Source organism: Lasioglossum baleicum, chromosome 10 (assembly GCF_051020765.1).
Source record: "Lasioglossum baleicum chromosome 10, iyLasBale1, whole genome shotgun sequence".
In the NCBI taxonomy this organism is placed as follows: domain Eukaryota; kingdom Metazoa; phylum Arthropoda; class Insecta; order Hymenoptera; family Halictidae; genus Lasioglossum; species Lasioglossum baleicum.
The window spans coordinates 13,459,851-13,567,425 of NC_134938.1; the positions used below are offsets into that span (position 1 = coordinate 13,459,851).

Below are 107,575 nucleotides of genomic sequence, written 5' to 3' on the forward strand. Positions count from 1 at the left end.
AAGCATAGAAATTTTCTTTTGCATTGCAATCTTATGTGAAACAATTAGATGACGTTATTGAGGGTAACTTGTTAGTTCACAGTGAAAATTGCTGCTGCTATTGAAGGTTCCAGTACAAAGTGTTTATCCATGTACTATAGATTTCTCAAAATTATGCAAAAATCACCGGTCGGTAATGTGTTTAAATACGTGGAGTTAAATAGAGTAATTTGAGTAGATTAAAATATAAGCAATTAAATAGAGTGGTTTGAGTAGATTAGAGCCCAAAATATGTGCAATCAAATAGAGTATTTTGAGTATATTAGAGCAAGTAATTTTTTTTCATGAAAATTGAATATAGCAATTGAATACATACATAGTACGTGGCTACGTGCAGAGTGTCGGTGACACTTGTCCGGCCTGTCTGTCTATTACTCACCATTTCTACTTACTAGCAGCGTCAGAAATGATTAATACCAGTGATCGAGTCCAACTGTCAGATATCGATACGGTATCAACGACGTTTTTATCAAGGATCTCCTCACATAAAGGAGAATCGATTTATACTTTCTACATGTTTATCTCTGCACGAGAAATCATCCGATGCTCGATGGAGTCATCGTTGAACCGCGCCTTCTGTAAATACACGAAATCATATATGTATTGGGTTGGCCAGAAAGTAATTTCGATATTTGAAAGTGAAGTAAAACCGAATTTTTTTATTCAAGCGATGAACTTTAATCGATAAAATATTTCCTTATTTATTCTGTTTGGCAAAAGATCATCGCATAAAATGGAAAATTAATTATTCATTAATATACCGAAATTACTTTCTTGCCAACCCAATACATATGTATAGAGTCAGCAAAAAAAAAAATTGTAAAATGGATAACAGTAATTATAAAAAATTGTAAACGATTGTGAGATGGGTAGAAAATTATAAACGGAATAAAAAAATTGTAAAAAATTGAAAACTGAGTAAAAATTTTGAACAAAATTGTAGAATGAGTGAAAAAATTGTGAACAATTGTAAAATGGGTAGAAAATTATGAAATGAAAAAAAAATTGTAAACAATTGTAGAATGGGTAGAAAATTTTTGAACAAAATTGTAGTATGAGTGAAAAAATTGTGAACAATTGTAAAATGTGTAGAAAATTATAATAGGAATAAAAAAAATTGTTCACAATTGTAAACTGAGTAAAAATTTTGAGCAAAATTGTAGAATGGGTGAAAAAATTGTGAACAATTGTAAAATGTGTAGAAAATTATGAAACGAATAAAAAAAATTGTAAACAATTGCAGAATTGTAATTTGTAAAAGGAAGCATTGTCTTTTTTATAATTTCAGCTAACACTTACTGTTGGTAATGGAGGACCCTGTATAATCGCAACCGAGTCACACAACAGAGAAAGCGAAACAAACAATTGCAGTGCGCGTCTAAGTTTCCGATGCTTAAGCTGGCACAAACAATAAACCACAATTACATAACGATGAATCAATTAACACAGATTACTGTGCTACTATCGCCACACGGTGTTCACAAAGTGGTCATCTATATGTATTCACTTATGACACATACATATGACTTGTAAAGCAGCGTAGATTCTGCACACATTTCGAGCGATCCGACGTAGGGTCGAGTCTTTTATATTTACATATAAAAGATTATTCACGGCATAGTCATCGGACTGTATTTCTGACTATTCGACTGCAAGATAATCTACCCGGCATGCACCACTGTGAAAAAGGTTCAATTAAAACACTCGATCTCTCGCTCGCAAAACATGTAACTTATAACAACCGACGCGGTGGTATTAGATAATCGAGTTACATAAACAATTGTTCGTACCGGTGTACGTTAAACAAACTCGTCTCAGCTTATATAAATATTTATATAAACAATTTACATCATAAATTCATTAAAACACTTTTATAGGGTAAGCTTTACTTTACCGGACACAAAATTAGTACTTTTTTCATACGAATTATAATATGATGTATTTGGTATGTAGTCCAGTAGATTTGTAGCTATGATCGCTTAAAGTTGAGCAATATGCAGTGTTTTTGACAGGTGAGGGCGCCGCCATATTGGTTTGTAGTGATGACCGCGAGCCGCATAGCTTGCCACCCCTCGACCTAATTCTAACCAACTCAATAAGCGGCGTGCGACCGTCACTACAAACCAATATGGCGGCGCCCTTACCTGTCAAAAACACTGCAGATAGCTCAACTTTAAGCAAGCATAACTCCTGAACCATTGATCCTATAGGATGGAAACTTCGATCTGCATCCGCGCCGGGTACAAATCTACTGGATTACATACCAAATACATCATAATTCGTAGGAGAAAGGCACAAATTTTGAATCCGGTACAGTAAAAGCAGCCAAAAATTTTTATGAGCTATATTCTATAAGATTATACAAAATACAAATTTTCTAGGCAAATACGAATTTCTGTTTCTCTTTAAAAATTTGATAATGCTGAAATTAATATATGCAAACGTCCTTAAATTGTTTTATTCTGTTGTAAATTGCACCCATACATTTTTTAATTATTACAAAGTTATTCGATACAGTGTCCGATAGATGTTACACGGTAGAATTGATTTGCCACTAGCGAGACGATTTAGTATGTTCAATGTAGCGTTAATTGGAATTGTCGAGACGTTCATGTTCCTACATAAATATCCGAGCGCAAGCTTATAATTAGACAAGTCGGCTGTTTCGTAAACAGGCGCCGCATCCTTGATAATTAATTGCTTGGCAGACGAAAGTTACACTCGATTTTGGCCTGAAATCGCGAGATCGGTCGATCTTTTCTCGAAATCACATTTCGATTTTCAGCTAAACGATAAAAGTTGCACGGTTTTGGAAATTTTTAACGAAGTGTCGTCTAGTTTATAATAACCAGTAGAATTTTAAACTACGTAGTCGATTGAGTAGTACCAGTTTGGAACAAGTGAAACGATTAAGAACTCGTAGAAAAAAATAATGCGAAAATCGCGTTTTGACACCCTGAAATAAAAATAAAATTTGATAGAAATTTGAATAAAATCAAATATCAAAAGCATAGTTAAATAGAGCGTAAAACAAGCTTCAAAATGACATATAACTCATAAAATTAAGGTAGATATTTATTGGTATAAAATTGCAATTAAAACAAAGGGCCAAAAATCCTGCATTTCTTTTTTTACAACCTAATTTTATACATATGTATATTATATATATTGTTGTATATTATATATTATTTAAAGATTATAAATTATATATCACATGTATTATACATTTTATTTTATTTTTGCAATCACGAAAGTTTTTGACAGAATAATACGAATGTTTATCAATGATCGAACCAACGCGAAACCTTCCCGAGACTGAACGTCGATCCACACGTAACCATCCTTACGTCACGTTCAATTTCATAGGAAATATTGCTTAGAAGTAAACGATCACACGCGTGAGTGTCGTCACGTAGTCCTCGACTCCTTCAGTCACGTTTGCAATCATTTTTCACGTCTTCTAGTGAACCGGCCGGGTTAGAACGAAATTGAGAGTACAACTCTAATCGAGGTCAAGCGTATTTACATAACTAACTGTGCACGATTGTCGAGTTGCCTATTGTAATCGTTTCAACATTTCGTACTTCACGTTTTCTACCTCTTTGTCTTCGATATTATTAAACTCAAGATACTTTATGCGAAATGAAGATTTTTGATTTGTTTATGAGGCACCGGGTTCGAATCAAAAAATCATTTCTTCCTGCAATAATTTCGGTATTTCAGGGTGACATAGAGCCCAATTTTTTCGTCAAGTAATGAACTTTAATGCATAAGATATTTTTCATTTCGTTCGATGATCTTTTGCCAAGAAGAATAAATAAGAAAATATTTTATCGATTAAAGTTTATCGTTTGGATAAAAAAAAATTCGATTTACTTCACCTTAAAATACCGAAATTACTTTCCTTCTAACCCAATAATTATAAGCGAATACATTGTGGACATGAAAGTTTTGTGCAAACGTTGCAATTTAAATAGTGGAAACATTAAATAGATTGAAAAATACTAGATATATTGAAAAACGTTTAACAATATTGAGGAATATTGAGGAATATTGAAAAATACTAGAAATGTTGAAAAATATTGCAAAGTACAACAAACATCGAAACATATGGAAAAATATGGAAAAATACTACAAATATTGGAAAACGTTTAATAATATCGTGGAATATTGAGAAATACTGAAAATATTGAAAAACGATCAACAATATTGTGGAATATTGAAAAATACTAGAAATATTGAAAAACGATCAACAATATTGTGGAATATTGAAAAATACTAGAAATACTGAAAAATATTGCAGCATCAAAAATTATTATAATATTTAAAAATATTGGAAAATACCGGAAACATTTAATTTTATTTATTTTCCAGATCACATTAGCAAATTAGAATAATCCCTGAAAAGTCGGATGGACCGGTTATGGTCGCGCGCCTATCTCGCGCGGTTTACAAAAATCTGAGAGCGTCCTAGGGCTTCGTCGAACCACCTAATTCGACACAGGCCATCGTCAGCCAATATCGCGGCCTCCTATCGGGCGCGACGCAATTATGTAAGGTGTAAATTCTATCTGAAACATTACATAAGCCGCGCATGCTGATTCCACGAGCCGGTCGAGCGATCGGTGCTCCTAGCAAAACGAATTGTTTACCACGCCGAGAATAAAACTTCGTGGCGTCGACTCTCCGGCTCAATTACGCCTGAAAAAGTCGAGCGTTCGCTATCGTTGTTGCAGCTTGAAAGCCCCCCCGACGACGTCTCAATGACTAGCTCCGTTTTAATTCGCGCTCATTCATTACATAAACCGCGGGCCTCTCCGGGTGTTTATCGAGCGGCCGTTTTTATTTTTAATCGCGAACCGTCCGCGCAAGCCGATCCGCAAACCGCTCCGATGATTACGAGACTTTCATTGAGCGGTACTGAACATTATTCCACAAATACTTTCGTGTCGCGTGGTCCAATTAATTAGAAAATACTCTGGCATGACAACAAGTGATTTTGTTGAACTTTCGTTGAAGAGGAATTTAGTAAAAATTATTAGCAACAAATTTTATGCATTCAGAATGTATAACCTATTCACAACAGAAATCAATTTTTATGTAACTCCCTTTCCCGTGCGATCGATGCAGGCAATTCTTATTTTGCACAAAGTTATGACAAAATTAATGAGTTACAAAATCGTGTAAACATAAGGGTCGTTTAAGGATATTCTCTTATTATTTTTTATGTGTCACCCCTTTGCGGACGAATGTCCTCTCTGAGGCATTGAAAAAGTAATTGTTGTGTGGATTATTGAGAATAATTTTTATCCAAATTAATTACACGATACAGGAGGCACCTAGACGTTCATATATTTTATTAATGATTTCAATGGGTTCGAAATAAGCATATTTAAATTTACCAAATTGACGAGATTAAAACTCGTGCCGGCTGCTGTTTACTTTACCGAACTCAAAATTTGTGCCTTTCTCCTACGAATTATGATATATTTGGCATGTAATCCAGTAGATTTATACCCGGCGCGGATGCAGATCGAAGTTTCGCTCCTGTAGGATCAATGGTTCAGGAGTTATGCTTGCTTAAAGTTGAGCAATCTGCAGTGTTTTTGACAGGTAAGGGCGCCGCCATATTGGTTTGTAGTGACGGTCGCACGTCGCTTACTGAGTTGGTTAGGATTAGGTCGAGGGGGGAGGCGGCAAGGTAAGCGGCTTGCGGTCGTCGTCACTACAAACCAATATGGCGGCGCCCTTACCTATCAAAAACACTGCAGATTGCTCAACTTTAAGCAAGCATAACTCTTGAACAATTGATCCTACAGGATCGAAACTTGGATCTGCAGGGGATTACATACCAAATACATCATAATTCGTAGAAGAAAGGTACCAATTTTGAGTCCGGTAAAGTAAAGTTTACCCCTCGTTCCCTCTCTACGACGCGTGACTGATCCTAGAGAGGGGGTAACTCTTCCCTCTCAGTTCGTGTGAATTTCCCTAATCTGGCGACACTGGATGGCCGTTCATAGTTGATCTAATAAGGCCCTGTTGGTGATGGATCGGTTAGCGGGACGGGGCCTCACGTAACACCTCCAAACATAGTTCTCTCGAACGCGAGGTGACTGCTAGCCGCCGCCGCATTTTTGCTAAAGTGTTGCAACCTCTTCTCCCGAAAGCCTTCGGCTTCGACCTGAACGGAGACAGCTCTCCCGACCCGGCATGCCCCGCTGAAACATCGCGGAGTCTAGTTCCTGGCTACATTATTCCATGAATCGCCACGATCGGATCTCGTGCGTGTGCAACACGTAAGCCGCAATTGCGAAATCTGATGGACCCGGCTTGTGTTTCACGCGATTATGTCATTTCGCCGGGAAACAACGAACACATCGACGATCCGTCGTCGGTGCTGTAACCGGGTCATTCGTGACCATAAAATTAGGAGTTTTCGAATCATTTCCCACTTGTTACTGTGTCCCAACCCCTTAAGCAGTGGCGGATCTAACGGTAAGCGGATTAAGCGGCCACGTGGGGTCCCAGGAATACCATAGGACCCCTTTTATATAAATTTATGAATTTTTAAATAAATTTATTTAATGTGTAACGGTATGAATTTTTTCATTACCTTTCTTTCTTGTTAATAAGTTTATGAGAGTTTTCTTACTACTTCTATTTCTAAATTGAGTTTGAGGGTCCCAAAAATTTTTACCGCTTGGAACCTCCACTTGTCTTGAGCCGCCACTGAGCTTAAGAGGAGTCATTTTAAAATCCGCGCTCTTTTTTATTTGTGAAGACTGGAGACGTCACTCTTCGACACGTGGTTAGTAAAATTGTAAAAAATTGTTAAAAATGTAAATAGGTAGAAAAAAATTGTAACAAGTTCTAAACTTGGTAGGAAAAATTGTAAAAAATATGAAACAGGTAGAACAAATTTTTTAAAATTCTAAACTTGGTAGAAAAAAATTGTAAAAAATTCTAAACTTGGTAGGAAAAATTGTAAATAATCTAAAACTGGTAGAAAAAAATTTTTTTTAATTGTAAACGGTAGAAAAAAATTGTAAAAAATTCCAAACTTGGTAGGAAAAATTCTAAGAAATTGTAAAATGGGTCAAAAAATGTTAATTGTAAAAAGCAGCGTTCTTTCATAATTTACAATGACGCCTCATAACGGAAGACCGTGTGTGAACTCCTCAATTATTTCAAAGAAGTTGTCCAAAGTGCTAGAAACATTGATCGTCCACAATTTGTTCAGAGAACACGTTTAGATATTGGAATTTTTGCAGGCCTATCCGGACTGGTGGTTCGTCCCGCATAATAAAATTCGTCGTGCTCCTCGAATTGTCAGCGAAAGAACTCTGTCGCGAGTATATGTGCGCGGGTGTCTGCCGTGCGTAAACCATTTACGTAACGTCAAGATACGCCGTATTTCGATGATTAACAATTTGTTTTGCGATCAGCAAAGGTGACTCTTTGTACGGCACAAATACCTTACGTAAGCCGGCAGATAAACGAGTATGTGCAAGGCGGAGATTAAGTCTTCCGTTTTTTGAATTTCTGCGATGATACTCCCTAGAAAGCTGGACGCTACCACTCTAACTGCACACCTAATCGCGTGCAACACTACAAGAAAAGCGGGCTGTATCCTCGTTGGCGCGTTGACCGTGCTCGAAGTTGCATTGAGTCGAAATAAAACTTAATTTAATACGACAAAAATTTAATTTGTAGTAATACACAATTTGAGATTTGAAAATAATTTGATTATATAATTTTATTATTTATAAAAAAATAATTTTATTAATTTGACATGATTTGATTTGAAGTAAAACAGAATTGAATTTGAGAATGATTTCTTTCTTTTAATTTATAGCTTGATTTGAATTAATACAGAATTTGAATTTTTTTTTATTTACTGCAATTTGAATCTCCAGGTAGAGATTATTTTGCCGTAACAATTTGATTTGAAAATAAGTTAATTTGAAGTAAAACCCAATTTCGTGTTAAAATAATTTGATTTGAAATAAAACAGAATTTAATTAGAGAATAGTTTCTTTTATTTTTAATTTATAGCTCGATTTGAAATTAAACACAATTTCTTTGTTTTGGAAATAATTTAATTTGCAGTAAAACAGAATTTAATTTAAAAATAATTTTTTTTATTAATTTATAGTTCGATTTTAAATAAAAAAATTAAATGATTTGATTTTGGAAAAACAACATGGGAAATTGCTGGAGCACCATCGCTTTTTAATCATGCAGATCTGGATCAATCTGCGATTTCAGGGTGGTGGCGTAACTGCGACGCGAAGGAATGAAGTCAATTAGGGTCAGTGAGCTGCCATGACGAATTTCTGCTACAGAAAATTGAGGATTCTTCGCTGTGGCATTTATGAGCGGGTAATGTACGAGTCCTGGATTCATTAGACGGAATTACGCTTGTAAGTTACGACCAGAGGTTAGAGCCTTATTCGCTCTGAATGATAATGGCGTTCATACTAAAATGCACCGCTTTAAATTTCATCACTCGAAAAATGAGAACCTTATCTTCCATAATAAACATTATTTAATGAATGTATTTGAAAATGGAAATATCTATAAGACTGTGATAAATCAATTTTCGTTTAAAGTGTAAATAATTTTCTACAATCGCAAAAATCTGCTTCCTTTATAATTAGCATGTGTAAAAGTCGTTTTATTTCATTGTTGGCAACCTAATGGGATAATAGTACGCCTATAATCGAGAATTTATACAAAGTTATATTTTGCGAGTAGGTATGTATGCATGTAGTATAGTACAGTACAATAATTACAAGTTGTTCCACCCACGCGAATTGTGAGCTGCATTCTTCGATGCAATCTCGTGTAATACACGGCCGATCGATGTTTTTCTTGTCGCCGTTGGAGGATACGTCGTCGCACGCCTACCTATTTGTCCGATGATTAATTTCTTTATTACTTTCTACATCCCGTTATTACAAGAGACACGCGCCGTCAGAAAATGCATTTTCGCAGTGCAACGCACGCGTAGGAAGCTTGTCCGGCTTGTTCTGCATTTTTCAATGCATATTTCCTAGCTTATGATTTTCATTCATTTAAAATTCCATCTGTTTTTCTTTTTTTATAACTTCACCTCGTCACCATTTTGTAAGTAATCAAAATTTTTTATTCATTTCGGTTAGGGCCGTAGCTGCTTCATACTGCTTAATAAACAACTTCGTTCTCTGTTTCGGATAGTTTCAGGACATACTTTACAAAAGAATTTATAATCCGTGCAATTTTTAATATATTTCGTTTAAAAAATTCACATACATGCATCAAATACCAATAAACACGTATGCAAAATCCCAATGCGAAAGATTCAATGGTTCTTCTAAAAAAAATTCCTAAAAATTGGTAAAAATGGCACTTAAAACTGGAATACCCCCTTAGAGCTCAATAAAAAATTACACAACTCTCGCAATTTTGATTATTTTTCCTTAAAAAAATGCCCGACGTACTTCGAATACGAGTAAACATCTGTGCAAAATCCCAGTTCAAAAAGTTCAGTGGTCTCACTGAAAAAATTCATGAAGATTTTAGCAAAAGTGGCCTTGGTCACCAGATCTCCAAGAAGCCTTAAAAAAAACATCACTAGAACATGACTAAAAATAAAAAATAAAATAATAGTTCTTAAAAATGGTTGCTCAAATTGATATCGTTCCATGTGCTGGGGTGCCTCGGTGCACCGGCTGATCGCGGTGTCATTCACCACGAAATGTTCATTTATAGACAATACGCGTCGGCGTGCGGCGTCAACATTGTGCGTACGCGTCAGGGCGTTTGTTCGTCGAGTGCATCGACTGCATCATCATCACCATCAGCAGTAGCAGCACGCGAGTCGAACGTAGACGGCGTGCGAGTGCGTTTCTACCGCGTCTGCGTGATGCGCCGAAGCGCGACGTCGATGTATACACAGCGCGAGTATACAGGGTGAACCACGAATCGTGACCAGTGTCGTCAGATGAGGTAGAAAGTGGCTTCATTTCCTCTCCTCCTTTTCCCCTTCCACTATCCCATTCCAGCACCATGCGCACACTCCAACGTCCCCCACTAAGACCGTAGACTGGACTGGTCATTAGAGAAGGGGTACTTAATTCCCCTCAATTTTCTCAGTGTGGCGACACTGATCGTGACTAGTACCGTGGCAAGAAGGTCCCTGGTAAGAATGCGGTGACGTAGGCAAGAATCCGTGGCCGATTGGTTAGTTTGAAAGGAGTGCGCCTTCTATTGGCCGAAGCAGTCACACACATACATATAACTACTACAGTAAAGTCGCGTTTACTGTCCAACAGCCTGTGTTCTGTACGGACAGTGATCGCATACCGACACAGTGTCGCCAGATGAGGGGAGTCACGGTGAGATGATGTACCCCCTCTCTGATGACCAGAGTAGAGTAATATGTGGCACGTTGCGCGTGCGCAACTCTGGTCATCAGAGAGGGACTACCTTGTATTCCCCTCGAATGCTGGTTTGGTCACTTTCTGGCGACCCTATACCGACATTATATTTTTATGACTACGTCTACCGCGCCGAGAGTTCAAAAGAAAGCCGAACGTAGAGAAGGATAGCATGACAGTGGAATGGGTAGGCACTCTACGGTGATCGCGTACCCGATCGCGGACAGTAAACGCGACTTTACTGTACTATGCAGAACGATAGACCCCTCTTGCCTCTGTGCCGTCCCGGGGCTCATCTTGTCCCCTCACCACGGTAGAGATTACTCTGTTATTGACAGACCGATCGAAAATGTTTTTATCAGGTATAGCATGGTTTCAAGAAAAGCAATTTTTTGCAATTTTTTTATGTTGTGATACTTACCGAATTCACCTTAAAACCCTCTAACAAATAGGCGCGAAAAGTTACAGGTGTATTCGCAAACAGTTGAAGGTGATCTTGAAAAATCATGAAAGAAAAGAGTTGACGAAAATTTGCTATAATCACGTGAAAGCCCTCTTGAAACCTGATAAAAACATTTTCGATCGGACTGCTACAAACAGAGTAATCCCTGCTGGTCACCATTCGTGGTTCAGCCTGTACAATGCGTGGAGGCTAGCCGGGAGCAGGGCAGGCTCTCACGCACGACATACACAGTGCGGACGTTCCACCGGGGAGCAAGCGCACGCAGAGGCGGGTAGCCGGGGCGAAAGAGAGCTGAGAGACACACGAGAGCGGCGCGTAGCCGTCGACGCCGCTGACGACGACGAGGACGACGAGGACGACGAGTCAAGCAAGCAAGCAAGCAAGCAACGTTACTGCTCATGCTCAGTAAGATTCCTAGAGCCCGGAGGAGCCGAGCCCTGTGGAATAATTGATCCAATCGAAACTCGACTCGCGCTCCCGCCACGTTTTGTGCACTGACGCGACACTCTTTATGTAAGCTGCCCGCGTTAAGGTCGCGCGCATCACTCTCTCCGTCTCTCGAAACAGAGGCCTCCATCCGTGGCTAAAGCCAACCAGTCTCTCTGTGTGTGTGTGCGTGAGCGTGTGAGTGTGTGTGTGTCGTCGTCCGTCCACCGTGTTGTGATTCAGCCCCGAGGAAAACACAGTGGCCTGATCGAGATAACGAACAACAAGTGTCCTGGTTGACGTCCCCCGACTCTCAGCCCCACCTTGGACTTGGCACGCGCCCGCAACCTGTTTACCGTAATTTTCGGAAGAACCTTACTTCGTGCGGGACGCTGCTACACCCGGTGCGGTGGCGTTTTTATTTCAAGGCCGGCCCGACTCGGCCCGACCCGGCCCGAGGTGCTACCCGCCGCTCGATAACACCGACCACCAACGAAGCTGGTGCTGCGGAGCCTGTTGATACTCCGGGGGATGACAATTGACGCGCGAGAACGGCTGTCTGCGAGCTATAGACTGTCCAGTTGCTATAAAACGGAATAGTGATCGCCGACGAGCAGTGGCGTGGTCTGTTGATACTCCGGGGGATGACAACTGACGCGCGAAAGCGACTTTCTGGGAGCTATAGGCTCCTCAATTACTATAGAAAGGAATAGTGACCGCCGATGAGTAGTGGCGGGGTTCTGTTGATACGCGAGAGCGGTTCTCTGAGAGTTACAGGCTGCCCAGTTACTATAGGAAGGAATAGTGACCGCCAATGATCAGTGCCGAGATCTGTTGATACTCCGGGGATGACAATTGACATGCGAGTGCTGTTCTCTGGGAGCTACAGGCTGCTGAGGTACTGTAAGGAAGAACAATGACCAGCAATGAGCACTGGTAGGGTCTGTTGACACTCGAACAATGACAATTGACGCGCGAGAGGAGTATACTTGGGACTGTAGGCTGCTAGGTTGACGTGGGAAGGAATACAGGATGGGGACGTAGTTTGGGGGAAGCTGTTGATACTGAGGGATGATAATTGATGCACGAGATCAGTGCACCTGGACGTGCCAAATTATCTTTAAGGCGGAGCAGTGTCCTCCAATATGACGCGGTGATGGCTGTTCATCGTGAATGGGTTTTGGATTTACAATCTCCAATAACAATCCTCCAATTCTTGAGGGAAGCATCAGTGCCATACAATCCCGTAGTGACTGCACGACTGACGTAATGCTAGAGTGGAGTTCAAGAGGGGTGCGTTCGAAACGGATGTTTTTACGAAGTTGTGGGTCATCGCGACCCAAGCTAGACCTAGAACCGTAGCCAAGTTACCGTAAGAAGCAACAGCCTCATTTACATACTCATTCCAGCGTGAACAATAATTCTCCAAATTGCGGAATCGCCAAAGACCTACCCCTAACATTATCAATCTACAAACGCTTGAGAAAAATGGTGCTTTCACAATTGCAATAATTATTTACAACCTACAGCATCGCGATACAGCGAATCCTGCAAAACCCCGAGGAATTGAAGCGACGCTACCCCCAGTACCGTCGACTTAGTATGCGTCAGAAGAAGTGTGTTGCGTGGGTGGTCAGAGATGGGGAATCGAGGCAGCAGCACAATGTCAGGATGACGCCTCGGTTAACGGTCCGTGGTGGGGGTGTGGTCGGACACCTACGCAGAGCGTAGAACCGTTGCCTCGCTATCACGGAATAGCTGTGGAGGTAGAATACTGGGAGCATAGTGTGGAAGGTGTATCAGCGGCCGTCGCGGCGCTGCCGTCGTCGGTGCGACGCCGTCGCCGTCGCCACCACCATCGGACGACCCGACCACCACCCCTCTCGCTGCCAGATTCTGACAGTGGGCCGAGCGAGCGGTGACAACAGAGAGAGCCAGCAGTCGTCAGTGCGCCGTCGTGCTGTGCGTGGTGTCCGCGTACCGGTTCACTATAGCGCCTCGACCGCGTGGCCGGCAGCTGTCAAACGTGATAACCAGTTCGTTTATGCTACACCTAGCTAGCTTCTGCTAGACCTAGGTAGCTTGTGCTGGCTCGTGATAGCTAACCAACCGAGTTCTCGCGAGTGTGCTGTTTGGAATTCGAAGGGATCTTCAAGATGCAGTGAAGTGTTTGAATGAAAAGGTGTAGTTAGAGGATAAGGGATTACTAATCCTGATGAATATGTGCGTCGACTTGACGGACCCGTCAAGGGTGCCCAGTTTTGTGAACCGTTGATAGGCCAGCTCCGACGATCCCCAGGTCGAGAAGAGATGACCGAGCTGGCGAAGGAAGCATTCGCTTCTCGAAATTACAGCCTGGCAGTCGAAATGTACGAGAGAAGTCTGAAGCAACAGAGCCCCAGCTTCGAGATGCTGGTGGGCTACGGGGATTCGTTAGCCAAGTGCGGGAGGATCAAAGAGTCCATCAGCGTGTACTCCCGGTGTTTGGCTGTGGGATCCGTTCCCGCGGATAAGCTGAAGCACCTGGCCAACGCGCTTCTCGAAGAGCTGGCTGGTGTTGCTACCACCAGCTCCAGGAGGAAGACTGAGACGTCCTTTGCCTGTCCCTTCTGCGAAGGGACGCTGTGTCAACCGGTGACCAGTAATTGTGGACATACTTATTGCAAGGCTTGTGTGGAAACCGAGAAAAACTGTCGCGTGTGCGGACAGAAGATCACCAACGTGGGTGAGACCAATGTGCTTGTGCAGAGGCTTGTGGAAAAGTGGTGGCCCCGGGAGGCTGAGGCCAGCAGGGCTAGGCACGAAGGGGACATTTTCATGAAAGAGGGACACCTGGGCCAGGCCTTGGAGAGGTACAACCTGGCGATTCATCTTGGTGAGTTGCTGTTTTCGGATATTTCCTGGGATCAAACCTGATTCAGGATTCGGCAAACGGGATCGGAGATGTGGTCGTTAGTTTTGGGATCTTTGGTGGACAGTGATGAAACCTAATTGAGGATTTAGCAAAGGAGTTAGGTCGTCACATTTTGGGATCTTCGTGAATCCTAGCTAGGGGTGACTCTCAGTTGTGGATTGAAGCTGTTAGGGTTCTAATCTTTGGGGTCTATGATGCAAAGGAGCTCATGTGGTCGTCAGTTTTGGGATCTTTGGTGGGCTGGGATGATACCTAATTGATAGACAGCTGATCCATTTCTACCTGAATTGCAACGAACTGGAGTGAAATGGAAATTTATGTTCTTGCTTATTATGTTTAGTGGGTTGAAAATAATGTAGACAGAGATGTGGTGGTCAGTTTCGGGATCTTTGGTGGGCAGTGATGGAACCTAATTGAGGATTTAGCAAAGGGGTTAGGTCGTCACATTTTGGGATCTTCTAATCTTTGGGATCTATGATGTGTTAGCTATTTTCATAATAAAATCATTCATTCATTCATTCTGGATCGTTATGTTTACTGTTTATTTTTACTCGACAAGTTTGTTGACATTAACCCGTCAACAGTGACTGATACGTGTTGTTCTGTAAAATTGATAAGATTGTCTGTATTTAAACTCCGTACAATTTTTGCTATACGAGCTCGACTGAGGAAATCATTTTAAGCATTTTCTATCTTTATCACTTGAAAAATTATCGAATGAAATATTCTAGACTATTCGTGTAATTGATTGTAGCTGAGATAAACAGCCAAAACAAACAAAATTAATCTGCGACAATACTGTGGTTACTATAAATAAATAAATCAACATTCTAATCTAACAACTATGACTGTGACTGGGTTTCTATTTATACCTCCACTGCAGTCAACGAAAATGTTTGTTTTACTACGAACTATAGAAACATAATATTTACAATGTTAATATTTCTTTAAATATTCAAAATTCAACTCAACGTGGAAATGAAATATTTTCCCAGCTGGAAAGATCGTTTCAACAAAATATTGTAATTATCGCGAAACTAAAAAAAATTGGAATTGTTTTTCGAACAAACGGTAGATAAAAATAAAAGCACGACTGGTTGAACAGAAAACTCTACTCCGAGCTACTAAAATTCTCGCCAGGGATTACAAAGTAGTTACATAAAGATCATTACGAAACAGCGAATCCGGATAACGTTACGAACCGCAGAAGATCGAATTAATTTGCATGTATCGATTCCGAAGGTAGAAAAATCGATCTGGGAATGGGAACAATTTAATCTTATCGGTAACGGGAAATAAAAATAAAAAAGAAAGTCAAAACAATACTCCGTGAATGAACTGTACGAGAGGCGCTCGCTTCGGTACGTCTAAAAAAAGAGATGCAGGTATTCCATTCAAATGCACAGCGAGGAATATTCTAGTCGTAATGTCATTTACTTCGTGCAATGATTCGCGGTTTTATAAAGTACGTGCCGATTAACATGCAGCTTGGTCGACAATACTTTGTACACATATTTTGCCTCATTTATCTTTTCTCATAAAAGTTAAATTCAGAGATGATTATTAATGCTCGTTTGTTTATGCCGAAGAGTATTTAAAGAAGCATGGAAAGAATATTTAAATAAACGTTGCAACAAGTGAAAATTCGGCGAACGTTTCAAGAATTAATTATAAATGTGCTTGGTTGTGCTACATATTTAAAGAAATGTCCAAATATTTCTGCTAAAAATTGTCTGTCTAAAAATTGTATTTCTTAATAATCGGAATCAATTGAAAATATAAATAATCATTATTCTGTGGATTTTGATGGAAAATAAAAATTGTTTGCATTAATTGCGAGACACAGAAAACGAATAAAAATATTTTTGTCTGTTCGGTAATTTCATAAAGTTGTAAATAAAGTATCAATACTTCAAATTTTCTCAAAATCTTAAATTCTTTCTAATGATAATGGTATAATATATATATAATAGAAAATCTATAGAAATTATTTTTATAAACTCAATAATTAAATTAGTGTATTGTAGAAATATTATAGAAATTATAAAATTGTCTGACAGCTTGAGTTTGCATAACAATGAGCACAGGAAATTTTTGAAAAATACATGATTTTGTTCCCGAGGTTGTATTTGTAAATGCGTGACGAGGTCCAGGCAATCCGATAATCACGGCAGAGCGTCACGGATTAAAAAAATAGAAACGGGTCCAGCAGACGTTTCGTCGTCTGGGAATCCGGACAAAGGAGACTGCAACGAACGAGGTCGACAACCAGACCCCAGCTCAAGCCGGAGTGATTAAAACCCATCTCTGATAGAGGAAAAAGAGAATTCGTTGTTCCGATACAAACAACTTTGCGCGACCTCTCTGGCATCAAAATATTCATGAAAACACATTCGGTTGAATATGTTTCATATCTTCAATCCACTAATTAATAAAACAGAGAATTATCAAGTCGTATGTTGCGATTAAAAAATTGTTTGAAATGGGCAATTTTAATTAATTTTCAACCAGAAAAATTTGCAGTCCCATTCCATTTATTCTAAGTATACAAATAGAATACTCTATGCAACAGGATCTCACAAAAAGACAATTTAAATTGATTTGAAACTACAAAAATCGTCGACCCACTTCCATCTATAATATTTTATGAAAACAGTGCACCATTCAACAGGGCCATACGCAGTATACAAACATCAGAAGAAGTTGGACAATACTACAGCAAGTATTAGCCCACAAAAATACAATTCCAATTTATTTGAACCCACACAAATTTTCAGCCCACTTCCACCTACTGTATTGTATAAAAACAGTGAATGATGCAACGAGGAGTAATATGGACTATACAAGCGTAGAGTATTGGCTCACAAGAATACAATTTTAATAAATTTCAACCATAGTTGGGCAGAATTTGTATTTAAATAAATATTTAAATACAAATACAAGTTTTGCCCAACTTTGATTTCAACCCACACAAATTTTCGACTCACTTCCATCTATTTTCTAAAAACAGTGAACCATTAAATGGGGCCATACGCACTATACAAGCATCAGAAGAAGTTGGACAATACCATAGCGAGTATTAGTTCACAAAAATACAATTTTAATCAATTTCAACCCACAAAAATTGTCAGCCCACTTCCATCTATTTCATATCATCATTTATAGCATCATGCAAGAAGGGGTAATGTGCACTATACAAGCATCAGAAGAAGTTAGACAACACTATAGCAAGTATTAGCCCACAAAAGTACAATTTTAATTGATTCCGACCCACAAAACGGTCGACCCAGTTCCACCAGCATTACAAAAACAGTGCGCCACGCAACGAGGTCGCATGCACTGTGCTCGGAAGACCCTGGGCAGCACTATAGCGAAAATCATGGAGTCCCAAGGAGACCCGGTCACCGGAGAAGAAGAAGATAAGCAGCTATAGGTAGCCCGTAGCTGGGACAGGTTATTCCCTCGATTCTTTGGAAAGAATAACTGAATCGATCGCATTCCTTCTCCCTCCCGGTGCATGCAAAGTGCAAGGAAAGGGGAGAGAGAGGGGAGGGGGAGGAGGCAGTGGCTGTGCGTTCGAACACGAAGAAGAAGAAGAAGAAGACAACGTCGACGTAGTCGTCGGTAAGTTCACGGCCAGTCTGAGGCGGTTCTTATATAATTCCTCGCGAGACAGAGAGAAAGAGAAGAGAGAGGAGAGTGTGGAGAGAGAGACCAGATTGTTCCCTGCCGACAGTCCATTGGACGAGCCGCACGGCACACGTAGAACACAAAGACTTTCACAGTGTGCGGACACTTGGCCACACAGAGCCGCACGCACCCGTCACGGGAAATCTAGCACAAATTGAAGCAAACGTGCGTACGGTCTCTCCTTTGCCGTGCACGTGAGACCTGTTGTTTTCGACCCGGGCTCTCTGCTAGAGCGTGCTACAGTTTGTGCTGTGGCGATCTACTCGGACTGAATTTTCACAGTTTTGTCATCATTTGCCGAGTCGTTTTAACCCTCCCACGGCTGTGACCGAGTCTACTTTTCTTTTTTATTTAATGCAATTTGAATCTCCAGGTAGAGATTATTTTGCCGCTGAGTCTATCTTGACCGGGAACATCCAAATTGTCATTTGAGTACTCGATTTCTGGAAATTGAACTAACTGAATAGCTGTTTCTTTTTATTGCAAATTTTTAAACATTATTAGTTAGAGCTGTGAACGGTCCTAAGCATTTCAAATGTAGTCATTAGACTGCGGATCTTTATGCATTTATGAAGAAATTGGTTGGGTGAAATATACAGCAAAAGATTTTAGAAATTTAAGAATGCTCTGTAAATCAATTTTTATATTATTCCTGCTTTCTCCACAATCAATGCGAAACATTTCTATTTTGATCCGTGGTCTAGTAGTCATTTTAGTCTGGAAACCTTAAATCTTCCAATGGAATTAACGGAATTTCATAGTTGCAGTTGTCCTGCAGTGTAATTTAGTGGAAATTAATTTTTTTATGGAGATCAACATGTGCTCGTTACCAAAATTCATGTCAGCCATTTCTACCATTCATGTATTCTGCTGCACGATTTTCTTCGCGAGATTAGAAAAGTTTTATTACCTAGAATTACCTAGCTTGACATATTCAATTGATTCCAAAATCCATTGTCTCCAATCTCCAACCGAAAGAATGAGGAACAAAGGAGATCGTACAACAAAGGAAACGTGTATATCTTTTTAGATAAGATTAAAAAAGAGTACATTTTTCAAGGGGAAGGGGAAGGGTAGAGTGGGGACAAGTCCTAATCTGACCGATCGTCACGTGACTCTGGGTACATATTCCACCGATCAGAGTAGGGCAATAATCAGCTAATATTTGAAAATGACTAATAGTCTTTTTGAATGTTAGTCATAGCAAAATAGTCATTAGTCACAACTTTTTGATTAGTTAGTGATAACTAATTAATAATATTAATGTATGTTAATCGCACAATAGTGACTGATTATTAGTGAATTAGTAGTTCATGATCAGTCATCAATCTTTAGTAATCAGTCACTATTGTGCGATTAACATACATTAATTACATACACTAATTACGTTGGTGGTGCAATTTCTGCACAACATAGTTTGTTTACATTATGAACACTCCATTTGGGGTGTATCGATTTTTAAACGGGAGATACTTGCATGGTACATATATTTTTCGATTTTCATTTACGTGGTACAAAATTGAGAAAGTTTGATAGATTTATGGAGGGAGATTTATGCGAATTAATTTCTGCAGACAATATTAAAGAAAGCAAGCCTGTCTCTTGTAGGAAATTGTTGTTTTGCACGAAGTCTGATTAATTATAGATAAATAAACGTGTTTTGTTTCCGTTTGGCGTCGATCGGCCAGTAAATCGTTCGAACAATTTCGCGGACAATCTCCACGGGCAATAACGTCAGAAATATGCCGTCGCTAATTTAGCGCAGTACTCGCCGGCATAAATCCCCTTGGGCCTCTCTCTGTGTGTTTCCTATTTCTGTTCCCGGCTGAAATCATGTTTCGCAGTGGCCGACCGCTGACAGACGCTCGTCTTTTCTCACGGTGGCATCGCTGTCTCGCTCGCTACGCATCGCCTCTCTATCAGATAGGCACTGTTGGTAAACGATTACCAAGAACAATGACGCGTAGCCACCGCCGCCGCTGCCACGATAACACGTAAGCCGTGTGCTTCGTGACTAATCGTCCTTGCCGGGATCGTCCTCGTTATCTTCGTCATCGGAGATTACGTTTTACGATGAAGGTTCCCCGGCTGATTCGGCTCTGCCTCATTGGTTATCCGTTTGTTCTTTGTCTGCTTGCCTTCGCCGACCAAATGCCTCCAAAGCGGTGCTATGATTCTATAATTTTTTTTCAGATGTTTAGGAACACCAGAATTTTAGAATTGCCCCCAGATCAAGACTTGTCCCCCACTCTACCTATTCACGCACCCTTCCGCCGCGGCACGATCACGCGACGCCAGAGTCGCTAGATCAAGACTTGTGCCTTCACTTCGTTTTACGGAAGAGGTCAAAAAATGCGTTTTTATGCACACCCCTGAAGGGGGTAGTGTGGGGCTAAGGGGAACAGGTGGTCGGTAGACTTGTGCCTTCACTCTTCCCCTTCTACCGCTTGTCACGTGACGCTAGAGCGCTGTTCCCCAGTCCCCGCCAGTGTCGCCTGATCGAGAAAATCGAGTGGAATACAATTTACCCCTCTCTGATGACCAGGGTAATAAGTCTACGGTCTTAGTGGGGGGTGTTGAAGTATGCTCATGGCACTGGAATGGGATAGTGGAAGGGGAAAAGGAGGAGAGGTGAAACCAACCAGTTTTGGTCACGTGACGCGTTTTTGTCCCTGTCCCGCGTGTGGCCATGTCAGAGACGGGGTAACCATATATGTATGTACCCCTCTATTCCCCTGATCCGAAAAATCTGTCTGACCATAAAGGACACATGCCTCATCACAGTATCACTGTACGCAGTCGGAATATGAAAATTACGTAAGCCCCGGCAACGCAGGAACTAAATTTGAAGAAGCAGAGCGAATCGTATAGCTCCGGGAACGAGCCATCTGCGAACACGTTGCCATGATCTTCTCTTTTTGCTCGGCTTTGCACCTGCGTCGTCCACCTGGTCTTCCAGCCAGTTAATTTGTTCGCTATGGCACAGCGGCAAGAAATACTTTCATTCGTTGCGTTTATTCCAGCTTGGACTCCGTGTAGTAGGTTCAATGTTATTCTTCAATTTTCATTATTTTCCACTCTTAATTGTTTACTTCCTTATGTAACGCGGTTTCGTGCTTTTTAATGCGTGGTTATATAAGGGAATGGGTAATAAGCTGGAGTGTACAGAGATAGGAGTGACATAATTGCACGCTGTTCAATAAATAAGTGCACTGGTGCAACTAACGACTGCAAATTAACTATTTAACTTTGAGAATCTTGTCGTGCGGGTGTTACATAGCTTTGAGTGGTTGAATGATCAGAGAAATTTGACAATTTTTTTTTATGTAACGTTATGGTTTTTAAAAAATCCATTATATACGTTCTGTCGTGTGATGTTTAAACAGTATGTACCAAAAATTTGGGCTAAATATTAGAAACCAGGCGGATATGACAGCCATGTTCCAAAAACAATTTCTCCCAAACACGGTTAGAAATTCGATAATTTTTTTCAAATATGAAATTATGATTTTTGAAAAATCCAAGATATACATTCTATCGAGTTATGTTTAAACAATATATGATAAAAATTTGAGCTCAATATTTCAAACCAAGCGGACATGGCAGCCATGTTTCCAAAACAATTTCTCCCAAACACGGTTAGAAATCCAATAATTTTGTTCACATATGAAATTATGGTTTTTGAAAAATCCAAGATATACATTCTATCGAGTAATGTTTAAGCAATATGTGCTAAATATTTGAGCTAAATATCTCAAACCAGTCGGACATGGCAGCCACTTCTGTGCAACACTGTTTACAATATATGACCTTCCATCAGGTAGGAGGTCATTTACCATAAATGGCGTTTCACAGAAATGAGTACCACGATAGAATCTATAGTGTTTTAACTCTACTACTTTTTAGTCGTATTGAACTTGTCAGAGGCATTTTGGAAAATTTTTTGGAAATCTTATGACCTCAGACACTCGAAGACAATTAATTGTAATGAACTCTTGGAACGTTCGGGCACCTGTTGCCGGTTCGACGCGTCCGTAAGGGTATCCTAACGAGTATTATTTATTGCTTTGCTTGTTCGAAGTATCCCGAACTTCCCACGCGTCGAAATTACGTGATTTTGCGCGTTGGAAGTGTCCGATGGTTTTCCCAGCGCTCGACTTCTGTCATCGAACGTGCTGCGCCGCGTGCACGTGCTATATAAAGTGCAGCTTGCACTCGAATGGTAATTATAGACCACTTTGCAGAAACGGGATACCCGCGATTTGAAAATACTCGAAAGACAATGGTCACACTCGCGGTCTTGGGAACTGCGTCCTCCCGGTGTGAGGCATTCTTCAAGTTCCCAGACAATTGGGTTCCATTGTTTTCTTTCTTTCGGCTCTGGCTGGCCGGCTATTCATCGATCTTATTTTGTCAGAGGATGATGGACGACCATAGCCTTCGACTCTGAAACGTGGCCAAACCGTATCAAAATTTTCGTTCTTGTTTTGTTCCTCTAATACTTTTCTTCTGTTTATAACAATACCGTTTTATCAAAATTTATGAAACCTCTACTAGCCTATTGGCTACATTTTTTCGATTAAAACGAGCCCAAACACGATACACTTTGGATCATGCGTGTGTGTGTAATTCACGATTTTGTGGAACCTCGATTATCCGAACTGATGTTCGGTTATGCAACTGAGTGGATTCTCCGTTATCCATATGCAACACGATTTGTTGTAGAAATCAGTTAAGATTTAATCTAGCACTGTAGCTAATTAACCTATTAACACCCTCCTAATTAGTTCAGATAATGGAGGTTGCACTGTATCGTGGATTAAACGGACAAATCTAATCCAAATTGCATCGTGTCTGGGATTATTTTAATCGGAAAAATATACGAAATACGATGGCACGATTGTTTATGGGAAAAATTGACATAATTTTGATCGTTGATCAAGATATTGGAAGTGTTTATTTTTGAATGGGTTGTTCATTAAATTAGTCTCTATGAACTGACACGATATACTATAATCGGTGTGCACGAATGGTTATGATTATTCACTTGTTAAAGTACATGGATGTGATTAGATAGTCCATAAAGATTAGACAATGTCTTATACGAGTCGATTAGCGATTACAAAGATATTAAGTGATAAAATGTATTAACAATGTATGTATCACTATAGACTTAATGGTTTAAGAATTTAATGAGTGGTTCTATACTTGTATGTATACTATCGGACCAGTTTGACATATATGATTTACGCCGGTGTCAACAGTCGTCGTTGGGCTTCGTTCCAAATAAATTAGGTAATTGAAAATTTATAAAAAAATAAAAAATTTATAAGGTAAAAAAGTATGGAAGTAGTGTGTCTGGAACTACAGTTTCAAAGACGCACGAACAAGTTTACAGATAATTTTTTTAATAATTTGTCATAATTTCTAAATGTAAAAATTTTTGAACAGCTTCGAAAAATTCGATAATGTCTAAAAATTTGATAATTACTAAAAATTTAATAATTTCAAAATATATAATCATTTTTTAACGATGCCTAAAAACTTAATACATAATCTCTACTGCCAGCCTCATCAATGTTGGCTTCTTCCATCAAGTAATTTAGTATAAACAAAAAATGGAATCGTGAGTTTTTCATGATGGAGGTGGCTTATTGCAATTGAGGTTATGGTAGGTCCAGAAGGTATCCGAATTCGAGGTTATGTAACGACCATGTCGAACTCCTCCCGTCCCGTTTATCTGTTTGAGCTCTTTCTCATTCCCCTTTGTTTTCTTTCCACCTTATCGTGCACGATAAGCCCCAAAGGATTATTGCGCCGCTCCCGCTGACTTTGTTCTACGGAAAATAAACACAGGCGTGCGTTAACTAACATTGTTCGTGAAATGCACCCTGGGAAAAATTTACTATGAAAGTATTTTAATTTATAATTGAGCCCCTCTGAAATTTAATCTCGTTAAAATATTCTCTAAAAATTTATTATTATCATTTTAACAAATACTGTTATTTCTTAATATTCTATTCCTCCAATTTTTAAATTTGTCCAAAAAATTAAATTCAAAAACAATAAAAAATTCCTCTTCTTTAATCAATAATAATATCGAAACACTAAATGTAAAATTTTGTTATTATAGGTGCCCCTTTCTGGTAGCAATTAATTGTGCACTATAAATTAGGATGGTTGGCACAGGAGAACGCAACAAATCGTAAACAATTGAAAAGAATGTTCGTCGTAATGACGTCGTAAAGACTGTTTTAAGACGATAAATATTATGATCACGTCTTAACTATCAGTTTTTTGCGCCTGGCTACGAATTCTAAATGAGCTAATTGGCTTATATTATTAGAGTACGTCCTTGAAACTAAAAAAGAAAAAGAACCAAGTTATTTTATGCGTAAAGCGTTAACGTGCATCTGACGTGGGCAAGTTGAATATGTATATGTATCACTCTTGAAAGTATAAGATCTTGCATCTGTCGAGAACGTGAGGATCGAGATGAAGATCAAGGTCATTCATTAAGGGGTCATTTCGACTTTTATATTCGGAATGTTGCATTTCATTTTTAACTATTATTTACAAAATTTTACCCCACGAAAAGACTACGTTCTTCAGGTAAAAATTTGATAAATCTTCGAATCATTAAAATATTTCAACCAGTCTTGATTTACAATATATTATTTTAATTTTATTGCTGCGAGTTAAAAAAATTATGGTGCTAGTTGTTTCTAATGAATATTATAATTCTAAAACATATTTAATTAAATTTTTAATTTTGAAAAATTAATATTAAATACAGGCATCTATAAATCAATAAATTAATCTATAATAAATAAATCAATAAATAAATGTATAAATCAATAAATAAATGTGTAAATCAATAAATAAATGTGTAAATCAATAAATAAATGTATAAATCAATAAATAAATTAGTGAATTATCGAGTTCCGTTGCGTCGGATTATGAACGAAGAAAACGGTTGCAACATGAAATGCAGTGTAACTCGAAAACAAGGCAACGCAGAGAGTATATGATCCTTTTGCTTATTTTAGGATGCTGTATTCACCGTCACTGTACTTCCTGTATGCGACGTAACGCCCTGTATAGTATTATATACTCCCAGCCAAAAAGATAGCATACTCGTGCTATCTATAATTTCTCGGTAACACGTAACAAATAAGACGACATGATTCCGAGCAGAAAATAATACGCGAATCACTTGAACGAGGTCACGCAACCTCAAGGTTTTATATAAACCAAATAAAAACTATTATTACTTTACTGTTTCTAATAATTTTCTACAAAACACTCCACCAACGTATTCACGACATTATTCCGGTTAAAACGAGTCCCAACATAATACAATTCGGACCGTATTTATTTGTTTAATCCACGATATGTATAGTCGGATAGATATCGTCGGTTCGGATAATCGAGGTTCCGCTAAATCGTGGATTAAACAGTCATGGAAGATCCGAACTGTATCGTGTTTGGTATCATTTTAACCGGAAAGATGTCGCGAATGTGCGTCTAACAGTGTCGCAAAGAAATGATTACATAAAAGAGAGCTACGTAAATAAATAGCATTTTCTCGAAAAGCTACACCTCGTAATTTCCGAGCTACATTTTTCTAAATAGAGGAATTTAGACCAGCGAAAGTTACGAAGACTACCGAGAACGTGTTACTCACTGACGGTGTCTTCCAGAAACCATCGACTCACTTGTTCACGAGTAGCATGATCGGCAAGTCCCGCCGAAAATTTTCCGCGGCTTTTGCATTCGACCGCTTTCTCGGGTTCGTCGGACGTATATGGATCGCTGCCAAACTCGGCACACGCTCACTGCTATACTCCTTCTTACCTTTATCTCGGACGGAAAGCCGACCGGCAGCGGCGGGAGGACGTGACCGTGAATTCTAAAGAGCACCAGGGACCAAGGACGCATCCGTGGTGTTCAAGTGATTCGCAAAGAGAGCAACGGGAACGACACACGCCGTGTCAGGGCCACGATCAGCCCCGGAGGCCACCGATTGCGGACTGGGTCCCGTGGTTTTCGCAAACATCTCCTCCACTGACAATAAACAATGGCTCTTAACTGGCCACCTATAAGATCCGTCGAAAATCGCCATCGTATTATGTATTTCACCGCTTGCAACAATGGGTCAGAGTCGGACTAAACGTAGACGTTATAAAATGGACACGTTCTTCACAAATTTTTTCCTTAAGGCAATTGTAATTCAACCCCTGCTTCTTGGTGTGGATCATTTTTATTCGTTATTGTATCCTCAGTCTACTAACAATGGCCACAATGAAAGAATAAATGCGAATTTTTAAAAAATGTTTGAAAATAATCTAATGACTTCTGAGCCATTGAAAATTGCTGATCCATTATTCAAAATATTGTTTACATTATTAACACTGGGTTTCGGAGCTGTAGAAATCACTGTTTCACATTATTTTATAAACATAACAAGAATGTGTCTACTCAAGTTTTTGTCCATTTCTCCAATAATACAGTAAAGTATTAGCCTCTGTTCTGCACGGACAGTGTCGACCGCGCCGAGAGTTCAAAAGAAAGCCGAACGTAGAGAAGGACAGCATGACAATGGAGTGGGTAGGCACTGGACAGTGATCGCGGACAGTAAACGCGACTTTACTGTATATACCTAAAGAAATAAATTTGGTAAATAATTCCTCAGGGAAGCATCTTTGCAATCTTAATAATCGCAAATTAAGAATGCTAAAACGGGTCCCGTTTTTTAAAAAATGCCATCGGTGCCGGATCGAGGTCGTGACCCAGTTGCAACGATGGAATCTCAGCATTGCACCTCGGATCCCTCGATCTATGTCCAAAATTTATGAAGTTGTTCCTCATCGAATTTATTACAAATCGAATGTTGAACGTCGAAGAACATCGAAGAGCATCGAACGTCGAATATGTCACGTGATTTTCCGCCGACGGCAATTATCATTGAGCGCACGTGATATCGTCGAAATTGAGCAGGAGTCGGCGATCAACCGGCTCGCCACGGGTTAGGTTAATGCATAACGATACACGAAGGCGTGATCCGCACGCTGAAATATCGCATGCGACGCGTTACGGGTTTACATAACGCTATTTCCAGCGACGTGACTTTATTGAGGAAACAAAATGAACGCGGTTGCATCGGCCAGCGAAACACCGGGTTGACATCGATTTTATTTAGGGGTTGTTTTCCCGATCGGGTTACAACCGTTCCATGGCAAGAGAGTTGTTTCTTCATCATCGCGGTAAATGTCGCAACGGATTGCACCTGTACATACAACAAACGTTGTTCGAGGTGAAGAATAAAAATTATTTATGGCTGCTCTTTACTTTACCGGACTCGAAATTTGTGCCTTTCTCCTATAAATTATGATGTATTTGGTATGTAATCCAGTAGATTTGTACCATCGAAGTTTCGATCCTGTAGGATCAATGCTTCAGGAGTTATGGTTTCTTAAAGTTGAGCAATATGCAGTGTTTCTGACAGGTAGGGGCGCCGCCATATTGTTTTGTAGTGACGACCGCGAGCCCCGACCTAATCACCAACCATCTCATTAATTATTCTGCTCAGCAAGCGGCGCGCGACCGTCACTAAAAACCAATATGGCGACGCCCTTATCTGTCAAAAACACTGAAGATTGCTCAACTTTAAGCAAGCATAACTCCTGAATCATTGATCCTACAGGATCGAAACTTTGATCTGCAGCCGCACCGTGGGTTCCTTTCAAATAATCTTACCGACGATAGCACTGTACAGGGTGTACCAAAAATATTTTAAGTGAAAGAGATGATTCCCAAGGTCATTTGAAGCAATTTCTTCCTTGACGTGTTTTTCGTTGATAACTCCTCAACGAAGCCTCGGAGAACATTTTCGCAAAGGAAAAAGCTACTTCGAATAATCTCGGGAATCGACCTGTTCAAGAAAATATAAGATTTCTCGGTCACTCTGTAGATATAGTCGCGTAAAGTTTCCAAAGAATGACGAAGTAGAAAGTTTCATTGACGGGCACAATCAGCACCGGTTAAAATTCCGCCGTATCTCCGATCTCCTCGGAATAGATCAGCACTGTCGGAATCGTTCTCTCCCACGAGCTGTTCCCACGTGAACGCGGCCGCCGCGGCGACCATAAGTCCCCGCGGCTTCGATAAGCTTCTGTCGCTCGGAACACCGTGGTATCATAAATCCGCGAGCGCGTTTCGATTATATAATTACACCGAACGAAATTAATCCGTCGTGGCACACACGATTCGTGTCAAGGCGAGAGTATAGCCGCCGCGATGCTTTCCCGCTGCTCCCGAGGTGCCGTGTCCGCGAAAGCGTCAAGAAAATTGACGCAACACGCTCCGTTAGGGCAATTAGCCGCGAAAGCACCGGCCCCGAGGATCCTCGAACGCTTCCAGCCATCTGCCGAGCTATTCCTTCCAACGAAATCGTCCACGAAACCGAAACTAGTCGATTAAGCGGCTGTTCCAGTTTTCGGGGACATTTATAAAATTTTCTTCTGGAGAACTATTGAATCTTTTGCACTGGGATTTTTCACACACGTTTATTCGTGTTCGAAGTGTATATGCGATTTTTTTCAACGAAATACAATGAAAATTGCGTGAATTATAAATGTTTCTATGGAGCTTCAATTTTTAGGAATATTTTTCAGGCGAAAACTATTGCACTCCTTACATTAAAATTCTGCACACGTGTTTATTGGTACTTGAAGTACATCAGGTATTTTTTTTTCAAGTAATAAGAATCAAAATTTCTTGACGTGTATACTTTTTTATTAAGCTTCAAGGGGATATTTTTTGAGAATCAGAAATGTTTAAATATTTTTGATAGTGTAGGAATATATGGTATTAAGGGCTGTGTATCGTGGAATTCACAATAGAAGAATCGATATTGCGCCCTGAATTGCATCTGGTGGTCGAAGGTCTCTGTATGACAAGGGATTCATTGTCATGCGTTGTATAGATTGCATAGGGGTGGTTTGTTCACGGATATCCGAGGGTGAATCATTTGTTAGCCGATGACCGCTTGAATTCTGCTTCGATTGTAACGTGCAACGAGGAATGTGCACGCATTCCGGTGCAATACGGGTTAACATTTCCTGTAAATACGGGAATTCGAGAATTAATTTGTATGCACAAATGGAATTTTATGCACAATTCAAACGTGGTATCTCGATTACAACAACTAGGAGTCCAGTACAAGTCATGTTCTAGTGTAATGATTAAAATATTAATATTGACTTATGAATAGTGAAATTAAATATGAAATATTCAAATTAAAGTTAAAGTTAAATTGAAATACTAATTATATCAATAATATTTACAAAATAATAATGAACATTATTATTCAATATTGAAATATCAATATTATTAAAATTAAATTGATTTACGAATATTAAAATTAAATATGAAATATTAAAGTACATATGAAATATTAAAATTAAAATTGACATTATTAATCAATACATATTCAATATTATTAAAATTAAATATGAAATATTAAAATTAAAATTGACATTATTAATCAATAAATATTCAAGCATAGGACGAGATCGAGGAGACGCAATTGCTCAATAAGAAAATTGGAATCGTCGACTCGGAGACTACCGCGCGAAATTCTTCGAGCCGAAGTGGACAAGTCGAACCGGATTCGAACATGTCCGGCACGGTAGCCCGTGTCGCCCACTCGTCACCACAAAATCACATTACGTAAGTGGCCCGTGGAAGTTCTTGCTCGCTCGTCGGGTCGCAAAATATGCTGGTTGATACGTGATTCATCGTTTAATCCGGTAAACTACTTGCGGTGACTAACGATTATTATTTTCGAACGAACACTACAAACCACTCCCCTAATTTTTGTCGTGGATGAGTCTTCCACGGATTTAAAGATCGAAGCTTCCTCTTTACAATGGTATAAACAAAATTGATATACGATTTTTTATAGCCGTTTTATTTGGGTTTAAATGAGAAGTGTACGGGCACAACTTTACAGTGATCTTACAATTTACATCACCAAACTAGGTCTTCGTTTTTTTAGCATAAAACGATGAAAAAAAATCGTACATCACTTTTCAAGGACTCGTTAGAAAGAGGAGGTTTCAGTCTTCAAATCTGTGGAAGATTCATTCCCGACAAAAATTTTCTATACTCACTGCAGACGTTTGAATTCGCAACATTTTTGGCGAAAAATGCGTCCGCAGTTTTTCATCTGCTTCACCTTGTAAAATTATTTAAGAGAAAAATTAATAACAGTGTGCGAGAGTAGAGGTTACGAGCTTTAAAATGAGACCAAGTTTATAGAAATGCGATTATTTTTTACGAAATTACAGCGGTTTGAATGTCGTCCATTTTTTCATTCCGCTAAAGTGGGAGGTGCCGTTCCCCCACTATTTCACACGGTGGGCGTGGCATGGCTTAAGTAGTGGGGGAAGAAGTTGTACCGGCATGCATCGCAACTTTATGTACATTCTACGAGCAAAAACCACTACATCGGTTTGTTATTGAACTCTGATTATTGAATGTTTAATCACTGAATTGAATTATCTTTAAAATGAGATCAAGTATATTGAAATGCGATAATTTTTTACGTAATTACAGTGCATTGAATATCGTGAATTTCTGGCAAATATCCGGCGAAAGAACTAGGGAGGGGGGGTAGATTATTTTAGATTTCCCAGAGGGCAATTAACCGCCTAAGTTCGATTAGCACCTGCTATTTCGAAAGACCAACGGGCTGACGGTTCGATCGATCCCCCAGGCGAGTAGCTATCCAAATAGAGCAACTGGTGCTGATCGCGATTTTCATTTGCGGATCGTGAACTGGGTCATCGTGGTCGCCGATCCGATCTTTCTTTCTTTCTCGTCTGCGTGCGACTGCGTTCGTTGCGTGCGCGTCGCGTCGACGTTCCTCGAAAGGATCGCTAGAATTTTTCCTTTTACGTAGAGTGGACACCAGTCCGAAGCAGCCTTAAAACGGTCTTGATGCACGTGACGAGCCCATCCAACCCAGTTCACGCGGTTTTTGGCGATGCGGTGATGCAACGTGTCGCAATCGAGGAATTGCGGCGCGATTCAAGAATTCGAATCGGACAGGTGGACTTTTCTGTACGGCCGACAACTTAGAGTGGCTCCAAAGAAAAGTATTCCAGTATTTTTGTATACTAATATTTGCGAAATACCATGACCTTGAACAGGGTGATTCCTAAGGTCATTTGAAATAACTTTTTCCTTTACGGAAATGTTCTCCGCAGCGCCCTTCAGGAGTTATTCACGAAAAACAGCGGCCAATCAGAGCTCGCTACGCCCAACGGGACCTCCCCGAGGCGGAGCCAGTTCACAATAACCCCGCCCTGTTTAACGAGGCAGCGGAAAAGATTTTCGTAAAGGAAAATGTTGTTTGAAATGACCTGGGGAATCACTCTGTTCAAATATAACATCTGTCCAAGATGTTTATGGAATTTGTGTGTTGTAAAAATGGCAAGAATTTGGCTTTCCGAATTTTTTATTCGAGGATGAGAATGATTTGATAATTCTGTGGATTTTTATGATTCCATATTTTCTATAGATTCTTATTTGAATAAATAGAATCTTATTTTCAATTTTTCTTTTGGTTAATGGAACGCGATATAGGTATCTGGGCTTCGAGTCAGTGTTGCACAGACCGATTATGTGCAATGAAAGTTGATGATTTTTTGCAGACCACGCGATTAGAGGAAGCGAGACTTTCTAATCTGCAGGGAATATTCAACATGCCGGTGGAATATCGTGTACAAATCGCGATTAGATGTGACGTTTCGTTGACACGGTTAGGCTGGAACTGGAGCACGAGTATATTTTTTTGGTTACGTAACCGGAACACATTGGGTTCTTGTGTCATGCTGTGGGCGTGCAGGGGGTGTTCGAAAATTAAATAAAAATTGTGTCAACGCGGGCCACAAGTATGGGTGGAAGAAAGTGTTATGTAAACGTAGGTCAAACAATGCTTTATTGAGTCGTCTGACTTGACTGTACCGTTCGTGCTGGTACAGTATCTGCGAATACACTGTAGAAAGCAGATAAAAATGAATTAATGATTAATGAATTGACAGTAATTTTTAATGAGATGAATTCTTTTCAATTAGTATTTTTAATTAAAATAGTAATTTCATAGGAATATTGCACATCTTGAAATTGTCAAAAATTTTAACAAACCATTTAATTTTCCATTTAGTTATCAACGTGCCAGAATATTGTCTTTGAATAATTTATTTTAAGATGAAATGAATGTGGTCACTTCGACAAATTGAAAAATATAAATAGGGTAATATTTTCCAAAGCATCTTGTAAATCTTGAACTTGTCAGAAATTCGATCAATCCATTTAAACACTTGACATTCTGCAGAAAATTTACCGTATATCCCAGAATGCAGACGTTATCGCTGTGATTAATTACATCGAGATACGGCTCTCTCACTTCAAAAGTAGAGATCATGCGATGAAATGCTCCGATAATCCTTCGATAACTGCTATCTTTATTTTCTATCCTTACTTGAATGTATTGAGTCTACTATTAATATATTGCGTACAACACTCAACGTTCTTTGTTGCCAACTGGTGCAAAATACTTTTCGCATGGAAATTAGAAGAATGCTAAAAATGTTGTATTTTCTTGAACAGGGTGGTTCCTAAGGTCATTTCAAACAACTGTTTCCTTTTCGGAAATGTTCTCCACAGCTACATTCAGGAGTTATTCACGAAAAACACCGGCCAATCACAGCGGGCTACGCTCAGTAGGACCGCCCCGAGGCGGAGCCAGTCAACAGTAGCCCGGCCCTGTTTGGTTCGTGTTTTTCGTTAATAACTCTTTAACGAGGCAGTGGAGAACATTTTCGTAAAGGAAAAAGTTGCTTGAAATGACCTGGAGAATCAGCCTGTTCATGGAAGTACATATTCGGGACGTATATTAGCAATAATGAAAAAAGTTCGTGGTGCGTTTGATAAAATATATTTCAAGACAGGGCATACGTAACGAGTTGAAGGCGGTGTCGGATTGAAATGGTCTGTTAGTCTGGAAAGAACTATCATCCGGATTTCCGTTCGCAGCCTACGTAACAGATTAGAAGTGCTCGCCCGTTATCATTTCGATGTCGTCCGGTCAACAAACGTGGGATGAAAGGGTTTCGCTCGATGTTACACACGATATATATTCATTCGCGCGACCTGAAGAACAGGAAAGCTGCCGTTGGCTTTACGTAATCGGTAATAAATACGACAGCAATCGATATCTCGGGCTGACACCCAACGCTGAACCGAATTGAGAGCTGTTAACAATCTTCGATGATTAATCAAATGAGTCGGTGCACGCTGGGAAATAGATTTCGTTAGTGGGGGGCCTCAATTTGAAAGTGTTATTTTGAATTATAAAAAAAGCTGTTTTGTTTTAGAATTAACAATTTTTTACAATGAATATTTTTTACTCTAATCTTCACAAATAGAAAATCATAAATGACACCTTAATGGAAGACTTTCTATACAGGGTGTCCCATTTGAATCAGCTCAGTCGACTATCTCCGGTAGTTAGTAAGAAATGTTTCAGACAAAAGTTTTTCAAAATGGCTATCGCTATTACCTACATAAAAGTACTAGATCACCTACGGCTGAAAATCATTAGTTTATCTTTAGTTTAATAGGTTGTGAAAATTAGTAAGAAATGTTTCATTTAACCAGAACGTTCGAAAAAGAACTGTATCGTGTTGTAATAATTGTTTAAAATACAGGAGAAACGTCGATGTGAAACGAACGATTTTCAAGCATAATCAGTGATCAATTATGAAACCCGGTGGGAAACGCCCATGCCGAAACACTCATTACGTAAATCCTCCGTTAGATGCTCGTGGAGTTCTCGACGTTTTACCAGGAAAATTTCGGTAAACTCAGCAAACTAAAAATGCAACCTCACACAGAAATACATTTAAGAAGTGCACAAACAAATTTAAAAACTGCTGAAACGTTTACGTTTTAACTTATTGAAAATGTTCGATGTGGAATTGATTAGCAGGAAACACTTAATTTTGATAAACATGTCAAAGCAGTATTAAACAATTAATAATGTTCTTCATTTTCGGAAGTTCACAATGCAAGGAAAATGATAATTAAATTAATGTAGAGCACTGTGGTCACGCATGATTGTACGATAGTTAATAAAAGCTTTGAAACAAAGAGTCAGCGACAGTATTGGGTACGGTCTGCGCAGACGCTTGGAATAATTAAATTATGTAAGGTGTTTTTGTTACGTCACAATGATTGTACAATTGCTTTTCTAATCTTTAAAACGACGTTGAAAGTAAAAATACACTCGGAGCTATGGTTGGACGATGATAATTGCCGAAGAGAACCTTATAATATTCACGTTATGTAATTACATGCTTCGTTGGCATAGCGTATCTTTTATTTGGTTACGATAATCGCGACACTTTGTCTGCACAATATTCAGAAAAATGTTCACTATGGAATATTCACTTAGTATCGTCCACAGTAATCCAGGAAAACGTGAAATATATCTATCTTTCATGATAGAGCACTTGTCGTTAATGTGTCCATCATGTTGTCATGGGTGTCTTGTATTTTCTAGGATGGCAAAATCAGAGAAGTGTCATTTTAAATTATTAAAAATACGCTGTTTTTTACCATTTTTCAAATTTCTCAATTTTTAAAAAAAATTTACAATTTCTTACGATTTTTTGAAATTTTACAATTTCTCACAATTTATTAAAATTTTACAATTGCTTACAATTTTCTCAAATTTTACAATTGCTTACAATTGTTAAAAATTTTACAATTGCTTACAATTGTTAAAAATTTTACAATTGCTTACAATTGTTAAAAATTTTACAATTGCTTACAATTGTTAAAAATTTTACAATTGCTTACAATTTTGTTTAAAATTTTAAAATTGCTTATAATTTTTTAAAATTTTACAATTATTTACAATTTATTAAAATTTTACAATTGCTTACAATGTTTTAAAATTTTACAATTACTTACAATTTATTAAAATTTTATAATTGTTTAAAATTTTGCAATTCCTTACAATTGTATAAAATTTTACAATTGCTTACAATTTTTGAAAATTGTACAATTGCTCACAATTTTTTAAAATTTATAATTGTTTAAAATTTTACAATTGCTTACGATTTTACAGTTTTTTACCATTTTTCTAGCCACGTGTCGAGGCGGCAACTCTAATCCCGACAAATGGAAAAAAGCGGAAAAATTTAAAATGACACCTCTGAATGGAAGACTCGTTATAAGATTACAAGAAGCAATGAGCAATTGATAGCAATCATCATGAGATTCTTGAAGTATCTATATTTAAAGAACAACTTAATTAAAGATCGTTAATTTATACCATGGCCACGGATGTCTCCATAAAGAAGTAGAAGCTTGTTCGAAATGCAAATGAGTAAATGTGGTGACAATAATCAAGAGACACCTGAGATATCTATATTTAAAGAAAGACTTGTAGTTAATTTATACTATGGTTACGTTTCAATGTTCCTGTAGTTAATTATAATAATTACAGTCACTATCATTTTCTACTTGTTTACAAGTTGGTGGATTCATTGTTGGTGGAACCTTCAAATTAATAATCCTTAAAAATTGAAGAAAGGTTCTAAAACATTCCAAAAATTTTTTTTCGGCTTTTGAAACACTATAGCATCATTTCCAATGGATATAGCATAAAGGGAATTCTCGTTTTGAATTAATTTCGACTCACTTAACATCTCTAATGTTAATTCAAGATCATTATTACATCTCAAAAAAAAAATAATAGTCTCTAACTTTTGGAATGTTATACAGCCATTTACAGTGGATATGGCATAAAAGGAGAATTGACTTGAATGAGAATTGAATTAACGTCTCTGATGTTTATTGATGATTATTGCTCCTTGAAGTAATCTTAAAATATTACCACCGAATTTTGAAAGACTATAGAATTATTTCCCACCGGTTAGAGCGTGAAGGCAAAGGGGGTTTTTGGTTGGAGGGTGAAAGAAGATTGGGCGGGAAACGCCCAGAACCATCTGGGATAGAATCGTGACCGGTCGATACGCGCGGGCCAGTTACGTAAAAGGGAATAATAAGAGCCGTACATGCCGAGGAGGCATATTTGCCGAGATAAGATAGAGGCCGGACGCGGTCACGTGCTCATCGTGGCTGTCAAACTTCTCTGTTATGTAAACTTCGCGCTTTCCTGGCGATTTGCCATTTATCCGCGGCCGTGGGTCCACGGCATCGGAGACTCCGATTTATTTTTGGCGGCGCGCCGCACGCCGCGCTCGCGAACACCGCTACTCTTCTCTTATCGTCGCGTCCAGCCCGAAGGAAATCAGTTTCCTGTTTCGGCACATGCCCGCTTATGCACATTACCCTGGAATTTTATACCGAATTCCAGCGACACTCTTCATTCCGAAATAATTAATTCTTATTCACATTGTGTATTGCGAATAAGAAATAAATAACTTTCTTGTGCAATTTTACAGATAACTCACAGATACCACTTTACGCATAATTCACAACCATTAAATATTTATAATTATACAGTATTTTTGTGCAAAATAATACTCAGAAAATTAAATAATCATTTCCATATAATAATTCTTAGTTACTGAAATAATAACCATATCCAAATTATAATTTTAAACACCACATGCTTTTAACGATTACACAATATTCTTTTAATAATAATAATCAGGAAATTAAATAATCATTTCCAAATAATAATTTTCAGGAAACTATTTCCAAATAATAACTTTCAGGAAATTAAATAACTATTTGCAAATAATTTTAATACAGTACAGTATTTTTAATTCTGCAGTGGTGTCCTGGGGTCACTCATGACCCCACAAAAATTTCACAGGCAACGATCAATAAATATTCTTCTCTTAATAAAGAGTGTCATTTTGAATTGGTCATTTTAAAAATTGTGAAATGGATAAAAAGATTATAGAATGGGTAAAAATATTGTAAAATTACATAATATCTTTACAGAAACAATTTTCAGAACATGAAATAACCATTTCTAAATAATAACTTCCAGGAAATTAAATAATCATTAGCTGTTAGGGAATAAGAAAAGATGCAATAATTAACAGAGTAGGTCAGTGTAGGAATGAGTGAGACAAAGAAAGAGAGACAGAGAAGGTGTGGACCCCGAACGTGTGAACAAGATAGATCTGTAAAGTTAGGATACCTTGAACCAAGTCACATTTCTTAGCTCTAAGACTGTAATAAAGCAAAACTAATAGTAAAATAACCATTCACAAATTATTTGAATAGAATCGAAGCTTACGCGTTCATTTACAGGACAGGTGACCCTATTTATTAATGGAGTCGCGGCTTCACAGGATTTGTCTATCGAACCAATACGCCTGGGGATCGGAGCAATACACCGTTGGGGGAATGTATGTCGAACAATGTGGATATTTCTCGGCCAGGCTTTACGTAACGGAGCCGCTCATGAAAACACTACAAAGAAGGAAATGAATGCTTTTTATCAGTGACAACGGGTGGATGATCCGCAATGTGGTTCCGGTTTCGCCAGGAAAGACCGCAGATATGTAAACGCGACCGCGATATTCTTTTCCGCCCGACGCGACGTCACGATAAAGGGAAACTGTTATTCACGTCGGATATTGCGGCTCGCCGATACACGCCCCCGAATACTGAATGCTGCCAGAAAAAAACTCTTCCGCTTGTTTCGATGTCACCCGCACAACCGAGGCAGGAGCTTCGACGCATCTGTCAATACGACTCAAACGATTAGGCCGCAAATATTTGTGCAGGAAATCGAATTTTTAATCTAAACTGGAACTACTAATTTTTATCAACGCTCAGGACTGGGATCGAAAAAATTTTTCTCCCGAACGAATCTTTCGCGAATTTAAAGATTGAAGCATCCTCTTTACAACGAGATCTCAAAAATTGATGTGCGATTTTTTTCACTGTTTTATGGAACAAAAACGAGGAACAAGTTCGAAAGTTCTCTCTTATACACGATCTAAGAAACAGCTCGGACAGCTCTCGTTCAAAGCTCGATAAAACAGGTAGAAAAAATCGTATATCAATTTTCGAGACGTCGTTGGAAAGAGGAGACTCTAATCTCCAAATCTGTGAAAGACTCATTCCAGAAAAATTTTTTTTAATGATTTTAGAGACGTTTCAATATACCATAGTTTGAGCGATCCTACTCAATTCGAGCAGTTTCACCTGTCATTTAAAACTGAATGGAAGGGCTGAGTGAAATCGTACATCAATTTTTAGGGCGTTGTTGTAAAGGAAAGGCTTCAATCTTTAAACCCCTGAAAAATTCGTTCTCGAGAACAATTTTTTAACGTTTTCACATAGGTTTGAATATGTGGCATTTCCGAGGAGAGAGAAGTCTCCAGTTTCTGATCTGGCACATCGTGTAGAAAGGTCTGAGAGAAGGTGAACTAACGGCATGCGAAAGTAGATGCTTTAAGCTTTGAAATGAGACTGAGTTTGTTGCTCTGCGATTATTTCTTACGAAATTATAACGGCTTGAATATCGTTAATTTCTTGAGAATCAGGAAATGTCTCTTGTCACTCACGTTGAGTGTTAAAGGGTTAAGGAATCAGAAACGTCGCATCGGCGTCAAGTAAGATTGAGAATCGTTGCGTCACGGTGGAAGAGAGTAGCACACATAAATTCCATCGAAGGAGATCTTGGAACGTGGCCAGGGGGAAAAATTTACGCGCAGATATCTGCCCCGAACGTGCGGAAGACGCAACATTCTCGTTTTAAACAAAGGACCGGCGAGCGACACATAGCTGGTACGTTCTCATTTCACATGTGCCGTGGTTGTTCAAATTATCGAGGCGATTATTCGGGATCAACAGTAACGTCGAGTTTTATGCAAAATAAAAAAATCAAGAATAATAGACTGTGCATTTTTATGCAAAATAAAAATGTCAAGATTAATAGACTGTGGATTTGTATGCAAAATAAAAATTGTCTGCGTCAGTTGTAGGAAACAGAAGCCAGGGAATATGAATCAACCAGAAGAATGAAAATCAAGAATAATAGACTGTGTATTTTTATGCAAAATAAAAAAGTCAAGAATAATAGACTGCATTTTTATGCAAAATAAAAATGTCAAGAATAATAGACTGTGGATTTGTTAGCCAAATAAAAATTGTCTACGTCAGTCGTAAGAAATAGAAGCCAGGAAAAATGAATCAAAAAGAAGAATAAAAATCAAGAATAATAGACCGTGCATAATTCGCGTTGCAGCAAGGTATAGTGAGAGCCTGCAAGTCTCCGTCAGTGGCTTTAACGACTTGAAATTGACCGTCGAAAATGAATGCTTTTATTACGCGCGCCATCTGCAAAGGCGCATTACGAAACGTGTGCCGGCGATCGATAACTGCGATAAAAGTTCTACTGAATATTACGGCCACGGTGGATAGGGGACATGATTTTTCTATAGCGACCGGTTACAGGTGTTTACGTGGCGGAAAACTTGGCAACAAGTACCTACATGCGTGGGGCTAGGCTCGCGAATGGTTTAATCCAGTCAACCGTGGAATCCATCGACTTTTACCATTTTTACAGGCCTTAAAGAATTCTGTTCTAGAATGAATCTTTTACGAACTTAAAGATTGAAGCCTCCCCTTTACAACGAGATCTCAAAAATTGACGTGCGATTTTTTTTCACTATTTTATGGAACAAAAACGAGGAACAAGTTCGAAAGTTTTCTCGTATACACGATCTAAGAAACGGCTCGGATACCTTTCGTTCAAAGCTCGATAAAACAGGTAGAAAAAATCGTGCATCAATTTTCGAGACGTCGGTGGAAAGAGGAAACTCTAATCTCCAAATCTGTGGAAGACTCATTCCAGAAAAAAATTGTTTAATGATTTTAGAGTCGTTTCAATATACCATATTTTGTGCAATCCTACTCAATTCGAGCAGTTTCACCTGTCATTTAAAACTGAATGGAAGGGCTGAAAAAAATCGTACATCAAGTTTTGAGGCGTCGTTGTAAAACGAAGGCTTCGATCTTTAAATCCCTGAAAAATTCGTTCTCGAGAACAATTTTTTAACGTTTTCACAGAGGTTTGAATTTGCAGTATTTTTAGGAAAAATGGGGTCTCCAGTTTCTCACGGGTTACATCTTGAAAAAAAATCTCAAGGGGAAAGGACTAGCGGCGTGCGAAAGTAGAGGCTTCAAGCTTTAGAACGAGTCCAAGTTTGTTACCGTACGATTATTTTTCACGAAGTTATCGCATTTTAAATATGGGTTATTTCCAGAGATTTTAATATTCAAATTATTTCTTGGATCCACTGAATGTTCAATACAGATTTCAGTAAAGTGATTGTAAAATTAAAAGGAAGATGTTCTTCAAAAGACTGATTCTCCAACAAAAATTGAATTAGAGGGCCGATTAGAAAGAGTGATTATGTTAGGCTGCGTGTCCGGATGTGACAGTGAGTTGCCATACGTGTCCAGAAGGAAAGAACGAGGGGAGCCAGCGAGAGGTGCGATCGAAAACCCGAAGGATCACCGAACAGAGCGACAAATGCAACAATAGCAGTGGTCTAGCGCGTAGGTAGCCAATGTGCGTCGCGTAACGGCAGCACGGGCCGAATCTATTTGGTTGTAGAGATCGGCCGACTGATTACGTAACGATAGATTTATATAAATGGTTACGTTGACACTAAAGCCCCGGCCGTAGCTGCTTCGGCCATCGTTATATTATCTAACGAGGAGCGGCGTTCATAGGTAGAGATACATGTATGCGTATACAGTGTACCACGATGATACATCGTTGCGCCGATCGACGAAGAACAACTATAGCAATCCTCCTCTCGTCTCCCTTTCCTGCGAATCCCAAATCAATTTTTAGATCATGGAGCAGCTGCCCCGACCATCATTATCTAACACTTTTAACTACCGTCTCGTATTCGATTTCTCCAGAAAATGAATTTGGTAATAGGCAAAACTGGCTCGTGGCGTCTTCATTTTTGTTTCATTAAAATTGTTGTTATATGATTCAATTTTCCATGGAACTGTTTGCACAATATTTCTCCGGGCTCTAAAATTAATTTGGTAGAGAGGTTGGAGCAAGCTTGTGGTCTGTGAAATGGGAGACACGAATTGACACCATAAATGGTGCCTCTATTTTTGATTCATTAAAATTGTTATTATATTATTAAATTTTCCATGCCACAGAAGATACATATGTGCAGTGTTTCTAAACAGTTTTTTAAAATTTACAACTTTTTTTTACACACTTTACAGTTCCTTTTACCCATTCTACAATTTTCTACAAATTTTTCAACAATTGTACGTTCTCGCGTAATTCTTTACATTTTTACCAACCACGTGTCTAATCCTCCCAAATAAAAAATAGCATGAAATTCGAAAGGACACCCACTGTTAAGGGATGAATTTTTATGCGACGAAATTTTCAGGCAATAGATGATGAAATTTCATTGTGGATAAAAATAACAATTGTAATTAAAATCACAATAAAAATAATTATGATTATAATTGAAATTACAATAAAAATTGAAATTGGAATTGAAACTGAAATCACAATAAAAATTGAAATTGAAACTGGAATTTACATTGCAATTGGAATTTAAATTGAAACTGGAATTGGAATTGCAATTGAAATTGAAATTGGAATTGAAGCAGAAACACTAACTCGAACAAATAATATCAATGCTAATACTTACTGCTAGATTATGGATATACATATAAAAACCACACTGTTTATGGTCTCCAAGACGTCTCAAAGACGTGCTTTCAGGGCACAAGACTCTCAAACCTAAAATAGACGTAAAATGGATGTCTTTAAGACGTCGTGTGCTATCTGGGGTATGAGGTAGTATCATACCAATTTCATATCCATAAAATTTCAAAAATCATAGAGGATGGAAATATTCTAGTCTCGGAAGAAACGTTTAATTTTCCAGTGAAAATAGCTCCGAGTGCAAAGGGTAAATTTTTGGATGATAAATCGTGGTTGGTTCTGGCGAGGCGTCCTCGTCGCTGGAAAAAGAAGCGGGACACGGTGGCGAGAGAGGATCGATCGGCTGGAAAACGCATGATTTCGTCAGGTTGTCTGCATGCGCGACACTTTCGCCCGGCGGTACGCAGGCGCGCAGGGTCGACGTTTCTGTCAATTACATAATAAAAAGCGTTATGTAAGGACGAGCAGACAGTACACGCATAAACGTGGCCGGTGTGTGCTCGACGACGGCGGAACGAAATTAATCAGTTCGATCTTACAATTAGAGCGGCTGGTATACGGAGACGAAAGACGCCGAGCCGAGAGCACGCTGCTATGCTGGCGCGCTTATGCTAGCCCTGGAGACCTGCGAGCCTAACTCAAGACAACAAGACACGTGTTATCGTCATTCATACTCCCCATTTCTATTTTTTTCATTGTGATTTTGAAAAGACAATTTTAATTTATTCATTTATTCATTCGTGCCGTTGGATATGTCAAATTTAATAATTCATAACTCGAAAAGGATTTGAGATATCCGAAAAATCCTATGCTATATTTTAGACAGTACCTTCTAGATTGAGAATAAAAAAAATTGTTAATTTCGGACGGTCCAATTTTTACTAACAATATCGGTCATCCGTCGATGTACCAATGAGAAATAATAAAAAATAACTCTGCCATTTTTTAATATTCTGGTCTGAAAAAAAATCGAGAACGAAGTTAAGAGTTGTGTTAATATCACTGTAGAAGATAGAAATTTTTCAGTCACTAATTATCCTGGAAAAAATTTCTGAAGACAGCACATTTTTCAAACTTCATTTAAACTCGAAGTCCCCCTCAAATTAAGTTTAAAATTAGTTGATTATTAGAATTCCTCTAAGATAGAGTTTGTTATAAGAGTTCCTTTAAATTGATCGCGCTACTTTGAAGGGGTGAAATCAACCCTTAAAAAAATATCTCGGGAACAACAAATGATATAAAAAAAAGTTGCAACGAATGTTGCATAATATTACTGTGTCTACTAAACTGTATAACAAAAAAGATTTTTCCAAATGCATCTTTACAAAATTCTCGAAAATTATTCGAAAATCCAGAACCTCTATGTCTCGATGTTTTATTATAATTCTTAGTACGTATTTTATTATAGAAAAACATGAATATTCGATTGATTTGTTAATGGACATTTCGACAGTGGTAATTTGATAATTGTCAGTGTCGAACTCGAAATAGAGCCGCCTCATGGGACCGGATCGGCTATACCATGCTTCCGAAGATAATCTAATAGATTGCTATATGTTGCTCTATGAGCAACGTTAACTAGGTTATGCTATCATCATGTTCAGGTAACTCGAGTAGCTCTTTTGAGAACCTAATCTAATTTGTATTGCTTTGGTTAATATTCCTATTGGGAGCAGGAAGGGTACACTGGATCTTCTGGCTAGAGGGAATTATCTGCAGATTGATGGAGAACGTTTAATCGATAGATTTATGGATGATATTACGGTAAAATTATGGGTTCTGCTAGCTTTACTTCAAGTAAGAAATATCGCCGGATGCTTGGGGAGTCTACTTTGATTTAGGGTGTCTCTAGTTTGATGATTTTACTGGAGGCTAGAACTGGTTTATTATAGTGTTTACCTGTCCTGTTAATAAATTGCAGATGACTAAAAGCAATTTATGCGATGGCAATTATTTAACATCTAATATTAATCTATAAAAAGGACGAGAACGTATTTCTTAAACAGATTAGTTACAAATATTTCTCAGAACTACTGGAGCGTGATTACAGTTAGCGATCGATTCCCATTAAATCTCACAAAAAAAGAACGTACTTGGGACATAGTAGCATTTTAATGAAACTGTGCTTTAGCAGCTTCGGAAAAAAATTCATTAAAAAACCCACGATGCAAGGTTGCATTTTTTACCGACTCAATATTGTGCTACAATATTATATAAAGTCTCGTACAGTCGTACTTCTCGTACTCTTGCACTATCCGATGATTATTGCGCACTGTTTAAAAAAAAATCAAATTATTCATCCTAATTATTCCCCTCGTAATCGATTCAGGCAATTTTTATTTCCCATAAATAATCTGCTACGCTTACTCAGACTATGAAGAATCACACTAAGACCTTCCTAAAAATATTTATCAATTTTTTGTATTTATAAATTTAAGACTAAATGATGCAAATGTTCTAAAGAATCACTTTTGTATACATTTCTTTCGGGTACCTCTAGGTGCATAATTTCAGAATAATCCAAATGTTCTAAAAAAAGTTTAAGAAATTGATATCGTAACCGAGAGATGCAGACAATTTTTTTATTTCCCATAAAAATAATCTGGCCTACTCAGACGATAAGGAATCATACCAGGACCTATCTAAAAATATTGACAAATTTTTTCAAATAAATTTAAGACTAAATAATCCAAATGTTGTCAAGAATTCCTTTTGTATAGATTTTTTCAGGTAGCTATAGGTGCATAATTTCAGAATAATCCAAATGTTCTAAAAAAGTTTAAGAAATTAATATTTGGAGTTATCGAAATTTTTTTAAAATTTATTTTACGTCGCTTTTTTTAACTGCTGTGGTTATTTTATCGAAATGTCGATGGGGTCCAGGGAGACTCGGTTATAGACATTGAGAAAAGGGGGAAGCTGTGAGATGATTGCACAAGTTCGTGCCCGATTTGAGAATAAAATTCAGTGGTTAAAGTTTAAAGAATGCGGTTTTATTAATCAATCATATAGTCACCAATCTTCCCTACAATTAGCAAAGAATAATTTTTTCACACTCCGCCGTGCAGCACAGTTTGCCACATTCGTGAAAATCGGACGCGAACTTATATGATCATCAATTTTGCATAAATCCCGCAATTTGCGAAAAATTCGGAGGAGCGAGGTTATAGCATTTCCATCCCCCCACCACATTCCCGAGCATCGATTGCTTCGGAGAAGTGGGAACACTACACCTGAAGTGGTAGCGTTAAGGAGGCCGCCGGCAGAGTAGGTCAGAGACAGCCAGGAAACTCGATCGAACGAAAGCATCAGCGGGCCGGTACTTGACCGTGAAAAATGGCCATGTGTTCGTGCCGAGAGGCCAGCCAACGCTGATCGTTGCTTTCCTGGCTTGGAGAAAGCTGCCTATCTATCTCTTCGCCTTCTAATCCCCGGGAAAACGCATTTGCCGATCGCACAGATCCATCCAAACAGAGATCTCCTTCAGGAATCGGGAATCTAGGAGACAAAACACTTTGCGACGCTGCCAGATCGTGGTGTCGGTCATTTTAGATGCAAAAAGTCCTAAATCTGTGGTCAGACTTTATAATTTATAGTACCGAGCAACTTTCGTTTCAACTTTCTTTTAATATCACCTGTCGTTCTTGAGATATGAAGCAAAATATTAAAATTTTTCCAAAGCCTAATAACTATATGTATAACAATAATAACTACATAACTAACTCCCCTGTGTGCAAATCCCTTGCTACTCTGAAACATTCAACTTCAAAAATTGGCGTGCAGAAAAAATTTCTTTTTAAATTGAAAAAAATTTCTTAAAAATAATTTCTTTTTTTACATTAAAAAAATTTCTTAAAAGAAGAATATCTTTTTTGCACGGTTTGGTAGACATAATAATACCACGCAACTTACGTTGCAACTTTTCTTTAATATGATTCGTTGTTCTTGAGATATGAAAGATGACATTTAAATTTTTTCCAAGGGTTGATTTCACCCTTTTAAAGTTGGACGAAAAAATATAGAGCTCTGTTAGGTTATTCTACTTGTGTACGAAGTATCATAATTCTTTGAATTTCCGGGCTCAATAACGTTCGTTAATGTTGGCAATATTTTAAATGACAGGGGTGGGGAATTAATGGGAAATGTTCGGTAGAGAAACCAGCGCGAAATAGTTGGTGATTGTTTTTAATTTCCGAGATTGCCGAGAGACGTTACGTGGGAGTGAAGGGCCCTCCGGTTACGCAAGTGTTAGGTTGCTCGCGGTGGTGAGTTTAATGATGGAAAATGAGATTCAATTTGTAAAACGATTAGAAGACATCCAATCGTGGCCAGCTAACGTATCGCATATTGTACCTGCAAAGTGTCGTTACATAATGTTACCGTTTACAACGAGCACGACACGCTCCTGAAACGTGTCAGCTGTCGATAAACAATGATTTCCGTGCTCTGGTTCGAGCAATTCTATACGGTTCTTTATTGCTGACAAGACTTTCTTCATTATCTGCGTTCGATACGTTGAATTAATTGCACGCCGAAGCTGATGATTTTGCAAGCAACTATCAAAGCTGCCAACATTGACTACATTGATCTTTATTTATTTATTTATTTATTCAAGCGGTCACTCAGACTGAAACTGCTCTGATCAACTTTAATATATAATTTATAACTCAAGAAAGGCTCTGTGTAGAATCTAGATCAGGCCTGGCCAACTTTGATAACGCTTAACATTACAGCGGGCCGCTCTTCAGATAAACGTGCTTTTAAAAAATGTAATACAAACACAACATGAATACATGCAAATTTTCATTTATTTAATATCTTTTGTATACCTACAACGAGAAACAAAAGTTTCAATAGAAATATAAAATCGCCCGGCGAGTCGCGTGTTGGCCAGGCCTGATTTAGATAGTAATTTCTAGTTTGAGGATAAAAGAAACTGTTTCGAAGGACATAGGCCGAATAAATCCTCTGTTACACACGTATTCTGCAACACTTATACCCGAAGAAAGTACAAGAGATTGATTTCTTGAAATACGCCCTTAAACAGAGGATGGCGCAGTAGCCTAAGTTGCATAAGACGGTATCCGCCGTTTGCGAGTGGCGTCGCAATTATTTTGGCCCGTGGTCGGTTTCCCGCGAAAGCGTCCAGCAAAAGATAGGTAGACATTCTTCTGCAGGAAGCGCAACCAGTTAGCAAATTGGCCGCGGGACTCTATAGCGGTGGATGCACGCGCGTTGGTTGCACCGGCGCGGTGCATCGTATGCGAAACGGCGTCTCTCCTGATTTCCGAGGATGATGCAAACCGGCGCGCAGGGAAAGAAATACAGCGTGAATACTTTGGCAAGTGTTAACGCCGAGGAGCATGTCCCGGCGCACGTTCCATCGGCTGACACGTGGAGCATTATTGATCGTTGCCAGAATAGAAGGAGAGGGAGCATAAGTGGTGGTATGTGTGGTGTTGATAGATACGTCCCGCTCTCTTCTGATGGCATCAACCTGCCGATACCCTACCGAGACACCGTAGAAATCTGACTTAGAGGCTGAAGCTATTGTCCATCAAAAATGTTTCCATGTGAAAATTTCCGGTCCAAAATGTCACTATATGTTGTATATATTACGGTATAGTACACTGCATAATGTAAACGCACGCTATTCTTTGAAATCTCGTTGCTATCATGACAGATAAAAGAGGATAGCAAGTAAACAATACAGATTTATTGATATAATTTGTTTGCTCGTGAAGATTTTTGTATGGAACTTTAACTATCACATCCGTGACTCTTTCCCGCTTAAAATGATACCAAACACGACCCAGTTCGGATCGTATTTGCTCGTGTAATGCACGGTTGAATGGAACCTCGATTATCCGAACGAACGAAATCGTCGATATTCAAACAGTTATAACTTCGGAAGAAAAGATCGTAGAACGATGGGACTGGTCACATTTTAAAGCTTGAAATCTCTACTTTCATATGGCTATAGCAGTTCTTCCAAAATGTTTCGTGAATGTTAGTTAAAATCGAATACTAAAAAAGTGGAAATTCAAGTGGATTTGTAGGCCTCAAAAAATCTCTTTATGCCTGTCGAGTATGACTTCGTCCCTGTAGAGTTACCGGGAATGACTCTTCAGGGTGCAATGAGTAAAGAAGAAGAATATTTGGACTGCTAGGGTTGGCATACGAGTACGGTTAAAATTGGGATATTTCGGTGAAAGTCTGAGGCGTCGTGTGCGATGGCATTGTTCGAGATCAGTGGTGTTCGTATGCATCAGCGTAGTCGCTGCTAGCGCCTGTTCCGGTGGATAACCCTGTATCTCTCACAACAGCAGCACTGACACCAGCAACGACAGTGAAGTACACGGCCGGGTGACCGACCTTTACGTAACGCTTGGCTGTTTGCGCCGGAACGGCCGGCGTCCATTCGATCCGACGGCGATGTGTCGTCCGATGCAGCTGCAATGTGTCGAGCGAAGATGCAACGCGATGCATCGTGCCACGTTGCACCCTGTTCTCCAAAGTTCTCGAGGAAAGAAGAGTGCACTCCGTAAGCCCTTCTGGTCTAGAACCTTGAACGCCTTAATACTCCTTTTCTTTTGTTAGAAACACTTGTTCGAAATATGAAAGATTTCTTCAAATTCGTAACCGTAAGTTGCCCCAACAATTAGTTCCTAGACGAGGGCGATTCCTGAGGTCATTTCAAGCAACTTTGTCCTTTGCGAAAATATTCTCCGAGGAAAAGCCGCTCCAGCTGCGTTCTGATTGGTCCGCATTTTTCGTTAATAACTCCGGAACAAAGCTGCGGTGAAAAACTTTGCAAAGGAAAAGGTTACTGCAAATTTGAAAAGTTGCATCGTGTGCAAATGTTTCTGCTGATTTGGGGGAATACCATAATTTTGCACGGGCGTGGATCGCAATAGATTTGTAGATGATGTTGGTCTCGTGGTTTAGCATTGACAAATAGAGCTCGATGAATCGGTTCGACTTGGCATTGGCGGTGATCGCGCGTGCCGGAAATTCGTCCTCGACCAAGCAAGGGCTTCTATCCGTGAAGGCAATGACATTGCTCACAATGCCACGATGCAACGATGCAGTCCCGCCTGCATCGGCTGGTGCCGTCGCTTCTGGTTGCACTGTCCAAGCTGATCCCACTGAACCTTGCATCCTCGTAACCACCGTTCACACTAGATCCATCGATCATTGGATCTAACTATTTTATATTAGGTTAGAAGTGTGACAGGAATATATTTGTTCAAATTTTTAACAAGTTTCAGTGATAAAGCGATAAAGCTGTACATATACAGTATAATATAGAATATATATAAAACAGTAGAACGATTCTTTTCTCAATGTTATTCATTAACGAGATTCCAAGGTCGTTAGTATTTTTTTATACGACACCCTATATATTTACACCAACGTTCTTGTAGAACATGAAAAGACGAATCCAACGAGTATAATGACCATAGGGTTTCGATCATTCCGTCTCGAGATATTCGTGTCTGAAACGAACAAACCTAACTCAAAAACTTAGTCTTTACATACGAATATCTCGAGATTGAATGATCGTAATGGTATCGTTATGGTACTCGTTGGATTCGTCTTTTCATGCTCTACAAGAACGTCGATGAAAATATTTTTAGGGTGCCGTATAAAAACATATGTACCAATGTTCTTGAAAAAAGATTGAATATCATTTTGATTGGTGTTTTCGTAGAACAGTGCATAAAGCAGATGATTGGGTGATTCTATTCGATTGAAGTACCCTGTGTATATCCAAAGAAATAATTTTAGTGAATTGTGCAGATTGTGTATAATGCAGACGATTAAATGAAATTATCGATATAGAGGGATACAAGAATATGCGAGTGCATGCTCGCCGCACTCGTATGCACATTACTGTGAAGGGGAATGGATGCCATCGAAATTGCGACCGCGACAGCCTATTTTGAGAAAGTTACAAGACCTCCAGAATGATTACAGGCATTCTGTAAAGACCAGTTTCTAGTGGCAGTGCGTTTTACATCGTGCTGCACGATTACGTCGTGAGATTTTCATTTAGAGAATAATAACAATAAAAATGTATATACTTCAACAACAACTAATAGCATTTTTCTTATATTCTTACAAACAGGAGTTTGTTAGGTGACTTGGAAAATTGTAGACTAAATAAATGTATTCAGTTATTTTCGCAATCTTAAAAATATCATCTCTGGTAAATATATGATAGCTCTATGATATACAAAATGTAATCCACCCCAAAAAAATGTTTACAGTCTTAACAATCGCAAAGTAAAAGATTTAACGATAATTTAAATCATGAGAATTCGTCATTAATTAAACGAATTAAAATCTTTACATAAAACTAACCATAAGCAATTTTTTTTTACTCCCAATGCGTGGCGCCTATTGTTATGCTAACTAGCAGAAAACCATTCATTCGAACATCCCGTCATTCCCGAAGAGAACGACGGCCGTTTAATTCCACTCACTGGTGCTTTATATAAGCCAATTAATTTCTCCGGTTTAATTTGACCGTACTAATTGCGTGCTTTCGCTCAGGGAGATCGTCTTGTGTTTCTCGATTAGGCTCGTCTCACGAATCATTCGATTTGAAGGACATTCTGCGTCAAGCATCGCGAAACATCTAATCGATGAAAAAAAGAATTGTCGAACAAGTGATGATTTTCTTCTTAAATCAATTCAACGAGATAATGATGATGTACGTGTTGCACAATAATCGTGGTTCGCGCAAATCGCAAATAAATTGCGACAGTTTGTTGAACAACTTCCCATTAGCATCAATCTGTTTGCTAAGCGATGCTCCTTTCATAACTAATGAACCATCAGTTTCCATATTTTGTGAAAGACCTTCCTGAATGATTAATTCATCTGATTCGTTCTATCTGTAATCGATTATTTAATGTCCTGAAAATGTATTTCTTGAATGGGGAGATTACTGAGGTCATTTCAAGTAACTTTTTCCGTTGCGAAAATGTTCTCCGAGGCTTTGTTAAGGAGTTATTAACGAAAAATGCGGGGCAATCCATACACGCCCACAGTAGACGGACTCCGCCTCGGGGCGGTCCTACTGAGCGTAGCCCGCTCTGATTGGCCGGTGTTTTTCGTGAATAACTCCTGAAGGGAGCTGTGGAGAACATTTTCGAAAAGGAAAAAGTTGTTTGAAATGACCTTAAGAACCACCATATTCAAGAAAATACAACATTTTTTGGCATTGTTCTAATTTCTATGCGAAAAGTAGTTTGCACCAGTTGGCAACAGAGAATGTTGAGTGTTGTACGCAATATATTAACAGTAGGCTCAATAAATTCAAGTAAGGATAGAACCCTTCTTAAGGAAATACGTTTCTGAGACACCCTGTAGAAAATACAAGCGTGTTGGCACAGTCGTGTTTTTCGTTAATAACTCCTTAACAAAGCCGCGGACGCCATTTCTGCAAAGGAAAATATTGCTTCAAATGATCTCAGGAACCTCTCATTTCAGATGTTGAAGGAATTTTAAGACATCCTGTATAGATTACAGAGAGAACGAATCTACAGGTGCTTCATATATTCAGCAGTATGCTAATATATTTTTCAAGTTAAGATTGTTCCGGTAGCTATTTTGCTGAAAGGTTTAAAAATTCCTGGGGACGTAGAGAACGTTGGGAGTCGAAGCAGGTCCTGCAGGACCAGCTCGTAAACGTGAAACCTTTCCCTCAATTTAATCAGAGAGGAAAGGCTTTCCGCTAAAACACGGGGGACAGTTTTACTGCCAAGTAAACTCACCCTCACCCCCCCCAGCCCCACTGCGCTCACTATAAGATAGTATTCCGGCCGTGCTTTACGATTGTGTTTCTTCCTGTTTCAGCGCCAAACAGCCCACTCCATCTTAGCAACAGGGCTCACGTATTGCTTCTGCTGAACAGGCCTCAAGCATCGCTCACCGATGCCGATCATGCGGTTAGGCTACGACCGGACTGGGGCAAGGTGAGAAAAACATCCTCGGTGTTAAGTTAGAAACACGGAAATTTCATTTTGGCAAGATTCGTCACACGGACGTGACTGTTTTACGATTTTCTGCCGCGAGTATTCGATGCAAACGTCGACGGACCATAGTGATTTCGTGTCGTAGCAATGCTATTTTTCATTATTTTTGTTTGGCACTTTCATCGGTATATTCGACACATTTTTGCGAGGAAAATGATACCTCACATGATACAGTTCGGATTATGGTCGAGCGTGTAATCCTCGATTTAGTGGAACCTCTGTTATCCGAACTGGTCAAAGGTTTCGATAAAATAGTTATTCTAGTTACAGTGTTAAAGGTATACTGATTCATACGATTGGGTATCAGCGTATGGGATACTTGATAGAAGTTAATGATTATTATGTTTATTCACAGGGCCATTATAGAAGAGGGGCGGCTTTGTCGGCGCTGGGAAGGCACGAAGAAGCACTGTTCGCCTTTTGCATCAGCGTTGCTATCGACAAGAATCCCCAAGCTGTTCGTCACGAATTGGTTAAGGTAAATTAATGTTTATTTAACTATAAATGTTATAAACTCACTTTTCAAAAACATTTTCTGTGTAACGGACTAAATGATTTCTGGAATATCTAATAAGATCCAAGCAATGATGCATAGAAAATATAATAATACAATGAAAAATATATATAAAAAAAAGAAGGAATAATGCAATGAAAAATATATATAAAAAATATTTTAAATAATAATGCAGGCAAATGTGTACAGTTTGGACGGACTCCAGCAGTTTGATTTTTAAATGAATAAATCATTTCTGTGCCTATTTGGGTAAAGATTCCAGCAGGATCTGTCGAAATTTGATTTCTGTCTTCGAAGAACGTACACTAGCTGATGAGTGGCTATCATTGCTCCTGCATGGGTCACTCACCTGACGACTATCATGCCGCGTCATTAAGCTGTACTAGCAGCAGCAGCACCGGTACCGGAAATACCATCGCGCACAGACGTCCACTTCTTTTGTGTACGTTTTCTGTTCGGCTCGCGTTCGTGACTCTGCACTGTATGTATACACAATATCTTGATCTCTCTATCCTCCTCTCTGACTCCGCTCTGTTACGTTACGAAAGTTTGTGCAACGCTGTCGACCATCACGAAATTAGTATGAATGTTAACAAGCGCGCGTGCAACATTATTTGCCGCGTGTCAATATTTATTTCCTCCACGAGCCGCTCCTTTTTAAACTCGTTTTCCAGTGTAGGAATGATAAATGAAGATTTAAAGTGGATTGCTCTCTCTCTCTCTCTAACTATTGAAGTTGTTGAAGAAGTACATTGTTAGAATCATTGTTATGCACATTATTCAGTGACTGTCCATTCGGTTCTATTTTATTTAGAATTGTTATATTATGCACGATATATTGTCGTCGATATTATGTGGTACTGTAAACATTATTTATTAAGTACCTCTTCTGATTTATTATATTATGTTTAGAACTGTTGTATTTTGATGAAAATATTTAGACAGTGCAGAAGAAATTAATTATACAATACGATTCTGTTTTCAATGTTATTCATTAACGAGATTGCAAGGTCGTCAGTATTTTTTTATACGACTCCCTATATATTTACACCAATGGTCTTGTAGAACACAAAAAGACGAATCCAACGAGTAATGACCATAGTGTTTCAATCATTCTGTCTCAAGATATTCGTGTCTGCAACGAACAAACCTAACTCAAAAACTTAGTCTTTACATACGAATATCTTGAGACTGAATGATCGTAATGATATCGTTATGGTACTCGTTGGATTCGTCTTTTCATGCTCTACGAGAATGTCGATGAAAATATTTACGGTACCGCATAAAAAAATATTTTTGTAAACATTATTTATTAAGTATAAGGTATGATGTATTTGGTATGTAATCCAGTAGATTTGGCGGCTGCAGATCAAAGTTTCAATCCCCTGTAGGATCAATGGTTCAGGAGTTATGCTTGCTTAAAGTTGGGCAAATCTGCAGTGTTTTTGACAGGTAAGGGCGCGGCTATATTGGTTCGTAGTGACGACCGCGAGCCGCTTATCGAGCAAAACCGCCAGTCCTCGCCCCCCCCCCGACCTAATCACCAACCAACTAGATAAGCTCGCTTACCTGTCAAAAACACTGCAGATTGCTCAACTTTGAGCAAGCATAACTCCTGAACCATTGATCCTGCAGGATCGAAATTTCGATCTGCAGCCGCCCCGGGTACAAATCTACTGGATTACATACCAAATACATCATACTTTATAGGAGAAAGGCACAAATTTTGAGTCCGGTAAAGTAAAGAGCAGCCATGGTAAGAATTAATATCATCGCTGATTAAAAATGATTAGAAAAATAAATAAATGTTTATACGCAGCTCCAGTAGCTTGAATTTCATGCACAAAATTATAATTTTGTTTGTATCTTTCTATTTTGCATTAAGATTGATCTGATCACCTCGTAAAAAACCCTTCAGTATTGTATTATGCTCCGTTCACAGGAACATTTCACGAAATTCCAAAGGTTATTTCGCCCAATTCGATGCACAAATAATAGCCTCGCTGCTCGACAAGCCGCCACAGGAAGATGAATGGCGGTAAGACGGGAATGAATAGTTCGCGATTGATTTTCATGAATAACAGGAAGCATTACAGCGTTCAACGCGATTCAATACCGCATTATATAATATAAAGTCTCCATGTTTCTGGGGCCCCAGGATCGGACGAACAAATAACGGTAAAGGCGGGAAAAAATGTCGAGGGTATTTATTTCCCTGTCGGCCTCTGCTATGGCAAGTTTCAATCGATGCGATGCGATGATCGTGCGTGCGCTCGTGTGTGTGTTCTAATAAGACTCGCAGGTGAGTGACCCAAAGCCGGTCTACACTTAACAAGCAAGGCCACAGGTAATTACTCGCATATACTCGATACGCGAGAGCCTCTACGGGAGGCGAATCATCGCGATGAATCTCAAAAATCGGAATTCATTTTTTAAACGTCAGATACAGTCTGAAAAGTTTTTTATGAATCGACCAATACAACCTCGGTTTTTCTGCCAAGCTAAAATTTTGGGTGAAGTGCGTTCTGTCTAAATAATTTTGTACAACTTTTGTAAATTAAGTAGTAGAAAGTTGATGCATATAGACGACGGAAATTCCGTGGAAATATTTTTTGTGTCATATGTAACCAATCAGAGAATATTAATATAGGAGATAAAATTCCGCTTTGACTTCCTGAAAGGTTGAGTTTTGCATAAGAATCCGAAGCAGAAATTGAATTAATGTAAAAGTTGCAAAACAGAATATTTATATGTGAAAAGCAAGTTTTTGTGAACTACTATTTTTGTAATGGGTTTTATCGTTTTCCGTCTGGACATAAGTGAATTCATCAAAATAGAATATGTAAATATTGTTTTTCAAAATTACTTTAACATGTTTTTTTGAAAATCGTGTGACGTGTTCAGCAGCTTTTTTTCATTCTCCTAATTTCATATAGAATTTTAATAATCGATGTGAGAGAGGAATACACATTATAAAATAAAGAATAAATTAAGAAACAGTGTTGTTGAAAAAATTTTTAAAATCGATAAAGTGTTACAAATAAAAATGTCTCCAAAAAAATTGTCTGTAGTAGATTTGTTATTATCACATAACTAAATGAAATTGTTGTAGAATTGTTTCTATCAAATATATAAAATAAATGGAACGTTTAAATAAAAAAATATTTAATGTTTAAAGACAGTTATTGTTTATATGACAGCGTTGCGGACACTTATGCCAGACACTGGTTACGAAACACGAGTTTCGAAATTTCGGTGGTATTGTTTAGTAGAATTCCGAGAAACACTAAATTCCACGAAAACGAGTTAATAGTGATCGAATGAGTAAGACAATATTTAATGACGAAACGAGGCACGAAGACAATTTAATTCCGAACGGTCATTATGTAACAGAGAGTCTGCTGGAATCATTGACGCAAGTTGCACCGGTAGTTATGTAAGATCGAGGAATCATTCTTTTGGCGTAGCGTTTATGCTATGGGGAAAATAATGTTTGCCACTTTCTTCCCATTATAAAATACTCCTTCGTCTCCGATGGAACCGTGTTACGAATCAACAATGAACAACATTAATCTTCCATTACTCGAACGCTTTGAATCAACCAAGTTCTCATGAAACAATATATTTTTCTTTAGCTGACATTAAACAATATTTTGCAATATTATGTTGCTTACATTTATGTTGCTGTGTTTTAATTGAACCAATGGTTACGTAATATTTTTCGAATTGAAATTATAAATGGGAGTAATGTTGCTGTTGGGATTATAGTTGTTACACAGAAAATTTTAAGGAGTATGAATAAATTAATGAACGCTCAAATTATTTATGCGTTAAACAGTTGTACACATTGTCTGTATATTTCTAATTTTGTTTCTTGCAATGTACTATTAAAAGTCAGTGAAAAAAGTTGTTACAAAATTTTAAAGTTGGCATATGGTGTTTTTGAGAAATTCAATACTTGCTTTTCCTTATTCATAAATTACTAAAATTACTAAAAATGGTAAAAGTGTATTTTATTGTATTTTTTAGAAGATCAATCCTTTTTGCTTTTTCTTTGGTTCAATAATTACTAAAAATTTAAAAAAGTATACATATATGTATATGTATACAGGGTGTCCCAAAATTCGTGAAAATCCCGAAAGGGGGTGGTTCCTGAGACCATTCTAAGAGACATTTTCCTTTGCACCAATGTCAACTGCGGCTTTGTTTAGGAGGTATTAACGAAAAACACGGACCAATCAGAGCGCGCCCTGGCCCGGCGCGCCACGCCGCGCCGGCAAGCGAGTGTCGGTGGTACGCCGCGACATCGCAACGAACAAGAGTTTCTCGATAATGTGAATCCTCTCCGATTTCGATGAGCTTTGGATACGTTGTCCAGACCATGATTCTGAACAACATTTCTCTTTAGACTTTTTGGCGATCGGCTTTAGTTTACGAGATAATCGTAAAAAAAGAGAAGAAGCAGAAACTGATTGAATTAAAAACTCACGTATTCAGCCGTAAATCCATTTGCTGCTTCGAAATGTGTGTCACTGGGTCACTCGGTGACGAACTGCACAGATGTCTTCAGGTACACGGCAGTACCGAAAGCCAAGGGACGTACGGCCAGGTCGACGAACTGCACAGCCGGTGGTAGAAGGCCTAAGGGATGCGCGGTCAAGTCGACGATCCAGAATTTAATTTTCACTTTCGAATCGATAAATAATTCGTATGTTTATTTTACACAGATGCCTTGAAATTTTTCCACACTCACAATCACTGTTCACATTTGCCAACACATAGTTATGCACTAATAATAATTGCCATATCCCTTGTACTGCTGCACAAATCACAACAATCAGGTAATGCAATCACTAGACTGCGGATTTCATGCATTTGCAGCAAACATGAGTAGGTGCATTTTAATACAGTAGAGAGATTAAAATAATTTCAAAACACCAATGTATTATTTTCAAATTCTTAAAATGATCACAGTAAGAATCAAATATCTGTCTGGCTCCTGTCCCTTGTAATAGCGGCAGCCAACATTCATTTTGCATAAAGATTCGCAGTCTAGTGATTAGTTTAAATATCACAGTCAAAAAAACAGCTAATACATAGCAACCGTTAGCTTTGAATTTACAAGTCTTTGGAGATGTTCTCTCTACCGCGGCTCGAACGACACTGATTTTCCGCAAGATTTTTCTAAAGAATTTAGGAAGGGCATTTAGAGTGTCGAAATTCGAAATGCACGCTGTAGCACGAGAACGACGGGACGGTTGGACGAAAAACAGGATACGGAAAGGACCGCTTTAAGACTTATGGCAATCACATGTTTAGGTTTTCCTGTAGATTGGTACGCAGAGTCGATGGGTAACCGTTCGAAAACGTCGTCTGTCCTTCTTTTAGAAAGTTTCTTAAGGAAGGTATAGGACAATAGGGATGCTACGCTGACCTGACATTTTTACCCCTTGCTGGGTAAAAGGACGGATGACGTTTTCGAACAGTTACCCATCGACTCTGCGTACCAACCTGCAGGAAAAACTAAACATGTGTTTGCCACAAAGCTTACAGCGGTCCTTCTCGCATTCTGTTTTTCGTCTAACCGTCCCGTCGTTCTCGTGCTACAGCGTGCATTTCGAATTTCGACACTCTAAATGCCCTTCCTAAATTCTTTAGAAAAATCTTGAGGAAAATCAGTGTCGTTCGAGCCGCGGTAGAGAGAACATCTCCAAAGACTTGTCAATTCAAAACTAACGGTTGCTATTAGCTGTGTTTTTGATATTGATATTTAAACTAATCACTAGACTGCGGATCTTTATGCAAAATTAATGTTGGCTGCCGCTATTACAAGGGACAGGAGCCAGACAGATATTTGATTCGCACTGTGATCATTTTAAGAAGTTGAAAATAATACTATGGTGCTTTGAAATTGTTTTAATCTCTCTACTGTATTAAAATGCACCTACTCGTGTTTGCTACAAATGCATGAAATCCGCAGTCTAGTGATTGCATTACCTGATTGTTGTGATTTGTGCAGCAGTACAAGGGATATGGCAATTATTATTAGTGCATAACTATGTGTTGACAAATGTGACCAGTGATTGTGAGTGTGAAATAAACATACGAATTATTTATCGATTCGAAAGTGAAAGTTAAATTCTGGATCCTCGACTTGACCGCGCATCCCTTAGGCCTTCTACCACCGGCTGTGCAGCTCGTCGACCTGGCCGTACGTCCCTTGGCTTTCGGTACTGCCGTGTACCTGAAGACATCTGTGCAGTTCGTCACCGAGTGACCCAGTGACACACATTTCGAAGCAGCAAATGGATTTACGGCTGAATACGTGAGTTTTTAATTCAATCAGTTTCTGCTTCTTCTCTTTTTTTACGATTATCTCGTAAACTAAAGCCGATCGCCAAAAAGTCTAAAGAGAAATGTTGTTCAGAATCATGGTCTGGACAACGTATCCAAAGCTCATCGAAATCGGAGAGGAGATAGTTCAGATAGTACATCGATCGATTTACAATTACAAGTTACTTATTTCGTAAACTAAAGCCGATCGCCAAAAAGTCTAAGGAGAAATGTTGTTCAGAATCATGGTCTTGACAACATATCCAAAGCTCATCAAAATCGGAGAGGGTTCACATTATCGAGAAACTCTTGTTCGTTGCGATGTCGCGGCGTACCACCGACACTCGCTTGCCGGCGCGGCGTGGCGCGCCGGGCCAGGGCGCGCTCTGATTGGTCCGTGTTTTTCGTTAATAACTCCTAAACAAAGCCGCAGTTGACATTGGTGCAAAGGAAAATGTCTCTTAGAATGGTCTCAGGAACCACCCCCTTTCGGGATTTTCACGAATTTTGGGACACCCTGTAGTATGCTATAGTAAAATTAAAAGTATATTTATGAGAAATTCAATTCCAATCGCTTCTTTTTATAAATTATCAAAAATTTAAATATGTCACATTTCCCTTTCTTTAATTTGTAAAACATTCTGTGTCGAATAATAATATTTTTGGATCCCACAGAATTGTTTTTCAGAGAAATGACTCATTAGAATAGCTTCGAGTGTAAAGATTTACGACTGTGAATGGCACCGACACATTTCCATAGACATCATTGAGCAATCGAGCAGCACGCCGATTTATGGTGTTAACAATATTCGCGAATGGCCGTGCAAATCGCCAAGAACACGGGAGAGCGGAGCTTTCTCCGTTGCGGATGCATTAGAATTACAAAAGACGCGGTTCCGTGTTGTTTCCAGGTGCTGTACAAAGTGCTGTCTGTCGGCCATCGTCGTTACAATGCACCATCCCGTGCACCATACAATTTAACCGAGGGTGCGACTCGCACGAGGAGTAGACATCAGCTGATGAACCCGAAAAGAAATCGGCGAGCTGTTCTTCAAGGTTCGGACTGCGAGGACAACAGCAGTGGTGGGGAAGACGAGTTCACACAGGTATTTATCCTGCCATTTTATTTTTTCATAAAATTGTCCGTTTCATTAAAAAGTTCATCATCTTATTACAATATGAAATTCCCCATTTTATTAAAAAATTCAACATTTTATTGAATAATAGAATTCAACATTTTATTGAATAATAGAATTCGACATTTTATTGAATAATACAATTCGACATTTTATTGAATAATACAATTCGACATTTTATTGAATAATGAAATGCAACATTCTATTGAATACTGAAATGCAACATTTTATTGAATACTAAAATGCAACATTTTATTGAATACTGAAATGCAACATTTTATTGAATAATAAAATGCAACATTTTATTGAATAATGAAATGCAACATTATATTGAATAATGAAATGCAACATTTTATTGAATAATGAAATTCAACATTTTATTGAATCATCAAATTCAACATTTTGTTGCATAATAAAATGCAACATTTTATTGCATAATAAAATGCAACATTTTATTGCATAATAAAATGCAACATTTCATTAAAAAATTCATTAAAAAATGGAATTGAACATTTTATTCAAAAATTGCTACAGTTTTTATGTAGAATCATTTATGTACATAAATGTTTGACATTTACCGAAAGATCTAGGAAAATAAAGCAATTGTGCATCTTCTTAATGAATAAATAATTGTCTCTCCGCAATCGAGCGCAGTATTTTAATTACGTTAACGACATCTTTTATACATCGGATCAATTGATTTATTTGTACCGACGAGAGCAGTGCACTATAGATCGCGTTAACACGACACGACACTTCTTGCTACGGAATCGTGCGTGCTTAACAACCAATTTGCAATTATTATAGACAGTGGTAGATCAGGATCCGGAATAGTAATTAAGCGTTCTCCGTGTCTGAAACTTATATAAATCCGTTGTTCCAATCATCGCGGATGTTGTGTCTATTTTTTGTTGCTCCTCAAGCATTTCAATAATCATTCCCCACGTTTAATTATAAATCACCGCGGTAATCGCTCATCCAATTGTCTTGATTTCGCACGTCGCGGCTAATTACAGTGTAGCTCGGTTGTTTGATGATGGCGAACAAAACGAGTCGAATCAACGACTTCATCTTCCTTAAAATTACTGAATATTCTTTCGATTAAAAAACGTATCTGTTTTATTAATTAGAAGTGACCTTCTTCTTGAAAAGATTACAAGTGGCTTCTTGTTAGTCGCGTGCACAAGTAGTTCTTTTATTCATTGAAAGTGGCTTCTGTAATAAAAAGACTACAAGTGGCTTCTTGTTAGTGCATATTTATTAGTGCGACTGTATTCCCAGAATTGGACCGTGTCATTTTAATGAATAACTTTATGGTAAAATACCAATAAATTTTTTAGCAATAATTATAATAATCATGGGGTAAACTTTACTTTACCGGACTCAGAATTTGTGACGAAGTTTCGATGCTTTAGGGACAATGGTTCAGGAGTTATGCCTGCTTTAAGTTGAGCAATCTGCAGTGTTTTTGACATGTAAGGGCGCCGCCATACTGGTTTGAAGTGACGACCGCGAGCTGCTTACCGAGCAGAACCGCTGGTCCTTCCGCCACTAACCAACTCAGTAAGCGGCGCGCGACATCACTACAAACCAATATGGCGGCGCGCTTACTTGTCAAAAACACTGCAGATTGTTCAACTTTAAGCAAGCATAACTCCTGAACCATTGATCCTACAGGATCGAAACTTCGATCTGCAGCAGCCCCGGGTACAAATCTACTGGATTGCATACCAAATACGTCATAATTTATAGGAGAAAGGCACAAATTTTGAGTTTGGTAGAGTAAAGAGAGCAGCCTGATCATATATTAAATTGCAGAAATTTTAGCAAAAATTGCTGAAAGTCTAAATGAATTTGTCTTATTTTTGTAGAGTAATATTATAATTTTTAATATACAGTCGAGACAGCATTATAGAAGTACTCATGAAAATAGTGAGAATCTCATGAAGCCATCCAGCATTAAGGGAGCAAATTAGGTTTTACGTGTGCATCGGGAAATTAGCTTTGCACAAGATTTCTAGGTTGTGTAACGCGATCTATTAAACCTTACACAATGCCTCGTCGTGATGCCTCGGCGAATAAAGACGAATTGTATTTCAAAGAATAGGATCTCCACTCCGTCAATCCTAATAATTTCAGATTAAAGTTCGCGCCTAATCCAATTATGCTTGTTGATTCATTGCAGACTGTTAGCAGGAGGCTCTTGTCGACCGCAGCACCACACAACACTAAGCTGGAGGCTGGCCTGGATCGTGTGTACCAAGATATAGAAAAACTGAAAAGTGAGTCCACACATCTGTACTATAGCAAAAATTACTACATACATAGTTCAGACACGTCATTTTGTACAATTATATGTTTTACTAAAAAAAAAGCTTACACAATTATGCATTTATTATAAATTCAAGGGAGCAACTTCTTTTTGTTTCTGTTAACACATTTTGTACAAAAAAATATATAAACAAATTAATAAATAGAAACATTTTTTTGATGAAATTATTATTGAATGAAATAAACAACAATTTTTTGAAGTCGGTGATCGTGAAATCAATGTCATAATCTTGTCTTGAACAAAATTTTTTGAATGTAGTTATTATTGAATAAATAAACAACAAGTTCGTGAAGTTAATGTAATAATTTTTTCTTAAAATTGTTGACGATTTTGCATTGTCTAATTGTTTCTAATCATGTATTTGCTCAGGGCTTGAAACGAGACCCGCCGAAACTCTTCTCCCACCCCTCTCCTGCGGCACGGCAGGTGAATTAGATTGCATTCTCTGCTGTCGATTATTATGGAAACCCGTAACAACACCATGCGGACACACGTATTGTTGGATGTGTCTGGACAGATGCTTGGACTATTCCTCAGTCTGTCCTTTGTGCGTCACGTCTCTGGCCGATGTAAGTAACATTTGCATCAATTAACAATAATCGTATTAGATATTGACCCCTCTGACTCCATTGTTCCACTAATTGTGTAACATCACGGTTGCACAATACGCCAATTGAAAATCTTTTAAGACTCTACAATACATTATACAGACTTTATAATGAAATATATAGGTTGTCCCAAAAATCTTGTACTTAACAGGGATGATTCCTGAGTTGATTTCAAGTAACTTTATCCTTTGCAAAAATTTTCTACGGCTCTCCGTTAAGGAGTTATTAACGAAAAACGCGGACTCCGCCTCCGCGATAGGCTCCGCTGAGCGCGGCCTTCTCATTGGTCGAGGCGGGGCCCGTCCACACTAGTTGCGCTCTGATTGGTCCACGTTTTTTATTAATAACTCCTCAACGAAGCCACGGAGAGCCTTTTCGCAAAGGAAACAGTTGTTTTAAATAATCTGAGGAATCGTCCCTTCCAAGGAAGTACACTTTTGGGACATAAATAATAATAATAGCTACAATAACAACCTTTGACTTCGAACATTTTTGTTCTGCACAACGATCCACAGTCAAGTTATAATTAATGCCATAATCTCCCCCTCGTTCGATAACAAGTTTCGCAGAAATCGACTCCGCATAAAACAGTATTGATTCTCGCTCGTGTAAAATTTATTCCAGCTCACAGATTATTATTCTTTGTACGTTAACATTGTATACATTGTTTCCTCGGTTTCGAGAATTCTTTCTCGGCTCGTAAACGGGGCTCGTTAGTCACGAATCGTTAATCTCGAAAGACAGGGAACGCGATAGCCCCCATAGAACCCCGGGCAACACCTGTCGATAAATAAGCCGTAATACTTCCTCGTGGTTAGCGATTTCGTGGATTACAATGATTATTGTTCGCGGTCAACACGGCTGTCCTCAAGTTCCGTGTTCGTGGCATCATTACCGAGTATTCGTTAATGACGTTCAGGACATTTTTGCGGCGTCTTACATTTCCTACGGTCCTACGTAACAATAAATTGCGTTACGTCATTGCTCATTAGTTTTTATTGTTTAGAAACGATTTGTTGGTTTCGGTCACCTCAGCTTTCTACTTTTAAACAGTTGTAACTTTGAAAATAAAGATCGTAGAACAATCTACCTGGTGTCATTTTGCAGCTTGAAGCCTTTACTTTCATCACCCGGAATTTAATCCCTCTCAAAAATGTGTTCACGAGGTCTCCATAAATTTTAAGTCTCATAAAACAGGAGTGAAATGGTCTCATAAAGAAGTCACGAGGCCCCGTCGTCGGAATCTTTCCGAGAGCTTTGGAGGACGAAGCTTCTGCCCGACTAACCGGAGTGTCCTTTAACTTTCAGTACTTGGCCAGCAGCCAGAAGACAGTGACGGACTTCGTGGAGAGAGCTTTGAAGACGGTGGCGCCGGCTGAGTACGCGTCGAGGGCGACCAGCCACCGATTGGAGCTTGCACAGGGTCTGGGGCTTCTCGACAGCGAGCAGATCGCAGTTTTCGTTTGCACCACTGCGTTTCCTTGTGTCGCGTGCCCTCTGTTCGTCTACGAGCCCAGATACAGGCTCATGGTCCGGAGATGCGTCGAAAGCGGGGTCCGTCAGTTTGGAATCGCCGCTTGCCTCAACAGGGAAGCGACGGGAACGAAAAGGTGATTTTCGAAAAAGTTCTTCTTTGACTTTGTTTTTAATTATTTTTCTATGAAAGTTGTACGAACGTATTCGCGACATTTTGCTGGTTAAAACGAGTACAAACACGATACAATTCGGTTCAGATTTGCCCGACTGATCCACGATTTTGTGGAACCTCGATTATGCGAACTGTCCACAGAGTAGTCCGAATTGTACCGTGTTTGGGCTCATTTTAATCGGGACAACGTGACGAATATGTTTTGGTAGGAGCTGCGTAACAAAATCTTTGCAAACGAGCCAGTTGTAGTTTATAAATGAATTAATTGTTTAGTGATGAGAGATTTAGTGCTTACTGATGGTTTCTTTCAGATACGCGGAGTACGGCACCATGCTCGAGATTCGGGACAGGGTTCTGTTAAAAGATGGTTGTAGTATACTGAGCACAGTCGGTGGAAGGAGATTTAGAGTTATCTCTGGGGGTGAAAGGGACGGCTACGATACCGCTCAAGTGGAATTCTTGAGGGATACAATGGTACAGGAGGACCAACTGTTGAGCCTCTTAGAGCTACACGATAAGGTAGGACATTTACAGTAAGTCTCTGCTAAAATACAATTCTAATCGATACCGTATTCACCGACAATCGTCTGAATTCCTTCGCCGTTCGTGTTCCAAGAGAATTATCTAATATTTTTCTATAGAACACCCTATATATTTTCTTTGATATTCACGTAAAGCGTTGAAAGACGAATCCAACGAGTACCATGACGATACCATTCCGATCATTCAGTCTCAAGATAGTCGTGTGCGAAAGGTAAGGTTTTGGATTAGGTTTGTTCCTTCCAGATGCGGATATCTCCAGATTGAATGATTGGAACAGTATGGTCATTGTACTCGTTGGATTCGTCTTTTGACATTCTACGAAAGTATCCAAGAAAATGTATAGGGTACCATGTAAAAAAATATTATTATACTAGCTTAAAGGATTGAAAAGCTACCTAATCTAAGGATTGAAAGGCTCGGATAAACAACGATTACAAGACCTAATCTTTGTTCCAGGTGCGAGCAAAGGGAAGAAGATGGTGGGACACAGTGTCCTCGTCACAGCAATCAGAAATCCAGCGAGTATTCGGTCGAATGCCGGACACAGAAGAGGATTGGCCCCGGCTCCCAGACGGGCCATCATGGACTTGGTGGTTGTTAGCAATCTTACCGTTGGGACCTCAGCTTCAAGTAGGGATCCTAGGCACAACTAGCCTGGAGAAGCGATTGAGAGCGATCGAGAAGACCCTGGACCACATGGAGCAAAGACAATTGACAGTAGCTCCTGCGCCATCAGAAGAGACGACAACGTCTTCGAGTATATGCAGAGACGGTGGTGGAATCACTGAGACGACGGTGTCAGTTATTCAACAGTCCTAAACGATGAAGAACCGACGGCTCCTCAGGGACACATCGTTCACAGATCATCAACGCCGCGGCGAACAAAAGGGGATTCAACTTTCATTCGATGTACAAAGTACTTGTGACGTAGGGTTATCGAAGATTGCCACTTTTTACTCGATATTTAATATCCGGAAGGCGATGGGCGTCCAGCGGTTCGTTGTCCGCTGGCCCCTTCTCAGATGCGTCGACCTCCGATCTTTCTTCTTATACTTAAATCCCGTTGATTACGTTTTAATTCGAGTACCTCGCGTACTCGCTAAACTTACGCGTCCGAGCGCCTTATCGACGGAACGATAACGATCGTGGCGAACGAATAGGGTTGGAACCTCGTCACAAGAAGATTTTCTGAACGGTTAATACAGAGCTAACAATATTGACATCTGACAAAATCCAAGTAGCGTAGACAAGCATAGAAAAGTTTGTACAAACTGTCTCAAAGATGTTGTAATTAAAAGGGATGATTCCCCAGACCATTTCGAACAACGTTTTCCATTTCGAATAATTCGTTTTTCGTTAATAACTCCTGAACGAAGAGTCGCAGAACATTTCCGCAAAGGAAAAAGTTATTTCGAATGCCCTCAGGAATCACTCCGTTCAAGGACGTATATTTTTGAGATACACTTATGTTATTAGACTGAGGATATTTATGCAAATTTACATCGACAATTCTCTAGGTGCGTCTCATCAAGAAATTCCAAATGTTGACAGCAAATAGTAAAATTAATAATATATAATTCGGATGAACAATTGAAAATATTCACATATCTCGTACTATAGTTATCGTTCACCTTGGTAAGGCGTCACGATCCTCTATGCGCTGTTGCAATACGCAAATCTGTTCTTCCAGAATAGTCTATTATACATACATATATATATCTATATGTATACACACATTTATGTATACACACGTACATACATACGAGCATGTAATATGTTGCAATCAGAGGTACGCACGTCGTTTCACGCTTACGTTTTCGATCGTACCCCGACTTGAAATTTTGTACCTTCTAATGAATCGCGTGGATATTATACTCATATACAGCCTGTTCTGGCCACACAAGCACGCTGAAACGTAAACAGTTAACAATGTAAACGATTTGTTATTTTAATCATTCATTACTGTAAACAAATTGTTCAGCGTAGAATTTTTATAGAATTGCAGGAAATGTACAAATTTAGTCTTCAACTGTTTATTGTTTAACAATATCGTGGATCTTTGTGCATGATAAAAATGGTATTCATTCATCAATTGGATCTTTAATGTTTAATAAGTTAAAAATAATATTGTCAAATTCTTGTAATGTTTTTACTCTTTCAAATTACAACTACTCGTTTACCATCATAAATGCATAAAAACCACAGTCTTGATACCATAATTATTTTTTTTAAAATGATCGTTGGAATAACAGTTTGTATATATTTTGAACTGTTTGTAAGGCGTTGTTTAAACAGAACAGTCTGTAGATACAACGAGCGAGGATGTTGTATTTATAGTGAGTCTGCTGAGAGCGAGATGTTTGTAGAGGAATGATAACGTTTATGGCTGTTCGAAGAGGGAATTTTTCGATTAGGCACGTTCTTTCAGTCCTGATTAAAGAAATTAGTTTGATCTTTGACAGTCTTGATTGTTGTTAAACGTCTGTGAATGAAGATTCAATTAATTCAGGATTGACGTTCAAACTCGATCAATCTTCCAAGATTGAAGTTTTAATTCAACCAGTTTTTGAAGATCAATGTTTTAATTCAATCAATCTTTCAAGATTAGGTCTTCACCAAATTATATTCTTTGACATTTTTTAACTTAGTAAATTGTATTTAAAAAAATGATGGTGACAAAATTGAAATCGTTGGAAGAAGCTTTCAAAATAGTTGTAACATTCAATTGAAATTTTATTTTGCAATTTAAACATTTAAAGTTGTATAGAAATTTTATTTTGAAGAATATCACAGGAGAGAATAAATAAAATAGTATTTTGAACTTTTCTACGTTTTGAAAAACTTTACAGTCCAAGTGTGCATCAAAATTTGGTCACCATCGTTCCATTAACTTCAAATTTTTGTAAAAATGTCTCAATAATTTAATTAAAATGGGGGACTTGTTAATCGAAAAACATAAACTAGTAATTAGAGGAGGAAGGATTAGCATTTCGATGAGATCGCCTAATTTCCTCTCAGCGACTCACAGCCATACATATTTGTCGGAAACCTATTTCCAACAACGACCAGTTCGTGTGGCGAAACGCTTTTGCAATGACATGAAACTCAATTTTTTATACTGTTCGGCCTGTATTCAAAACGCTCTAGTAGAACGAACCATACTCCTTTACACTACTTTTAAAAAAAAGAAAAATCAATTAACCATTCTCCTAGAAACGATATACATACATAATATATATTTACTTGTTGATGTGCAACTCACGTTATACGAAATTCGTTGAACATTCTAAGATTCTAAGGGATAAGTTCTTTTAACTACATAGACAATCGCCAAATGAACTATATTTATAATCAAAATTATAATATTAATAACTTCCTACTCTTATCGGAAATTGGCAATATTTCGATATAAGACGTTGAGAAATAATCAATAAGGAATAATGGAATCATTGTTTAAATTTAGGGATGCGAGAGGTGGGAGTATCGAAATGTTTATTCGCATAAGCGTGACAAGTATACCGCTATTCGTTGTGTTTATCATCTGTCATCTGATTGAACAGAATCATTGTTTACGAAAATTTTAACAAAAAGAATTCGTCGATATATAAAGTGTCCCAAAAATGTTGTACTTTAGTAGGATGACTCCTGAGGTGATTTCAAGTAACTTTTCCCTTTGCGAAAATGTTCTACATGGCTTTGTTAAGAAGTTATTAACGAAAAACGAATTAATCACCCCGCCCACAGCGGACGGAGTCCGCCTGGGGGCGGGTCTCGCTGAGCGCGGCGTTGTTATTGGCTGGGGCGAAGTCCGTCAGCTATGAGCGGGATGAATAATTCGTTTTTCGTTAATAACTCCAGAACGGGGCCTCGGAGAACATTTTCGCAAAGGAGAAACTTATTTCAAATGACCTAAGGAATCCCTCCTTCCAAGGAAATACATTTGTAGGACACCCTGTACGAACAAAGGTGTATCGTTTAGTGATAATACAGTGTTATGAATACGAGCCTTTAAGTTTATTCCGTCGCTCATAAGACTTTCTCGACTATGGTAGCGTATAGTAATTTATTTTCATGCGGTTTTTTAAGTACATCGTGTCCGAGAGATCATAGCGGTTATTTCGAGATGTTAGGAACGTCATATCAATCATGCAATCAAACCGTGAAGAACGAAAGAATCGAAAAAATTAATATGTGTCTGTTGTCACGATTATTGATCATTACTCTTGTTATTAATTACTATTCTTATTACTATTACGGTTAAGAAGAGTACCAAACACTATAAACGAAGAAAAAAAATAATGGTACACTCTGTCTACACAAAACTATTAGCTTCTAGCGTCGTCGATTACTCGAATATTTATTGTAACGAGCAACGACGATCGTTTAAACAAATTGGCATGAACTGCTCTCGATTATACACGTAATTCCGATTTTCCACAAAAAAAGAAGAAAAAACAAACAAGTGTGTAAAACTGTACGAAAAGAGTGAACCCGGGGAAAAATTCTCACACATTTTTCATCGCGTTTTCTAATCGATAAACAAGGAGCGTTGTCGATCTCGTGGAAAAAAAATTGATCGAGCGACACCTCCGTTTTAGATTTATATTCTCCTCTCTAGACTTTTACGAAGTTGTGAATCATGCATTGTGATATTACTGTATAGCCTACCTATTCTATATTGTTATAATATACATTACAAAATAGTATGTAATGTCACACAACTTTCCATTTTTACTTCAACATTTCTATATTTATCTTCATCTCTTCATATGGAATTATTGTAATAAAAATGTCACGAAATTGAACGTCTCAGACTAACATATATTTTTCATTCTTCCCGTTAAACAATCTCTCCCGTCCCAGCTCCGGTTACGTAAACAAATTATTTTTTTATTTGCGATAATAGCTGTCACGAAATTCATGAAAAAATTGTGATCAGGGCAGAAAAAATTTGTTTAAAATAAGAAATTGCAAGTCGAGGCTGCAACGTTAATGTGAATTTTAATAGAAATTTGGTTTAGTAGATTGCAATATTTATTTCAATATTTTCAAACAAGTTATTAAAATAGAAATTTGACGTTTCACACACGTCGAAATTTAATATATTCATAGTTCGCGTCAATGTGAATATGAAGGAACTTCAGATGAAAGGGAGTCTGGCCTAATTTTGACGTGTCGAGTATGAACGATGAGATTCAGTATCTGGAGAAGTATTCGGTTGCACCATCACCCAGCAGAGATTATTACGGGCTTAAAGTAATCCGTAACAAGGTATTAACGATCAGGCATTGATCAACAAATTTGATTTGTCGACCTCGATACGTTTTGCAGGTGATACTGTACATTTGGAGGATCTCGCATGGTCCACATAAGACGCCACTCGTGCAAACCTCAAATTTTGTGGATTTCGAGCGAGATAAATATTTGCAAGAAGGGATTCAACGAGCTTTTGGTATTTCGAGATTCGTTGCCTTTAAATATCCTTTCAAAAATTCGGCGATATTATTCGCAGGACTAAAATTTTTATTAACCTCTTTAATATATTAATGTTTCAATATTGGTCACAAAAGAATAGAATTTTAAGAAATATTGCATTCACTCAATTCCTTATTTTTGTTAAAGGTAGCTACTATTTTTCTTTTATTAATATCTGACCATTAGATTACTGGATTAATTTTTCGAGGAAGTCAACTTTCTGAGCAATAATAAATTATATTAATTATTTTTATTTCTCTCTCCCTCTCGATTAAAATTTATTTCAGCTCCGTTTAATATCAATTAACTCAGGACTGACAAATTTATGAGTTTATTCCCCCACTACGTGCAGTTCGTGGGAACCGTGTCAAGTAGTGGGGGAACGTCACCGCCCAACTTAGCGGAACGAAGCGGGGAAAATGATTAAAATAATATTTAGTGACTAAAATCGTACCAATGTAAATAAATACAGTTTAATTTGAATTTTCACGCAATTGTTCCCCGTTTGTTAGGTAAATATTTATTGAAGCACGTGAGGAACATCGCTTCTAAACCAAGTCAGACTCTTCTGACGCTGCCAAAGAACGCTGTAGCAAGGTTGGTCAACTATCTGACAGTGAACGACGTTGTAAACTTAACAGCACTGTCACACGCCTCCAAAGAGGTAACACCAATTAAATAAATAAATTCGAGACGTACTCCCGATTTATTTTTAAACATTTAGATCTTTGACGAGAATTTCGTGTGGGAAATATTGTGCAAGAGGTACACGTCGTTAACGAACACCGACGATAAATTATCCACTAATTGGAAGCAACTATTCCGGCTGACACAGATACGGGGACTAATGAAGGAACAGAAGGTATTTGTTAATTAATTCCGGAACCATCGAAAATGAGATTTCACATACGTCAAATATTTAATTTACGTAATTTACTATTTAAATATTTAACGTGATCTAAAAACAATAAGTTTTTTGTTCGTTATTGTTTATACAATTTCTCTAAAAATTAAGTAGGTTTATTAATAATTATTGTAAACGCAAACGTGTACTTTTAAACACTCCTTCGAATACAAATCTGGACTTTTGAAGGCTCATATGAAATACTTAGATAATTAAATAATAATTAAATTTCTTATTGTAAAGAGGTTTGCATAATATCGTTAGAAATAAAATGGCTAGAAGTTTTGCAACATCGATTTTAAAAATATTAAAGTTATCTTCAAAAATTATTAAAAATTCTATATTAAAAATTATTAAAAATTCAATATTAAAAATTAACTTAAAAATATTCTACCGAAAAACAAATGTTGAAACAATTTTAACAAGTTCCGTCCTGTAAACTCCAGTAATAATCTACTCCTAGGTACAGCATTATATCAATCCAAAACTATTTCCTCATCCTAACTTGCCCCTCAACATTCTAAAAACCCATCAGCAGTTTAATTGAAAATCATGTCGTTTTTCAGGAAACTCGGTCTCGTCAGCCTCCGAAACAGCCGTCACTCGCAAAGCCGAGCACAAAACTCGAGAACTCATTAAAAGTCTCGACTCTAGCATCGAAACCAAAATCCCACTCGACCACGAATCCGACCTTGAGGAAACCTTTTCCGGATGCTCCTAGAAAATCGATTCAAAATCCGATCCAGAATCCCATTACAAAAAAACCTAATTTCCCAAGACCGACATATGAGACGCAGATCAATCCTCAGATGAAAGTTCCTCCACTAAAATCCCTGCAGACGAGTGATCGAAAGAGTCTGAAGACAGCGCAGAGCAGCACGAAAGTAACAAAATCAGTGCACAATCCCGAGATAAATAAATTCCCGAACAAATTGGGCTCGAAGTCTGACAAGAGACAAGCGAAGCCTAGGAGGACTGACGCGAAGGTTGGTAGCAGTGTAATTAGAGCGCTGGAGGATCGACCTAACTGTGACAAAGCGAAGAGGCCGACTCACGGTAGCTCTGCCGCGATCGAGAAGTGCGGATCGATGCAATCTTCTCTAGCGAAGTCGAAGAAGACAGGGAAGAAGATCAGGCAGAGTAAATCGACGAATTTGAGCACGACAGAGCTACCAATTGCCGATCCGTGTCCAATCAGGGACGATAACTTCGACTTTGCGGACCTAATCGAGGCCAGCCTGAAGAACATCCGCAGCCCGATGAGCATGTTCGATTACAACCCCGTTAACATCGACAGAAAATCTTGTAGTGGCGATGGTAAGGATGAGAAAAAGATGGTGGACCGTCCTAGGGTGTTGAAGAGTGCCAACAGGAAGACTTTGGATAGACTGTCTGAGAAGTCGGAGCCCTTGACTGCTAAGTCTGTCGGCTCGAATGCCTCTTGCACTGGGGTGAAAGTGAAGAATAGCTCAAAGTTGGAGAAGAGTGAAAAGAAGGTCGAGAAAGATGGGGACAAGGTGAATTATCTTGAGAGATACGGGATTTATCAGGAGGGTATGCAGAGGATCAATGCTGAGGAGCATCAGCTGAAGAATAGGAAGAAACTGTTGGACAAGATGGCGGTGTTGAGGTCTTTGGGGTCGAATTTTGTAGGGAGATTGGATGAGAATGGCGTCGGTAGCGCCTCCAATCCGTATGAATTTCGAAAACGGAATCCTAGTAAACTCTAAAGCATAGACTCGACAGGGTGGTGAATCGATGATCGTACTCGAAAGCTGCAGTTTCGTCAATAGTATAACGATTCGAACAAGATGTAACTGTGTAATTGTGAATTGGATTGATTAAATTTTCGACTGACTGGAGATTTTGGAATAACTAGTGATAATTTGGTGTTGTAATTGACAAATATTTGGAATAAACTATCGAAATTATTAGCAGGAACTGTGGCAATTTTATTTCGCACGTGTAGCAATATCTCCGGACCAGTACGGTTTCGTGCAAGAGACAAGAACCGAGGTTCTACCGCACTCGATTTCATCGCTAGATGCATTGAACTAGTAGCTTACACCCTAACTTCGCTGATGTGAAAAATGCTCAACAAGAGTACACTCAACTGTCCAAGAGACAAGAACAGAGGTCCTACCGCACTCGATCCCATCGCTAGCCATCGCAACGAGCTAGAAGCTGATACCCTAAATTTGCTAACGTGAAAAATGCTCCCGGTGGTATACAATTCCACAGACAACTACGCTTCCGCGCAAGGGAGAAGAGCCGAGGCTCTACCGCACTCGATCCCATCGCTGCGACGACAGCGAGCGTGTCGATTGCCACAAAGTACATCGATTGTCTCGTGGGCAGATAACCGCCGAGAATAGGTAAGTCCAAGGCGATCAACGACGTCACGTCTTATCACCCCTCTTTATCAGCGCGAAGCAAAACTCTCCAGTCCTCTCGTGAACGTTTCCGGGGCCCAGCACGTTCCGCGACGGTATTCGCCATTCTCGATCCGCACTTTGCCGAATCCTCTCGCACCAGTGATAGTCGCTGACAGATGATAATGCAATCACTCTTTCCGAAACTGTGGCCACGCTCGTTCCCGTTCGGATTTCCCCGATAATCGATTTTCGAGTGAGATCGCGCGTCTCTCGAACCGATTGACCTTATCACTGGCTCTAGATTAGCGTCAATCGGGGCGAGTACTGCTGCCAGTGTCAGTGAACAGTCCAGATATACCGGGTCGTCATTTCGCGGCGGAAGAATGACGATCACCATGGTCCAGGTGAAGCTTGCTTCGATGATCGCCATCGGGGTGGGCAGCTTCGTCGTTGGCGTTGCTCCCGTCTGCTTCGTCTCCCGGGTCAGAGAGCTGCAACAGAGACTGCTGCTTTCCTGCACCTTGTGCTTCGGTGGTGGTGTGTTGCTGGCGACCTGCATACTTCATATGCTACCGGAGTCGAGAGAGCTGATGCCCGACTATGCGGATCTGATATTCGCTTGTGGATTTCTCTTGTTGTACCTGATCGACGAGATTATACACTATGTCTGGGGCAGCGGGGTCGATCACGACCCCGAGGCGAGCAGTAGGGGCACCGACGGCCGATATGGCGGGAATAGGATGTATGTGTACACTGCAACATTTCGGATTTTTTTTTCTTTTGGATTTGCTACACCATATTTTGGGGATTTTTTGGTTGATGTTGGAAGATAATTAGAGTCTACAGCAAGCCTGGGCAACTTGCAACTCTCCCCACTAAGCCTTGTGGAGTGTAAGAGGTGTTTGTGGAGACTAGGAGGGGATATAGGAGGCCGTATCTCCGCTGTCACGTGAGGCACAGCACGGTAGGGGCAATGTGAAATTGTGGATAGTGGGGGATTCGGTCCACTGGTAATTTGGGAATCTGTACTGTGCGGAGCACGGAAGAATTGTAGCGGGAAGGGAACGGGGCAAGAAATCTGACCACTCAGATGTCCTTTCCGTTCCTCTTACCCCGTTTCCTTCCCGCTACTTTCGTGCTTTCGTACAGGTAGTGGCAGAATAGAAAGACAAAAACAGGCGTGGTGAAAGTGTGAAAGTGCACGTACTCTTCAATAATGTTGACAAGTTGAAAGTACATGTACTCATTCAATAATTCTGAAAAGTCGAAAATAGTACAACCATGTCCTTAAATTCAATGTTATAACAATTTTGTATTTTGCATTTTTGTCATAACTAGACTGCAGATCGTTATGCAAAATAAAATGTTCTGCATCGATTCTGAGAAGCAGGGATAGAATAAAAATTGATTTCATCGCTTAATGACTTTGTTACATTAAAAACAATATTACGATATTCTTGAAATTGAATAAATTAATAAATCCTTTAGAACAAAATAAATTCCCTAAATAAAAGCTGTATTTCAGTTATAGTCTCTAAAATAATATGGCGATACTCTGTGTTTGGTAAACGGGCTGTGAAATGTAAACATGTGAGATACACTATTTGCAACAATGCTATCTGCCCTAGAATTGCATATTTCACAATGATTGTTTACGAATGTGTGATCGATGACATAGACGACTATTTAAAGCTTGAAACAAATTGTTCTTTTTAAGTAGATAGGTTCAGATAATAATTGAGATTGATACTGTTTAATAATCCAATGTTATTATTACTTTAAATAACATTTTTTTTAAATATATAATTTTATGATTCATTTGTTCACTACTCAACTGTGTCAGTTCTTTTTCTATAATCTTGCAACTGATTAAAGAACTAATAAAAATTAGAACATATTTGTGATAAGTAGACTCTGGATGTTTATGCAAAATAGAAAGTTTGTGCATCAATTGCAAGAGATACAGGAGCTAAATATAAAATATTCTTCATAAATAATTTGAATGTGATGAAAATAATATATTAATACTCCCAAAATCTTCTAATATTTTCACCGTTTTAAATTGCACTCGCTCATTTTTGTTATAAATGCATAAAATCCGGAGTCTAGTGATGAGACTTACGATGAGCAGAGAACAACGAGAACTAAAGGAGTTGAACTAGTTCAAGACAAATTCCAGGCATTCCCGTATCAAAGTGTCGACCGTTCGATATACACGTCGGTGAAAATTCAACGTTTCACTCTAAACCACTTAATAAAACCGCTCAAGTCTTTGGTAAACCTCTGATAATGGAAGGCGAATAAGGAACTCGATAGAAGCTATTGTCTGTTTCCCCGCTAATCATGTTACTCTTTTATCCGACCTACATCCTCAAGAACTGAATGAAAGTTAATTCGTTACGTCAGGATGATCGATTTATTTTTCAATAAACACCATGAATGTACGCGAACTGACACCCCTTTCATTTTCTTTAGCCGCCTCCGGTTCAAATTTCTTTTCTCCGATCCATCAATTTGCAACTTTGCAAATTTAATAATAATACCACAATAATATTCTAAAAAATAATATACTAAAGTAAGATCTTAATACTCTTAATATAATAATTATTGTTACATTGGTTCAAGTAACAAAAATTTATTCATGATTTATCTTTTACCTTGAAGGGAGCCGTGGTATGTCCCTGGTCGTGGGAGTTGCCCAATGAGGGGAGGGGCACAAATCAAGGGGAAAAGTTACCCCCTCTCTGCCACGTTAGGTTAGAAATGCGCGACAGAGACGGAACGCGTCACGTGACCGGGCGAAAGCGCGGGGAAAGATGGAGAGGGAGGACAAGTCGGTAGGAATAGCGGCATAGAAGGGGAAGGTGGAGTGGGGGGACGAGTCCCAACCAGTAGACTCCGTCTAGAACCGCTCATTTTACCGAACAAATCGCTCAAAATCCAGATCCCTTGCCGGATCGTTAATTCTGATGCGAATTAGCATTGCGGAATTTTTCTCTGTTACAGAGATCATTGCAGGCCCCATTCCCACCAGGCGAATTACTCCACGTCGGGCCAACCGATCAGCAGTATTTATCCGGCGGAGTATAATCCGAATACGTCGTACCAGGCGAATCATTACGGGAATGGAATGAGCGGTGGTTGGAAAAACAGCACTTACGGGGCGGTGGAAGTTGCACCGGGTGCACCCCCGTCGTGTTTTCACGAAGAGGAGACATTGTTGTGCCACGGTAATCACTCGGAGCCCTGCCCGAATTCAAACACCAGCCTCGTTGGCCTTTTGCTGGCGCTCACCGTGCACTCGATGCTCGAGGGGCAGGCGATCGGTTTACAGAAAACAACCTCGGAGGTACGTGATTGGCGATATTTAATTAGGGGATGGTTACCCCGAATTTTGGTCCTCGAGTGGCACAATCAATATAATATAATTTCCAAACTGAAAACAAATGTTAGGGAATAGGAAAGGATGCGATAATTAGGTTAGTGATAATTAGCATACGAACAGGGTACGTCAGGGTAGGAATGAGTGAGACAAAGAAAGAGAGAGAGAGAAAGTATGGACCAAATGGGTGAATAAGATAGATCTATAAAGTTAGGTTAGGTTAGGTTAATAATAATAATAATAATAATATAATTTTTTAACGCTTCAAGTGGACGTGGAAACGAATTTTTATAACTTAAGAAGAACAAATAAATAAACAATTCACTTTAAATACTTGAAATTAATCAGTATGTGATGTCTAAACTTTTCATTTATACTTATCTATATTTACTATGGACATAATAATTGTTTCGTGATATTTGCATAAACATTTGCGAATTTTTGTAGACTTTGCGACATTCGTTAAAACCATTTTGGTCAAGTGGGCGGGGGTGTCCATTGTTCATGCAGCGTGTCCTTCATTTTGCATGGATGAAGAATAGAGCATGATAGATTCGAGGTATGGCAATGATTAAACGGTGGTATGCGATCCTAGTACGGTTTATTCCCTTTGAAGGCTCACATATCACTCGCTCACTGACTCTATCCTCTTTCGCGATATTCGTTGATCGGTTCGGGATGATATATACGCAGCGTGTTCGAAAACCATCCAAAACAAGTCCATATATCTCTAAATGTAAATAGGGAAGTTCTTTATCATTTTGAAATAACTATGTCACATTATTTTGTAAACGTAACAAGAATGTGTCTGTCCAAATTTTTGGCCATTTTCCTGTAGGATACAGGGTGTTCCAAAATTCAACATCTGGAAATGGGAGGTTCTTGAGATGATTTGAAGCAACATTTTCCTTTGCAAAAATGGCGTCCGCGGCTTTATTAAGGAGTTATTAACGAAAAACACGGACCAATCAGAGCGTGACCTAGACGCGTGTTGGCACAGTCGTGTTTTTCATTAATAACTCCTTAAAAAAGCCGCGGACGCCATTTTTGCAAAGGAAAATGTTGCTTCAAATCATCTCGGGAACCACCCATTTGTATTGTACACCCCAATAAATAAATTCGGTAAATAATTCCTCAGGGAAGCATCTTTACAATCTTAATAATCGCAAAAGAATATTAGAACTCGTCATTTCGACCGGTCCCGTAAATCTAGCGTTAAGAAATATCTGTGTCTCTTGATTTCAGGTGTTACTTTTGGTTGGAGCAGTGGCCTCGCACAAGTTCGTCGTCGGCTTTTGTTTAGGCTTGGAATTAGCCGGCGCGAATAGTTCTATCTTCAGGCTGGTGCTTGCGATATTCACCTTCTCTGCCGGGTCTGCGGTTGGCATTGGAATCGGAATGCTAATGCTTAGGGTATGTACACATTCAATTTTTAATTAAGCAATCCTACTTTTCCATGGTTGCCGAAAATGTTGGTGGTAGAAAATTTCTTATTCTTTTTCTCTTATCTATAATATATTCGAGAATTATTCGTTGTTACAGATGAAACACGAATGGCTGAAGGTCTGCTTGCCAATTCTGCAAGGTCTAGCCGGAGGATCGCTGCTGTTCGTGACAGTCAGTGAAATTCTACCTAGGGAAAGAGCAAGATGGCACAAGAGCAAAAGACGTTCTGCTGGGATCATGCAGTTCTTCTCTGTGGTGCTCGGTTTCATTATTATATTTGTGATAAACAACTATGTAGGCGGGTGATGACAGAAATCAGTGATATAATAAATTCTTTACAAAAGATACGAGCCTCTAATACTAACAAAGCCAGGCTAAAACCCAGTAAATATTCGATTTAAGCATAATGTACGATCCCAGAAAATTGCCTATCTCCTCCTCTGCGGGGCATTGAACCTCTACCCTATTTTTTTAAAGCATTTCAGCAGTTTCAGTGCCCGATTATCACAGCGTTAAATCGAATGAAATTAAAATCTACAGGTCCGAATAAATTGGAATGCCATCGCGCAAAAACTGAGGGGAAAATAAAGGGAACGTCTGAAATAAATTGCGACAGGGAGCTATTCTTGTTTCTGTATAAATATAAGAGCAAGTACGTGTAACGTTATTGGGAGAGTCGTGTCAGAATAATAGAAGGGTTGAATGGAGGAAAATATAATACATACTTTAAAGTTTGAAAATAGAATATTCTAACGAAATCAATACGTCGTTCTACTCGACGGCGATTCTCTCCCCGTGCAATCTTTATGTCTGGCAAATGGGACATTGGAAAATGTGGCAGAGAAATATTAAAATGGTTCTGTTCGATTTGAAAAATTCATAACATATGCAAATTTCTATTAGGTGGAAAAATTGAAAAATTAAACTGGTGGCTCCCGCAGCTAATTGTCGCTTTATTACAAATTCAAATTTTTCAACCATATTGGAGATTCATTACAGAATTGTACGAAACGGAAATATTGAATAAAAATGAACCAGAAATGTTTAAGTCGACTGTAAATGATAGAAATTCAAGAAAAATGTATTAGACATATTTTAAGTCAATTGTGAATGGTAGGAATGAAATAAAAATGTACTTTCTTTCCGAATAATTTGAATGAGCCAACAATCGTGAAAATATTCAGCGCATCACTCCCGAGAACTAATTTCTCGGAAATTTGTTAAGAACTCGGTAGGCAACTTTCAAGAACAAAATAGTGCACGAGTGGTTCCATACTTTGTAATGCAATATCTCACTGCAACAACTTCTAACGAGATGAAGACTTTCAGGTCCATGCACTGCCACGAAATTTAGGGAACCATGACTAGCTGCCTGCATGTTGGGTTAGGTTAGCTCGATCCATCTTGTGAAAAATGAGTTTTACGTTTCTGGATATCTGATGAGTTCCTTCCCTTTTTTACATGAATTATTAGAGCAGAAATTTCAAATGAAATTGTGCAGAAATAGCAGTCTGTAAAATTTGAAAATTCTGCAAAAATCCAAGTCTGTAAAATTTTTTAATTGTACAGAAATACGAATCTGTAAAATTTAAAAATTGTGCAGAAATAGAAATCTGTAAAACTTGAAAATTGCGCAGAAATTCAAATCTGTAAAAATTGTGCAGAAATTCAAATCTGTAAAATTCTTGAAATTTGTTTAATGGGCTTGAAGATAAAAAATTAAAAATTAAATAGTGGATCCCTTTTTCACCTTATGACACATTTATAAACAGTCAAAAATCATTCAAAGTTTAAACATAATACTTATTCTCGTTTTGTATAGATTTATATGGCCTGACAGATAACAGATGGATTTTTTGATCGGTTCAAGATGGCGGGCGCAATACAAAGAGATTATCAGTGCTTCTTTTTAGATTTCAAGCATTTCAGAGATAATTCGAAGATAATGACAAGAGCGATAATCTGGACGAACAAAGTATAACACAGTAAGTTGTATAAACTTTGTAGTCCAAGACTGTTTCACTAGCATTGCATTTAATTCGAGAGTGTACGAGACCTCTGTAAGCATTTACAGAAATAATGATTAATTTTCCGAGGGCCAATATTCAAAGAAACTTCGATGATAAATGATAAAGCGTAGCGATTGGTGAAGATCTATCATCGCTTTGGCAGTAGTTCTTACTGGTGACAGTTATGGAATTTTTCAATTTTCTTGTGTTACAATAATTATACACGTTGCAAAATAAAAATTCTATTCATTGCGAAGACACGATTACATTACTTTTGTCAATATTTTTATCGAGTTGGAAAAAATGCAATATTATGAAAGTTTTTAAATGTTCTTATTACCTTACATTTTTGACGTTTCTCCTATAAATGGCTCTGGGAGACATTTTAATAAAGAATAATTAAAATGAAAATTATATTAAACTGTTCAGACGAAAAAACATCATATTTTTCATTGAATTCGTGTGCACAAACGAGTATTAATGCCAATTAAAATTGCTTGCACGAAAGAATGTACCATCGAACCGAAAGTTTCGCAAATGTATTATAAGAAACGAACAGCAATTCTTTTCACGTAATTTATACTATACCAGGCAGGACAATGCAACTTCGTAGTTGCAATGTTCTAGTTGCATGCTCTCAATTGCCGAGAGCAATGCAATATTTACGGTTATTACACTTCGATCGTGTATTTTCATAACAGAAGTTTTTAATACGATCTCGCGATATTTATAGTTTGTCAGGGCGACTTGAATCGAACTTTTTATTACGTGTTCTGTTCGTTCTATTGATAAACGATATTTCAGAAGCGTAGGTACATGATTGAACTCGCCGTGTGGCCGTTATTGAAAGACGTGATGAATGAAAAACAATACAGAGAGAAATTTTTCTGAAGATTGCGAAGCAAATGATTTACTGGAATTGTTGTTCGAAATGAACTGTCATTTTTCTCAATAATTTTAGTGGTTCGAACAAAGACGCGCGTAGATTGTTTATTTAATCAAACAATCATGCGCATGCATTATTCACTCACTGGTGGATATTTGGATATCAACAATTATATTCTTTTGAAATGAAGAGATCACATGAATTATTTACGCATTAATTGGAAAATGTGAAATCACTTGTAAACGTGTAGAATGTATAATTTTATTAAATTATGTTGAAAAGAGAGAGAGAGAGGAAGATGCACGTATTTGATAATCAAATGAAAACTGCTTGAAAAATAATTTTACTGTATTAAACATTCTTAGACTAAACTGGAATGTTATTCAAGAGATAAAAATACCTACAAACATTCGGGAAACATGCAGTGAAATATCTTCAAACTTTTTACAAAACAAACAGAGATGTTGTTTGTTTTGTAAAAACTCATCCGATCCAAAGTTCCTCTATCGATCTGTTGTTCGCCAGAAATTGTGTCGAATTTTTCAGCTCGCTCTCCTCCCAATCAAAAAAATGCTATCAACATGCTCAGCTTCCAAAACGTCCACAATTAATTCGTCTCGAGCGGGTTCTAGAATTTTCATACAATCTCGCCATGTTTTTCCACTAACACAGCAGTTTAGAATAAAGCTGAATTATCCGCGAGCGTTTGAAGCTTGAAGTTTTTCCTCGACGGCGCGCAATTTGCTAAATGGAGAGCTGTCTTTTCACCGGTTCTCTTTCACGGTGAAAAACACTTCAACGATACGACGGTAATTGCAGCGCGATTATAAAGTCAGTTTGCACGTCCGTGTGTTCTCGTTCCCCACGAAAATTTTTCACGCGACAATTGTTCGGACGCAACTAAGCCTCGGAGAATTCAATCCATTAAAGGCTAACTCGAAATCCTGCGACTCGCAACACATTTCAGATCCTTTTGTTTCGGTATACCCCACTTATGAAATCGTGCTTGTGTAATGCACGCGAGCTGCGGTTTATCTCGTCGCGGTTAAAAACGCGCCGGTAAATTCGAATCTAATTGTTCCCCGCTGACAAACGCGCAGTTGGGAACGCTTTGTTCCGCCGTTTTAGAAACGTTTAAAATGTTAATACGCGGACTTTTATGCGAGATAAAACTTGTTACATGGAAATTGATTTGTTCGAATAATTCTATTAGGTCGTACAAAACGTGCCATTAATATTAAATTTATTTATTCATTAATTTAAAGGCTGCGAATAACCAGGGCCAGTCATATCAGGGTGCAGTGCGGCAGTTCATTAATCGCAACTCTAAAAGGCGAGAGATTTACTACCTTTTGCATATTGGAAAACTAGAAAATTAAACGGATTCGATTCTGCGAATTCTCACAGTAACACCCGAGAAGGGGACTATACTTCGCGGTCTTGAATATTATTCCAGAGTCGGACCAGAGACGGAATTTTATTTTATTTCGAATTTATTTTTATTTTTTTATTTTTATTTTGATTGCTACCATTGTCAGTCGATTTCAGGAAAACTGGTCCGTACCTTATAGTGTGCTTGTGATTCGAACGTTAGGGTGTCGGAGCCGTCCCGGGACGTCCTCCCTAGATGTTAGGATATTGCACCCTGGCGTCTGTGTGGAGATTGTGCTGCGAATGTGTTGGAGAGCCTGTGTCTTTTGCCATGTTTTAAATATAGGGCTAGGTAGGTAGGCAACTTACCTTCTTGGTGTGACTGTTCGTTCTAAGTAAGTAGGGGCCGGGCTGGCTATCGTTTTCTCCTTCGGGTAGGCCGCGATTTGCGCGGTAGTCAGTCACTGGAAGAGCTTGAAGCTTCGTCTCGAAGCTAAATCGAACGAGGCATGACGTTCGAATGTATGCTTCGTGTTCGATTCTTTCTGCTCGTCTAGCTTTTCGCGGACGCGGACGCGATCGCGAACGCGCGCGAATTAGGGTTTCGAAACGTTGCGCACCTGCTCGATTGCACCAGCGGAACGATCGACTTCTCCCGAAACTTGTGATTCGTTTCGGAAGTCGCCGATCGTTTCCACTGCTAGCACGTTTAGGGTTTCAGATGTTTGGTGGACCGCCGAAGAAAAAGAAGAGGCTTCATGCCGAAGTGGCCCCGACAAACTGTCGCTCAAGAGGGCAACTACAATGGCCTCGCATCTTCGGATGCGAAGTCATTTCATTCATTTCTACCTTGTCACTGTACTCGTCTGTAGAAGTAGTACTAGTAGATGTATTGTAGATAGTTGTACACACGGGCAGGCCTCGCCGGCCTAACGATCAGTGGAGATGGGCACGTCCGCGATTTCCAGTAGCGTTGCGAGAAAAAACACGTCCGTTGCATCAGTCATTTTTGAACAGAAATCAAATATAGATTGTTTCGAGTGTAGTGTTGCGAATGAAATGGTCGCGATTCGTATTACTTTTAATTGTTTTGGATTTCTGTTTGTCGAGTTAGCGTTGCGCAGCAAAATGATCGCGTTTGTGTTCGAGTCATTCGTCATTTCAGGCGCCTGTGTCTTGAATCGATCTGTGGAAACAGAAATATGCAGAAAATCGGTATATCTTCAATAGTATTATAATACGATGGTATTATAACTCAATTAGAGAATGTGTAATGTCAGCATTATATGTACTTTTTCAGGTAGAAAGCGTGGAATGAGATACTCGTCGGTAGTAGAACTGATAGCGATGTGGAATTTCAGATCGCTGTAAGTTGCACGTTATCCTCGTGCCTACCTGTGTCCACTTACTTGCCTATGTCGCTGAATAGCACGGAGGCTGGTAGTCTTTAGTAGTATTTCGTCGTTGATGTAGGTCAGCCAGGGAGGCGTGAAGGTTCTATCGACTTTAAACTTCCTAATAAGGGAACGAAACACGGGTTCGCCACGTAACAGGGCGGTTTTGAATGCCATGCAATTCTAAGACGAGCACTGAACTTGTTCCGAACCGATACAATCGCGTCGTAGAGAGGACGTGCTTATCTGTCGCGTCGGTGGTCTGCAAGTTTTTCGGCTTTGTAATATCTCCGAAGGAAAAATCGATGGGAACCTCGATAGGAATACCCTGCAGAATCTCGGGAATCGCTCAACTCGAACGTCGAACGACTAGCAATTAGACGGATATGAAATTTCGATGCCATCATCGCTACTGAATTACTGGAATTCAGTTTCGCCGCTCTGTTCCGTATCCTTAATCGAATAACGCTCGCCCCTTTCCGACGATTTCCAGTTGTTCGTCCCTCTGCGGTGAAAATAATTACGGAGGAACATTAAATAGTACTGTACATAGTTTGCCGGAATTAATTTATGGCACTTTGTTCGAGAATTTGTTGTTTATTCGGAGGTGGAAGCGCCGGGACCCAAATGCGACAGTTATACGATGCCTTCAGATCTTGAATTTAAATGAGCATTCAGATTTAGTACTAGTTTTATTATTAATTTTTTATTACTCTTATTTAATTATTATATAAATATTATTAATATATAAATATTACATAAATAATTATTACTCTTACAATTTTTATGTTTATTAAAAAATTTTTATAATTTCCATTATTGTGAAAAATAATCAGAACCAAATATTTAGTAATTGAGAAAGAATTGGGGATTTTAATAATTTAAAGCAGTTCATTTAAAAGTTTGTTCTAAAATATTTCTATAATTTAAATTTGTGGAAAATAATCAGAACATCAAATGTTTAAGAATTGGGAATTTTAATAATTTCCTTTAAAGCAGTTCATTTAGAAGTTTTTTATAAAATATTTCTATAATTTAAATTTGTGTAACATAATCAGAACGAAATATTTAATAATTGAAAGAAAATTGGAAGTGCTAGCAATTTATTTTCTAATTTTCCTAATGAAATTTCCTAGTAAAAAATATGACGGGAGTATTGAGCACAGTAAAATGAATGGAACAACCTGTATAATGAACGTTGAAGTGACACATTGATCAAGCTATAGTTCTTCTCGACAGTGTTCGGAGTCGCAAGGACCCGGTACTGTGATTTCAGTGATATAATGCAACTATCGAGTCTGATACCAGTCTACCGCGTCGAACATGCCGAGCACAATGGTACTCTAAATGATTACCTAAAGGCTGCAGAATAATGGAGGCGAGTTTAATGAGATTTGACTTCACCCGATGCATTACTTGAGGAAACTTTACCGCAATGAATTCTGTTCGTCGGCTTAATTTTTGCGAGAACAATAAGCTTGAAATTGCCGGGCCAAGAACAGTACCGTTGCGTATTGTCTTCTGTCGATTGTTCATTGTACTGCGAGCTACGTATAAATGGAAGGATTGACATAAATGTCTACGTTTGTTGTATCGACTCTGGGGATCTTTTATTCCTAAAGGGAAGCAAAAGTTAAAGATTTGATATTTAAAAAATTTTAAATATTGTGTGAAAGACGTTGTAGCGAAAAAATGTTGCTTTCGAAATATCTTGAAGTCGATGCTTGTATATTAAAATTAATGGGTAATAATTATTAAATTGTATTAGTTTCCGCTGCTTTTCTTGTTCACTACTTCAACCACGACACGTACCCGTCGCCACGCTCTGTACTTTACTTTAATAGACATATGACAATTTTGTATTTTAAAGCAGCAGAATGTTGGGAAATCTACAAGTTAAAGTTGGCGCACACTGTAGCTTGGAGTAACGGCTTGCAAAATGTTTTATGGAACTAACACCAACAAAAATATATTATACAGCAGAAAGATGGAACAACGTCGGATTATAGAATTCATCTGCATAGTTTCAACAGAATAAACGCTGCATGAATAATTTTACATAGCGGACTAGATGCAACAACCTACATATTTGGATAACAATTTTTCATTTTATGCAATGTAATATTGATAATACTGCTTTACATATCGTAGAAAAAAATCAGTATGCAAATACGAGATCGCGGCTGTTTCACAATGAAAGAATCAATAAACAAATCGGTTGTAATAAAATCTCCTCGATCATATAAAAAGTCATGCAATATTATAAATACAGAAATCAGATAAACATATTTTTGTGGCGTTGAGTTTGTTAAGGAAGAAGATTGTACGGTGTACAATCGATAGTTCGATCGTGATTGCTTGAGTAATTTCTACAGCAGTTTTAATTGACAGTGGGAATAAGTTGTCCTTGATTGACTAGTGAAATGGATGATTATTAAATTAACCTTTTTAATTATGAACATAACCCAGTTTATTATAATGATAAATGTACTTTTATAATAGTGAAAATAATAATATGTTTAATATGTAAAGAAACGTAATCTCGCACGTGGCACACGCATCGCGTTGCTCGACTCGCACACACTCACGCATACCAACTCGCGCAGCACCAGCGCTTAAGCAAGCAGGGTAAAAGAACGAGGAACATACGAATAACCAAATATATTCGTTGGGAGGAGCAAACTTCACTTCAATCCCCCACTTTTGCGACATCCATTCTCAATTTCTGAATGCAATTTTTATGCGCTACACCTTTTAGTGGTTTTGTCATTATGTCAGCCAAATTCTCGTTAGATGGAACATATGACAAGCTGATTGTTCCCCTTTCTAGTTCCTCTCGAACGATATGATAAGATATGTCTATGTGTTTCGTTCGTGTATTCTCTATTCGACTTCTTGAAAAATCTAACGCAGATCTGTTGTCGCAAAACATTTCGCAATTTCCTGACAGATGCTCATACAATTCTAATTCGGTCAGTAACGTACGCAACCAGATCGCTTCTTTCACTCCGGATGCCAAAGCCACATACTCAGCCTCCATAGTGGAGGTGGACAAACTCTTTTGTTTGGACGATGCCCATTGTATAATGCAGGAACCTATCATTACTATCATGCCTGAGTATGAATGTCGGTCATCTAAATCCCCTGCCCAATCGGCGTCGCAATAAATCTTAATCTTTGGCTCTTTAACAGTCTTGTAAGTCATATTATAATCTCTAGTTTTACACAAGTAACGTAAGATATGTTTACATTGAGTCCAATGAATTTCGCTTGGACAAGAATTGTACTGAGATAATTTTGTCGTGGCGTGCAATATATCGGGTCTGGTTCGCAAAGCTACATACATTAAACATCCTACCAGTTCCCGATATGCTGTCTTACCCTCTTCGCTTAAGAGATTCGATTGCACGTTTTTCGATAATTTCAAGCCCGGATCTAACGGTGTTGAAACGCTTTTACATTCTGTCATATTATATTTCTCTAGTATTGATTCTATATAAGCTCTTTGATCTAGACTAATTCCCGCGTTATTTTTGTTTATTTTAACACCTAATACGTCGCTGATCTCGCCTAAGTCTTTGGTTTCATATTTTTTACTGATAGCTCTAACAAAGTCATCAATTGACGTTGGATCATTTGAAAATACAAAAATGTCATCAACATAGATTACTGCAATGGTCCAAAAACCTTTTCTATAAACGCAGCTGGATGAATTCAATCTAGTAAATCCATACCTGATGAAAAAAATTATTTAATTCTGTATTCCAATTTCGTCCTGCTTGCTTCAGTCCGTAAATTGGTCGCCTCAGTCTGACTAGGCTTTCTTTTCCATCTTTGCGAGCTGGAATTAGATTCATGTATATCTCTTCTTCAAGCTCGCCATAGAGATATGCACATTTGATGTCCAATTGTCTGGTACTCCAATCGAAAATTTCTGAAATGGCTATTAATAGACGTATTATGCAAAAGTTCGCTACAGGCGAATAGGTTTCATTATAATCAATGCCCTTTTGCTGGGAAAAACCTCGAGCTACTAACCTCGCTTTATATTTGGTTACTTTACCTTCACAATTTCTTTTTAACTTAAATACCCACTTGCTGCCGATGCATCTCCGTCCTGGCGGCAAATGATCTATATTTTCCCAGGTTTTTCGTTGAACTAGACTGGTCATCTCGTCGTCTATTGCACGTTTCCACTCTTTTGCCTGTGGTGAAAGCATCGCTTCCTCTAGACTGCTCGGTTCCATGATTTCCATAAGGTTGAACTCCATGTTCTGGATTCCTCCTTCTTCATCTTCCGATGATTCAGTATTCATCTTTCTGTTCTCTGGTTTCCCTTTTCTGCCATATGGGTTTCGAATTTTCTTCTTTGGTCTTCCGATTTTCTTTGCTGACTTGAAAATTTCCTCCCCCACTGTCTTGTTAGTGGTTTCAGCATCTTTTGTCGATGCGGAATCATCGACCTCTTCCGTTTCTCTGACTTCTGGTATAATTTCTCGGTTTTCTCCTTCTTCATCTGACCAGACATTAGTGCACGGATAATTGTACCTTGGGCTTCGGTTTACTAACCACTCGTATCCCATCTTGTCCTCTGAGAAACGTACGTGTTTCGTTATGACAACGTCTCCTTTTTCGGGACACCATAGGCGATAACCTCTCGTTTGGTTACTGTAGCCTACTAATATGCACGGAGTGGCCCTGTCATCCAGTTTCCGTTGTCCTTGTTTCACCAAGTGTGCATAAGCAAGTGACCCATATGTTTTTAAATGGCGCACACTGGGTATTTTCCCTGTTAATACTGTAAGTGGAACTTCATTATTTATGGATGTATGACACACACGATTTTTCACGTATGCTGCTGTGGCAACTGCCTCAGCCCAAAATTTATTAGGCAGTTGCGCTGACTTGAGCATTGAGCGTACCAGGTCTAGTAGTGTCCTGTTTACGCGTTCCGAAATCCCGTTCATTTGGGGAGTTTCGACGTTGGACCTTTCGTGTTTGATACCTTTCTCTTCAAAATATGTTTGCAAATCTTTATTGCAGTATTCGGTACCATTGTCTGAACGAAATCTTTTAATTTTCTTTCCCGTTTGTAATTCCGTTTTGGCTATGTACTTTTTAATTTCATCTTTCACTTCGTCCTTGGACTTGATGAATGCGACAGTAGTATGCCTCGAGTAATCATCTGTGAATGTGACAAAGTATTGCTTGTCGCTCAGTGACCTCGATGGCATGGGTCCGCAAACATCAGAGTGTATTAGCTCACAGCTTTCTTTGGATTGTCGACCATTTATTTTCCGACAAGGTGCTTTTGTAGATTTGCCTGCACAGCAATCACCACATGCAGTTTCTTCTAATTTAGTATTTTCTAATCCGCGTACACGATTGAGCTCTGCGGTCCTTTCAATTGTGCTTCGACCTATATGACATAATCTGCGATGCCATAAGGTGCTGTCCTTTATGCTTATATTATGAGATTCTAATCTTCCTTCTGCTTGTATAACAGTTTGTGCTCTGACAATGTACAGATCATTTATTCTGTCAGCGACGCACATGAGTTCACCATTTTTTGTATTGCGAATTTCTGCCTTACCATTACGTATGATTATTTCTTTTGATCTTCGCTCTATTTGCGAAGCAGATAAGAGATTTTTCCTTATGTTTGGCACGTAATAAACATTGTGTAAGGTCACGTATCGTTCTTGTTTGCCAATGAACGTCTTGATTTCTATATCGCCAATACCTTTAGCTTCAAGTTTGGCGCTGGATTGTCCATGAGATTCTGCTGCAGTGTTGATTGGTTCTAGTTTTACCTCTTTAAACGTTTTAAACCAATCTCTTTTCTTACAGACGTGATGTGTGCACCCACTGTCTAAAAGCCAAGAGTCTCCCATATCCATATTATTGAGCGAGACAAGAAATCCTTCATCGTTCTCTTTTCTTCCATGGCTAAATCTTGGATTATAATTCTGATTTCTTGTTCGATTCTTTGACCAACAGTTCTTTATATCGTGTCCTTGCCTTTTGCAGTGCGAACAAAATGTAGGTTTTACCTTATTTGTGGTCATTGTATTTGAACGTGCATACTGTGGTTTTCTTCCGACTTGAAGTGCTTCTTTTTGGCTTTCATTTTCCTCTGGACACCTAGATTTACGTCTGTCATATTCTGACAAAAGTGCTTTACAGATTTCTGCTGTCGTAAAGCTATTATCTGGCAGGTTTGCCAGTGACGTGTTTAAATTTTCATAGGAATCTGGCAATCCAGCGAGTAAAATATATGCCAAATCTTCATCTCTGATCTCTGCGCCAGCTTCTCTAAGGTTATTTGCTATGACTTTAATATTAGATATATATGACGACATGGAATCTCCTTCTTTCATTTTACTTTGATATAATTGTTTTTTCAATTGCATTATTCTTACCCTGGACTTGGGTTGGTGGACTTGTTCCAGCGCTTTCCATGCTTCCTCAGCAGTTACGCAGTCTTCTATATGTACCTGCTGGTTTGGTTCCACGTGGAGTCCTATCGATGCAATAGCTTTGTCGTCATTAATTTTAAATATTCTTCTTCGTTCTGGTGTGGCTTCGTCGTTCATTTTTATTACACCAGTCACATAGTCTAACAAGCCTTTGCTTTTTAGATACCACTTCATTTCGATTTTCCATGTTCTATAATTGTTGTCCGACAGTTTATGAATGCGAATGTCTGATCGTGAACTTTCTTCCATTTTCAACACTGATTAACAATTTATCTGTCGGATTTATGTATGAAGCCACGTGGCGTATTTTTAGGTTATGTAAAGGTTAGCGCAGTGTAGTACGTCTGGGCCCATAACCATTGAAATGGATGATTATTAAATTAACCTTTTTAATTATGAACATAACCCAGTTTATTATAATGATAAATGTACTTTTATAATAGTGAAAATAATAATATGTTTAATATGTAAAGAAACGTAATCTCGCACGTGGCACACGCATCGCGTTGCTCGACTCGCACACACTCACGCATACCAACTCGCGCAGCACCAGCGCTTAAGCAAGCAGGGTAAAAGAACGAGGAACATACGAATAACCAAATATATTCGTTGGGAGGAGCAAACTTCACTTCAACTAGCGATAACGTCAACAACGGTTTCACTTACGAGGTACATCAATATTCTGGATTGGGATCGTAAATAATATAGTGGGAGACAGATAGTATTGACGCAAACAGCGTTTTGATTGACGCATCGTGGCGATTCAAAAATGCGTAACATATCCAACATCAACCACCAAATTTCATCTGACACTGTCATATTGTCACGCTGGGGTCCCCCCATGACCCGGAAAAAGTTTTGTGCTAACATTTTTGTAAATTCGCATTTTTTCAAACTTGCAATATTGGCCAACTCGCAATTTTCTAAATTTGAAAAATCCAAATCGCAATATGGCCAACTCGCAATTTTCCAAACTTGCAATATTGGCCAACTCGCAAATTTGCAAATTCCAAAATAGCAATATGGCCAACTCGCAATTCTCCAAATTTGCAATATTGCAAACTCGAAATTGTCCAAATTTGCAATATTGCCCAACTCCCAATTTTCCAAACTTGCAATATTTCAAATTTGAAAATTCCAAATCGCAATATGGCCACCTCGCAATTTCCTAAATTTGCAAATTGTGCAAAAATTATACCACTATTAAAAAAAATAGTGTTTTAACGTTACGTGAACTGGAATCTAATTTACGACTGAAGATATTCAACTAACAGTATTTCTCTAACTGCAGGAATTATTCAGCTCGATATATAATAGTAATCGGCAACTACAATTTACACGCGGTGCATACTACGTTCCATTAAATAGTTACACGATTCTCAGCTCGCTGAGATCAGCAGTGGGTGCACGTGTTTCATCAACATGATCGTGTAAGTGTATACCACGTTGGATCATCCTCAAGGGACAGATATATAGTACAATTGCGTTGAAGTTATGGTTCCGATGTTGCTTCAGAAATGTAGTAGTAGCGAATAAATCAACTTGAAATGTTCTCGCTTCAAGTGATTGTCAATACTACATTAAAGGTTGTAGTTTTTTTAAAATAATATAATTAAAAGACTCTCGACTAACACATCATTCAATTCTTCTAATATTTTTATAATTTTATATACGACCTTTTTTTTTATTATAAATGCACAAAATAATAATTAACTGTCGCGTCTAACTTGCTGCAGATTGCTACAGGTTGATTAACTCTCTACTCGTGTCGTCTGGCGAGCGTAATCCATGTTACAGTAACCATTTACCATCGCGTTCATTAGCGTCGAGTTGTTTGTGTCTCTACGGTAAGATTAGCATTGAATTCAATTAGAGGTTTAGGGACAGGGCCCTAAGCGAAACAAGATTTTGCGAGACGCGTCGCTTCTCCGTAACAGTCGCAACCTGCAGCCCGTCACACGTAAACTGCGAACGAATCGAATCACTCGCTCTCTCAATATCGATACGCGCGACCAACGCAACGAACCGTCGAATTTCACTTGTAAATTATCCCGCACCGTGCAACACACCGGAGATTGGAAAAGTGATTTATTTTTGCTCGCGTGATAGCAGTTTTCACGTTTTATCGCGCGGCCACTCCGATGTTTATTAATCGGTCGATTTTATTTCTTTATTGCAATTGTAAATTTAACATCGACGGACCACCGATTAATACTTTCTCTAATTCAATTTTCTGTACATTCACTCTCGTCCAAATATTTATTTTCGTGTCGTTTATTTTTGATGCAACAAAGAAACAATTGATTTTGCAATATGATAGAAAATACATAATATATATGTATGTATAACAATGCTTTTCTAACGTAGAATGTTCTTTGTGTTGGATTGTTAATTGTAAGAAAATTATATTTTTCTATCACCCCTCTCGGGCTGATGAGAAACGGGAAGATGATTTCGTCGTGTTCACTATACAACGGGGCCGCAAAAAAATTTTCATTAGACCAATTCGGGTCGCGTGACCGTCGCTTACCGGGTCTTTCATTATTCGCAATATCGGGAAATATTTATGGCCGTTCATCGGCGAACGAAAGTGATAAACGCCCCTCGAATTTTCTCACGTCTCGGGAGATGTATGCGCGCCCCCTTCTCTATATCTCGCCGCCATTTCTATCTATCTTACTTTGTCCCCATCGGTTTTCATTCGTACCGCCTCCCGCACTGAACCCTATTCTGACCTTTTGTTCCATACCGGCGACCCTTTCTCGGTTACTTGATCGATCAGTCAACAAATCATTTTGTTACCAATTGCAAATTTTGCAAATATTCTTTTATCATTGATTATTCGTTTATGAAACTTTTACTATTATATTGCGTACATTTTGCTGATTAAAATGAGTCCAAACACGATGCAATTCGGATCAAGTTTAGTGGAATCTCGATTATCCGAACTAGTCACTGAAATATGTCACCTAGCTACAAAAACAGTTGCTTAGATTGAATCTTCACTGATTTTTGCAATAATTCATGTTGTATATAGATTGGTTTTGATATCATCGGTTCGGATAATCGTGGTTCTACTAAGCCGTGTGTTAAATAAACAAACGTGCACCGAATTGCGTCATGTCTGGGCTCGTTTTAATCCGAAGAATGCCAGGAACGTGACGGTAATGATAATCGTCAATGAATTAATTGTTCAGTTACGGAATGTTTTATACTGATTAAAATCCTACCAACTCTTTTACGTTATACTGTATTTTCTTCCTGCAAGACGTTAATTGCCATGCATTCCTCATCCTCACTTATCGATCCCAGAGCAATTTAATGGGACACAGTTTCTGGGACGATTTAGGACACGATTTGGACACGAAACGTTCACCGAACAGGAAATTGGTCAGCCCAGGTCGAAATAATGTTCCTTTCAAGTATCGCAGTTGTGTTGCGAAATTCTATCAGTCGAAGTAGAACGATTCGAGAATGCTCCGATCGCAGATACACATTTGCACTTGCGTTATCTTTTTTTTACTACGAACCACCTCATCGAAAAATCTGAAAGAATTCATGAACAATCCACACAACCTTACAAAGATACCCTAAAAATATTAATAATATTCTTATTGAACTTCGATGCGAAATCTGCATCTCTCCGATTTTTTTTTGAGATTTTTAATTTATTTTTTATTGCTTCATTTTTTATACTATGAACCACCTCACCGAAAAATCTGAAAAAAATTCATGAACAATCCACACAACCTTACAAAGATACCCTAAAAATATAAATAATATTCTTATTGAACTTCGATGCGAAATCTGCATTTCTCCGATTTTTTTGAGATTTATGATTTTTCACAACCAGGATTTTCAACTTAAAAATCCGAATTAATTTCGTGATATGTATTATATGAATTTCCGCTAATTTTAAATTGGGAAAATAGGCGGTTTAATGGGTCCAACGTCAACTTTATATGCCCAAGGTCATCCTTTAGATGCTGAAATACTTTTTCTTAAAATTTGTTCCTCGGATGAAAATTTCTGCACAAACAGATAGAGTAAGTAGGAAATAATTCGACGAGCTTTTCGCCTCCGCGAGTAGTATAGCTCATGTCTAAGCGATAAAGTTGTACGCTGGTAAAACGGATTATAAAGTCAAACTCAGAATTTCAAACTTTGAGATTCTTCGAGGCGTACACCACTCAGTTTCGCATACTTGGCAATCCATCTTTGGAATAACGTGACAATACGGCGCTGCTGTATTCACCGTTCAATAATGCAGCTGCTACGATATAATACATATATCGAGGCCATTCTTTATCCCCAATATATTATCCCTTATCGAAAATTATGAGAATAATCGATATCGCGTGTCTGCGATACTGCTTTACCGAGCAGCGATCGAAATTTTTAAAAGATTGTTTTATAAAAATGTCAAGACTTGAACTCATTTCGACTTTTCACAATTTTTATAATAATTACGTGATTAAATTAAGAAATTTATCGACTAATTTCTGATGGAAGCATCTTTGTAACTTCAATATAATTGGAGGAAAGAGAAAATTGGAACAGCTTGAGTGACACTTCAGGGTAATGAACTTCGTTTTTAAGGGGACATTACACTTTCTCGGTCGAAAAATAATTTTTATGGGACTGATAAAGTAACGAAAAAACATTTTTAGAGCCCGCAATTTTTTTGAATTATATCTTGAGTCTTCAAATACGAGAAAAATTTTCATATAATTTTGTAAATGATTTTTTATAGGGGTTTTTTGCAGCCTCATGGAAGTCATTTTAAACATATCACTGGAACGTTTGAAAAAAAGAATTATCCTTAGAAAAAGTATGACTATGGCCGCGCAGTATTACGATTATTTTGTTCAAGCAAAGACAAAATGGGACCTCTAAAGTTGGTGGTCCCAAAAATAGCATTTTCTTCGTATAAAAAAACGTTAATAATTGAGGGAAAAATTAACCAATCTTAATTATTCTAGTCTGGGGCAATTGTTGTGTAGAAGAACATATTAAAATATCAAACCGATCGGTTAAACGGATTTTAAGTTATCATGCACGCCGATTACAAAAATTTCACATACTTACGTTCAATCAGCTGTGCCAGCTATAATCGTCTATAATTTCGAAAGTACTTCGAATTTTCCTCTGAAAATTTCAGAGAATATTATTGAGATATGGAACTTTCTAAAAAGTCGATTTTTCCGCCCCGAAGAAGTGTAATATCCCCTTAAGTTATTAACCCTCCGTGTACTGTTCCGGGGTCATTCGTGATCCGCGGTAGCGGCAGTGTTGCCAGATTGGGGAATTGAGGGGAATACAGGTACCCCCTCTCTGCCATTACCGATCGAGTCACGTGACATTGCGTCACATGGACACCATAGGCGAAACGAGTCACGTGACCGTGCTACGGTGGAGTGGGGGAATGACGTCGTGGAAGGGGTAAGATATAGTGGGAGCGACCACACAAGCATAACTTAAATATCGCGAGGAAAGAGGTATTATCAAGAATGAAAAATAAAAATTGAACGTGTAATTTGTTAAGTAGTCTCTCCTCGATTAATTCATTAGCAGAACGAACAGAATGAAATACCACTCCTACTGTAAAACCTCTTGCTTCTTGTCTTCCAATCGCCTTCCGCATTCCTTGCGGCGCTATAGTCACTATACACTAATTGTCTGCCCTTAATAATTACGTTTAACGTACACACTAATTAGAAAATTCCATTACGCTCGAGCCACCACTCCGCGGGGTAATTCCGGCACGTCAGGTTCCAGAAGCGTATTAAATCCTCCGGAAACCGCGTCAAAAGCTTTAATAACATAATTAATTATTGTAATCCTTCTAATGTCGTCGAACCAAAAAAATAGTTGAACACTGAGTTTCCCATTTTCCAAAAATTGTGGACATTTGAACAGCAATAATTTCGTTAAAAAAAATAGAAGGATAATTTTGGGCTCGTTTTAAAGCTTGATCCTCTACTTTCTCAATCGGTTGTTAATTTTTATCCTGGAAAATTTTTCATGATACGGCAGGTGAGAAACTGAAGGCCCACTTTTCCTAAAAAATGGTACAAATTGAAACCTCTGGAGAAACGTCAAAAAATTGTTCTCGCTTATGAAGTTTTCCCTTTACAACGAGATCTTAAAAAGTGATTTACGATTGTTTCGATCTTCAAATTGAGGGAAGAGAAAAAATTGTTTAACGACACGCGATAAACAATTGTCCGCCAATCTCTGAGAGAAATCACCATGTCATAATCCTCCCTTATATTGAAGATTCCAGAGGTCCGATTACTAGATGCCTTCCCCACGGGCTTTCCAGCGGTTCCCTCCCTCTCTCGTTTACGAACATTTTCCTATCCACCTATCCTTCAGCTCTATTCGAGTTGTGCGTCCCCCTTTTCATCGTCCTTCGTTCCTTTGTCCCTACGGTGGGCAGCTCCATGTCGCGATATTGGAGTTTAGCTAACCCGATCGAACCGTCGGAATCCTGAAGGATGTGGAAGGACATCGAGATAATGTCGTTTAAAGGCATAGGCTCACTCCATTAAAATGCCAGTCGTTCCGGGTAAATCTCATCGCCTCTTCATTCTCAATCTCGCGTTAGTGTAGGCGATGTCCGGGTCCCTGGAGTAGCTAAATCGTTCGCTTATAGTCGAACGAGAATTCCTGGACGTTTGATCAGCGTTCTGAGGATCTTCAGGATCAGGAACGATTGCATCGAGCAGGAACATGCGACAGTATGGTGAGAGCCGCAAAATTTGCAGATGTAACAATGCAAAATGTACAAATAATTTATTCAACTACTCACGTTTTGTTATTCGTTCTATCCCGGACAACTTTTGTTGGAAACATTTTTTTATACGACGAATAGTTCACGAGGAAATTGCAGTGAAACGGTTACGTGCGCGAGGAGAATAAAAGGCTGCTCTTTACTTTACGGGACTCAAAATTTGTGCCTTTTGCCTATAAATTATGACGTATTTGGTATGTAAACCAGTAGATTTGTACCCGGAGCGGCTGCAAATCGAAGTTTCGATCCTGTAGGATCAATGGTTCAGGAGTTATGCTTGCTTAAAGTTGAGCAATCTGCAGTGTTTTGACAGGTAAGGGCGCCGCCATATTGGTTTGTAGTGACGACCGTGAACCGCTTACCTTGCCCCCCCTCCCGACATAATCACCAACCGACTACCACCTAGCGGCGCGCGACACTACAAACCAATATGGCTGCGTCCTTACCTGTCAAAAACATTGCAGATAGCTCAACTTTAAGCAAGCATAACTCCCGAACCATTGATCCTAAAGGATCGAAACTTTGATCTGCATCCGCCCCAGGTACAAATCTACTGGATTACATACCAAATACATAATAATTTATAGCAGAAAGGCACAAATTTTGAGTCTGGTAAAGTAAAGTTTACCCAAATAGGATGATTCTTTCCACTTTCCAGAGCAGGCTCGGGCACGGTTGGGCAAAAAGTTTGTCCCAATAAAAATTTTTGCCCAATTCTGGTTGGGGCCCCTCGCGCGCTTGCTTTCCCCACCAACCTATTTTCAAATCAAATCAAATTCAAGAATACTTTCAACCCAGTTTACTTCTTCGATACCTCAGACGCCGATTGTCTCGTAAACAATGCATAATATCAATTTTTTTTAAAAAAAGGGGGTATGAATTTAAAAAACGATGGTGACCTTCATAATTCGCGAAGGTCACGAATCAAAAAACATATTTTACATGCACTTTGTAGCAGACTTACAACCATGCAAATTTGTCTCGTTAAACTTTCTTATAACTTCAACCAGTTGCGAAATATTTACTCTGACATTTATAGGCACTTTTCACGATTTTTTAAGTACTGGCAATAAGCTGACAAAAAAATATTTCCAACAAAAGTTGATCAGTTTTCGATTGGCTATACATTGCAATGAAAAAAGTTCGAAAATTTTTTTCTATTATTGTTAAGGCCACCTTCAATTTTTAAAATGGCACTTCAAGGTCATCCGAAGGTCATGGTGTACTAGGTCGTCGAATTCGTCGTGACACGTGCCATTTACAAATACGATGGTGGCCTTGACTACACGAATATTGAGCTTTACCAGTAAATTCCGCATTTATCAGAGAATTACGGCATTCAGTCTCCGGCGAACAGTTTCTCATCCCGCCGTCGGACGTTGTCCTTTGTGAGCGCGCGGAATGATTCACCGGCAAACGGCGTGTGAAGGAATCGCAATTCTCTTAAAGATTTTCGGTGCAGCATATTGTGGTTGTTCGTCCAATCGAAAAACTCCCTTCATTTCCCCGACGCGAGGTCGCTTCTAATTGAACACCGTCCGCCTGGTACATCCGCGCGGATGCTTTTATCTTCGTTTCAACTTCACTTCCGGTGGATCCGAGGCGTAAAGGAATAACAATAAAGAAGCAGAAACGGAACGTAGATGTTTCACCTGCCCCGGCTCTCCGGGTACGTGGTGATGTCCGTGTGAATCGATCGGAGGAGATTACACAGATATATGTCCGCTTGAATCCCTCAGCGGGAAGGTCGAGCATGAAAGTGTTGCCGAAGGAACCAATTGAATCTGTTTTTCTAGCAAGTCCTACGGGCGACCACTTCAATTACCAACAGTTTGTACGGCCCTGTCGCCGACCGACTTATGGTTGCCTGTGCCACCGGTCACGCTTGTCTCGACCGATGCTCGTACAATTTATTTAACACTGTACCTGTGATCCATTAAATGATCCATTTTAGATTTTTTATTTGACACTTAATGGTAAAAGATAGGGTAGAGGTTCAATGCACCGCAGAGGGGGAATAGGCAATTTTCTTAGATGGTACATTAAACTCAACACTGAAGCTACCGCGAGGGGTAAAATGACTCATTTACATTTTTTGTTTGACAATTATTGAAATTATAAAGGTGTTGTCATGTGGGAATTTGATGAATATATTTTGTGACTCCAGTATGTATTATAGTAAAAATCGCACAAAATATAAATTAATTTAATCTTGTTATTTTACTATAAACATCAGGCACTTTTGTTGGTCGGCAGGTTTAGTGTTAAACTGAGTGTGGTCGGATAAATTATTTATGAACTTTCATATCGAAATGGAGCGTAAATTGTTCGAATAATCGAGGTTTCACTGAAGCGTGAATTGCACAAACAAATAAACTCGCAATTAGGTCGTTTTTGGGCTCATATTACTCGGAGAAAAATGTCACGAATACTTTAATAAAATTATATCAAACATAATGATAGTTTGAGTACCAGGAAATTTAAAAAACAATAACGACCATAGAGAAACGGTTTCTCTCAACGTTATTGTGGGGATAGTCCGTTGCAGATCTAACCATTACAGTCCCGCACCTTCATTAGACCGTGAAGGTATTACGATATCAAATTGCAACTGTGAATCCGATACCCAAGATCTCGATCATGCTATCTGGCAATGTCGTGAAATTGTGATAATTAACCAAAAATTCAAATCATACATTTCTCATTCACTGAAGAGAACTTTTCATTGAAAAAGATGTTAGTGACTTTGATAGTTGATTTCTACGTGTCCCGAGTGCTCTTCGGGAACAAAGATAATAGAGGAGGGTCAGTCCGGTCATCCACTGTCAAGTTAGCTCCCGAACAGGTTTTGAAATGAAATCGATGAGAAACTTTGGCGAACGGAATAAAAAAATGTCCGCGGTCCTTAAATCGTATCGGGCTTGTCTTTCCCGCTTGGGCCCGACATGGGCTGATAGATGAAGCTTTTTCCGAATTGGATTCCTGTCAGGAATCTGTTTAAAAAATAAACCAATCGAGCCTCAAAAGTAACTGGTACATGTTCCCTTAGAAAAATGACAAGATTGATTTTATAAATAAAATAATCTAAAGAGAATCTAAAATTTGAAATATAAAATAAAAACTTTGTGCAGCTCCTATTGTAATATGTGCTCCACTAAAGATATCTATACAATCATGTCTTATGAAATTATTTTTATTATATCGACAATCGTGAAATAAAAAATCTCGAACCGGTGATGGTAGGATTATTATTAAAAAATAAACTAGGGGATGTAAAAGTAGGGGTTTCGAACTTCCAACAGAGTCTATTGTCATCGTACCATTTTTTAAATATAAATTAATTACAAAAATCTAAAATTTAGTGCAAATAATGTTTGATAAAGGGAGGTTCACTGTAGATGTCACTGCACTAAGGAAAGCTGGTTTAAATATTGACACATCCTCGCAAAGTGTATCGACCATTTAGAAGCTTGCAAACAGCTTCAGCTCACATTTTCGAAATACGAAGCAGAAAGGGGTTGCGAAAGAAAATCGATTTTCGAACCCGTCAAGCTGGGGATATCCATTAAACCCTTATCTTAGGGGATCAAATGGCAGTGAATGCGGCTTTCGATGATGCGATGAATCACTCCCATCATCTGAAAGTATAGATAAGAGCCCTGGGTATTTCACCGACCGAAGCAATACGCCTGGCTGCTCACTGACAATTAGAGAAAACGCTAAATACGGTTCGTGTGCGCCGAATGCGAAGATTTTAGGTCGTTCATTGAAGTTCATTTTTATTTGTTACGCAAAATAAAAATATTGCTGGATTTTAGGTCGTGTGTATTTTCTCAATGTTCATTGAATATATTATTTTTCATAAAAATAAAAATTTATTTCTATATTTCGCACAATGTTGGTGGATTGATTGCATTATAGGGTGGTAGGTATTTCATGTTTCACTTGAGCTCCCCCTCTTTAAATATTTCAACGTGTATTAATAACCGTGGTGCTCAAGTGATTGATCCGATACGTAATATTCAACACATATATTGTGGTTGCTAAATGCTGTTATGGTTGTCGTGGTTATTTTGAGTGAGCTGAGCGGAGCCTGGTCGTGCGAACTCGATTATATTTTTGTACAGTGGTTAACCGTAATTAGTGGGCATTTTTGTGCAAACTAGAAATTGTTCAAGTTAATTGGTAAAAACCGAAGGTTAATGGAAATATATTTTCTCCTTCGTCGTGTTTGACCTGTTCAGGTAGTGAAATGATCGAATACAAAATAAAAATATCGTTGCATAAAAATATTGTTGGATGTAGATATTAAAGCACAAAAATATTGTTGCATGTAGATATTAATGCATTAAAATATTGTTGCATATAAATATTAATGCATAAAAATATTGTGCTACAAAAATATTGCATGTAGATATTGATGCATAAAAATATTGTTAGATGTAGATATTAGAGCATAAAAATAATGTTGCATGTAGATATGGATGCATAAAAATATTATTGCATGTAGATATGGATGCATAAAAATATTGTTAGCTGTAGATATTAAAGCATAAAAATATTGTTGCATGAAGATATTGATGCATAAAAATGTTGTTGCATATAGATAGATATTGATGCAGAAAAATATTATTGCATATAGATATTGATGCATAAAAATATTGTGGTACAAAAATATTATTACATGAAGATATTGATGCATAAAAAGATTGTTGCATGTAGCTATTGATGCATAAAAATATCGTTGCACAATAATATCGTTGCATAATGTTAAACCAAATAAAATGATTGTAAAAAAAATGGATGTCTACGTAGGTCCTCTTATTTTGCATAAAAATTCTTAGTTCAATAGTTAATTCGAAATTGAGGATTGGATGTTTGTTTACAGTGCTATTTTCGGACACAGGACTCGTTCAGTTTGTTTTGCTTTGACGTGAACACATTCTTCGTGCCATCAGACTTTAAAAGCATTCACTTTAAAATTCTTCAACGACACATTTTGCATCTCTCTTTCGCGATGCTTCTGCTCTCTTATTGATCACGTGTATGTATTTGTCATGTACTCCTTTGAGGGATGAGTTAATGGCCCCATTTTGCTTACGCTATTCTGTAGGAATGGCTTCTTTATTTAACCATTCGACGGTAAACGGTATGCTATTCAGGTTTGTGCATATGTATTATTAATATATAATATTATTAATAAACGTGGAATTCTCCGATATTCAATTTTGTTATAAAATCTATTTCTTAGATGCTCCAGACAATTTTCACATTATTCGTGTATTTAATAATGCACTGTATGCATTAATGTGATGTTATTACTAAAATAATAAAATGAACACATCATTGGAAATTTATGCAGTGAAATTATTCATAGGATGATCAAGTTCACGTGTAAATTAGCCGAAGCATAATTATCTCGAAATTTCGTTAACCAAATAATCCCAAATTTCAGTAATTACAAAGTCTGTTTATTGATACTCGATGGAGTTTCGTCTACAATTACACAAATAAAAACATTAATATTACACAGAAAAATCTAGTGCAAAATTTTTCATTTCTCTGTGACTTTATTTAGGAAAAAGTGTATCGGACAATCAATATTTAAAGAATTTAAACAAACCATTGTATTATTTTCGGCTTCCTAAAATTATTAAAAAAAGAAATAAATTGACACAACAATCTATTGCAATGAAAATGTCGATGGAAAAAGTACATGCAAGACGTGCAAGAATATTTTATCATTACAAAAAAACTAAAACTCATTCCAAATCTGAAAAAGACCATAATCTAGAAATGTGCGGGACCATTCAGCATTTTCGGATGACTTTTCGACGACGAGCGAGGCACCGTCGCTCAGCAGTCTCGGATTAATTTCCTCTCGATTGTTCTCGCCGCACTATACATATAGCCACGAGGCCTATTTCCCAAATGGGTTTCCACAGATCAAGGTAATTCGCTTTTTGGATTTCGCCGGATTTTTCGCGAGGGTTTCGCTCCAACAGTGGGCACGAGGAGGAACGCGAATATGAACTTTAAAAGCGTCCGCGTCCATTTTTAGCGTTAATACCAGCCACTGGAGGTCAGTCGGAACGCATGAATGAGAGCACTTTTATATACGACAGTCTTGAATGGAAGTACGAACGTTTTGTAAGCTATCTTTTCTTCTCTATTTTGCACTTCGTTTTTCCACCTCTTTTTTCTATTTATACCGAGTTGTCGCGATGAAATCGGGATTGCGTGCGGCCAATTTCTACACTCGCGCACAAAACGACAGCACGCGCGCTTAATCTCTCGAACGTTAATATTTCTGCACGAAACACACGATATAACAACTAGCAAACAAATTTCTCTTTACTTTCCTTTATCTCAAGCATTCGATTGGCCAAGAATTTATACCGGGAGTCTCCAAAAATATTTCCTTGATGTGGTAAATTCCTCAGGTCATTTTAAGTAACTTTTTCCTTTGTGAAAATCTTCTCCGACTCTCCGTTCAGGAGTTATTAACGAAAAACACAGGCCAATGACAGCGCCGCGCTCAGCGGGGCCCGGCCCCGAGGCGGAGTCAGTCCGCGTCAGCCACGCCCTGATTGCCCCGCGTTTTTCGTTAATAACTTCTGAACGAAGCGTCGGAGAAGATTTTCGCAAAGGAGAAAGTTGTTTCGCATGACCTCAAGAATCTCCCCTCTGAAAGAAACATATTTTTAGTCCCCTTGTATTCTTACACAGAAGAAAGTTACATGTATTAATTAATAACGAATTTGCCGTCTCTCCTTCGACGACTGTAGTTCAAAGATTCCGTGTCCGAGAAGTTAAAGAGATGTCATTTTTGTCGAGGAGTGTACCTCGCAACGTGCTCCGCGAGAAACCACCGTCACCGTCGCGCAAAATCCTCCGCATGACTTTCCCCTCGAACAAACGCACTGTCGTTACTGTAGATTACTATGGCACACGGATTTCATAGCCGCGGCTGGTGCGAGCCTCGTAAAGGACCGGCGGATTTGTATTCAAAGGCAATATTGTGTTCGACTGAACGTGAAACTTGGTTATTTGGCCGTACACCCGGTTTTACGTTTGTATATTCATCCGCTTGTGACAAACGCTGTTGATCTTGATGAAGTGTCAATAATAGCTCCTCGTGCCGCGTATTTATAGAACTATTTTCTAGCGACGGTTCCGCGCTGTGAACGTATGCCGGGCGTGGCTTCAACCATCCGACGGCGGTGGCCGGGTCTATTTTGACCCGGAGTACCAAGATCACCAGACGATTGAAAAACGGATAAATAAATTCGTACTTCTTCAGGCGAATGTTGTTGCATTAACAATTAATTTTTGGTGAACTTTTTTTTTTTATTAAACTAATAACTTTACCAAGTCGAGACAAATGTACCAACTTCAGGGTGAAGTGACATCCGTTTTTACTGTACCATAATTGTCCTGAATTTTATCTAACCTTCACATTTAGGGCGAAGTAACATCTATTTTTGCTTTACTGTCAGTATTTCGCGGTCTGCTCATCAGCATCCCTATGTCCCCACAAAAGCCAATCAAAGACCAAAGTCCCAGTCCAAAAGTTAGGGTCTCGAGGGATCAAACCCCCAGGAAGAAACTTGTTCTCTAACCATAACATATCCCCGGATCTATTGCATTATGATTCCCAGTGGATCCTGTGAAATCATAGCCGCGTGCCAGCTGTCGTCGGTTTCGACGGCGCGGCTCATTTTAGCCATCAGCTTTTTTTTCGATAGATCATGGCAGCATAGCGCGAGAGCGTGGTTAATTGCGGCGCCCTTCTTGGAAACTCATTGAGCCGGATTTTATGCAACCGGGGCCGCCAGTTTCACGGTTTGTTGCGCGAGATAAGCCGATCGCCGTCGAAATAACAACGGGGGGGAATCATCAAATACCATTCAGCTAACTCTGTCTCTTCAATCCTACCGGGATCAGACTCGTCGAAAGGATCCCAAGAGCTAGAGAGAACTTGAACCGACGTTTCGTAGTCTAGCATTTCACCAGTCGGCTGACCGACGGCGGCGGGCTAGGAATAGCTATCGGCATCGCAGCATATTATTATCTTTGCCATTAAAACATCCCCTTTAGTTAGCATTTCACCTTGCAACAGGGACAAAGTTCCGTCGGTGTGTGTGAATGTGTGTTGGAGGGTGTACCCGATCTTACACACCGCTGATCGACAAAGTGAACAGGCGTCGTGGACGTATTAATATCTGGGGCCCATGGCTAGCATCCTCGGCCCCCCTCCTTCTACCCTCTATGCTCCTTTACTATGGGGGCTATCGCTTCTGACGTTCAAGAATCTTCGACGTTGCGAAACCACGTTCCAGAGGGTCTATAGAAGGCACCCCCGCCTTCTATAGCCGCCCCAGGTCGCGGCCGTGACCTCCATGCTTTATTTGCATCGCAGACAGTGCGACGTGAGGCCCCTTTAGCTACCTTCATAGTGGCACTCTTTATTCAGGGATCGGGAATAGGATTTACTCTTTAGAATTCGGTTTATAGGTGCATTGATTAGGTTACTATACATGGGAATTGATATTTTGTCAATTATTTGCTCCAGTTTCATTGGGGACAGTGCGGTGTAGACCCTCTTTGCTACCTCAATAGAGGCACTCTTTGCTAGGGACCAGGAATAGGATTTGCTCCTTCAGAGTTGGGTTTAAAGTTACATTAACTAGGTTGCTAGTATATTTTGCCAATTACTTTCTCCAGTTTCATTGGGGGTAGTAGGTTGTGGTCCCTCTTTGCTATCAAGATAGTGACACTGCTTGGCAGAGACCAGGAATAGGATTTGCTCTTTCAGAGTTGAGTTTAAAGTTACATTGACTAGGTTCCTAGTCAAAATTGATCAAGTGAAATTGATGCTAGTGAAATTGAAGGGAATTGATATTTTGCAAATTATTTGCTCCAGTTTCATTGGAGACAGTGCGGTGTGGACCCTCTTTGCTACCTTGATAGGGGCACTCTTTAGCAGGGACCAGGAATAGGATTTGCTCTTTCAGACTTGAATTAAAAGTTGCATTGATTAGGTTGTTACAATTATCTGCTCGTTTCATTCGACCCCCTTTGCTACTTTGATAGTGGCACTCTTAACCAGGGATCAGGAATAACATATGCTCTTTCCGATTTGGGTCTAAAGTTGCACCGAGTAGTTTGTTAGTGACGGGAATTGACATTTTGTCAATTATTTGATCCTCTTTGTCTGTCGGTGTAGTATGCGTTATTTTACATTAAGTAAGCTGCTGTCACTAAATATTTAGTATAACCCCTCAACATTAATGCTAACATACAACAGACTTGCGATATCCGGTTGAACGTGCTTCATTTAGGGTTCATATGATTGATATATTATGACTGGCAGGTAACGGCTGTATAATTACATGCCAAATTCAGCTGGGGACAAACGTAGAAGCCGCGAGCGATCGAACGCAGCGATAACAGTGGTCCTACACTAGGGACTATTACGTAGTACGCTAGTATTATTTAATTTATTAAACTGCACAAATGTTTCCACTTTTTACTCCACCATTATGAATCAAAATACATGGTCTACAAGGATTTCTTTGATCATTTGAAGTAACTCTTTCCTTTACGAAAATGTTCTCCGTGGCTCCGTTACGAAGTTATTCGCGAAAAACACGGGCCAATGACAGCGCCGCGCTCAGCGGAACCCGCCCCCAAGGCGGAGCCCGTCCGCTGTGGGCGTGACCTGATTGGTCCCCGTTTTTCGTTAATAACTCCGCAACAAAGCAATGTAGAATATTTTCGCAAAGGAAAAAGTTTCTTCAAATGGCCTCGGGAATCGTCCCTTGCAAGGAAGTATATTTTTGGAACACCCTGTATATGATGTTCATTATGTCTCTTGTAATTATCGTATGTATATTACACATTCAAATAAAAAATTGTAGGTCGAACGATATAATATTCGATCGTTTAACAATAATATTTGTATGTGATTGAAAGTGTTTAAGATCTGCAACAGCTTGCCAGAAATCAGGAATTTTTCAGTAATTAGAAACGAGATGTGAGAGGAATAAAAATTCTACGGTCATATATTTCTCATCACAAAGTTAATTACTTTCCTATTACATGCAACGTGGCAGAAGCGTCTATCCTTGAAACATCACTGGCCTGTAAAATTA

General features: G+C 38.7%; 3 protein-coding genes across 4 annotated transcripts; all 3 read left to right on the forward strand.

Moving 5' to 3' along the window:
* Nucleotides 1-9,908: 9,908 nt before the first annotated feature.
* LOC143212523 (LON peptidase N-terminal domain and RING finger protein 3) lies at nt 9,909-66,918 on the forward strand. 2 transcript variants are annotated; one of them, XM_076431390.1, is made up of 9 exons: nt 9,909-14,227; nt 51,609-51,727; nt 52,143-52,265; nt 59,546-59,740; nt 61,956-62,052; nt 62,472-62,671; nt 64,019-64,320; nt 64,670-64,891; nt 65,358-65,646. In XM_076431390.1, exons 1-9 carry the CDS (start codon nt 13,663-13,665, stop codon nt 65,500-65,502), a joined length of 1,968 nt encoding a protein of 655 aa, XP_076287505.1. In that variant the 5' UTR covers nt 9,909-13,662; the 3' UTR covers nt 65,503-65,646. The 2 variants fall into 2 exon arrangements, with proteins under 2 accessions (XP_076287505.1, XP_076287504.1); XM_076431389.1 differs by having other exon boundaries at nt 10,817-14,227; nt 64,670-64,877; nt 65,358-66,918.
* A 140-nt stretch (nt 66,919-67,058) lies between these two features.
* LOC143212524 (uncharacterized) lies at nt 67,059-73,015 on the forward strand. The gene is made up of 5 exons (XM_076431391.1): nt 67,059-70,172; nt 70,233-70,353; nt 70,889-71,040; nt 71,101-71,238; nt 71,847-73,015. The coding sequence occupies exons 1-5, from the start codon at nt 70,083-70,085 to the stop codon at nt 73,008-73,010; spliced, it is 1,665 nt and encodes a 554-aa protein (XP_076287506.1). The 5' UTR covers nt 67,059-70,082; the 3' UTR covers nt 73,011-73,015.
* A 27-nt stretch (nt 73,016-73,042) lies between these two features.
* Nucleotides 73,043-79,594, forward strand: Zip88e (Zinc/iron regulated transporter-related protein 88E). The gene is made up of 4 exons (XM_076431392.1): nt 73,043-74,397; nt 76,662-77,004; nt 78,283-78,450; nt 78,580-79,594. The coding sequence occupies exons 1-4, from the start codon at nt 74,039-74,041 to the stop codon at nt 78,787-78,789; spliced, it is 1,080 nt and encodes a 359-aa protein (XP_076287507.1). The 5' UTR covers nt 73,043-74,038; the 3' UTR covers nt 78,790-79,594.
* The last annotated feature ends 27,981 nt before the right edge of the window (nt 79,595-107,575 follow it).

Coding starts and splice junctions, on each gene's coding strand:
- LOC143212523 (XM_076431389.1), top strand. CDS start 13,663: ATGACCGAGCTGGCGAAGGAAGCATTCGCTTCTCGAAATTACAGCCTG. Junction 14,228..51,608: donor CAACCTGGCGATTCATCTTG/GTGAGTTGCTGT, acceptor TTCCTGTTTCAG/CGCCAAACAGCCCACTCCAT. Junction 51,728..52,142: donor TACGACCGGACTGGGGCAAG/GTGAGAAAAACA, acceptor GTTTATTCACAG/GGCCATTATAGAAGAGGGGC.
- LOC143212524 (XM_076431391.1), top strand. CDS start 70,083: ATGAACGATGAGATTCAGTATCTGGAGAAGTATTCGGTTGCACCATCA. Junction 70,354..70,888: donor AGGGATTCAACGAGCTTTTG/GTATTTCGAGAT, acceptor CCCGTTTGTTAG/GTAAATATTTATTGAAGCAC. Junction 71,041..71,100: donor TGTCACACGCCTCCAAAGAG/GTAACACCAATT, acceptor TTAAACATTTAG/ATCTTTGACGAGAATTTCGT.
- Zip88e (XM_076431392.1), top strand. CDS start 74,039: ATGACGATCACCATGGTCCAGGTGAAGCTTGCTTCGATGATCGCCATC. Junction 74,398..76,661: donor CGATATGGCGGGAATAGGAT/GTATGTGTACAC, acceptor TCTCTGTTACAG/AGATCATTGCAGGCCCCATT. Junction 78,451..78,579: donor TCGGAATGCTAATGCTTAGG/GTATGTACACAT, acceptor TCGTTGTTACAG/ATGAAACACGAATGGCTGAA.